General features: G+C 39.6%; 2 protein-coding genes, 1 long non-coding RNA gene and 1 pseudogene across 6 annotated transcripts in view; 3 read left to right on the forward strand and 1 right to left on the reverse strand.

Moving 5' to 3' along the window:
- Positions 1–7,585: 7,585 nt before the first annotated feature.
- RIMKLB (ribosomal modification protein rimK like family member B) lies at positions 7,586–69,497 on the forward strand. Of its 4 annotated transcripts, XM_032390740.1 has the most exons (7): positions 18,879–18,976; positions 19,579–19,664; positions 24,762–24,990; positions 55,661–55,891; positions 58,714–58,800; positions 60,482–60,685; positions 68,866–69,497. In XM_032390740.1, the coding sequence occupies exons 3-7, from the start codon at positions 24,816–24,818 to the stop codon at positions 69,327–69,329; spliced, it is 1,161 nt and encodes a 386-aa protein (XP_032246631.1). In that variant the 5' UTR covers positions 18,879–18,976; positions 19,579–19,664; positions 24,762–24,815; the 3' UTR covers positions 69,330–69,497. The 4 variants fall into 4 exon arrangements, with proteins under 4 accessions (XP_032246630.1, XP_032246633.1, XP_032246631.1 ...); XM_032390739.1 differs by lacking the exons at positions 18,879–18,976; positions 19,579–19,664 and adding an exon at positions 7,586–7,891; XM_032390742.1 differs by lacking the exon at positions 19,579–19,664 and having other exon boundaries at positions 18,875–18,976.
- A 3,952-nt stretch (positions 69,498–73,449) lies between these two features.
- LOC116623514 lies at positions 73,450–81,370 on the forward strand. Its single transcript, XR_004297724.1, has 3 exons — positions 73,450–75,682; positions 76,148–76,308; positions 79,623–81,370. It is a non-coding gene; the product is annotated as an uncharacterized LOC116623514 (long non-coding RNA).
- A 26,741-nt stretch (positions 81,371–108,111) lies between these two features.
- Positions 108,112–144,179, forward strand: part of A2ML1 (alpha-2-macroglobulin like 1) — a 46,592-nt gene continuing 10,524 nt past the window's right edge. The window contains 28 exon segments of the mRNA XM_032390755.1: positions 108,112–108,124; positions 109,322–109,436; positions 118,971–119,154; positions 119,470–119,632; positions 120,193–120,245; positions 125,076–125,096; positions 125,909–126,068; positions 126,570–126,602; positions 126,605–126,653; positions 127,363–127,460; positions 127,463–127,488; positions 128,679–128,793; positions 129,340–129,449; positions 130,611–130,778; positions 132,194–132,421; positions 134,525–134,585; positions 134,834–134,979; positions 135,452–135,601; positions 136,373–136,531; positions 137,796–137,889; positions 138,288–138,408; positions 139,103–139,331; positions 139,462–139,588; positions 140,884–141,005; positions 141,736–141,787; positions 142,153–142,236; positions 143,437–143,613; positions 143,779–143,848. Coding sequence (XP_032246646.1) covers positions 108,112–108,124; positions 109,322–109,436; positions 118,971–119,154; positions 119,470–119,632; positions 120,193–120,245; positions 125,076–125,096; positions 125,909–126,068; positions 126,570–126,602; positions 126,605–126,653; positions 127,363–127,460; positions 127,463–127,488; positions 128,679–128,793; positions 129,340–129,449; positions 130,611–130,778; positions 132,194–132,421; positions 134,525–134,585; positions 134,834–134,979; positions 135,452–135,601; positions 136,373–136,531; positions 137,796–137,889; positions 138,288–138,408; positions 139,103–139,331; positions 139,462–139,588; positions 140,884–141,005; positions 141,736–141,787; positions 142,153–142,236; positions 143,437–143,613; positions 143,779–143,848 — 3,128 coding nt within the window.
- Positions 115,885–116,620, reverse strand: LOC116623559 (annotated as a pseudogene).

Here is a 144,179-nt window from a genome sequence, read left to right on the forward strand (position 1 = left end):
CTCAGCAGGGGGCGGGGGCGTGTCTGCTTGGGATTCTCTCTGTCCCTCTCCCTCTGCCCCTCCCCCCCAAATAAAATGAATAGGGCAGACAAGGATTTGGACAGAATAGATGTAAATTGCTGTTTCTTTTTATTTAAATTCAATTAACATACTGTATTATTGGTTTCAGAGGTAGAGGTCAGGGATTCATCTGTCTTACATAATACCCAGTGCTCATTACATCACTTGTCCTCCTTAATGTCCATCACCCAGTTACCCCATCCCTCCACCCCCTAAATTGCTCTGTTTCTTTGCACTGAGGAGAACTACATGAATTTATACTCAGCAACAGGGCTTCATAGTCTAACTTTTTCAATGTACAAAAGAAGCAAAGCAGACCAGGACAGTCATGGTGGTGCTAGGTCATTAGAATGCTTCTAGAATTTTTATTCAATATGTAAATGTTTGTTAATAATTTGGGGCACTGATAGTGAGATAAATTGTGACAGGTCCATACAGCCCTTGTGTGGTTTAAATAACAGCATTTCTAGGGCACCTGCATGGCTCTGTTGGTTAGGCCTCTGACTCTTGATTTTGGCTCAGGTCCTGATCTCAGGGTTGTGAGATCGAGACCCACATCGGGCTCTGTGCTCAGCACTGAGTTGCCTTGAGACTCTCTTCCTCTGCCCCTCTCTCTGCTCATACTCCCTCTCTAAAATTAATAAATCAAATCTTTATGTTATTTATTTGAGAGAGCATGCACAAGCAGGGGAGGGGCAGAGGAAGAAGTGGATTCCCTGCCGAGCAGAGAGCCGGACCTGGGGCTTAATCCCAGGACTCTGGGATGATGACCTGAGCTGAAGGCAGATGTTTAACTGAATGAGCCACCCAGGTGCCCCAAATAAAATATTAAAAAAAAACAACTGCATTTCTGTGGTTGAAGGGTCTACTAATTCATTCATGTTTCTGTTATTCTTCCCAGATTGATACACTTAAAAAATTTTTTTTAAATTAAAAAAATTTATTTAAATTCAATGTAGTTAACATATACTTTGTTAGTTTCAGAGGTAGAATTTAGTGATTCATGCATATAACACCCAGTGCTCATTACATCAAGTGCCCTCCTTAATGCCCATCACCCAGTTACCACATCCCCCCACACGCTGAATTTTAAAAATTTTTTGAGTAATGTCTACTCCCAACATGTGGCTTAAACTCAATCCTGAGATCAAGAGTCGCATGCTCTACCGAATGACCCAGCCAGGTGCTCCCAGATTGATACACTTTTTAAGATACTCCAGGGAAGAGGGAACAGGAGACTAGGAAATTACCACCAATGATTTAATCTCCATGCCTCAGTTTTCTCTGTCAGAGGGGACTCACAATATTTGCTTAATCATACCAAGTTGCCTGAGGCTAAATGAGTTTATAAATGTTGAAGGCTTTAAATAAAGAACATTTTACAAATGGTTATTTTTCTCTTAAAGACATTATTCTCAAACTTTCATGTGTCTAAGAATTACTTGGGATGCAAATTTAAAAAATGCAGAGTCATGGCTGGTCCTGTAAGCTTTGAGTTTGGCTCAAAATGCAGATACACAGCTGCATTTTATTTATTTATTTATTTATTAAGATTTTATTTATTTATTTGACAGAGACACAGCGAGAGAGGGAATACAAGCAGGGGGAGTGGGAGGGGGAGAAGCAGGCTTCCCGCTGAGCAGGGAGCCAAATGCGGGGCTTGATCCCAGGACCCTGGGATCATGACCTGAGCTGAAGGCAGACGCTTAACGACTGAGCCACCCAGGCGCCCTGGAATCTGCATTTTAAACAAGCATTCCAGGTTATTCCTATGTAGTAGAGAAAAAGGAAATACTCTTAACAACCAGTACAATTAAAGAAGGACAGCGAAACCTACATTAATTCCTCTTTTTAAGTCTTATTTTTCTTTACACCCTTTCCTTCTGATTCAGCAAATGTACGATCTTCACTGCCTTCCTCCCCCCCATCCTCCTTTGTGTCTGGCATCGACATTTTCTTAGCATAGTTAGACGCTCAGTTTAATGTGCAGAAATGGAGTGGCGGAAAAGGAGGAGGGATGTGGGTGGGGAAAGGCTAGATCAGTATTTAGCTATTCTAACTGTGAAGACTGTTGTTGTCGGGCTGGTTCTAGCCGGCTGGTTCAGGGAGAGGAAGCAGTGGGGAGAGCTAGATCTACTGCAGCTGCTGCCACCATTCCTTATTTTTGAGTGTAGGTTCTGATGCGACACCCACTACCTTTTCTCCACCAACAAGAATTTTACAGTAATCACATTAGATATGCCATCAAGACTATTTTATGTCCTGATAACAATCCTGGATTCATTCCTGTTTACAATTCTCCTCTTTACTACCTTGAGGACTTTAATTTTGATCAAATCCCAGCTTATTTTCTTGTCTAAACCCGGGAGGAAAAAATTTGCACCAGATGGTGTCTATGGGGTACTTAAAGATTTTTGTTTGATGTGCATACTAGATAACAATATATGAATTATGTTTTTCTGCCCGATGTACAGATTCACCAATGCAACACAAGTCAGATAAGAGACATGGAGTGGGTTGGACCCAGACAACTTTGTTAGGGGAGATTTTATTTTCCATCAACTCATTGCATGTTCTGTGCCTTCCACCTAGCATCTCAAGAACTGTCTACCAAGAACTGTCTACCAAAAACTTTAGAAGTGTTTCTTGGGGCACCTGGGTGGCTTAGTCAGTTAAGCATCTACCTTCTGTTGAGGTCATGATCTCAGGGTCCTGGGATCAAGCCCTGAGGAGGGCTTCCAGCTCAGCGGGGAGTCTGCCTCTCCTTCTCCTGCTCCTCCCCCTACTTGCGCTCTCTCTCTCAAATAAATAGTCTTTATTTTATCTATTTATTTTTAAAGGTTTTATTTATTTGAGACAGAGCGTGCATGCACGCACGAGAGAGAGAGAGAGAGAGAGAGAGAGAGAGTGAGTGTCAGGGAGAGGGGCATGAGGGGCAGAGGGAGAGGGAGAACCAGATCCCCTGATGAGCAGGGAGCCTGATGCGGGACTTGATCCTAGGACCCTGAAATCATACCTGAGCCGAAGGCAGCCACTTAACCGACTGAGCCACCCAGGTGCCCCTGATAAAATCTTTAAAAATAAATAAATAAATAAAAGTGCTTTTTGCTGCAAATCTAGCCATCATATTCTGAATCAGCTAATCTGGTTGATTAAATGAAATGTATCTAGATAATGTGCACATTTCAATATAGTCATATATATAGCTAATTTGACATGTGTGTTGTCCAAACCTTGGTTCAGCTTGGCTGCATATTAAAATTCCCTGGAGAGCATTAAAAAATATTGGTGCCTGGATCAAAATCCCAGAAATTCTGATTAAATCAGTTTCAGAAACTCTCCATTGATTCTAATGTGTCTAGGAAGGAGAGCACAAATATAGAAATGTTTTGGCTCAGGTAAAAGATGCCTTTCAATTCAGTCTTACATTACTCATGCTTCTGGCGTGCAGTAAATATGTAACTATTTGTACTATTACATATATTTAAACATTGTATAACTTCTCTTTGATATTTGACTTTTGTTATTGGTCTTGTATAATAGCCTATATTTATATCTATATATTTACATATCTATCTAGATATATATTCATTTCTTTTAATTTTATTATGTTAGTCACCATAGAATACATCATTAGTTTTTGATGTGGTGATCCACGATCCATTGTTTTCGTATAACACCCTATATTCATTTTTTTTTTTTTAAGATTTTATTTATTCAAGAGAGAGAGAGCAAGAGGTAACATGAGGACTCTGGGATCAGGACATGAGCCAAAGGTAGGCGTTTAACCGACTGAGCCACCTAGGTGCCCCTAATCAGTTTTTTAAGTAGGCTCCAGGCCCAGCATGGAGCCCAACACAGGGCTTGAACTCAGAACTCAACCGACTGCTCACCCAGGTGCCCCCAATATATATATGTATATATAGCCTGTTTCTCCCTCTCCTCCCCATGCTTGCTCTCTCAGTATCTCTCTCTCTGTCTTTCAAATAAATAAAATCTTAAAAAAAAAAAGACTTTATCTATTTGAGAGAGAGCACCAATGGGGGGAGGGGCAGAGGGAGAGGAAGAAGCAGACTTCCAGCTGAGTAAGGAGCCCGTCGTGGGGCTGGACGACGACGTGGGGCTGGACTACGTGGGGCTTGATCCCAGGACCTTGAGATTATGACCTGAGCAGAATGCAGAGGCTTAACCAACTGAGCCACCCAGGTGCCCCTAAGATTTTATTTTTAAATCTCTGCACCCAGTGTGGGGCTCAAACTCACAACCCCAAGTCGAGTCATACGTTGTACCTACTGAGCCAGCGAGCTGCTCCAATAGCTAATATTTTTTGGGCACTTACTATGTAGTACATTATGTTTGAGTTACCTCATCTTTATTTTGTTGATAACTGAGGCTTATAGAACTTAAGCAACAATCACATGCCACTAATAAAGCTGGGATTTCAAGTCAAATTTATCTGACTCCAAAGGTGCTAGGCTAGTTATGTCTTCTCAAGGGATTCAACTGGCTGAAGAATATTAATTTAATGGTTAAAAATGAGTGGTGCACAATTAAACCAAGACAAGCTATTTAAAATACTTCTTTTGTTTTAAAAGGAAACTCTACCCCCAACATGGGGCTCGAACTCAGAACCCCAAGATCAAGAGTTTCATGCTCTACCCACTGAGCTAGCCAGGTGCCCCAGAATACTTTGGAGCATACGTTGCTACCCAAAGGAGTTGTGAGTCCATACCTGTCTAAACATATCAGCCACGAAAGTACGAAGATTATGACTGAGTCTAGGAAACCAAGCCTTCTGGACCTTGCTTTCCATTATGGAAATGCCAAAAATGATTGCTTCTCCCTCATTACTTCATACAAAAATATAAAGTAGGAATTTGATCATCATTGATGTAAATATTATATAATAGTTGGTTTAAAATGAGCCATATCCTTGGCTTTGTTTTTTTTTTAAGATGTTATCTTATTTTAGAAAGAGAGAGCACGTACACATAAGTGGGGGAGGGGCAGAGGGAGAGGGGGAGAGAGAATCTCAAGCCGACTCCATGGCGAGCAGGAACCTGATGAAGTCAGATCCTTGACCTCAAGATCATGACCTGAGCCAAATGAAGTCAGATGCTCAACTGACTGAGCCACCCAGGTGCTCCTACTTGGTTTTTTTTTTTTTTAAGAACATAAGGGGCACCTGGGTGGCTCAGTAGATTAGGTGTCAGACTCTTAATTTTGGCTAGGGTCATGATCTCAGCCGGGAGTCGGCTTGAGGATTCTCTCTCCCGTTCCCTCTGCCCCTCCCCCCACCCACATGCCTGTACATACACTCTCTAAAATAGATAACATCAAAAAAACCACAGCAACATAGTTCTGTTTTTTGTATCTTTTGGACTACTTTAAGTGGAAAGCAATTTTGTATACATTATGAATTTCTTTGGGTGTGTCTGGCACATAATGACAGTACGGGAATAGATAGCATTTTTTTTAAAGGCAGGTGGCCAGTGAATTAATAGTCTAATACTCCCTATCCACAGTTTCACCCTTCTTTTTCTGGGTGATGCATCGTTACCCTGAATTGGGTTTCTTAACAGTAGGACTGAAGGATAGGCTAGGTATTATCGATAATCTGCTTGCCCAGTCATGCTTTTCCCTGTGTCAATTTCTCCCTTTATCTTTTGCCAGATTCTCATTGTGTTAATATCTCTGTGATGAAATGCTTCTCTTTTGTCTTTAGGTTGAATATACTTTGTTTCAGGAGACTGAATATCCGGGTGGAAATAAATAGCAACATTTTAGCTCTGTAAACTTTCCCCCCTTTCTTCTGAAGGTAGTGTGTCATCTAGCACATTTGTTCCTCTAAATGTGTTCTTTGTGAAAACTGTTCACTATCCTAGGTTACTCTAAGTGGGCAAACGTAACAGCAGTAAACACAATAACACTCAGTTTGCGCCAGGCCTTAAGTCTTATACACTTATTAGCTCATTTACTGTTTATACCAATTCAGTGAAGTAACTACTTTTATAGTTTCTATAAAATATTTTTATAGACAGCTTGTGTGATCAAGTAGATTAAGATACAGAGAAGTCAGGGTACTTTAGAAGATCACATAAGTTAAGTCTGGTCCAGTCCAGAAGTTACCACCCTGGGTTATGCTATATCTCTTAAAGGACTAAGTACTGAGTGAAATCAGAAAAAAAAAAAAAAAAAAGGGCAGACCAGAAAGATTGGGAACTGAGTGCTGAAAAGAATTTGTTGGCTGAGGCCATTCAGAATGGAATGTGACTTGCAAGAAGGCAAACTGGTTAGGACATTATGGTAGCTCATATCTGGGATCTCTGGTGGTAATAAATGACTAAGGTTATTTAGAAATGAATTTGTCATGTAAAGTAGCACGGTCATCTGTTGCCTTTGTTTTCATTCTTCATGATCTAGAAAAATTAAGAGTAGTATCGTAGCTGAACATACTCATATTCTTAGCTTCCTTTGGACTATAATTTTATTTTTATAGACAGCTTGAGGATTTTCAAAATGCTCCTAAATATATTTCATTCTCACGGCAACCTTGGAATATACTCTTAGCTTTTCATAACAAAAGCTCGGAGGAAGTTAAGGAACTGATTTGCGGGAGGTTTATACTGGTTTCCAAGTAGCGAAGCTGGCAGCACCACACTACCCTGTCTTTATCTTTAAAAACCTGCTTAAAGCCCTGAGAATATATGATGTACTGTAGTTTAAAAATTTGCCTCACAGTGTACAGAGGCAATGTCTTTATTCCGTACACGGATAAGGACCTTATAGGTATTGATCTTTGTTCCCAATCTTTGCTTCTGGGGCGGGGAGGGGGACCACGGCTTGAGGGGACTGTAGGCGAGGTCGCCGGAAAGGCTGCGCAGGAGGTGGGGTGGGCTGGGCTGGGCTGGGCTGGGCAGGGCAGGAGACACAGAGGCGTGGACAGGCAGACAGCACACTGTCCCCAAGAGGCTTGGTGGGCTGGCGTCAGGGTTCACATTGTGTATGAATGGGGCCCGATGAGGGAATGGGAGGGCGGGGAGGGTGTACAACGGAAGGAATCAATCTCGCGGTTTCAAGTTGGGAACAAACCTCGCCCCCCCACCCGTTTCCCTTCCTTAGTGAGGACGGTTTGGGGGCGGGTGGGGAAAGCGCGTCCTCGAAGCGCTCTCGCGCTCCCATTTCCCTCCTAGCGCGCGCTCTCCATCGCCCCTTCACCACCCGAGAGGCGGGCGATGGCCGCGAGTGGGGACGCGGAGTCCGGAGGGCGGGTCCCGACGCAGGTGTTGGATCCGCTAGGCCGAGCTCCGCGGGCTGGCCCGTCCCCTCGCCCCGGTAGCCACCCCCTGCCCGCCGCGTCGCCGCCTGGAGGGCGGGGCCGGGGCGCGCGAGGGTCCTCTGCACGCGGGCGGGCGGCGCGCGGCGCCTCGGTCTGGGGGAGCGCGGGGCGGTCTCCGCCGGCGTCGCGCGCGCTGTGTGTGAGCGGAGTCGCGTGCGCGCGCACTACAGACGAGTGAGGGAGTGAGGGAGCGAGGGAGCGAGGAGCGGCCGGGTGTGAGTGTGTGTGGGGGTGGGGGCGAGTGTGTGTGGGAGTGGGGGTGAGGGAGATCCAGACAGACCGCGAGGCTGTGAGAAAGTGGGCGAGTGTGCGAGGGCGCCCGGCCTGGCTGCGGGAGCCGCGGTGGTGGAGGAGAAAGGAGGCGGCTCCCGGCATCCCTCCCCCCTCCCCCCTCCTTCCCGGACTTCCAGCCCGCCCGGCAGCCCGCGGTTCCCTCGGAGGCCCCAGTCCGGTTCCGCTGGCCGAAAGCGAGGGAGGAGCCGCCCGAGCCAGGTGAGCGGTGCGATCGCTTCTCTCCGAGCCCGGTGTAGGGGCGTGAGGCGGAGGCGCGCCCGCCCCCGCGCCCCTCCCCCCAGTGGGCGACTGTGGCCGAAGGGACTCGGCGACGAGCCGGGGCTCGGCCGGGGCAGGGAGCGGGGCCGGGCGCGCCGGAGATTGTGAAGGCCGGGGTGGGGGTGGGGGGTCCACTCCTCAGCGAGAGGCGGTGGGGAGCCCGGGCGGGTCGTTGTGCTGGGAGGGGGCTGATGAAGCCGTGTGCGTGCGACGGGAGAACTGTTGGAGAGGCAGCGACCTCGGGCGTGAAGTGTGCTTCCCCCTGTTTGTGAGGGGGTGTGGTAACCCTGGGAATGCTTGTTGGAGTAAAACACGCGTTGTGCCAACCTGTCCTCGAGAGTGTGGTAATCTCTCCTGCCCCTGCTTCCATCAGACGACATTCCTGTGGTGTGACCGAGGGAGGAGGATGTGTTCGTCCTGCACTTGAGTATGGCTTAAATTCCCTGTTTTCCTCCTGACGCGTAAGATTTTAGATAGTCTGACAGTCATTCCTCTTTCTCTTTTGACAGCCCTTTGGATAAGAATGGGGTGACAAATAATTGCTTAAATTTTTTTTTTGTCAGCATTTGACCACGATGCAAATCTTGCCTCCCCACCCCTTCCCTTTAAAAACCCCCAAATAGTTAGGAGATAGTAACTTCAGATTTGCCTTACTAATGTATCCTTATCTGTGATTGCAGATTTGTAATCCCAGTATTTTATCCCATTTGTGGGTATGAATAGAGTTGGGGTGTTAATTGTATTCAGTGAGTGAGGTTATTACGCTAACCGTGTTGAATGTAACTTCGATGTAAATTCTTTCAGCGTGCTGTTATTTTCCCATTAATTACATAAATCGTTCTCACATCTTTGGGGAGTTGGATTAAATTCTAAATCTGTATGGAAAGTACATGGGCAGCCTAATATGGAAGATACTCCTTTTCTGTGGGCTCGATGTTTATTATATTTAATGAAGTTTGTAATTATTAACTGTAACCATTAGAATTTAAATGCCATGTAGATCTCATTTCTTTCACAGCATTGGGCAGTTTAAAGGTCTTTTTTTCTGTTTCTTAAAAAATTCATTGTCAGAATACTTTAAGATACTCATTTGGAATAAAACACTCTGAAATTCCAGTGACAGAGAGTGAGTATTTTCTAACTTTTAGAATGACAACCTCTAATTTTAGAAATTAACAGTCATAGTTAAATTTCTTTTCTAATGTTTACTGTGTGATATTTGGTTAGTGTGTCAAAGGGGAGGAGGCCTATTTTGTTTAGAGGTAATCTTTTGTTTATTACTTTCTATCTTGGTTAGTGCAATTAATTTCCTTCTTTCCTGTAATAGATTCAGTTGTTTGGCAAGATGGCTGTTGATGTTTTTATCTTTCTCTGTCTCCTTTTTTTCTTTCTTGTTTTCTCTAACCCCCCCCCCCCCCCCCCCCCCCCCGGGCTGGAGTCCGCTTGTCAGGGAGGGGGTACTCTGTGATTCTGAGAACAGAGAGGTCAAGAAGGGGAACAGCAAATTCAGTCACATAGAATCCTCCACTCAGTGAAGATCCTTTTTTTGGTTCCTGCCTTCCCCCTGCAGGGGGTAAGGAATTGTATATATCTACCCTTTAGACTGGGGCTACCAGCTAACATTCCTCTACCTTAGTTTCTGGTAGATATCTTCAAAATTTTTTTTTCATTTTCTTAGATTCCCTATTGAATACATTAGCATCTTAGTGTGGAGGGAGAATGACAACAACAAATTTCCTTTTTTTTCTTTCCCTTCTCATTCAGTCCCCTTTTCCTCTCCAGAGGGAAATTACTAGCAATGTTTTATAAATCCTCTATCCCTTCTTAATCATATGAAGAAACACACTAAAGAGAACATTTTTTTTTTTTTTTTTTTTTTACCTCAGACCAATGAATGCCAACCAAGCTTCAGGCATTAGTGTTTTGGGGCACAGGATGAAACATGGCTTTAAAAAAAAATCTCTCCCAGTTCTGCTTTGGGAGAGTTTGTACTTACCTGGGATTTGCTACTGGGGTAAGTCACTAGACGGATCTCTCAACTTCTCCCTTCCCTATGAGCTGAAAGAACATCATGAACACTGGAACAGGTTGGGGCGGGGGAGAGAACAGAGCCGGTTGTTCCACAGTTTGAGAAGTAGCTTTTGTCCTCTTTCTCTGGGAAGCAGGCATAGAGTCCTAAATTGAGTGAAAGAGGGTGGAGTAAAAACTTCTATACCCGGGAACAACATTTGAAGAGTGAGAGAAAACTAAACATAAAGTAAAGGAAGGAATTTTGTATGTTGCTTACTGACAATTGGGGGTGTATTTTAGTGATGTGGATTTGTAGAGAGTGTATGACAGGTTAGTTTTATTCTCTGCAAGTGGGATTAAGTCACAAGCATATGGGAAAAGAGCCTTGAGAAATTACAATCTAATATTATTTTAAAATCTGGAAGTAGACTGTGATAGGAATGTTTAATGTTAACTGTACTGGCATGTGCAGTTGTTTCAAGAGAGCTTGAATAGGAGAGATTAGGTACAGATGTTGAGGAAATTGTCTTTCATTACTTGGGAATTTTCCTGGTTGTCATATTAAGGATTGTTAAATAATAATATACTACCTCAAAATACCTGTACATAATGTATTTTAGATTCATGTACCATATGTATCTGTGTACATCATAGGTTTGCAGAAAGAACTGACTTTCTGGCTTCATGGTAACTCATGCCATGGTATTTTTTCAATGTTTTCTTTTCCAGTGATCTTTTCCTTTCAAAATTGGCTTATAGGACAAAAGCCACAGAGCTAGCCAGCTCTACTCCCTTAGAGCCTGGTCTGCATGGAACCCATCTGCTTATATCTTTTTTACTCTTTTTACTAAAATTATAGGTTTTTTTTTTCCCCTTTGACTTTAATTGTTAACAAAGCTAATTATTTAAGGATGAGTTGTATAATGGCAATGGAAAGTAGCATTAGGCTTGGGTTGTTTGTTTTTTATGAGAAACTGAAAAGATAAATTTTGAATTTTTTAAAAAAGACTTATTTATTTGAGAGAGAGAAAGGGGAGGAGTAGAAGGAGAGAATCTTCAAGCAGACTCCCTGCTGAGCACAGAGCCCAACTCAGGGCCCTGTCCCATGGCCCATGAAATCATGACCTGAGCGGAAACCAAGAGTCACCAACCAAGCCACCCAGGCATCCTGATAAATTATGAATTTTTGACAGCTGTGTTTAGATCTTATGGGTACATATTTGCCTGGTATTAAATACTGAAAATAGCTATGGTTTGTTTGTTTTTTGATACTGCCTTAAAATTCAATATAACAAACTGCTTTAAAATGATTCCTAACCCCCTAACCCTTAACATTTGTCTGTCATACATAAGGTTCTATGTTACCTGCTGGGGATAATAGAGAATAAAACAGGGATTCTGTCTTCATGGAGATCACAATGTAATTTCATTGATCCTTGTTCTTTTCATCTAGCAGTCTGTTCTCCCAGCGGTGTCTGGAGGAGTCTACTAGATTCTTGTAAAATGTGTACCAATTTGTCAATTGATAAAGTAACAAATTTGTATAAACATTGATATGCCCAAATAATTTTTACTACGTACATCACCAAGTTGTGACCAATAAAAAAATTCTACAGTTGTTGAATCACTGTATTGTACACCTGAAACTAATATAACACAGTATGTGAACTAACTGGAATTAAAATAAAAACTTAAATTCCAAATCTGCCCCTTAATGATTTTACTCTATTCAGCTCCTTATTTTCCCTTTCTTCCCCCATCCCTTGTTTTAACCCTTTTTGATACTAGTTCTTGGCTTCATGTTCTTAGGAATATAGAAATAAGGTCTCCAAAATAGAACAGGGATTTGCTATATTAGATCACACCAGTTCTCTCTTATTGCTCCACTGTCCCATATTTGGCAGGATTTCAAACTTTGATAATTTATCAGAAAACTACGACTTGGAAATCCATGCAGATTTGTCTAAATAGCAAACGTCAAATATTTCCTGAGTTCTTGGTTGTTAGCTTATTACTTTGACATGTGATTTAGTTAGCCATATCTGTATATCTTTCAGCTTGACTCTATTAATAGTTTCCTAACTCATTTTTTTTTTTAAGGTTTTATTTATTTAAGAGAGAGAATGAGAGAGAGAGCGTGCACGAGAGTGGGGAGGGTCAGAGGGAGAAGCAGACTTCCCGAGCAGGGAGCTGATGCGGGACTCATCCAGGGACTCCAGGATCATGACCCGAGCCGAAGGCAGTCGCTTAACAAACTGAGCCACCCAGGCGCCCCTCCTAACTTATTTTTCAATGTGATGTCCAGAAAGTAAATTTGGAAGGCCCAACATTTAACATGTTAAGCATGATGGACTTTTTTTTTTTTAAAAGATTTCATTTTTTTAAGTAGTCTCTACTCCCAATTTGGGGCTCTAACTCACAACCCTGAGATCAGGAGTTGCATGCTCCACTGACTGAGCCAGTCAGGTACCCCTAAACATAATGAACTTTGAGGGAGCCACACTGTGCACTGCATCTCAGGAAGATTTTGCAAATTTTGTGCCATGTTGCAGAGAGAGATACTTTGATTCCTGTATTAAGTGAAATCATTAGAAATTTTATTTGGATTCCAGAGAAGACTTTTTTAAAAGAAGATTTTAAGTAATTTTTACACCCAACGTGGGGCTCGAACCCACAATCCAGAGATGAAGAGTGGCATGCTCCACCAACTGAGCCGGCCAGGTGCCCCATGCAGAGAAAATTTTCTTAAAAAGTTTAATTAGGGGGGCCTGGGTGGCTCAGCTGGTTGGGTGGCTCAGCTGGTTGAGTGTCTGCCTTCGGCTCAGGTCATGATCCCAGGGTCCTGGGATTGAGTCCTGCATTGGGCTCCCTGCTCCGCGGGGACCCTGCTTCTCCCTCTGCCTCTCTCTCTCTCTCTCTCAGGAATGAATAAAATCTTAAGAAAAAAAAAAAATTAAAATGTTTAGTTTTATATACCACAAACTACTTTGGGAAATTTAGTAACAAAGCTACAGGTAATTTAAAACATATTTTTCTGATCCTTTAGGTGAATATGTGTAAAAATTTGCATGTTAATTTGCTTATGACAGTTTTTTCCTTCTCCAGTTTTCTTTTTACTGTGGCAAAATAAACAGCACAAAATTTACTGTCTTAACCATGTTTTAAGATCGCAGGTTGGTTGGGCACCTGGGTGGCTCAGTCGTTGAGTGTCTGCCTTCGGCTCAGGTCATGGTCCCAGGGTCCTAGGATGGAGTCCCACATTGGGCTCCCTCCTTGGCGGGGAGTCTGCTTCTCCCTCTCCTACTGCCCCTGCTTGTGTTCCCTCTCTCGCTGTGTCTCTCTCTGTCAAATAAATAAAAAAATCTTAAAAAACAAAACGCAGGTTGGTGATATTAACTATATTCATATTTTTGTGCAACTATCCACCATATTCATCTCTAGAATTCTTCATACCAGTAAAACTAAGTCTTGATTCCAACCAACACCCCAGCCCCTGGCAACCACCATTCTACTTCTGTGAATTTGGCAGTTGCATACTGGTACATAATGTCCTCCAGGTTCATCCATGTGGTAGCATGTATTGGAATTTAATTCTTTTTTTAAGGCATTGTATGTATATTCTGTGTTTTACTCATTTATTCATCTTTCGACGAACATTTGGGTTGCTTCCACCGTTTAGTTATTGTAACGCTGCTGTGAACCTGTGTACAGATACCTCTTTGAAAACTTTGCTTTCATTTCTTTGGGTTATATACCTAAAAGTAGAATCACTGGATCATATGGGAATTCTTTTTTTAATTTTTTGAGGAACTGCCATACTGTTTTTCATAGCTGCTGCACCATTTTACATTCTGACTTAACAGTTTTCAAGGCTTCCAGTGTCTCCACATGGTCCCCAACATTTGTTTTCTGTTTTTTTTTAAAAGATTTTATTTATTTATTTGAGACAGAATGAGAGAGAGAGAGCGAGCACAGGAGAGGGGGGAGGGAGAAGCAGGCTCCCTGCCGAGCAGGGAGCCCGATGTGGGACTCGATCCAGGGACTCCAGGATCATGACCCGAGCCGAAGGCAGTCGCTTAACCAACTGAGCCACCCAGGCGCCGTTTTCTGTTTTTTGATAGTAGCCATCCAATATGTGTGATTGACTTATGTCGTTTTGATTTGCATTTTCCTAATGATTATTGATGTTGAGCATCTTTTGTTGTGACATTTTAATATCAGATATTTTTAACTCTGTGAGGGTTGGGATTATGTTTTGTTTACCAGAATATTTTTAGAGTGCATAGTAGGCAATCAGATATTAATTGAATATATTATTGAATCAAATAGTTTGTGTATTTAGTACTTATGTTCTTACTTGATCTGAGATTAAAACTAATTTTTGACTTTGAAGAGTTTGCCTTTTCTGGAGGGAGGATATAGAAATACTTTTCCAGGGGTGCTGTGAAAATAAATGTAAAAGTGAAATGGATCAAATGTAAGATGATCATGTTACTGTAAAAAGAAAATCTGTCTTACAAACAATACCACTACATGCTGACATATGCAGACTTAGCTGTTAAGGTAATAATTTCCTATAACTTTTGAGCAAGGTATGACAAACCATACTTAAGGTAAAGTTCTGTGGCTTGTAATAAAAAATTCCCAAATATCATTGACATAAGCAAAAGAGGTAGTAAGTAGTCCAAGGTCATAGCACCACACAGTTGTCAGGGATTCAATTCTAACAGGTAGCTGTGCTTTTCCTAGGGTTCACTCCTGTCCTTAGAGTCCAGGTGGTTATTAGAGCTGTAGCTATAATATTTACATTGCAGGTAGCAAGATGGAAGAAGGGCCAAGGAATAGTATACCTCTCATCAAATATGCATTCTGAAAGTTGCAGTGCAGTGCTTTCAGGTCTCATTACTTACATGACCACATCAAGTTGCAAGAAAGCCTAGGGAATTCAGTCTTTTACTTACATGGCATTATGTTTAACTAGCAACAGATATCTTATTACTAAGGAGTCAGTAGAAAATGAATATTGGGGAGCAAGTGATAATCTCTGCCATGGAGTGTGTGGAATTTCAATTCACCCTGGGCTTTATTACTTTCTAATTTGCAAATTTAGACAAGGTTAACTAACCTCTTTCCTAGAACAGCTTCACCTGCCAAATGAAGACAATAATGTATCAAAGGGATGGTTGTGAGGATTAAATGAAAGGATACAAACAAGTCTACTAACACAGGATTTGGTATATATAATCACTCTAAATGTGGACTTATATTTTTATCCAAATTCCTTTCACTGTCTTTAGGTATGATAGAAAAAAGTAGAAAGAAATCAGAAAACCTGAATCCTACCTACTCTTGGCTTTATTATTGTGATAACTTGGGCAGGCGATTTCTTAAAAATGGGAAAATAGGGGCACCTGGGTGGCTCAGTTGGTTAAGCGACTGACTTTTGGTTTCGGCTCAGGTCATGATATCAGGGTCTTGAGATTAGCCCTCTGTTGGGCTCTTTGCTGGTGAAAATGGGAAAAGTCTGTATTCCTTACATAATTACATGTAGTTGAAATGAGAAAATATATGTGGAATGTGTTTCATGAGCTGTAAATGAAGAATTTTTTTTAAAAATTTTATTTATATATTTGAGAGAGAGAGAGGAGCAGGGGGAGGGGCAGAGGGAGCTGGAGGAGCGGATCCTGGCTGAGCAGGGAGCCTGCTGTGGAGCTACATCCCAGTATTCCAGGATTATGACCTGCACTGATGCTTACGGCAGACGCTTAACCGACTGAGCCACCCAGGCGCTGCAATGGAGAATTTTTAACCTTATCTGTATGCATTGTTTTGCCTTTTCCTACATATGTTTCTTTGTATGAAGAAAGGGAATCTATAGGTAATTATCTATATATTTCATAGTGTTGCCCTTTCTTAATTTATCTGTTTTAACACTCATGTTTTACCATTATTTTTTTCAGTCTTTTGATAAAGGGATCATGTTACTGTGTTTGGTTAGGAAATCATTGTCCTCTTTGACCCATAATTGTGCATGTAGCTTTTTAAAAAAGGTGTCATAGGTAAAAGAGCTATAAAAAGGGGAGAGTAATGAGCGAGTGTGTGAAGTACCCTTTGGGACCTTACTTGTTTGCTCTGTTTTTGAGGTATGTTCTTTTGAGTATAAAGAGAGAACTGTGAGAACTGTCATACAGTTTTTTTCTGTCACAGCTCTAAAGACAACTTTGATTAATATCTAGCCTTCTGCTCCTATTTTCACAGCATTCCATTCTACCTTAAAGTTAATGTGACAAACACCTAAACAGTGATATTTTAAGTGGTATCTTAGCTAAAGGATGAGATTGTATAAGAACTACCAAGGTTTCAGAGGGACATTTTTTTGGTGGTCATTTATTGATGAACATTATTAGTGTGTAAAGGGGTAATTGGACTAAGACAGTTACTCGGTTGTTTCTGAGACTCTTTGGAGGTTTTCAATTTATCATTCATTCATTTTCTGTACCTTTGATAAGAGCTACAGGGGCACTTGCGTGGTTCAGTCAGTTAAGTGTCTGCCTTCAGCTCAGATCATGATCCTAGGGTCCTTGGAACAAGCCCTACATTGGGCTCCCTTCTCGGCGGGGAGCCTGCTTCTCCCTCTCCTTCTGCAGGTCCCCCTGCTTGTGCTTGCACTCTCTGTGTCAAATCTTAAAAAAAAAAAAATATATATATATATATACACACACACACACACACACACACACACACACACATGTTTTACTTTATTTTTACAAGATTTATTTAGTTTTTTAAATAGCAATTTTATTTTTTGGACTTAATTTTTTTTTTTTTTAAGAAATAGACTTTTTAAAAGATTTTATTTATTGAGAGAGAGAGTAAGCACAGAGGGAGAGGGAGAAGCAGACTCCTTGCTGAGCAGAGAGCCTGTTGCAGGGCTCAATCCCAGGACCCTGAGATCATGACCTGAGCTGGAGGCAGATGCTTAACTGACTGAGCCACCCAGACTCCCCCTAAATTTTTTATTTATGTAATCTCTACACTCAACATAAGAGTTTGAACCCACAACTCTGAGATCTTACCAACTGAATCAGCCAGGTGCCCCCTCACCCATCCTTCTTAATACTTTTATTCCTTTATCCCTTATTCACATTCTTTCTCATTTTAACAGTAATTCGGATCCACTTGTAATAGACTTTTGGATAGTGCAAGGGAAAGGAAAGAGGAAAAATTTATATATATCCCAAAATGTGAGGTCTTTTTTGTGGAGTGGGATTGAAAAGAATTGGAGGCATTAGAAGTCACTGAGAGAAAAAGCATTGATAAAGAGATCCTCTGTTAATATCTGGAACATCACAAAGTTAGTGTTAAAAGGTACATTTTTCTATTAAGTCAAGTAATAGGCACATAGTGTGATTTGAAGGGAAACTGTTAGGACTTAGAATCAGAAATTCTCTTGAAATTCAATCTGTGCTATTTTTTGGTGAAAAAAATTTTATGTATGTCTCTCAACCTCAGTTTTGTTTTTTTTTTTAAGATTTTATTTATTTATTTGGCAGAGACACAGCGAGAGAGGGAACACAAGCAGGGGAGTGGGAGAGGGAGAAGCAGGATCCCCACTGAGCAGGGAGCTTGGTGCGGGACTTGATCCCAGGACCCTGGGATCATGACCTGAGCCGAAGGCAGAACCGATTGAGCCACCCAGGCGCCCCACCTCAGGTGTTTTTTTTTATTTTAATTTTAATTTGGATTCCTTTATTTGTGAGGCCAAGCATAGTTTTATATGTGTTTTGATAATTTGTTTCTTTAACTGTAAAATGGTTACTGTAATACCTGAGGTTTAGTTGAATATAGCATGTATGAAAATGTTCAGTATTTGAACTTTGATAAGGCATGTAATCATTCAGCATCTTCACACATGTTTCTGTTATGGCATACAGTGTTTTAGAAATGCTAGGTTCTGAGGATAGAGAAGAAGACTTAACTCCTGGGCGCCTTGGGTGGCTTAGTCGGTTACACGTCTAACATCGGCTCAGGTCGTGATTCCAGGGTTCTGGGATCGAGTCCCACATAGGGCTCCCTGCTCAATGGGGAGTCTACGTCTCCCTCTGCCCCTCCTCCCTGCTTGTGTTCTCTCTCTCTCTCAGATAAATAAAATCTTTAAAAAAAAAAAAAGACTTCTATGTCGAGTGAGATAAGGTTAAATTTTTTTTTTAAAGATTTTATTTATTTATTTGACAGAGACACAGTGAGAGAGAGAACACAAGCAGGGGGATGGGAGAGGGAGAAGCAGGCTTCCCTCGGAGCAGGGAGCCCAATGCAGGGCTCGATCCCAGGACCCTGGGATCATGACCCGAGCGGAAGGCAGATGCCTAACGACTCAGCCACCCAGGCACCCCAAAGTTAAATTTTTGTGTGGAAATAGGCCCATGAACTTTTTCAAGTTTGTCATATAGGGAAAAAATGTGCACCGCCCCCAAATATGTTTCAGGACCCTAGTTTGAGAAACACCAACTTAAAGTAGGCTTATTCTTTGAAAATACCTTTGAATTACGATTTAGCCCTGTAAAAGAGAAATTGTCTTTTTAATCAATAGAATCATTTAAAATACGCATCTACATGAAGACATACTTTTAAGAATTTATCTTACAGCGCTGGCAGAGTTATTAAAAATAAAACTAAACATACCGTATAATTGCTAGAATATACATATAACAAGATAATGTAGATTCACAGAGTTAGGATGATTTTTAGGAGTTGGAAGAACTTAACAGGTGCATTAAGGATTTACTTGTTTTTATTTTATAGAGAGAGCGCAAGTGGCGGGAGGGGCAGAGGGAGAGAGAATCCTCAATCAAGCAGGCTCCCCGCTGAGCACAGAGCCTGACTTGGGGCTCAATCCCAGGACCCTGAGATCATGATGTGAGCTGAAATCAAGAGTCAGATGCTTAACTGACTGATGCACCCAGGCACCTCAAACTTAACAGATGGATTAACTCCTGAGCTCAAAAGTTCAGTAAGGTAGGTCTAGGATATATATTCTAAGCGGAAGGAAGCATGAGAGAATGCAGTGTGTTCAGAAAATTGGTAAATGGGAGAGAGTAGATTGCAGAAGATTAGTTTGGGGGGGGTGTTTTTAGGTGTTCAGTGATGATTGTACTGGGGATGAACAGTAAAATTCAAGTGATATTTAGGAGATGGAATTACTGTGGTGTGTGTATATTGAAGTAGTGAATGAAAGATAGAAGTAAATGATGCCCAAGTTTCTGAATTAAGTCCTTAAATTAGTATGGGTATATCAGTCAGTATTCTTCTGAGAAACAGAACCAATAGGAAATTGTATATACGTGAAGACAGACTTAAGGTAGGGAAAGAGAGAAAGAAAGAAATAGAAATTAATTTTAAGGAATTGGTTAGTGTGATTGTGGCTAGTCTGAAATTCATAGGGCAGGCCAGTAGGTTGGAAATTCAGGGAAGGACTTAATACAGTCTTGATGCGTAGTTAACTTTGTGAAACCTGTTTTTGCTCTGTAGACCTTCAACTGATTGGGTGAGGCCCACCCACATCATAGAGGGTAATCTTCACTGTGTCAACTTATTACAGATTTTAATCATATTTACAGAATACCTTCATAGTAACTGAACCATTGTCTAGCCACGTTGACACAAAATTGAACTGTCAAATTGAGAAATCCAGGTGTTGAAGCAGGTATGTGAATAAAATCAACTTTTTACTTGCTCAACTGAGGCAATAGTCAGTGGCATTTAGTTAGAGATGCCCACTAGGCAGATTGAAATAGGATCTCAAATTCAGTTGAGAACTGTTTGGAAAGAGATTTAGTAGGTCAGTATTCAAATTTTAACGATAATAGCTGAAACATGGCTGAGGATGGTAGTTCTAAGAGAAAGGAGAGAAGGGTTCAAGAAGGAAGCCCTGGGGGTTATGTATAGAGAAAGAACTGTCAGGAGAAAAGAGTCACAGAAAAGAAGACTGAAGGAGTGCCCAACTCAAGTTACAGAAATTTGTTATTTTTCTCTATAAGCATGATATAACTCCCATATTCCCCATCCAAGACAGAAATGATGTCATCAAAAGCACATCTGGAGCCAAATGGAGTCAATTCTTATTTGTACATTAGTATGTATATTTTCCTTATCTAACCTTTATTCTTTTTCAGTGTTTTGATTCTAAGTTCACATGCTGTGTCTTATCTGGAATAAGTAATGTTCCTAGAAGTAAGAGGTGCCTTAATATCTTCATGGTAGATTTTAATTGTGCTTTCTTCCTAGCAGAATAAGTACCATTGGGAAGGGGTCTCAGAAAAATGAATGAAGCACTTTATGATTAATTAGTCCTGCCTAGACTATTGACAGATGACAGGGACTTTTTTTTTTTATTGGTGTGTGTATCCAGAAGTTTGCATGGGAAAACTGTACCTAATATAAATGTAAATTTTCTTTGTCAAATGTCTCTTAATCAATAGCATTTATTTGGTATCTGATATTTGTACATTGTTTTCCTTGATACCTTGGTGGGGGGAATGAACCATTTTACTTTTACAAAGGACTCTTTACTGTCTTTTAAAATAGTGAATATAATCTGATGTTTTATTTTTAAGACTCAGGACTATCATTTTATTGGTGTACTTTTGGTCTCTTGGTATATGCGCTGCCGAAGCGAGCACAGAGAGAGAGAGAGAGCACATGAGGGGGAAGGGTCATAGGGAGAAGCAGGCTCCCTGCTCGTGGGACTCGATCCCGGGACTCCAGGATCATGACTTGAGCTGAAGGCAGTCGCTTAACCGACTGAGCCACCCAGGCACCCCCTTGGTCTCTTGGACTGTAGATTTACCGTTACGCTTTTGACTTATCAGCAGTTTTTTGTTTTTTTTTTTTTCCCCTGGATGTTCATGAATGGGATAAATAGAAAAGTAGATATGTTGGAGGAGGCGCTGGCCTGCTGTTCTCCACCTGGCCCACAGGAAGGTGGCCTCCCAGGTCCAGGAGGGCCATGGGGGTGGGGTGGGGTGGGGAGGGGGAGAGAATGCAGAGCCTCTGCCTTTGTGGTTGGAGAGTCTTTACCTCCTTTCCTGGGTATTCTTAGATGTGAATCCCAGTGGAGCAGCCTGATAGACAAGCCGCCCTGGGTACCTGAGGACGGTCATCTGCTCCTCTACCTGTTGAAATAGGAGTGGACCATTGGTTGAAGGAGAGAGTTGTGCTCTTTGTTTCTCTGGCAATAAAATGGTCTTTGGAGATCACTGTAAAATTATAATGGATAAAAAATTGGACAGGTGTCACTTGAAGATACCAGGACAAATGGAACAGTAATTAACAAGCTGGAAGTTGTTAAGCTTACTTGCCCTTTTCCTGGAGATGTCATCTACTTTGGTGTACATTGGAATACAGTGTGGTATACCTCTGTGATTCTTTACATGAAAAGCAAGACAAAGCATAAGAATCTTTTGAAGCTGATAAAGAAAATGTATTCCATAAGAACAAAGATAATCTCGGGGCTGGGCAAGGTCATGATCCCCAGATCCTGCCATATTGACTGCCACTAGGTGGGTTTGAGGAACCACAATCATTGACATTGATGTTGGACCTCTTCAAGACAGTGTCTACCTCTTTCATAGAGTCTTCTGCAGAGCATCTCTCCAGTTTCAGATCTGGGGGTGTGAGTATCCCCTATGAAAGCCTTGCAAAGATTGGGCTGCTCCATTGGGAGAAAATGAAAGGAGGGGCACCTGGGTGGCTCAGTCAGTTAAGCATCTGCCTTTTGCTTAGTTCGTGATCCCCGGGTCCTGGGATTGAACCCTACATCAGGCTCCCTGCTCAGTGGGGAGTCTTATTTCTCCATCTCCCTCTGTCCCCTCTCTCCCCCGCCCCCAGCTCATGCTCTGTCTCTCACTCTAATAAGTAAATAGTGTTTTTTTAAAAAAATGAAAGGAGATGGGGAGGCTAATCTGAACTTGCAGTTGATGGTTTCATACCAGTGTGGAAACACCCAAAGATTAAGCATGGGTATCAGAGCTGCAGCCATGATGCTCATGTGCATCATCTGTCAGGAGTTGCTGCACAACTACATGAGATTGCAGCCCAGGAGTGTTTTTATTGTCTGGTTATAGAATCATTGAAAACACCATGTGTTAATGTTGTGGCCTGGGCATTTTCCACAAGTTGACATACCAGTATTGGCGAACATTCCTACTTCCCAGTTGCCAGTGGCTTTAACATCCTATCCTGATTTGTGTATCAGCAGCCACAACTGCTATACTCACTCAGTGAAATTCAGTCATATCATTGAACAGATGTTCAAGACCTAAGTGTCAGGGAAGGCACCAAGATGGCTTCAGAGTATTGGAGGTCATTGACAGGGTGTTTCAAGAACTACTCCGTCTAAACATCTTAAGGTCATTTTTATATGCCCCTCTCAAGGGAAACTGGGGAGACATTAGGTACTCTGGTGCGACTTTTCTTACGTGGAGCTTTTCCTTTGAGTGAGACTTTTTAGTGACCACATCTTCAATTCGTATCTAGCCTAAGGCTTAAGAGGGTATGTTCTTTTTTTAAGAGGTCATGTTCTTGACCACAGCTCTGGAACAAGAACACAAGGGGTCAGGAGGCTCTGGGCACCAAGCAATCCCTTTGCTGGTTACTTTGGGTCTTGGCCTGATGCATCACATCTGAGAGCTCTTCCCTTGCTTTTCCACAGCTACAGGTCACACTCGTGTGTATCTCCTATGTTATTTTATTCCTTCCCTGCTTTCCTGTGATTGATGCCTTGAGACCCTGGGTTGTGGGGCAGGTGGGTGAGTGTGGCAGGCATGGCAGGCTAAGGTTTGGGGTGGGGGCTGTGTGTATGTGTGTGGTGGTGCATCTGGCTCATGATGTTCTAGTCACCATGTGTATCTATGGAGCAGACCTTTCTGACTGAGACCCTGGAGAGTGTGTGAATGGTGCATGAGGGACCATTTCCAGCTCTGATGCTGGAAGCCGCCCATCTGTATGGCCATTGCTTCCTCTAGTTCTTACCCTCATCCTTTTTTCTATGTTAGGTTTGCTAGGTCATCTGGGGGGGGGGGGTATTAGGAATTTTTTTAAAGTAGGCTCCATGCCCAACGTGAGGCTAGAACTCAGGATCCTGAGATAAAGAGTTACATGCTCTACTGACTGAGTCAGCCAGGGGCCTCAGGAATTTTAATTTTGTAAAGTTTTTTTTTTTTTTTTTTTTTGCTTGAAATCACCTGTTAACGTTTGTTAGTAAAACTTGTAACTTTTTGCTTCTTAGGAAAATTTTCAACTGTTGTCTTGCTCATGATGCAAACTCTGAGAAGCAGCACTCTATTTGTGGAAGGAAGTGCTTTTTTGTATTCTAGTAAACAATCTGTTTGTTTAAAAAAATTCTATTTAAAGTAAGCATAAAAACCTTGAGTAAGAGCATGCTATCCCCTGACTCAAATAAATTTTAGTGACCAGCACTTACTGTTTTTTTAAGGTTGTTTTTCCCATATTCTTGAACTATTTATTTTGATTGACGTTGGTATATAAATGATTTCAGTGTTGATACTCCTAGTAATACAGGTGTTACTGTGTCATTATTTATGTTTTTTTTTTATTTAAATTTTTTATTGTTATGTTAATCCCCATACATTACATCATTAGTTTTAGATATAGTGTTCCATGATTCATTGTTTGTGCATAACACCCAGTGCTCCATGCAGAACGTGCCCTCCTCAATACCCATCACCAGGCTAACCCATCCTCCCAACCCCCTCCCCTCTAGAACCCTCAGTTTGTTTTTCAGAGTCCATCGTCTCTCATGGTTCTTCACTGTGTCATTATTTAAAACATTTCTATAAATGTATTTGTAATAAAATACACATAAATATAACAAGGGAAGAAAATTGAATAAAAAACTAACTGCAGATATACTGATGATTACAGTCTCATCTATTTTATATCAAGGGATTTGCATTTTGGGGGAAGGAGTAAATCAGCCAAAAGTAGATGATGAAATTAAAGTACATTCCTAGATAGTATATAAGAATACAGGAAATGACATTGAATTTGATACAGAAAATGGGACTTCTACTAAGTGATCTGCTGTAATTATAAAACTGCAGTGGTAGCTTCCCCAGTGGAAGATGGAGAAATTTTGTTTCATGGGAAGTTGTGAGTTTCTATATTTCTAGTGGTATAAAAATTTTTGATTTGAATAAAATGGAAAAGGCATCATTATTACCTTATTCATTTGTTTGTATAGTTAATATATAATCACAGCATTTATTTGTGTGAAAGCCAAGAATTAGATTTCTTTTTTTAACATTTATATATATATAAATACTGTAACATTTATATATGTATATATATATAAATTTTTTTAAAAAGATTTTATTTATTTATTTGGCAGAGAGAGAGAGCGAGCACAAGCAGGGGCAGAGGAAGAGGGAGAAGCAGGCTTCCTGCTAAGCAGGGAGCCCGATGCGGGGCTCAATCCCAGGACCCTGGGATCATGACCTGAGCCGAAGGCAGACGCTTAACCGACTGAGCCACCTAGGCTCCCCATTAATATATTTTTTTAAGTAATCTCTATGCCTAACGTGGGGCTCTTAACTCAGCGACCCCCAAAATCAAGAGTTGCACACTCTACCAACTGAGCCAGCCAGTAGCCCCAAATTAGATGTATTTTTTAACAAGAGGAAATGAAATTTAATTTCATATGTATGGGGAGCCCCACAGACATAAAATTCCTTAAGTAGAGTTCTTTATTTACCCTGTTTGTGAATTTTGTCTTTCTGTGTAGAAAGAATCTGCATTCAGGAGGAAATAATCCAGAAGGAAGACCAAGCAGATCAAGATGTGTAGCTCTGTGGCAGCCAAGTTGTGGTTTTTGACAGATCGTCGAATCAGGGAAGACTATCCCCAAAAAGAGATTTTACGAGCATTAAAGGCCAAATGTTGTGAGGAGGAATTGGACTTTAGGGCCGTGGTGATGGATGAGGTGGTACTGACAATCGAGCAAGGAAACCTGGGTAAGTCTAAACTAAGTAATTTAATGGATTTTTTTCTTAGAATATCTTGAATCCACATTTTTTAGGAGTAGTTTGGAGGAAGGAATTGTTAGCCTTATCGTTACGAAGTATCATCTAATCTTAAAATCTAGCATATGTTTTGGTTTTTTGTTTTTTTTTTTTTTTTAAGATTTTGAGAGAGAGCACAAGCCACTTAACCGACAATATTTTGGCCCTCCAAAATCTATATGTTATGGAAGAAATGGAAACATCAGTATTTATTGAACTTCTTATTATGTAGAAAATAGTTGGGAGAGAAATTAAAGATGATCTATTTTTTCCCCCCATTATTGCTATCTAATTTTAAAAGACCTTGTTTATAAAGTGCTCATAAGAGAATTTGTACCTCATGGAGGTCCTTTTAGTAAATGCATCAAATTCCACATGTGATTCTTATTTTCTTTATAAAATATTTTATACATATAGTATAAAATGGCAATACAATTTTATTCTTCTTACTGGATAGAAGTGTCCTAATGATTTGACTTAATTGGTGATAAGTCTGATATTTTTAATATTTCATGTTTGTTTTAAGGTTATAAGGGGAAGATATCTTAGAAATATAGAAATTCTTGGGGCGCCTGGGTGGCTCAGTCGCAAAGTGTCTGCCTTCGGCTCGGGTCATGGTCCCAGGGTCCTGGGATTGAGCCTGGCGTCGGGCTCCCTGCTCCCTCTCCCACTCCCCCTGCTTGTGTTCTTTTTCTCTGTCAAATAAATAAAATCTTTAAAAAAATAAATTCTTTTGAACCGACTTAGGAGTCTTTACGTCTTTGGAAAGTTATGACGTGTTATAGCTAAATCGGTCATTTCTGTTAAGGAGCATCATATGGTGGCATATACATGAAATTTTTAATTAACTTTCAGAAAATACTTCATAGTTTACTGATAGTATTGTATTAAGGTATAAGACAAACACTTAAAATAGATTCTACATAACTTGTTCTGTGTCTAGAATCATAATGAGACCATGTGTTTTAATTTTCTCATCAATAAAATGGAGAGAGATGGTTATTGTGAGAATTAATATTATTCAGTATATGAATTTGCTGTTAGGGTAATTTCATTCATACACTAGTTAATGGATCTAGACTCTTACCTGATAACATGATCCTGTAGTTTAAGTAGGTAGAATCTCTTAGCAGTTACTCTTTACTCTGCCCTCTTGACATTTAATTCATTCTCATTACCTTTCAATAGTTATGTTTTGTCAGCAGATCTTTAATATGTAAATTAATGTACATCAAAGACTTAATAGAAAAACAGAATGATACCCATTTTAGTATAAATGATCCTCATTGCTAATTTAGGATCAAAAGTTATTATTGCTGTAGAAATAACTTCTTTAGAACTGAACTGTTTCTAGATTGTTTCACTTGAGTGTATAAGTAGTAACTACCTTTACAGGAAAGATGCACAGTATTTTATTTTAGTCAAGCTTTCTTTTTTTAGTATATACACCTAGATCTAGCACTTAGTTATTCAGATTCTGAAGATTTGGTATAGAGCCTGTTCCATTCTTTCATAAGTATAATTTAAGTATTTACTATGTGCTAGTTAATTGGTATGGTGTGCAAAATGAGATAGGCTAAGATTAACATTAATCAAGTGATCACACAAATAAGTGTATAATTGTTATAACTTTGGTAAATTATAAAAGGTATGGATGTCACTTTGCACCCCCCCCCCCCCCGCCCTGCACCTATGACAGATACTCTGATCAAAGCAATTAAAATCCCGAATCTAGGGCGCCTGGGTGGCTCAGTTGATTAAGCTGTCTGAATATTAATTTCAGCTCAGGTCCAGATCTCAGGGTCCTGGGATCCAGCCCCTTTGGATTCTGTGCCTAGGGGGGAGTCTGCTTGAGATTCTCTCCCTCGGCCCCTCCCCCTGCTCATGCGCATGTGCCCTCTCTCTCTCTAATATAAATACACATTTTCTCTCTAAAATAAATAAATAAAATCCAGAATCTATCACATTCTTTTACACTTCACAGCTTTTCAACATAAGTGCATGTACAAACTGTTGAGATTGGAGTCAGAAATTTGGACACTGTATTGTGTTAGGAGCCATGCTCTTGAAGTATGTGTGAGAAGAGGCTTAAAGGCCAGTGTGGTACATAGCTCACTAAGCACCACTTTCACAGGCTTATGGTGTATGCTTCTGCATTTTATTTATTTTTTGAAAAGATTTTATTTATTCATTTGACAGCACAAGCAAGGGGAGCAGCAGTCAGAGGGAGAGGTGTTAAGCTATGTTTTAAAAGTTGGAAAACCAAAGGCTGCATAAACATGTATCGGAAAGGATATAGAGAAATTGGAACCCTCCTACATTGATAAAGGGAATGTACAATGTGGCAGTCCCCTTGGGAAAAAGTTTGGCAGTTCCTCTGAAGGTTGGACGTAGAATTACCACAGGATCCATCCCACTCCTGCATACATACCTAAGAAGAGTGACAGCATATGTTTGGGAGTCTGTAAGATGGGTTGGTGTTAATTGTTCTTTAAATGTTTGGTAGAATTCACCAGTGAAAACACCTGGTGCTGTGCTTTTCCTTGGAGATTTTGGATTACTGGTTCAGTATGTCTCTTCTGATTTTTTTACTTCTTATTCAGCCTTACTAGGTTGTATGTTGCTAGGAATTTATCCATTTTTTTCTTGGTTATCCAATTTGTTGTCATATAATTTTTCATAGTCATCTCTTACAATCTCTATTTTTGTGATGTCCATTGTAATATCTCCATTCATTTTGAATTTTTGTTATTTAAGGCCTCTTTTTTTCCTTACTCTCTTTTTTTCTTAGTCTAACTAAAGGTTTGTCAATTTGTTGATATTTCCAAAAGATAGTGTTGGTTTTTTTCTGTTTTTCTCTTTTCTATTTAGGTTATTTGTGTTCTCATTTTTATTTTTATTTTTCTGTTAACTGTGGGTTTAGTTTGTTTTTTTCCGCTTGTTTATGGTGTAAGGTTAGGTTGTTGATTTGAGATTTTTCTTTTTAATGAGCTTTTTTTTTTTTTTTAATGTGCATGCTTATAGCTGTACACTTCCCTCTTAACACTGCTTTCACCACATCCCATAAGTTTTGGTATGCTGTATTTCACTTTTGTCTTAAGATATGTCTCATTTCCCTTGTGACATCTTTTGTCTTATTTGTTTTAAGTGTGTGTTATTTAGGGGTGTCTGGGTGGCTTAGTCCGTTAAGCATCCGACTCTTGGTTTCACCTCAGGTCCTGATACTGGGGTTGTGAGATCGAGTCCCGTATCGGGCTCAGCGCTGGGCATGGAGCCTGCTTAAGATTCTCTCTCCCTCGGGCACCTGGGTGGCTCAGTTGGTTAAGCGACTGCCTTCGGCTCAGGTCATGATCCTGGAGTCCCGGGATCGAGTCCCGCATCGGGCTCCCTGCTCAGCGGGGAGTCTGCTTCTCCCTCTGACCCTCCTCCCTCTCATGCTCTCTGTCTCTCATTCTCTCTCTCTCAAATAAATAAATAAAATCTTTAAAAAAAAAAAAAAAAAAAAAAAAAGATTCTCTCTCCCTCTTCCTCTCCCCACCCCCCTCCAAAAAAAATATTATTTAATTTCCAGATATTTGTGAATTCTGTTTCCTTTTGTTATTAACTTCTAGTTTCGTTTCTAGAAAAGATACTTGGTATGATATCAGTATTCTTAAATTTGTTGAGATTTGCTTTGCGGCTTAAGATGTGATGGATCCTGGAGAAAATCCCATTTGCCCTTGAAGAATGAGGATTGTGTTGTTAGTAGTGTTTTTTATATTTTAGGTCCAGTTGATCTGTAGTGTTTTCCAGTTATTTTGTTTCCTCATTAGATTTTCTGTTTGCTCCATCCATTATTAGTAGGGTATTTGAAGTTTTCATTTATTGTTAGTGTCCATTTCTCTCTTTGGTCTCTCACTGTTCCATACATGTGGGTGCTGTATTGGGTGCCTGCATATTTATAATTGTTATAATTTCCTGGTGAATTGACTCTTTTATCATAATAATGATGATTATCTCTTGTGACAGTTTTTCTTTTATAGCCTATTTTGTCTTATAAGTAGGGCCACTTCAACTCTCTTTCCGTAACCATTTGCATGAAGTATCTTTTCTCAGCCTTTCACTTTCAGCCTTTGAGTGTCCTTACATCTAGAGTGAGTCTCTTGTTGATAGCATATAGTTGGGCATTGGTTTTTGGTCCATTTTGTCCCTATGTATCTTTTCTTTTTTTTTTTTAATTTTTTTAGTAAAGATTTTATTTATTTGACAGAGAGAGAGACAGCCAGAGAGGGAACCACAAGCAGGGGGAGCAGAGAGGGAGAGGCAGGCTTCCCACTGAGCAGGTAGCCCGATGTGGGGCTCGATCCCAGGACTCTGGGATCATGACCTGAGCCGAAGGCAGACGCTTAACAACTGAGCCACCCAGGCGCCCTAAAATTTTTTTTAGAGACAGATGTGGGGAGGGGCAGAGGGAGAGAATCTCTGGCAGACTCCGCACTGAGTGCAGAGAGGGACACAGGGCTCAGTCTCAACGACCTATGAGACTACAACCTGAGCAAGACATTTTATCGTTTTCTGTATGTCTTATACCTATTTTGTCTCTTTTCCTCTCTTGTTACCTTCCTTTGTGTTGTGTTGATTTGTTGTTGTGGCATGCTTTAGTTCCTTATTATATGTATCATCTGTAGGTATTTTATTCATCATTACTGTGAAGATTACATAATACATTGTATACTTTTAATCCTTTTAGGTGATAAATTTATTCATATATCAACTCTACCCTCATAAATTTCCCCTTATTTTATGTTAATAATATCACAAATTACATCTTATGACTTTGTATCCATTGACAGTTTTATAGGCATAGTTATTTTGTATGCTTTTAGCTTTTTTATTTTTTTAAAGTAAGCTCTAGGCCCAATATGGGGCTTGAACTCAGGACCCTAAGATCAAGAGTTGCATGCTATTCCGACTGAGCCAGCCAGGTGACCCTGTATGCTTTTAACTTTTAAATGCTATACCAGCAATAACACTGATTTATGTACTACCATTAAGAGTATTTTAGGATTCTGTATGTATTTATATATTACCTTTACCCAAGAGCTTTTATTTTTTTTATGCTTTTGTGTTGCCTTCTAGCATTTTATTTTTTTTAAAGATTTTATTTATTTATTTGACAGAGAGAGACACAGCGAGAGAGGGAACACAAGCAGGGGGAGTGGGAGAGGGAGAAGCAGGCTTCCCGCAGAGCAGGGGGCCCGATATGGGGCTAGATCCCAGGACCCAGGGATCGTGACCTGAGCCGAAGGCAGACGCTTAACAACTGAACCACCCAGGCGCCCCGCATTCTTTTTAAGATTTTATTTTTAAGTAATCTCTACACCCAATGTGGCCTCGAACTTAAAACCCTGAGATAAAGAGTCACTCACTCTACTGATGGAGCCAGCCAGGAGCCCCTGCCTTGTAGCACTTTTATTTCAACTTGGACTCTCTTTAGCATTTCTTGTAAGGCCAGACTATTGGTGATTAACTCCTCAGCTTTTCTTTATGTGGGAAAAACCTTTATTTCTCCTTAATTTTTGAAGGACAGTTTTGCTGGATATATTGTCTTGTTACATTTTTTATTTCAGCACTTTGAATATGTCATCCCACTATTGTGTGATTTCTGCTGAGAAATATTTTGATAATGTTATGAGAGCTCCTTCGTTTATGATAATTTGCTTTCCTCTTTCTAGATTTTTTTTTTTCTGTTTGCCTTTTTTTTTTTTTTTAAAGATTTGTTTGTTAGAGAGCATGTGCACACGCGCACGGGAGGGAGGGAGAGAGAATCTTAAGCAGACTCTGTACTGAGTGTGGAGCCCAGTGTGAGGCTCGATTTGAGGACTCTGAAATCGGGACCTGAGGCAAAACCAAGAGTCAGACACTTAACTGACTGCACCAGGCAGGTGCCTCTGTCTTTGACTTTTTAGTTTGATTTTGTGTCTCAGTGTGAGTCTCTTTAGGTTCATCCTACTTAGAATTTTTTGAGCTGTTTGAATATGGATATCCATTTCTTTCCTCAGATTGGGAAAATTGTCAGTCATTTTGTCAGACTCCGTGCTTCTTTGTCTCTCTTCCTTCTGGGACTTCCATAATATCAATATTGGTCTGCTTGAGGGGTGCCTGGGTGGCTCAGTCAGTTAAGTGTCGTACTCTTGATTTTGGCTAAGGTCATGATCTCAGGGTTGTGAGATCAAGTCCCGTATCTGGGTCCACGTGCTGGGCATGGAGCCTGGTTAAGATTCTCTCTGCCATCTCCCGCCCCCCCACCATAAGAGATTGGTGGAAGTTGTCTATAAAGATTGAGAATGGTGGCTTTTTTTTTTCAAATGCCCAAATACCAACAAAAAATAACAAGGCATAAAGAGAAACAAGGAAGCGTGGTCCAATCAGAGAACCAAAATAAATATCCAGAAATCACCTTAAGGAAACAAAGATCTAGTACACTTGAAACTAATGGAACATTGTGTGTTAACTATACTTAACTAAAAAAATTTTTTTAAGGACGCCTAGGTGGCTCAGTCGGTTCAGCATCAGACTCTTGAATTCGGCTCAGGGTCATGAGATCGAGCCTTGTATCAAGCTCCATGCACAGCAGGGAGTCTGCTTAAGATTCACTCTTTCTACCTCTCCCTCTCCCCTCTCTCTATTGATTGCTCTCTCTCTCTAAAATAAATCTAAAAAAAAAATATTAAAAAAAACACCCTCTCCTCCTTTAGCTTTGTTCTTCTTTTGTATGTTGATGTCAGAAAATTATATCTTTATACGTTTTGTGTCAAAAAGCAATCTTTTAAAATGCATTAGTCTCCTAGGTTATATAGAAAACAAGAATTGGAGTTACAAACCAGTTACAGTAATACTTGCTCTTAAACTAATGACTTTAATTTTTTCTTTAAATGTATTAGTCTCCATTGTCATGTAGAAAACAAACTACGGTTACAGTTTGTTAAAATAATTTTGTTAAAATAATACTAGCTTTTTCTAATTGCTCATGTGTTTACCTTTGTTGAGATCTTTATTTCTCTGTATGATTTGGAGTTACTGTCCAATGTCCTTTCATTTCACCTTGGCAGCACTCCCTCATATTTGAAGGACAGTTTGTTGGATATAAGATTTTTGGTTGATAGTTTATTTTTAGCATTTTTAATATATTGGCCCCCGATCTTCTGGCCTCCAATGTTTCTGATGACAAGTCTGCCGATAATTTTATTGAAGATCCCTAGTATGTGATGATCTGCCTCGCTCTTGCTTCGTTCAATATTCTTTGTCTTGGGTTTTAAAAGTTTGATTAGCCTGAGCCTGAGTTCATCTTACTTGGAGATCATTGAGCTACTTGTTTGTTTATATTCATGTCTTTCATCGAATTCTTGAAATTTTCAGCCATTATTTCCTCTTTCCCCTTTCTTTCCCACCCACCTCCCATCCCATGCACTCTTGGTTCTCTCCCTCACTTCCAGACTCCAACAGTACAAATGTCTCTTCAACTTTAGTCATTTTTTTCTGTCTGCTCAGATCTGCCTTTGAATCCATCTAGTGAATTTTTCATTTCTGTTATTGGACTTTTTTTTTTTATGATTTTATTTATTTGACAGAGAGAGAGCACAAGCTGGGGAGCTGCAGGCAGAGGGAGAGAGAAGCAGGCTCCCTGAGGAACAGGAAGCCCGATGCGGGGCTAAATCCCAGGATCCTGGGATCATGAGCTGAGCCAAGGCAGTTGCTTACCAACTGAGCCACGCAGGCGCCCTGTTATTGGACTTTTCATTTTCAGTCTATAGTTACTCCTTGGTGTCTATGGTTTTTTTTTTTTTCAATTGATTTTTCCATTTTTTTTTCGCCCATGGTTTTCTTGATTTTCTTCTCATGTTTCTTTAGTTCTCTTACCATCTTTGAGACAGTTGTTTTAACTTCCTTGTCTTGTTGATTTATTTTATTCCTTTAAACGGCTATACTTTCCTGTTTCTTTGTGAGTTTTTGTTTTGTTTTGTTGAATATTGCACATTTGAATCTAATAATGTGGTAACTCTGGAAATCAGACTCTCCTTCTTCCCCAGCGTTTGTGTTTTTTGTTTACTGTTTTTGTTTTTTTGATTGTTGTAGGCTGTCCATGTCCTGAAGATTAGCCTGGGCTGTAAATTGAATGTCTTCTGAGGACTTCCCTAAACCTTTCCTTAGTTATGCACAGTCACTTGGTAATTTTTCCCATATATGCAATTGTTTTTTAATGTCCTGGTCTTTCATGTCTGCGTCCTGAATGGGGAAAATGACAAGACATAGGGGAGCAGAGAGGATATTTGAAGAAAGAAATCCCCTGGAGTCACTTCACCTGGAAGGGGAGGGGCTTATAATAATGGGTAGGGTAGTTGAGCAATGATGGCTACTGGCCTCTGCAACTTTGTGATTAGAAGCTGCAACCAGGAATCAGAGGAGAGGTCTATGTATTTGAAGGACAGGGTCCTTTTAGTGAACCCTGTTCCTGCAAGGTATGTCAGTTGCCCCAGGAACAGGTGCATAGTGTGCCTTAGGGGTGGGGGATGGATAGTGCTACTGTGCTTAAGAGTTGAAATTGACCAAAATTCACTGCATTTTACCCTTCTAGTCATTTCCTGAAAGTTGCAATCCCTCAACAGACTTGGGAGCTCTAAAACAGTTACATCTGACAGATTTTGCCAGTGCAGTAAAAATCTAGGGGCAGCAGACCGATTCCTGGTGCACCCTACGCCACCCTTCCCAGAATCGTCTGTGTTGTCATTTTTTTTTTTTTTTTTAAGATTTTATTTATTTGGGACGCCTGGGTGGCTCAGTCGGTTAAGCGTCTGCCTTCGGCTCAGGTCATGATCCCAGGGTCCTGGGATTGAGTCCCGCATCAGGCTCCCTGCTCTGCGGGGAGCCTGCTTCTCCCTCTGCCTCTGCCTCTCTCTCTCTCTGTCTCTCATGAATAAATAAATAAAATCTTAAAAAAAAAAAAAGATTTTATTTATTTGACAGATAGCGAGAGAGCTAACACAAGCAGGGGGAGTGGGAGAGGGAGAAGCAGGTTCCCTGCTGAGCAGAGAGCTTGACATGGGGCTCCATTCCAGGACCCTGGGATAATGACCTGAGCTGAAGGCAGCCGCTTAACCGACTGAGCCACCCAGGTGCCCCCTCTGTTGTCATTTTTAAAAAAAGAATTTGAGAGAGAGAGAGCATGCACGCGTGTGTGCGTGCATGAGTGGGGGGGAGAGGGAGAAGCTGACTCCCTGCTGAAGTGAGCCCAATGTGGGGCTCCATCTGGGGCTCAATTTCAGGAGCCTTGGATAATAACCTGAGGCAAAGGCAGGCGCTTAAGTGACTGAGCCACCCAGGCACCCCCTCTGTTGTCATTTTTTATTGCGGTTCTCTGTCTTTTTGTTTTGTATTTTATTTGGGGAGTAAATCTCTTATTGGATATATGTATTGTGAATATTTTTTTTCACTCCGTGGCTTGCCTTTTCACTCTGTTAATGGAATCTTTTGGTGGGTGGAAGTTCCTAATTTTAATTAGGTACAGTTTATATTTTTTTATTTTTAAAGATTTTATTTATTAGAGAGAGAGAGAAAGAGAGAGAGAACATGAGTGGGGAGGGGCAGAGGGAAAAAAGCAGACTCCCTGCAGAGCAGGGAGCCTGACAGGGGACTTGATTCCAGGACCCTGGATCACCATGCCCTGAGCAGAAGGCAGGTGCTTAACCGACTGAGCCACCCAGGTGCCCAGTATTTATTTTTGTTTTGGTTAGTGCTTTTTGTGTCCTAGTTACGAAATACTTATGCACCCAAGAATTCCTTTGAGATACATACTGAAATACCTACTCGATAAAATATGACATAAAGGACATATGGTGTGGTACCATTTTCTAAAGGGAGAGCTATATGTAATTATAACTTTTGCTGTGACCCTGTGATTTTATACTTTACCCATGAAGACCTTTGTTGTCTTCTTTAGGAAGAGATGGCAACAACTCGATTTATATTCTCTAGAACTCATTTCATACCTGAAACAATCTGTAATCTCCTTTTCACATGTTGTCTCTGGAAAGATGTTGAGCCTGGAAATTTGAGTCTAGTTTTTTCTTTTTTTTTTTTTTTAAGATTTTATTTATTTGACAGAGAGAGACACAGCGAGAGAGGGAACACAAGCAGGGGGAGCAGGAGAGGGAGAAGCAGGCCTCCCGCGAGCAGGGAGCCCGATGCGGGGCTGGATCCCAGGACCCTGGGACCATGACCTGAGCCGAAGGCAGACGCTTAACGACTGAACCACCCAGGCGCCCCTAGTTTTTTCTCATTTTTAAAAATGGTTTTGTAAGAAGAAATCAGTTTGCTTTTACATATATTGTGTTACTTTGTTTGGTTTTAATTTCTAGATTTATAAATTACCTCCTTTTAATACAGACATATACCCATTGCCCACGTCCCCCATCCCCCCCCATGTTATCGTGCTCTCATGAGGTTGATTCGGTTATTTGAAGCAGGTACTGTCAATGACACCTCAGCTGCTCCCAATTTATTGGGCTAATACCCACTCTTTGGCATTTTCCCCCCATTGTTGCATTAGTAAATAAACCTATCCCCAAATAACACTTAATTATTTCATATAATTGAAACATTTTAATTTATTCTCAAGATTTTCCCCTGGAAGTTTCCTCTTAGTTAATTGCTAAAGAAAGAGAAAGGAATAGTTTGAGAGTAGTACTATATATGAAGCATAGCACTAGGCGCATATATCTTGTTTTTTCTCTTTTTAAAAATACTAATAGCTTGGGCGCCTGGGTGGCTCAGTTGGTTAAGCTACTGCCTTCGGCTCAGGTCATGATCCTGGAGTCCCTGGATCGAGTCCCACATCGGGCTCCCTGCTCAGCAGGGAGTCTGCTTCTCCCTCTGACCCTAACCCCTCTCATGTGCTCTCTCTCATTCTCTCTCTCTCAAATAAATAAATAAAATCTTTAAAAAAAAAAAAAAAATACTAATAGCTTTATATTTTTACTAATTATAAAGTGACGTAAACAGTACTGAAATATAAAATTAAAGCAAATATCATCTGATATTTTTACCATCCACAGATCACTGCTAACCCCATACACATAAATGAATTATAACATACCTACTGTTCTCTAAATTTTTTTTTACTTATCAGTGAGTGTCACCTGTGTGCCAAGATATTAGGTATTGGAGATACAGAGTTTAGCAACGTAGCCCTGTTCTAAGTGCTTCATGGCCTCTTTAAGGTAAGTGGGAGACATGGACATTATACAAAAGCCAAAGAAATAATTACACACTTAAGTGGTAGAGAAGTAAAGTGTGATATGGGAATCCAACGGAATCAGTAGAATCAAATGGAACCAGTGGAATCTACTTTTATTTATTTTTAATATTTAAAAAAAAAATTTTTTTTTTAAAGATTTTATTTATTTATTTGACAGAGAGAGAGAGAGAACACAAGCAGGCGGAGTGGGAGGGGGAGAAGCAGGCTTCCCGCTGAGCAAGGAGCCTGATGAGGGGCTCAGTCCCAGGACCCTGAGATCATGACCTGCGCCGAAGGCAGTCGCTTAACCAACTCAGCCACCCAGGCGCCCCTAAAAAAATTTTTAAATAATCTCTACACCCATCATGGGGCTTGAACCCACACCCCTGAGATCAAGAGTTGCATGCTCTACCAACTAAGCCAGCCAGGTTCCCCCAGTGGAATCTAATTTAGATTGAAAGGTTAGAAAAGGCCTCTTTAAGGAAGTGACACTAAAACCTGAAGGATGAGTAGGTATTATCCAGGGGTACAGTGAGAGGAAGAATATATGCTTTGCTCTTATGTAGTTCTAGGAGAGGAATCACTGTTTGTTGCCAGACTGTCCTCCAGAAAGTTTGTACTACTGTGTCTTTTTCCAATATCCTCTCCAGTGTGATTGTTTGCATTTTAATATTAGACCACAAATGGCCCTGGTTGAGTCACTTTTCTGCTTAATCTTTTAGGAACTTGGACTGTGATTCCAAACCCAGCTGGACAGTGAGATTTACAGTTGAGTATTTCCTTAAGTCAGAAAATAAGTTGAGTATTCAAAGGAAAAACCTTTAATGTTTTTAGTCATCAGGAAGAAAATCTTTTCTTGTTTGAGCTCAGGCCCCCTGTTCCTGTTACCAAAATAGTTGGGAGCGTTGATTATGTTTAGTCTCCATGCTGAATTGGTCTGGATGTTTATTAATTCTCCAGTGAGATACTTGAATCAAATTTTATCTTCTCTGTCTTCTTAGCACCGAGTACCTATAGTAGTCAGAAATCAGAGCAGTTGCCTATCCCTTTCCAAAGTAGTTCAGGAAAGTGAAGCAATTGGATTAGTTGTACCTTTAGTGCTTTAAACTCTTTCTGATTTAGGGATCAATTTTCTTATGCAAATGTCTGTACTTTTTATATGTGATGTTGAATATTATAAATTAAGGTATGAATGTATAATGTATGTTCATATGAATAAAAGTTAACTGATAATTTACAGAGAAGTGAGATAAATTAAGAGATGTCATATTCTTGCAAGTAAAAAAGCAGGTTCTTAATTATAGATGCCATGTCAAAATAATTCCCTTGGTTATGATGTAGGATGAGATAGTGATGAAGACGTTGAATATCCCTGGTCAGTGCCCCTGAACTATATTTATTAAAGATAACCAAAACTGTCTTACCAAATATTATTAAATTGTGTGGACTACATAAAATGTAGATAAAGTTGCTAGTTCAGTTCTTGGCCTTCAGTATCTATCCTCCCCGCCCCCCTTTTGTACAAACAGCACATGGATTTCCTTTTGAGAAATTCCCTCACTGTCTTGGTGAGACTGTAAGTCAGTGGTGCATTGCCCGTTGTTAGTCAAGCTAGTCTTCTCCCCTGCTCCGTTTTTTGTTTTGTTTTGTTTTAAGGTTTTATTTATTTGTCAGAGAGCGAGCGAGAGAGAGAGTACAAGCAGGGAGAGTGGCAGGCAGAGGGAGAAGCAGGCTCCCCGCTGAGCAAGGAGCCCGATACGGGACTTGATTCCAGGACCCTGGGATCATAACTTGAGCCAAAGGCAGGCGCTTAACTTACTGAGCCACCTAGGTGTCCCTCCCCTACCCCATTTAAAGGTTTTTTTATTTTAGAGAAAGAGAGCGCAAGTGGGGGTGGGGCAGTGGGAGAGGGAGAGAATCTCAAGCAGATTCCACAACGAGCTCAGTACCCCATGTGGGGCTTGATCTCCCAACCCAGAGATCATGACCTGAGCCAAAATCAAGAGTTGGGTGCTCAACCGACTGAGCCACCCAGGCATCCTCTCTTCCCTTTGAATTTGAGCAGTTTGACTCAAGGATAGAAGGAGAATGTTTGAAATTTAATAATGTTGGTATGGCACTTACAGATTCTAGGTCCTGTCTTGGTCCTAGATTCCCAGAATGGCCCTTGTCTTTTTTCTGCACCTGTTTTGTCATCATTCTTTTTAGTTCTAAGCACAATCCTATATCCATCCATTTTTTTTTCTTGCTCAACTTAACTAGAGATAGTTTCTTAAAATCAAATAACCTTAACCAATGCAGAAATTAATTCCCGAGAAAGTTTGCAGATGATAGACCTTCAGAGAATTGATTACTTGGCATAGATAGGATAGAAATCAAATTAGTACGATTCCAGAATGGTAATCTAATAACCCATGATACACAGTGTTCAAAATGGTGATTAAGTAGTTACCTTTATTTACTTAGAACCATAGTCTTATTGAGGATAAAGCTCAGGGGAATGATAGGTGTTGCCACAGAAAACCTTTTTAAGAAAGTATGAGGAATTTGGAATGGAAGACTAGAATGGCCTTTTGAAGGAATTGGAGGAACTTAAAGGAATAAATGAGTTCAAATGTTCCAATTCTTTTTTCAAGGCAAATAATAAAATTCAGGGGCTTTCTAGTATCTGGGACTATAGGTCTAACTTAACCATATATTCCTGCTGAAAAGCCTTCCAGCTATCATGCTGCTTAGTAAATTAGCACAGCTAGAGATTTGGAGGGAATTCATGTGACATAAAAAAAGAGGTTGTGCTTTAGAACTAGCTAGATTTAATTTTCCTGGCTGATCTAGTTATTAAACCTTTTGTGGTTGGTCAGATTGGTTGTCTGGTTTCATTTACTTGCTGGGAAATTAAATCTGTTGGTAAGTTCTCTTTCTAACAAGTAGGAATAAAAAATTAAAAGGCCTACTTTATAATGTGCTCAGGATTACTTGAGATGTGTATAAAATTCCCTGGTATGGTATCTCACACATAGTAAGTATTCAGTAAATGATACTGTTATTAATTGGCAACAGGAAAACATGATAATCTTCTGTTTATGCAAAGTACTTTATGCAAAAAATTATTTTTGTATTTATTTTTTAAGTATCTACACCCCTTGTGCGACTTTAACTCACAACCCTGAGATCAAGAATCACATGCTCTACTGACTGAGCCAGCCAGGTGCCCCTTACACAGAGTACACACAGTACTTTTGGTATTTGTGAAATTGGATGTTCTGATTTTTTTTTTCCCCCAAGATTTTTTAATTTATTTAGTTGACAGAGATTGAGAAAGAGCACACAAGCAGGGTGAGCAGCAGAGGGAGAGGGAGAGGTAGAAACAGGCTCTCTGCTGAGCAGGGAGCCTGATACGGGGCTCGATCCCAGGACCCTGGGATCATGATCTGAGCAGACGCTTAACTGACTGAGCCACCCAGGCGCCCTGGGTGTTCTGATTCTTGAAGACTATTCTGTGAGAGGTACCCAAGTGACAAGTCACCATAGAACTTAAGAGTAGTAGTCAGTGTAGTTACTAAACTTCGGTGAAGAATACTAGTCTGAGGTCTTAGAGTTGAAATTATAAAATTATATATATTTTTTACAAACTTATATAGCGATATACAAAGCTTATCGTAAATATCAACTCATTTGATCCTGGCAGTAATCCCATGAGGTTGGTACTGATTGTTTCTGTTTTACAAATAAGAAAATGGAATCCTAGGTTGGTTAAATGTTTTTTTACCCTAGATCATAAAGCTGTAAGTGGTGGAGCCAAGATTTAGAATCAGGCAATCTGTCTTCTGATCTTGGAATATATTCATAGTCTCTTTTCCTACATATAAAGTGGTATACTATAAATACTCTCTCCTGGTTTTTTCCTCCATTTGATTCTCTAGATTATTTTTTTTTCAAGATTTTATGTATTTATTTGACAGAGAGAGGGAGGAAAAGCAGAGGGAGCAGCAGACTCTCCGCTTAGCGGAGAGCCCCGCATGGGGCTCGATCTGAGGTCCCTGGGATCATGACCTGAGCTGAAGGCAGATGATTGACCCACTGAGCCACCCAGGTGCCCCTGATTTTCGAGAGTATCTTATGCAAATAATGTCTGCAAATGATGACAGTTTTCTTCTGCTTGATCTTAAAGGGAGTACTGTGAATTTATTCCAGTAAATAAACCTGACATTTACTATAGATTTTTTTGGCAAATAACCTTTACCAAGTTAAGGAAATTCCCTTTTCTTCCTAGTGACCAAAGAAGTGGTTAAAGCTTTTTATTTTTTAAATTATTAAAGATTTTATTTATTTGAGAGAGAGAGAGAAAGATCGTGAGCAGGGGGGGAGGGGTAGAGGGAGAAGCAGGTACCCCGCTGAGCAGTGACCCCGATGCTGGGATCATGACTTGAGCCAGCTGCCCGAAGTGTTTCTCTTTAAATCACATACTCATCAAAAATTGTTAATGGTCAGTTTGGTTCTAGCTATTCTAGTGGGTATGAAATAGTGTCTAGTTGTGGTTTTATATCCCAGTTTACTAATAAGGTTGAGTATCTTTTTTTTTAAGATTTATTTACTTATTTGAGAGAGAGAGAGAGGGAAGGGGGTGCACAGAGGGAGAGAGAATCTTAAGGACACTGTGCTGAGTCTGAGCCCAATGCAGGGCTCGATCTCATGACCCTGAGATCATGGCCTGAGCTGAAACTAAGAGACCCTTTAACAGACTGTGCCACCCAGGCACTCCAAGGTTGAGTATCTTTTTATATATTCATTTGGGTATCCTCACTTGGAAAGTGACTGTTCAAGTGTCTTCTCCATTTTGCTGTTGGGTTGGTTGTCTGATTATTTTACTTTTAAATGCATCATTTGTAGCTTGCTTTTTAACTTCTTAATGACGTTTTGTTATAAAAGAATTTACCTTTAGTGTACTCTTAACTTGTCTTGTTTATGGTTGATTTCTTTCTGTACCCTGCATAAAAAATCTTCTGTGTTGAGGTCATGAAGATAACCTCTTATGTTAGCTTTTAAAAAGAGAGTTAACTTTAAGGAGTTTTGTCATTCACATGTAGATTTATAATCCACCTAGAATTGAGATTTGTGTGTGGTGATAGGTAATGGTAAAGTTTCATTTTCTTTCCATTTGCACCCTTTACTAAGGGAGACTGACTTTTCCCTACTGCTCTCCAGTGTTACCTTTATAATCAAGTTGTCTGTACATGGGTGGGTTTATTCTGCTCCTTTGCTTAATTTTAATTCTTTTCACCAGCATGACAGTGGCTTAATCACTACAGTGTTAAGATACCCAGTAAGGCAGTTCTCTTTTTTTCGATTGTCTAGTTATTCATGTTCTTTTGCATTTATTCATAAATTTTATTTTATTTTAGAGAGAGAACAAGCATGAGCAGGAGCGGCAGAGAGAGAGGGAGAGAGAATCTCAGGCAGGACTCCACACTGGGTGTGGACTCTTGAGATCATGACCTGAGCAGAAACCAAGAGGCGGACACTTAACCGACTGCACCACCCAGGCACCCCTATTCATAAATTTTATAGTCAGCTTGTCAAGTTCCACAGAAATACTGCTTGGAATTTTGATTAGGTTTTTATTGAATTTATAGATCAATTTGGGAAGAAATGACACATTCATACTATTGAAAATATTTGCATGTGCTCTTGGGCTTGTTCTCTCTCAGTTGTCTTTAATGATTCTAATGATAGTTTGTAATTTTATCCCCAGAGGTCTTGCACATCTTTATTAGATATACTTTATTCCTATGAATTTGTTGCTATTATAAATTATAACAATAAAAATTTTTTCATTTCTATTTCATTGCTGGTTAAGTTTAATAATATGTTGACAGATAACTCACTTATTTCAGTAATTTATGATAGATTATTTTGGATTACCTGCTTTTAAAATTGTATCATTTACAAGGAATATCAGTTTTATATTTCTTTTTTTTTTTTTTTTTTAAGATTTTTTATTTATTTGACAGACAGTGAGAGAGGGAACACAAGCAGGGGGAGTGGGAGAGGGAGAAGCAGGCTTCCCGCTGAGCAGGGAGCCTGATGTGGGGCTCGGTCCCAGGACCCTGGGATCACGACCTGAGCCGAAGGCAGAGGCCCAACGACTGAGCCACCACCCAGGCGCCCCTTATATTTCATTTCTAATCCTTATATCTCACTTCCTTTTCTTAACAGCATAGGGCAGGACCTTTGGGACAATATTGGATTAAATAGTTATAGTGAACATTCTAGTGTTCCTTATGATCTCGGGAAAGCTTACAACATTAAACCATTAAAAATGTTGTTGGCTGTAGGATTTTTAAGATACCCATTATCAGAATAAGGAAGTTTTCTTCTATAAGTATGCTAAAAGATTTTTTAAAATCCTGAATGCTTGTTGAATTTTATCAGTGTTCATATACCTATTGAATGGTTATACATATTTTTACACTTGGAAATTATATGATTGGTTTCTGTAAGTTAAACCAACCTAAAAATTTTAGTAAACCCAACTTGCTTATGATTGTTATTATTATGGTAGGTTTAATTTGTTAATATTTGTTGAAGATTTTTACATTTATGTTCATGAATGAGATTGCCTTATAACTTTGCTTCTGTGAACTTGTCATTGTCAATTTCCGCTAAGTTGTGTTTGGCCTTACTAAAAGGGCTGGGGAGTGTTTTTTGTTCCAGAAGACAAAAGTATAGTAACATTGTTTTATTTTTTCCTTAAATGATGTAATTCACCTTTGAAAGCCATTTGTTCTGGGGTGCCTGGGTGGCTCAGTCGGTTAAGTGGCTGCCTTCCGCTCGGGTCATGATTCTGGGGTCCTGGGATCGAGCCCCATGTCGGGCTCCCTGCTTAGCGGGAAGTCTGCTTCTGCCTCTGCCTCTGCCTCTCCCCGTGCTTGTGCTCTCTCTCTGTCAAATAAAGAAAGAAAACCTTAAAAAAAAAAAAAAAAAGAAAGCTATTTGTTCTGGAGATTTCTTTTTGAAAAGTTTTAGTTAATGGTTAATTTGTTTTAGTGATTTATTTCTTCTTGCAGTTTTGGTAAATTTTGGTAAATTTTCTAGGAATTTATGTACATTTTATCTTAAGTTTTCATGTGTTATTCAGAAAATCATTTCATTATCTTTTTAATATCTGTAGGATATACGGTGAAGCTCCCTTTTCATTCTCAACTTTATTTGTGCCTTTTTATTTTAAACTCTATATCAGTCTCAGCAGGGACTTAAACAAATTTATTAGTTTTGGGGGACAAACTTTTAGTTTGGTTGTCTTTTCTGTTGATGTTGGCTTTCCATTCCATTAATTTCTGCTCTTAAATTTTCTTTCCTTCTACTTACTTTGGATTTTTTAGATGTTAATATGGTTTGATTTCTCTTTGAGTTTGCTAGTTTTTCTAAAGCAATTTATAGAGACAATTTTGTTTTAGGCAGAAGAGCTTCAGGCTCAGACCTGGGTTTCAGTCCCTTTTCTGCTTCTTGAAACAACCGTGAGATAAATTCAAATTTCAATAAATAATAATTGAGCATTTACTATGTGCCAAATAGTGCTGGGGCACATAGCTGTTAAGAAGATAGATTCCTACTCTCACGGAATTTACTTCTACTTTCTCTAGCTATCATTTTCCCGGCTGTAAGAGGGAATGGTGGATGACAGTGATGATTAAGTGCCTGTTATGTCCCAGGTACTTTTTCACTAATGTTAACCACCTTAATCCTCACAGCAACTCTATAAAGGAACTATTTTTACCGTTCCCATTTTATAGATGAGGAACTTGAGACAGAAGTTAAGTAACTTGTCTGAGGTTACACAGTGGGTAAGTGGTGGAACTAGGTTTGAATCAGATGTGGGGTTATTGTTACAGGCATGCCAGAGAAGACCTTGCAATAGATCTCACTTTCTTTTTTTGCCTTTGCTATCCCCTCACCATTATCCCTTCCTATTTTGGGTCTAAATGAAACATTTGATGGGAAAAACCCTAATCTACATTCCCAGTAGTTTTCTTTGGAACACTGAGTATTCAGAGAGTTTGATATAGTTCCCTTCCTTTGTTATTAATTCCATAACCTTTAATTTATATTTATTTAAAATTATATAAATATATTTATATTTATTATAGCTGCATTCAGAAAGTTCTATTTATAATTAGTTGTGTAAGCTGGTATTGATTGCCAAAAGTTGGTAGAACAGATTGATACAAATATTTGTCTTCAACCAGGAGCCACTGTTAGAAGTTTGCCCTTTTTAAAGTGGACAGAAGGGGCTTTGCCTACACCACAAGGAAGCTTTGCTTCCCCTCTCCTTTCTTCTACAGCAGTCTGTTGCTGGAAGACTGCACTAAATTTTTATGGCTGGCTTCATTAACAGTGACTTGAATTATACATTTACCCACTTATCTTCTATATAGGGCTTTCTTTACCATTTCAGGAAAGATTGCTATTTTATGGGGGAGCAAAATATATTAATTAGGTTTACTACAGTATTTCAACTTTTAATTTTTAAATCATATTAGAATAATAGCATATAGAATAAGTTAGCATATAGAATTAAGTTAGCAAAATAGAAGTATATCTTGTTTCTAATAGTGAGTTCTTGTGTGTCAAATAATTAAAAAATTAGATCAGTTTGATTGGGATTGGGGACAAAAGGGGATAAAGAAACAAGTTCCCAGGTTTTATTGCTATTAACTCTACCATCTGTGCCATCAACCTACCCTCCCCAGCAATGTAAACTCAGTATAACAATTATTAAGCACTTACTATATGCCAGTCATTTATTAAGTACTTTACATGCATTTTTCCTCCCTGTCATCCTCTTTAAAAACTCTCAACTGGGGCTAGGATTTTATCCCAAGGCTCAGAGCATGTTAAATTGGGTCTTCAGCAAATGTTTTTGAACAGATAAAAGAAGGAATGTATAAATGGAATAGTCCCTTAAAGGTATTTTGTCTTTTTGTTTATCAATTTCAGGAAGTATTTCTCCTAAGGTAATTTTCTTTTTCTTTTTCTTTTAATTTTTTATTGTTACGTTAATCACCATACATTACATCATTCGTTTTAGATGTAGTGTTCCATGATTCATTGTTTGTGCATAACACCCAGTGCTCCATGCAGAACGTGCCCTCTTTATTTATTTATTTATTTTTTTTAAAATGGCAGTTTTCTTTTTTTTTTTTTTTTTTAAAGATTCTATTTATTTATTTGAGAGAGAGAGAGCACATGAGAGGGGGGAGGGTCGGGAGGGTCAGAGGGAGAAGCAGACTCCCCGCCGAGCAGGGAGCCCGATGTGGGACTCGATCCAGGGACTCCAGGATCATGACCCGAGCCGAAGGCAGTCGCCCAACCAACTGAGCCACCCAGGCGCCCAGAACGTGCCCTCTTTAATACCCATCACCAGGCTAACCCATCCTCCCACCCCCCTCCCCTCTAGAACCCTCAGTTTGTTTTTCAGAGTCCATCGTCTCTCATGGTTGGCTCCCCCTCCGATTTCCCCCCCTTCATTCTTCTCCTCCTGCTATCTTCTTTTTCTTTTTTTTTTTCTTAACATATATTGCATTATCCTAAGATAATTTTCTTAAAACTATCTGTGGAAATGCTGAAGAGAATGTACTCAAACCTGCAGAGCTTGAATGTCGGCATTTATAAAATTTAAGGAGATGAATACTTTTATTTTTTTAAGAGATTAATTATTTTAGCTAGTAACATCACATTTCTGTATAATTGTTGTCTTAGCTTTTTCTGCCAATTTTTGGTATAGAGTTGGTTATCTTAACCTCACATTCTCTATTTGTTAAAGATACTTGGAAAAGAAGCTAACTAGTCACTACTTCAGTAAAGATGCTTTTATAATATGGACAGTGATAGTCTGCTTGTTTACCTCCTTTTGGTTTCCCTCTTCTTTAAAACTTTTTTCAGTTTATCTAAGCCAAAAAAACAAAAAAAAACACAAAAACCCCACAAAAACCAAACCCACCAAACAAACAGTTCACCCATTTTCTCTTTCTCTTTTTTAAAACACATGACTGTCAGCTGCAATGTGCAGTGCACAGTGATAATGAGGTAGACTGTACAGTAGTCTTCCTTTTGTTTCTTTCTGTGCCACTGACGAGGGATCTGGAAAGGAATTTTATTGGTTCCTCATTTCCAAAAGGGCTTACCTTTGAAAAAAATAGTTTTGTCTCTACCTGGATTACCAGCTAAAACTTAGAAACAAATTGCAGGGCAAAAGGATTGCTGTGGAGGGTTAAAGAAGGATATTTTGATAGAAAACACAAAATACGTCTTGTTAGGAAGCAACTAAGCAAATAGGAAAAGCATCATATATATTCTTAGTAGAATGGAGTCTTAATATTATTTTTGTTTTTGGTGTTTGATAATTAGTAGCTGTTTGAATTCTTACCCAGAATTATTTTATCTTTATTAAAATAAAGACTTTTTTAGTGTTTTGTGTAACTCTTGAGAATTATCTGTCCTTTGGTACTATAAATACCCATTATCCAGTGTCGTCTTCAAAATTTAGGTACTTTTACTACTTCATTTTGATTAGTTTGGAACCTGATGGTCAGGGAAACAAACCAGTGATTTAAAAAAAAAAAGTTTAAGAGGACATTTCTGATGTGTTAGAGATACGGGAAGACAGATTTGCAATTTGTATTTAATGGTAGGCATTAATTCTTTGTGACCAATTGGAAAATAGGTTTTAATGACTTGAGTATCATAAAATGTTCATAATTATTTGGTCTTTTTTTTGTGATATGACTTGGAGATTTTAAAATGTGGGAAATACAACTTTTTGGTGGTACATTTTCAGTAGTTTTGTCAGTTAAGTAATGGATCAGTTTCCTGGACTGTTGACCCAAACAACTAAATTTTGTTAGGAGAATTTAGCTGGGAATATGGAGCGCAAAGTTGTTCATCTCTTACACTGCCAACTTGCTTTTTCTAACTAGAACTCACAGACAGAAACATTTCAGGTCCTAGGATTGGTTTTGATTACCTTTAGCAAGCTATTCTAGCTCTTAGTTACTTTTCCGTTCTCACCCCTTCCAAGATGAACTAATAAGTAATTTTACTGCACTAATAACACTTTGAACATAAATGGCAAGGGAAGTAGGACAGTGGTGGAACAGTAAATGGACTTTCAGTATTGGTGAAAGGATGAGAAACTATTAAAAAATAAGAGCGGAAAGCTGAGCAACAAACCCTGGAGATTTTGAAATAGGAATGACCAGCATCAGTTTTCCTTAGATGAATTTGATATGATGTCTTGGTTTCTGCCCCCACCCCACCCCCGCCCCCACCCCACCCCACCCCCACCCCCACTTTGTATTTAAAGTTTTAAGTGAATAGAGAAGTTGAAAGAATAGAACTATGGACAGCTATATTCTTGATGCCTAGATGGAGTGTTCAGTAGCAACATTTTGTTCTTTTATGTCTCTTTTTCCTAATATATATAAATATTATGTACATTACACACAGCTTTTTGAGAGAGTTGTTGGCCTTTTACAACAAGTAGCTGTCTTCATGTTACCCCTAAATGCTTCAATATCTGTAGCCAAAAAAAAAAGGGACACTGTCCCATATACTTTAATACCATCAGCACACCTTAAGATATGAATAACTCTTTAATGGCATCTAATACTTCAGAGTCAGATATTTATAGTTGAGTCTAAAATATCTTTCAGTTATTCTTTTCAGATCAGGCTCTGTAAGGGTTCATGCAAGGATATTTGGATGTAATGTCTTAGTCTTTCTAACTCTAGAACAGTCTTCCCATCTTTTTCTTCAGTGACATAACTTTTTGAAGTAATCAGAAAAATTATCTTTAATGTCTCATATTCTGGGTTTGTCTGATAGTTTCCTTATGGTGTCTGCCTTCTGAAGTTTCCTGTGAATTGGCACGATTACATACAGGTTATGCATTTTGAGCAAAAAATTACTGACTATGTGATGTAGATACTTCATAATGCATTCAGCCAGGAGGCACAAAATGACAGTCTGTGCCACTGGTAGTGATGCTAAGTTTGGTCCCTGGGTAAGTAATGTCTGTATGGTCTGTCTATTACAAAAACCTATTTTTACTTTTTGCCTAGCAAATTGCTGATATTTTGGCACTATACAAATATCCCATCAACCTTTTCTTAATGCTTTTAACATCTTTGATGATCTTTGCCTGATTCACTTACTGCATTGGGTTTATAAAATGGGTATTTTTCAGATTTTGTTATTCTTTGTTAATTGGCATTCATGTCCAAAGAAGAGCTTTTCCTACCTTTTCCTAGTAAACTGTAGTTCCTGCAGAAATGGTGGGATAAATGTAATTTTTCCTTATCTACTGGTTTTTAGAATAAGGAATTATGTAGTAGTCCCTTCAGTGATAGAAAATGAGGCTTTTTTTTTTTTTTTTTGGTTGTCCTTTCTCTATAATTATTATGAATCCATAAACTTTTTTTGCAGTCAAAATATTATCAGTTAATTGACCTTTTTGATGGTCAAATCACCTGAAATTTGGCTAATTTTGAGTCCCTCCAGACTGTCACGTGTGTTTTAGGGACACATCTCCCTTAGTCTTTGAGTGCTTCCTTGATCTCTGACACAGAGATTGTGGGTTTTTAATTGTGTACAAATAGTACCTTCACTTGAATGAAACTTTCATTTAAAATTCTGACAGTTCTTTTTCTTTTCTTTTTGAAGATAAAATGTTCAGAGCCACTTGGGGTGCCTGGGTGGCTCAGTCGGTGAAGCGACTGCCTTCAGCTTGGGTCATGATCTCAGGGTCCTGGGATCGAGCCCCACATCGGGCTCCCTGCTTGGCAGGAGGCCTGCTTCTCCCTCTCCCACTCCCCCTGCTTGTGTTCCCTCTCTCGCTGTCTCTCTGTCAAATAAATAAATAAAATCTTTAAAAAAAAAATGTTCAGAGCCACAATAAATAAATAAATAAATGAATAAAATTCTTACAATTCTGTAAGCTCTAAATATCTCAGAAATCCTGAAGAATCCTCTGGAACACCAGAAGATGGAAAAAAAAAAAATGTCAGTTAGCAAGGAACCTGTTTCTTGTTTCCTGAGGACAAAAACACTTAACCCCCCCTAATAAAAAAAACACTAGTACTTAATTCTTAATGGTGTAGCCAAATTCTACACTCAAAAAGCACAGGTTTAAATTAGGGCTACGTAAGAGATTCTCCACTTAGTTATTGGCAAGGAGATTGTTAATCTCCCAAAGGAATCTTTCAACTTGGAGAATAATCAGCCCATAGCACCTTCTCACTCTGCCTTAACAGCAGTAGGCTTTTAATACATTGTAGATTTCTTAATCATTTTATTTTTCATCATAAGTGTACTTTTTAATGTCCATCACCTTTTTTCCACATCCCTCACCCCTCCCACTCCTCTGGTAACCATCAGTTTGTTCTCCGTAGTTGAGAGTCTCTTTGTCTCTCTTTTTTTCCTTTGCTCATTTGTTTTGTTTCTTAAATTCCACATATGAGTGAGATCATATGGTATTTCTTTCTCTGACTGATTTATTTCACATAGCATAATGCTCTCTAGCTCCATCCATGTCGTTGTGAATGGTAAGATTTCATTCTTTTTTATGGCTGAATAATATCCCATTGTATATATATGCCACACCTTCTTTAGCCATTCATCTATTAGTGGACACTTGGGCTGCTTTCATAGTGCAGCTATTGTAAATAGTGCTGCAATAAACAGGGGTGCATGTATCCCTTTGAATTAGTGTTTTTGTATTTTTTTGGTAAATACGCTATACAATTCTGGATCGTAGGGTGCTTCCATTTTTACCTTTTGAGGAACCTCCATATTGTTTTCCACGATGGTTGCACCAGTTTGCATTCCCAGCAGCAGTGCAAGAGGGTTCTTTTTTCTCAACATCTTTGCCAACACTTGTTTCTGCCTAATACTTTTTTTTTAAAGTAGGCTCCAGGGGTGCCTGGGTGGCTCAGTCGTTAAACATCTGCCTTTGGCTCAGGTCATGATCCCAGCCAGGGTCCTGGGATTGAGCCCTGCATCGGGCTCCCTGCTCTGCGGGAAGCCTGCTTCTCCCTCTACCACTCCCCCTGCTTGTGTTCCCTCTCTTCGCTGTGTCTCTCTCTGTCAAATAAATAAATAAAATCTTTAAAAAAAAAAAAAAAGTAGGCTCCATACCCAGCATGGAGCCCAGTGCAGGGCTTGACCTCATGACCCTGAGATCAAGACCTGAGCTGAGATCAGGAGTTGGATGCTTAACTGACTGAGCCATCCAGGTACCTCTACATGATAAATTCCTTGTTTCGAAAATATAGGAATAACCCCCTCCCCGTTGCTTTTCTAAGGTTCACTTATTATTGGCTGTTAATGCTTGATCATGCACTTAATCTAAAATGTAAAATCTAAAATATTTGTATTGAAATCTTCATCCCAGTACAAAATAAAATTAGATGAACGGTTTCACAAGTTGAGGTTTAAGATAAGTAAAGAATATATTTCTGAGAAAATGGAGTCTAGCAAAGTAAGTGGTAGCACATTCAACTGCACTACCTGTTTTATGATGAGTGTAATGGAATTGTGGGGAAAATTCTATACACATCTTTGTGCACGTGTATTCTGAGTAACAGGGATCTTATATTTCAGTTTTATAAACTCTACATCAAAGGTAATTATACAGCATTTGCTAACAGTGCCCGAAAGATGAGTAACATTTAAGGCAGAGTTCTGAGAGATACTGTTTTGCCTTTTTGGGCTCACATTGATCTGTACCTGCCCTTCTTTCTGGTCTTGGTTCACCTTCTGCTTATCTAAAAAAAAAGAAGTGTTTGTTTCTGATACAAGAGGTATTGAATTTCTTTTCATCAATAATACCCATATAGTGTAGTATGCAGATATGCACTTTGGGTAAAGTACTCCCATACTCCCGATTTCTGGTGGCAACAGATGGGTGGACTAAGCGTGGAACATTTCCATTGCTTGCTTTCTTAAGATTTATGTGTATTTTGAGAGAGAGAACGCACAAGGGGAAGGGAGAGCGAGTACTAAGACTCTGCTAAGCGTGGAGCCTGACGTGGGGCTCGGTCTTATGACCCTGAGATCATGACCTGAGCCAAAACCCAAGAGTTGGCCGATTAACTAACTGTGCCACCCAGGTGCCCCAATTTTATCACATTTCCTAAAAGTGCAGTTTAGGGAAATGAGATGAAACTATAATGATGGTCGAATTTTTCTCTTGGCAATTGACAGTATCCTTTTCTGATCAAACTTCTTAACACTCATCCTTCCTGTTTCTTCTGTTTTATTTAGTGAATGTGATCATTCTCTCCTGATTATCCTGACCTTTCTCATTTTTCACAATACTACTTAAAAGTAGATTTTCCTAGTGTTTTGGCTGATTTTTTTTCCCCTCAGGTTTTTAGTTCCTTTCGCTGTCTCTGATTGATATCCATCAAATCTTGGTCTTAGGTTTCTTCATTTTTTCCGGTTTTTTTTTTCAGCCTATATATCGCTGTTTCCTAAGCTATTATGTCTTGGGCAAATTCCAGTAAACAGACAAATAAGTAAATATGCACACATGTACACACACTCCACAACACCAATATGAATTATGTACACATATATGTATAGTTTCAACCCATACTTCTACTATTACAGAATAGTTACACTTTGATGTCCTCATGTTATCACTGAAATCTTTTATATCCAAATTCAGCATCTTCTGCCCTAAAATGGCTTTGCTTTTTTAACTTCCCATTCTTCATGTCCTAGTTTAAAAACTTGTAACTCCCAATCTGGTCAATAAATTTCTTCTGTGTTAAAAAAGTGCTTTTTACATTTGCCTATTGAGGCAAGTCACTAAAAAGCCTAAGAAATGAGAAAGGGCAGGGGCGCCTGGGTGGCTCAGTCACTTAAGCCTCTGACTCTTGATTTCGGCTCAGGTCATAATCTCGGAGTCATGAGATCAAGCCCCACGTCAGGCTCCATGCTTAGCATGGTGTCTGCTTTGCTTGTCCCACTCTGTATGCTCCTCCCCCCCTTCTCTCTCAAATAAATAAAATACATTTTTTTTAAAATGACAAAGTGTGGGATTGCAGAAAACTGTATGGTGCTGATCTCAAGATACCTGTAGCCACACCATGAATGATTATGGGAATCCCTGAAGCCACTGGCAAAACCTCACATCTCCCAATGACTACATACCTATGTGCAGCTGCCCCTGGAGAATAGTGACTTCTACTTCTCTTTGACCTTTAAATTTTTGTGTAATTCTCTCTTGGTGGTAGATTTTCAAAATCGAATCCTGCTGGTAAGGGAGTGTGGGAAATGCTTCTAGATCCTGCCATATAGAGAAGGATTAAAAGATGGGGATAGTGTGAAGTATCACAGGCAGTATGCAGCACACAGTCTGAGTTCCCTTACTCAGAACAAATATAAACTCTTTAGCTTAGAATTTGTGGATCCAGCAATTCCAGGTCTAAGTATTTACCTGAATAAAACAAAACCACTATCTCAAAGATGTATCTGCATGCCCCATGTTCAGTGCTTTATTATTTATGATAGCTAAGACATAGGAATAACCTAAGTGTCCATTGACAGATGAATAAATAAAGAAAATGTGATACATATGTACATATATTTAAATATTATTCATCCATTGAAAAGAAGGAAATTCCGCCATTTGTGACAATATGGAGGGACCTTGCAGGTATTATGCTAAGAGAAGTAAGTCAGACAGGAAAGGCAGATGCTGTATGATCTTAATATGTGGAATCAAAAAAAGCCGAACTCATAGGTACAGAAAACAGTTTGGTGGTTGTCAGAGGTGGGTAGTGGGGTGGAGGAAATGGGAAATGGTGGTCAAACGGTACAGACTTCCAAGTTACAAGATAAATAAATCCTAGGGATGTAATGTTCAGCGTGGTGACTATGACTGACAATACTGTAGTGTATATTTCTCTTTTAAAGAGAGAAGGGGTGGGGAGGGGGCCTGAGGGGGAGAGAGACTATTAAGCAGGCTCTACACCCAGTGCAGACCCTGACACAGCTCAATCTCACAACCCTGGGATTATGACCTGAGCCGAAATTAAGAGTTGGTTGCTCAACCGACTAAGTCATGCAGGTACTCCTATATTGTATATATGAATGTTGCTAAGAGAGTGATAGATGTTCAGTAAATTTATTGCAGTGATCATCTCCCAATGTATTTCATATATTAAAGCATTATGTTGTACACCTAAAACTAATACAGTGTTATATGGCAGTTATATCTCAATAAAAACTTGTGGCTTTTCATGTTTGACAGCTTAAATGACCAACCTTATCTTTTACATTCTGTTAGTAAATATTGTAGTTGAACCACTTACTTACTGCTTTTTTGTTCTGTGACTTCAACTCCCTTAAATGTGAAGTTTCCTTCCTCTTTAAACACACACATAACTAAGTCTTATACCCTAACTCAGGTGATAACCCACTTCTCTCTCCTATATCAGAACTTCCACGTTTAAAAGTGTCTCTCCCACTAGAATGGATTCTTCTAAGAATAAGGACCTTATCTGCCTTATTTGCCAATCTATTTCTAATCTTTACAAAATAATCTGACACATAGTAATTGCTTAATATTAAGTAAATGAATGTCAGTGAGTTAAGGTATTGGTCATATGGTATATCTCATATAAAATATAAGTCCAGTTAAATTCCACTAAAAAGAGAAGGAAATGAAACGTTATATGTACTGACAGAGAAAGATGTCTCTGGTGTAATTTTAAGTGATGAGAGAAATTAACGTAAAATATCTATAATTTTTCTAAAAATAATCTAAATATTTTTTTTATACTTAGCAGTGGGGAAAATACACTATTAACACTGAGTACCTCGGATATTGGATGGGAGCTGAATACATCATATATTTTTGTATTTGAATGCTTTAAAACAAGCATACTATTTTTTAATGCAAACAGGTTTTTTTTAAAAGACTTTTAAAATTTTTAAGTAATCTCTACACCCAAGTTGGGGCTCAAACTTATAACCTCGAGATCAAGCGTTGCATGTGGTCCCCAATAAGCCTCCTGGGTGCCCCTGTTTTTGGAATTTTTTTTTTTTTTAAAGAATAAATTTTAGCAGGTGTTGAAAAAATGCAACACCTAGGCGTAAAATCATACGAGAAAAACCATAAAAGACGGCAACTTCCTTATTTCTTGCTTTATATAAAATGAACACATAAAAAATATAATTAATACAGAATTTAATTCCATTAAATTAAATTTAATTAATATAGTTAGCATACAGTATTATGTTAATTTCAGGTGTACAGTGTAGTGCTTCAACAATTCCATACATCTGCTTTGCTTTTGCTTGTTTTTTTTTAATATATTTATTTTATTTATTTATTTGACAGAGATAGCGAGAGCAGGAACACAAGCAGGGGGAGTGGGAGACGGAGAAGCAGGCTTCCTGCCGAGCAGGGAGCCCAATGTGGGACTCGATCCCAGGACGCTGGGATCATGACCTGAGCCGAAGGCAGACACATAACGACTGAGCCACCCAGGCGCCCTTAAGATTTTATTTTTAAGTAATTTCTAGACCCAGCATGTGGCTGGGACCTACAACCCTGAGATCAAGAGTCACAGGCTCTAATGACTGAGCCAGCCAGGTGCCCCAAGATTTGCTTTTTTTTTTTTTAAACTCAGCGTTATGTATCTGAACATTTTTTCTATCTCTGAACATAGAGATTATGACAGTCTTTTTAATTTTATTAAGTAATCTCTACACCCAGTGTGAGGCTTGAACTCATGACCCTGAGATCAAAGAGTCCCATGCTCTACCAACTGAGCCAGCCAGGTCCCCCGTGACATTTTTTTTTTTAAGGCTTTGTGGTATTTCTTTTTTTTTTTTTTTTTTTTTTAAAGGTTTTTTATTTATTTATTTGACAGAGAGAGACAAAGCGAGAGAGGGAGCACAAGCAGGGATAGTGGGAGAGGGAGAAGCAGGCTTCCCGCAGAGCAAGGAGCCTGATGTGGGGCTCGATCCCAGGACCCTGGGACCGTGACCTGAGCCGAAGGCAGACGCTTAATGACTGAGCCACCCAGGTGCCCCTGTGGTATTTCATTTTATTGACACATACCATAATTTAACCACTGCAGAAATTTTTCTCATTAAATTTTCTTTTTTCTTGTAAAGGAATGTAAGGAATGTCTCCTTCCAGTGAAATCTTAACAAAATTGTATTGTACTTTGTTTCGTGACCCAATATAAAGTGTGTGTGTGTATGTATATATATACATACACACATAGGTATATTCCCTTTTAATGGTTTTGGCTTCATTCCTATATATTTCAGGTCTACGGATCAATGGAGAACTAATTACTGCCTATCCCCAAGTGGTGGTAGTGAGAGTACCAACCCCTTGGGTGCAAAGTGATAGTGACATCACTGTTTTGCGCCATTTAGAGAAGATGGGATGCCGGTTGATGAACCGACCGCAAGCCATCCTGAACTGTGTTAATAAGTTTTGGACTTTTCAAGAGTTGGCTGGCCATGGTGTTCCTCTGCCAGATACTTTCTCTTATGGTAAGTTCACTAATAAGAATTTATAGCCTAAGTTTTACAGTACTTACAGTTTTAAAAGCCATACTGAATTAATAGGGTTATGTGAAACATGAAGGAACTTTTTATAGAAATAACTTTCAGTTTTGGGGCGCCTGGGTGGCTTAGTCATTAAGTGTCTGCCTTTGACTCAGGTCATGATCCCAGGGTCCTGGGATCGAGCCCGACGTTGGGCTCCCTGCTCGGCGGGAAGCCTGCTTCTCCCTCTCCCACTCCCCCTGCTTGTGTTCCCTCTCTCGCTGTGTCTCTCTCTGTCAAATAAATAAAATCTTAAAAAAAAAAAAACTTTCAGTTTTAACAAACTGGGCACGAGAATTATTAATCTGTGTTAAGATTTAATTCCATGATATTGGTAGAGTAGATTTAGCAAACTTTTTATAAAGGGCCAAATAGTAAATATTTTGCATTTTCTGGGTCATCAGTCCTCTCTTGTGACCCTCAGTAATGCTGTTGTAGTGTGAAAGCTGCCATAGGCCACACTTAAATGAGTATGGCAGTGTTCCAATAAAACTTTATTATAAAAAAAGACACTGGACCAAATCTGTCTTAAAAGCCTTAGTTTGCCAATGACATGGTAAAAGATAATGCAATTTGGTGACATCTCTGTTTAATGTCTGATTGTCCTTACCAGCATTTTCATGGTAATTCTTAATAAATTTTTCATATTTTTTAAGAAAATGACACTATCCTAGGTATACTTGAAAACCAGTGCTTCCAAAACTATCTATGGTAAAGGTAAAGGATCATTTTTTTTTAAAAGACCAACATGCTGTGGATCAGTACTCTTATAAAATATGATAAAAATGTCTGAGCAATGCAAGATTGCTATAAAAGCTTTCAGTGCTACTCTTTTTATATTTATCGGGTCACATATCAGTATCAGAGAAGTTGCAAACAGGCACAGGTTACCGGACAACGCTTTTGAGTAGCACTGTCGTAAGTAATATTGTGTTAGTGTATTTCCTGCCTGTCCAGTTCTTTTGTTTGGAAAGGATCAAACTTACTATAAATCATTACAATTTTCCATAAAGACAATTCCTCAAATAAATGTTCAGTAGTGTTTTTGGAGAGTTAATGAGGCTTTTTTTTTTATATATATATATAAACTATTTATTTATGAGAGAGAGAACGCACGCACACACGCACGTGTGGGGAGGATTAGAGGGAAAGGGACAAGCAAACTCTGCACTGAGTGTGGAGCCCGACACAGGGCTCAAGTCTCATGACCCTGAGATCATGACCTGTGCCAAAATGAAGAGTCGGACATTTAACTGACTGAGTCACTCAGGTGCCCCAACCTAAATTTTTTTTTTTTTAAGATTTTATTTATTTATTTGACAGAGACACAGCGAGAGAGGGAACACAAGCAGGGGGAGTGGGAGAGGGAGAAGCGAAGCAGGCTTCCTGCTGAGCAGGGAGCCCGATGCAGGGCTCGATCCCAAGACCCTGGAATCATGACCTGAGCTGAAGGCAGTTGCTTAACGACTGAGCCACCCAGGCGCCCCCCAACTTAAAAGGAGCTCCCCAAGTCTGTATGGCATGTGTGGATACAGTTGCTGTTTTTAGCAATTGCATAAGAAGAGACCGTATGTTTGAGAATTCTGTCAGATGCTTTTGGGATATTCTAGCTTATATTATGGGTCTACACTTTGGATTTCAAGAGAGTGGAAAGGAGAAAAGAGTTAAACAAATTAACAAATGTTACCTGTACTCTCATGTTGAAAGTTTAAAATTAGGGGACTGAATCATCTTAATTTCTCTAAGCTGTAAATGTATGATACTGCATTTGATTAACGAACTTTTTCCTGGTTTAATTTTTTTTTTTATCACCATGCTGATTTTTTACAACTATAGTTCATTTTTGCTCTAATCTTATTACTGTATCATTTGTTCTTAGGCAATAAAAACAGGAAAGAATAAAACTTAACTCATGGATACTAGGTGGCTCAGTGTAGAAAGAACTCTGATTAATAATGAAGATAAGAAAAATTAATTTGTATGTTTCGTGAGAAGGAGAGAACACACGTGGCATCAACCTTGGATGAATCTTCTAAACAGACTCATTCTTCCTTTTCTTATTCTAAACCGGGCAATAAGTACACTGAAGTAGATCTTGATGCTTCTGTTATTTTGTGTAGCAGAGGAATAAGGGATAAAAATATAAAATATCATATAGAATTAGGAAACTGAGCTGAAAGATACTTAATTTCTTTAAGTTAGATACTAGAATATTTGTAGTTTAAGATAGCTTTCATCCATTTTAACAGGGGTTGTTCCAAACTGGTATTTAACTGTACTTAACAGCTTTTTAAAGTAGGCTCCATGCTGTGCATGGGGCTTGAACTCATGACCGTGAGATCATGAGATCAAGACCTGACCTGAGATTAAGGGTCGGATGCTTAACCACCTGAGCCACCCAGGCACCCTCCAACCTTTTTTTTTTTTTTTTTTTTTTAAAGATTTTGTTCATTTATTAGTGTGTGAGAGAGGACATGAGCAGCGGGGAGAGGGAGAAGCAGACTCCCAACTGAGCAGGGAGCCCCATGTGGGGCTTGATCCCAGGGCCCCGGGATCATGTCCTGAGCTGAAGGCAGATGCTCAGCTGACTGAGCCACCCGGGCGCTACAGGCACCCCTCGACTTTTAATTACTTTCTTTAAGAAAAACAAAATTTAGCCATCAGGTTCTTAACCTTGTACCTCCTCTGTGTTGCTGACTTTAGTATAGATAAAACTTACCACATAACACCTGTGTTACTGTTTTTAATTTCTTTTTTGCTCAAACCAGGCGGTCATGAAAATTTTGCTAAAATGATTGATGAAGCAGAAGTACTGGAGTTTCCAATGGTAGTGAAGAATACTCGAGGTCATAGAGGTGTGTATGAATTGTTACTATGGTACATCATTTTGAGATTACTCTTGAGAATTAATAAGGGTGATTATACAAAATAAATTTTTCTTAATCTGATCATTGCTATTATTTTCTTTGTATTTCCTTATGGTTATTGACTAGACAGTAGTCTTAACAATTGAAATGAATAGCTTTTGAAAGGACTTTGGGAGAATAGAAGGAAATTGTTGGTACATGGTACTTCAAACTTATGGAAGTCTACTGTGAGTTGTTCACTTTGGCTAGAAGCTATTTCTTTTTTTTTTAAGATTTTTTATTTATTCATTTGCGACACAGAGATAGAGAGAGAGGGGCAGAGGGAAAGGGAGAAGCAGGCTCCCTGCTGAGCCAGGAGCCCGATGTGGGGCTCGATCCGAGGACCCTGGGATCATGACCCGAGCCGAAGGCAGACGCTTAGCCATCTGAGCCACCCAGGTGCCCCTAGAAGCTATTTCTGTTCATTTAGTGGTTGTCCTGGAGATTTTAAGATGCATATTTAATTTAGACCAACCTTCAAATTATATTTTTATCTTTCTCTTTAACAATGCAAGGACCTTGGATCACTAACTGCAGTGATCCCTGTCCCAATTTATATAGTTTGAAGACTTAAATATATAAAGCAAAGCTATGAAGCTATAGAATAGTAAGGATTTCATTTTCAAAATTTTCATGAATCCAGGTACTTCATAAAGGTTGATGCCTTGACAGAGATAGTTGGATCGAGGTTCAGCTGGGGCTGTCGAATGTATTGTTTATCATTAGGTCTCCAGTATGGCAGCCAAGAAGTCTTAGGGCTCCACAGAGAGGCTCCAGTGAACACAGAAGCGACATGATCTTTTATGAATTAGCCTCAGAAGTCATACAGAAAAGCTTCTGCTGTGTTCCATTGTTCGAAGCAATCACAGCCCCTCCTTGATTCAAAGGGAAGGGACAAAGATTCCCTCTCTTCTCAGTGGGAAGAATGTCAAAGGATTTGTACCCATTTTATTTTACTGTCTTTAAAGGATTTTATGTATTTATTTATTTATTTATTTGAGAGATCGATCACAGGCGGGCATTGGGGCAGAGGGAGAGGGAGAAAGTCTCCCTTTGAGCAGGGAGCCTGATGCAGGCTGGATCCTAGGACTCCAGGATCATGACCTGTGCTGAAGGTAGATGCTTAACCAACTTAGCCACCCAGGCGCCCCATACCCATGCTTTAAAAACAGCCACTTGTTTTATCATAGAAATTGACAAATACAGTAAAGGAATTGTCTAGTGAACTCAGAAATAAAACTAGGTATGTAGTAACATACTATTTTATTCTATGCAAGTGTTATATATATTGTATAATAATATGTGAGACTTGTTTTTACTCAGAGGGAAATGTTTTGCTAGTAAATGAGGCTGGCATTATTGGCTCACCTGGAGGAGTACAAATCTTAGACCCCTACTTCATGACATATACCGAAATAAATTCTAGATTAATGTAGGAATTAAGGGAGTGGTAGGAGAGTATTAACTTTATACACATTTTTGCATTGTTTACTCATTACCATAACTGTTACTTTGGTTAGAAAGTAATAGATCCTGAAAGAGCAGGTTGAGACCCAAGAAGATGCAGGTGATACATATCAACTGCTCAGAGTTTGACTTACATATATTTTGTATTCTTTTTCAACCACAGGCAAAGCGGTTTTCTTGGCTCGAGATAAGCACCATTTGGCTGATCTAAGCCATCTTATTCGCCATGAAGCTCCATACCTGTTCCAGAAGTATATTAAGGAATCTCATGGACGGGATGTGCGTGTCATTGTTGTGGGAGGCCGTGTGGTTGGCACCATGTTACGTTGTTCAACAGATGGAAGGATGCAGAGCAACTGCTCACTAGGTAAAAACAATGCAGGTGTCTTTCTAGTATATATAATATTATAGCTTGTCCAGTGAGTATTCATATATAACTACAGGTCTTTTTACTTAGTAAGTTGAAAAACATTATCTTTCACTTGTAACTATGATGAGTAGACTTACAATGAATATAATATACTTTTGAGTTATTTTTCTAGTAATAAAATTGGATTTCTCTGAAACATAAATTTGCTTTTACCCATGCTCAATTTGTAACCCAATTCACACTTGTATGAAATGTCTGACCAGAGTTAAAAATTCCATCTTTGGCGATAATACTTATTTTGTGTGTAATTGGAGTTCACTCAAGCTGGGTCCTAACCTGTTTTACCCATTGGTCCAAACAAGATTACTGCTTTTGATTTACTTTAATGTGTATTTTTTGATCTCTTATTGTTGAAGTGCCTTAGAGTTTTTTCTTTTCTGTGTATTTCATCTTAGTCATCTGATCTGGTTGTGGCTCTAAATACTATCTGTGTTGTTATTTTCAAATTTATATCTCTACCTTAGGCTTTCTTCCTGAACTCCAAGTACATATAAATGTCTACTCAGTATCTACCAGTAGTTGTCTAACAGACATTTTAATCCTGTCCAAAAGTGAACTCCCGATAAAACTCCCCCTCCCAGTGTATTTTACCCCCCATTCTCCTTATCATTTAATGGCAACTCTGTCTCTCCCAATTTAGACCAAAATACTTAGTCATTGAGTCTTATACCACATATAAAAACTGTCAGATTCTAATTTCTTTATTTCTACTCTCAAAATGTATCCAAATCTGACAATTTCTCATTATCTCTGCCATTAATATTGTCTTACCTTATTTGGATTACTTGTAGTCGCCCCTAATTGGTCCTCTTGCTTCCATCCTTATTGTCCTACAGTCTGTTTCTAACACAGCAGTGATGTGATAGATCTTTTTAAAATACAAGTCAAATCAAGTCAGGCTTTGTTTAAAATCCTCCAGTAGTTCCTTGCTTCATTCAAAGTACAGTAGTCTATAGTGGTTTTACAGTAGACTAACAGGCCCTGCGTGATTTGACCCCTACTTACTTCTGAGATTACAGCCTCAGGGGCAAATCTCAGAAACATAATGTTGAGAGAAGAAATGAAAGTCACAGAGGAGAATACATATAGTATGCTTCCATTTATATAAAATTTAAATATACGCAAAAATCAATAATAGTTTGCTGGGAATATAAATTTATGTAGTAAACTGTAAAAAAACAATATTGATAAATGTGAAATTCAGCATAGTGCATAGAATAGGAGCACAGGGAATTTAAAAGCTAATAGTGATATAAAGCCTCTTTTGTACTTTTGAAAAATAATTTCTGCCTCCTGGCATTAGTTCTTCATATCCCATTTTACATTTTCCATCCCGTCATACTATGCTTATTAGCTGCTACAGAGCTGAATAGCATCTTTTCATTTCTGGAACACCTTTACCTTCTTACTTTTCTACCATGAGATTTAATTAACAATTACTTTTTATACTTTAAGCAAAGAAACTAAAAAGGTAAGTTAATTTTATATTAAGAAGTGATACTTTTTAAATTTTGAAGTAACTGAGGCTTACAGGAAAGTATGAAGGATAATATAATCGTTTGTAACCATTAGCTGGCTTGAGAAATAAGTTAATTTAATTACATTCTCTGTTTACTCCCCTTCCTGGTCATTTCTCCCTCTTCTCCCCAAGTTCTGAACTTGATGTTTCTTTTTACCTTAAAAGTACTTTCAGTTCTTCTGTCTTCCTCAACAAGGTATTGTTTTGTGTGTCATAAAACTTTATATAAATGATTTATAACTTTCTTTTTTTTTCACTTAGCATCATTTTTGAGATTCATCGATGTCAACATTGTAGCAGTAGTTGATTAATTTTCCCTGCTGCATAAATTTACCTGTTGACTGCTTCCAATTTGGGCCTTTTACAAGCAGTGTTGCTATGAAAATTTTTTTGTGTCCTTAGATACAGGGCCAATTGTGTTTGTAGGTTAGCCCATTCACTCAGAAGTGATTTCTGTATCCTAGTGAATTACACAACTTCACCTTTACTAGATATTACCAAATGAGTGTCCAAAGTTATCATATAATGTTTCTTTCTTGTAGAACCACCTTCTTACCTACTTGTGATATTGATAGACTTTAAACATTTTGTCAGACTGGTGTGACATTATATCATGTTACTTTAATTTGTACCTCAGACCCTCTTCATCTATCTTCTGTGAATTGCCTGTTGAGGTCCTTTGCCTCCTTTTTTATTGGAATTTTTTTTTCTTTTTTTAACATGACTTGAAAAAAGAGTCCTGTATATAATCTGATTTCAAATCCTTCATCATTTACATGAATTGTAAATGCAGTTTTCATCCCAGCTTATGATACCTCATCTTTTTTTTTTCTCCAAAGATTTTATTTATTTATTTGAGAGAGAGAGAGAGGAGAGGCAGAGGGAAAGGGAGACGCATACTCTCCCTGCTGAGCAGGGAGCCCGAAGTGGGGCTCCATCCCAGGACCCTGAGATCATGACCTGAGCCGAAAGCAGCTGCTTAACCGACTGAGCCACCCAGGCTCTCCTCATCTTTTTGGTTTATATATTTTAGTGAACAGAAGTTTTCAGTTTTAGTGTCAAGCATATTCATGGTTTTCTTTACATTATTTTTTATTGAAGAAATTCTTTTTCACCCTGTGGTTGTGTTCTATTCTTGTATAGTCCTCTAAAAGTTTTTGAAGTTTCACTTACCGTGTTTAGGTTGTTAAGCTACCTGAAATTGATTTTGTTGTTCAGTGTAAGATAGGGATTCCATTTTCTTTTTTCCAAATGAGTAACAGCTGGTTTTCCCAGCACTATTTATTGAATAGCCTGTTCATTACTGATTTGTAATGCTATTTTCCTTCTGTTTCAGGGTCCTCTGGTCTGTTTTATATACTCTTCATTCCCTATATGATTATCAATCTTAAGTCCTCTAGTATTATGCCTAAATATCTGATAGAGCAAGAGCACCTCTACCTTATTCTTCAAAATGGAATGCCCTCATTATTCTATCCCCAGGGAGGCCCCTCTTTTTTTGGTAATCCAGATATTTATTTTTCTATCTTTATTGAGATATAATTGGCATATAACATTGTGTAGTTTGAAATGTACAACATAGTGATTTTATATATCTATATATTGCAAAATGATTACCCCAATAAGATTAGTCAACACATCCATTGCTTCATTTATTACTGGAGTGTGTGTGTGGTGAGAACTTTAAAAAAATCTAGTCTTGGGACGTGTGGATGGCTCAGCCAGTTAAGTGTCTGATTCTTGATTTTGGCTCAGGTCAGGATCTCAGGGTTGTGAGATCAAGCCCGGTGTTGTGGGGCTCTGTGCTCAGCAGGGAGTCTGCTTCTCTCACTCTCTTTGAAATAAAAATAAATCTTAAAAAAAAAAAAAAAACTACTCTCAGCAGCTTTCAAATATGTAATATAGTATTGTTAACAATAGTCATCAGTCTATACATTATATCCCCAGAAGTTAGTCATCTTATAACTGGCAGCTCATACCCATTGGCCACCTTCATTTCCCCTGCCTCCTCCCCCCGACCCCCCTCTGGCAACCACCAATCTGTTCTCTGTGAGCTTTTTTTTTTTTTCAATTCCACATATAGTCATACAGTTTTTGCCTTTCTGTGACTTATTTCACTTAGTATAATGCCCTCAATATATATCCATGCTACAAATGGTAGGATTTCTTTTTTTTTTTTTTATGGCTAAAAAATATTCCTTTGTGTGTGTGTGTAATCTCACATTTTAAAAATACTTATCATTGCAGTGTAGTGGACATACTAGTTTCAGGTGTACAACACAGTGATTTGATAATTCTGTAAATTACTCGATGTTCACTACAACAAGCATAGTAGTCACCGTATAACATTATTGAAATGTTACTGACTATATTCCCTTCATCTATATCTTTCATCTCTATGACCTATTTATTCATTTAGTTTTTAAAAAGATTTACACATGCTTGCAGGGGAGGGCGGGTGGGGAAGAGGAAGGGAGAGCCCCAAGGCAGGGCTCAATCTCATGAACCCGAGATCACCACCTGAGCCGAAACCAGTCAGGTGCTTAAGGACTGCACCACCCAGGCACCCCCATGACTTCTTTATTTTATAACTGGAAGTTTGTACCTCTTAATCCCTTTCACCTATTTTACCCATCTCCCCTACCCCCTCCCCTCTGGCAGCAAGTTGTTCAGAGGCCTTTTTTATATGAATATTCTCTTACATTCAGTATTTACAGTAAAGGTAACTATATCTCTTCAGTTCTGGTACTGTAGTAAGTGCTTAATGACTATTAACTTCTTTAGATATTGCTAGGTATTGTTAGTATTCCCATTTTAGAGATGAGGAAGGCCCAGAACAGTTAAGTAACTTGCTCAAGGTACAGATCTAATAATCGTGGAGCCAGAATGCAAATGTATTATTTGGCTCCAGAGTTGTCCTCTTAACCACTCTTTGAATATGTTGATTTCCAAAATTGGAAAAATTACATGGAAGCTATGCAGATACCATTTAGATTTTCAAGGAAATGACATGAAAATAGCCTTTTTAAAAAACTGTTAAGCTGTGTGCCTCTGTACTCTTCTTAATGTTTATTAACTATATTATGATCTCAGTTATGTGAAATTACCTAGACACATCTGATGGATAGTTAACTAAAGGTTAGATAATTATGGTTAGTACTGGAAATCAGCTTTCAAGCTATTTTTGCAGAGACTTTTGGTTTTTCCATAATGAATAGGTTTTGGTCGACTTTAAAATATTTTAAATAATTTTATACACAGAAATAATTTTATAAAATCATTTAAATGTCATCCTTTTCATCCCCCCCATTTTCCTTACCTCTTCTACTCTCCTTTCCCCTACTATATATACATCTGTCCCTTTATTGATTTGCCCTTATTTTCAGTTTTTCGCCACTGTGAGCATGTTACTTTAAATACATATCTTTGTGAATAATGCTTTTACATACTGGTACTTCTGTGTTGAGGAGTCTCAAGATTGGTATTGCTGGGTCAAAATATTTTTAATTTTTATAGATGTGACCAGAGTAATTTACCAGAAGGCTATCAGTGTATTTTTACGTCTGACATATTAAAATACCCTTTTTTCATCTCCGCCTTACAAGCACTGTTCCTTTTTTTATCTTAAGTTTTTGCCCATCTAATGGGAGTCAAAATGCTATCTCACTGTTAACTTTAATTTTATTTCCCTGTTAATGATGGGAGTATCTTTTCATAGCTTATTGGTAATTTACATGTACTTGTATATGAATTGCTTTTTATTATATTTGTCATCTTTTTTGTTTAACATTTCTGACCAATAACCACTAAATGTCGGCCATAGAGCCCTCCTCCTCTAATCTCAGTTGAACAGCCCAAAATGCCACCATTCAGTTTCTAAATTCTCCCCTGTTGAGAACCACCGCTTTAGAACCTCTGGTACAGTGTTAAGTAATGATTGTAAGTATCTAAGTTTCTGATTTTCTTTTCTTTTCTTTTCTTTTCTTTTAAGATTTTATTTATTTATTTGACAGACACAGCAAGAGAGGGAACACAAGCAGGGGGAGTGGGAGAGGGGGAAGCAGGCTTCCCACAGAGCAGGGAGCCCAGTGCGGGGCTCGATCCCAGAACCCTGGGATCGTGACCTGAGCCGAAGGCAGACGCTTAATGACTGAGCCACCCAGGTGCTCCTAAGTTTCTGATTTTCATTGAAATAGATTTAATTTGCTATTTAGAATACTTAAGTAACTCTATTCTGCTAGAGTTTTTAAGTAGGAATGATTGTCTAATTTTATCCAGTGTCTTTTGGAATCCTTGTATTGATAAGATCATTAGTGTGTTTTCCACCTTTAATTTCTTTATGTGTAATGGATTATGTTGATAAATTTTAGATTTAAAACAGTTTTGAACTACCCTTGCATTTCTAGAATAAACCTTCTTTAAATAGGTATTAGCATATTTGTAAATTGGGATTCCTTTAGTATTTCATGTAAAATAGTTACATCTATTTTAATAATTAAAGATTGGTCTATAATGTTACTTTTTAAAATCACTTGATCAAGGTTATATAACATTGGTTTTTATTCAATGTATTGGGAAATTTTCAGTCTTTTCCTAGGGCATTCTACAGGTAAAGTTAACATCGGAATAAAGGATAGCTAAAGAAAACTCCACTTTGAAACCATCCGGTCCTGATTCTTTTTGTGGAAGTAGCTCTTTTATCACCTTTCCAGTCTCTTCTGTAATAATAGTTGGCCTGTTTAATAAAGTTTCCTTCTTCTTGGATGAATGATGATTTCTCGTTTTTTTAGAAATCAGCCATTTGTGGGGCGCCTGGGTGGCTCATTTGTTAAGTATCTGCCTTCAGTTCAGGTCATGATCCTGGGGTCCTAGGATCGAGTCCCACATCGGTCTCCCTGCTCGGCCGGAAGCCTGCTTCTCCCTCTCCCACTCCCCCTGCTTGTGTTCCTGCTCTTGCGGTCTCTCTCTCTGTCAAATAAGTAAAATCTTTAAAAAAAAAATAAATCAGCCATTTGTTTTAGGTTTCAGGCAGGCCTCAGTCTCAGTTTCATGAGATGATTGCTTATGTTTATTTGAATCTCTTCTTTTGTCTGCAGTTCTTTCTTTGATATCATTCATAATTTTGTCAAAGTAGCATTTGGATTTTTTTTCTCCTCTCTTTTTTCTTTTCTAGGCATTCAACTTTTTTTCTTTATTAAGTCTCTCTTCTTAGTTTCTTCTAGTTTCTTCTTAGTTTCTTTTTTTTAGAGTACTTAATTTCTTTCTAATTTCAAAATAAGTTTTGGTATGAAGTGTTTTTACAGATGGTATTTGTTTTCCTTTAATTTAGGGGATCAGTTTCTAAGTCCTTAATAACCTTTTGGTTACTTAAATCATTAATTCCTAATTTCTAATCTTCTTGGGTTATTGTCAGAGAATGTTGCCTGTAAAAAGTGTTTTATAAGTGTTTATAATTTGTTGGGACACCTCCGCTCTGTCGGCTGAGCGCCTGACTCTTGATTTTGGCTCAGGTCATGATCTCAGGGTTTTGAGATCCCACGCTGAGCTGAGCTTGGAGCCTACTTGGGATTCATTCTCTCCCTCCATCTGTCCCAACCCCCCACTTACATGCTCTTTCTCTTTTTTTTTTTTTTAAAGATTTTATTTATTTATTAATGAGAAACAGAGAGAGAGAGAGAGAGAGAGAGAAGCAGGCTCCCAAGGAGCAGGGAGCCTGATGCGGGACTCGATCCCAGGACCTTGGGATCATGACCTGAGCCGAAGGCAGATGCTTAACCATCTGAGCCACCCAGGCGCCCTTTGTTTGGTTTGGGCAAACACATGATTGTTTATTGTCAGTAAAGGAAAAATGGGTATGTGGGTATATACTATATTCAAGAGGTATAAAGCTATGAAGTGAAGTTTGTTTTTGCCTTTGTCCCTTATCTCTTTGCCCATCCCTTTAGTTTTCAGAAATTTTTTTGTTTGGTACAGTATATAGATAAACTTCGTCTTTCATACCAATCTGACCAATTTCCACCTTTTCCATGGGAAATTTCAGTTTGTCTTTAGTGTAATTGCCAATACAATTCATGTTATTCCTTTATTCCAGTTTTATTTTGTGTTTGCTGTTTTGTAAGGTACCATTTCCACCCCGGTTCCCAAACTCAGTCAATCTGGATGCTCATCCACAGTTTTACATTCCATTAGTGGTTAATTTTTCTTTCCCTATGCCTAAATCAGACACTGTTTCCTCCTATTATTTGAGAAGGTAACAGTTTTCCCTGATACTCTCCGTTTTCTACTCTCCTCTGCCTTCATAGAAATATGAAGTCTTAAGAATATCACCTTGATCCATATTATTGCAAGTAAAATAAGTTTCTGTGAAAGTTTAATGCCGTCTTCAGAAAAAGCATATTGAAAAAATAGTAAGTTATTTCTTTGAATTGGACAGGGATTCTCTAATGAAGGAAACAGATTTCGGAAGTCACAATTTTACACTAGAATGGCACATTTGTTATCACTGCTAATTTAAAAGACAATCAGCATTAGAGGCAAGCTTTAGTTTTACTCTAAAAATGTATCATTTTGGTAACTTATGTTGTTTCTTTTTTGCCAGGTGGTGTGGGGATGATGTGCTCCTTGAGTGAACAAGGGAAGCAGCTAGCTATCCAGGTGTCTAATATCCTGGGGATGGATGTGTGTGGCATTGACCTGTTGATGAAAGATGATGGCTCCTTCTGTGTCTGCGAGGCCAATGCAAATGTAGGTTTCATCGCCTTTGATAAGGCTTGTAATCTAGATGTAGCTGGTATCATAGCGGACTATGCCGCCTCCCTCCTGCCCTCTGGCCGGCTCACCCGGCGTATGTCCCTGCTCTCCGTGGTGTCCACGGCCAGTGAGACTAGTGAGCCGGAGCTGGGTCCCCCAGCCAGCACTGCTGTCGACAACATGAGCGCAAGTTCCAGCTCTGTTGACAGCGACCCTGAAAGCACGGAGCGAGAGCTACTCACCAAGCTCCCAGGGGGCCTATTCAACATGAACCAGCTGATAGCCAATGAAATCAAACTCCTGGTGGAGTGACTCCACCGGTAAATAATTAACCAACAAAACCCTTGTAAAACTCACTTTCTTTTTCTTCTTTTTTTTCTTTCTTTCTTTCTTTTTTTTTTAAACCAACTTGCAATGCTGTTCATGGAAGGGTACTCAGGAAGATGAGAGAAAATTGAGTAGAATTAGGAGAGAAGAAAGGGGAGATAGACTCGACCTCTGCTATTAAGATGTTACTGACTTTCATTTACAGATACTACAGATAGAATGGCAGAAGAGGTGAGATACAGAAAAATGTCAGGCTCTTCTGTAACCCTTTAAAATTACTCAATGTGTATGCTCTCAGGTCATGAAGAACACACAACTTTTTTTTCATGGCCCCTTGCTTTTGCTTTTGTACAGTTGCTACAAATTTTGTCGTAGCGTTACTTCACATTGCATTGCAAAGATTTGTAATGAGAGGAAGACATCTACCTAAATTATAGGAATTTTTACATACAAATCTGAAAATTCTGCCTTTACCATATTAACTAGCAACTTTATGTTCATAGTTTATGAAGTCTTGAGGAACTCTTTTACTGGGATTTATTATTTCTGTTTTTTGGTTTTCCTTTAATTTGGGTGGGAGGGCAACATTAATATGACCCAATAAAGGTTTCTTAATGACAGAATTGGCATTTTCGTATGATGAAAGGGAAATGAACAGTATTGCAATGTCTGGTACACAAAATGACATTTACTCCAATGTAGATAAAATTACACTAGTTTAAAATATGTGCATTGACTTGTATATGTTAGTGTTTTAATCTTTTTTGAAAGATACATGCTCTGTTAATGTTGCAATTTTTTTTTAATACATGCTAGTCTAACATTCCCTGATCTATGCCTGCATCTTTAACAATGGCCAAAGTGAAGAAAGTGCTACCTTTTTGTTAACAAGACACTGACTTGAAACATGTGCATTTAAAGCCTTTTCCTTTTTCCTTTTTTCTTTTGGTGGTTGGGCATTTAAAGTATAAGGACAAGGGAAAATATTTTTGGGGGGCAAATCAAGGGCCTATAAGTTCTTAAGTATAAAGCTGAAGTGATTTTATAATACCAGCATTATATATTTGCATTTTTCACATTTTAGGAGGGAGTATATATATGTGTGTGTGTGCACGCATGCATGTGTATGTGTTTTGCTTTTTGTTTACACCAACCAATCAAAAAGGATAGATTCTAGAAAATGGAGCATGATGGGGAAACACAGTTTTTACTTTAAATAACAGAAATAACTACACTGGGGTAGAGGTACTCACTAAAGACTTAAAGAGAATAGATGCTTCTAAGGCCTTTTAATGTATATGTATGTTGTTTGGTTTTTTTCTTTGGTTCTAGACTGTTCAGTGTATGATTTATTTAAGGCTACATGCTTTTCTATGCTTCTGGCTGTGCATTTTCTCCTATTACACATAGGTTTTAGGGTGGGGTGGACTGGACATTTTTGTCTGGAGACTTATTTTGCAGTATTAAGTCTCTTATAGCCCAACTCTGAAGCCTTCAATACTGTCCACTCTTTATATTCCTTTATTTTCTGAATTTATAAAAGCCCCAAAATGGCATATAACACGAGCCTTTAAAACATGGGTAAATCTATTTGAATAATGGGTTTGGAAGGTGTGTTAAGAAATGGAGATGCTCCAGAACTCAACGTAATTTTTTTAAACAGCAAGTTCCATCTCACTACAATCCTCTGAAGCTTTTACCTGAGTCCTTTCTTGCCTCTCCAGTGCTTTTTTCCTTCAGATGGACCTTAAACATAATTTCTCGGACACTACTAGAGAGACTTCGAGGCAATAATAAAAGATCAGTATTAACCAGCTCTAACAGAGGTTTGATCATGCTTGTACAGTTTTTTCCCCCATTTTAAAAAGGAATGTAATAAAATTTGTTCTTTTCCATAGAATTAAATAATATTGAAATTGAGTGAAAGGTTGATTGTTGGCAAATAGAATAGTACCTCTAATCTGTGCAGTGTCTCATTTCAACTCAGAAAAAAGATGATAATAAGAGGATTTTCTAATTTATTTTAAGATATTCTAATCTCATATAAAAGAATTTGCATAGGGTTATTGTGGGCCTTACATATGTCTATAAGTACCTCTGACTCATTAACAGAAAGAAATACTTGGTGGTACTTTCACTGAATGACCATAGGAGGATGCATATTTGGGATAGAGAAATAAATGAGGGAGAAAGAAGTGCTTAATTAAGTTATTCATATGATTGTGTAGAGAGCATCTGGTTGTCACATAAATTATGATACATTAAATACTTACATATCACATGTATATAGATTTATGAATTTTAAAACATAAATAGAACACCCTCTCTACTTGATGAAAAACTCAGGGTTTGTTGTTGGGTGGGATAAGGTGTCAGGAAAAATGTAGATAGCCTTTAAAACTATTTTACCAAACTAACCAAATATAAGAATTATGTGAGATTATTTCACCTTTAGTTTTATTCACTACTGATCAATCTTTTGTGCATTCACACTATATTAAAACATAGCTTTACCAACCTATTTCTGGATTTATACACTCACATGTTAGAATAAAGAGGTTAGGAATGATCATCTTAGCGTTTAAAAACATGAATATCTTCTTGAACTCCCTCAAAAATTAAGGTAAAGAATATGATCAAATCATTCTGGAAGAACCCAGATGAAACACCCCAGATATATAAGTGAAACTTAAATATATTTTCATATTGTTTAATAACTTTTGTATAATCTTCATTGCTATTATGAGAGCTAAAAATGTATTTATCAAATATGTGTAATTCTTATCATGCCCAAATCTGAACTATTGTAAAATTGTGTATTGTTAAAATTGTAATTCTTAATTGTATTTTAAAAGTAATTCTTTCTGATATTGTTTTTATGTTACCTCTGATGAAAACTGGACTACACATACACACACACACCGCCACACACACCCCCATGAACTATTCCATTTAAAATTTTTAATAGTTTTTTCTTTTTTTTTGGTGCCTAATAATTGGTTGGTCATTTCTGCTGGCTTTTCCTTCACTGAACTTTGAAATCTTTCTGTATATGCTATCAATAAGAAAATATGCTGGAACGTTAGAAAAATCCACCAAGAGACTTGCTTTCATCAAGCACTTTATCAGACTTTTGAGAAGGTATCGAAGGCATTGAAAGAATTGACTTTAAAAATCATCTCTTTTTCTCAAGAAGAAAACAATGGAAAAACAAATTCTCTTCATTCAGTGAATCCCCAGTTTGGGGTCTGGGGAGCGTAGAGACATTGTGAAATCAAATCTTGTGTTACATTTTTCTCCTGGCTCACTCTTTTTGAGAAGGTTTATGGGCTATATGGCTGGTGAGACACGATCCCCTCCTAAGAAAATGTAGGTGCTCAGACAGGTAACCTCTGCTGCTACTGTTTTTATTTGTTTGTTTGTTTGTTTAATTTCATTTAAAATTTGTTTTTGTTGTACTAGGATATTTTTAAATGTAATATATTGCAGGATTTATAACCAGGTTCACTGCTTTCTTTCTTTCTTTTTTTTTTCTTAAAAAAAAAAAAACAAAAGTTTCATTTAAGATACATTTAGGCGCCTTTGAAGCTTGGATTTTGGAATGTTTCAGTAGTGGACAGAAATCTGCTGTTGGAATCTTCTAGTCTTCCAGGTTTAATTTGAAATGTTTTTAGTTTTGTTTTGGATTTTTGTGTGGTATTTTATTTCCTTTATATCAGTGCCCTTTTGCCATGCTGTTTTGGGGTGGCTGCCTAACTCTAGTGAAAATTCTTTCTATATTAACGGAAGTTTGGTGTTTTAAATTCCTTAATGTTTTGCATTTTTTAAAATTGTTTTTAAAGAAATATTCTAACTGCTTGCACTGTTACTGTTCTTTGCCAGCCTTTTCAGGAGCCAAAAAAACAAAAACAAACAAACAAAAAAATACCCAGAGAAAAAACTTTCCTTCTTCCCCCTTCCTGATGATGAGTGAGAAGTATTGAGAACTTTCGGGGTCAGTGCCCTTCTAAACTCCCCTTCCCCCAATAATGCAGCTGTATAATGAATGGTAAATGCAGCGGTTTGGATTCAGGCACAGCCCCAGCCTGCTTGCAGGTAATTTGACTCTCCTTTCTTTCCATCGCAAGGCTAACTTTACTTTCTTTTTAAAAATTTTTCTTTCTTTATGTACTTTAAAGGCAACCATGGGTTTGTAAAAACTCTTGATTAGAAAATAACGCTTAAGTATATCTAACAAATAATTTGATTAAAGAAGAACTTTTGGGGGTAAAGTTTGAATTGGTTGGGATGAACTCAGGACTTTCTTTGGGGATTTACTTTAGCCATTTAGATAACTCCATTCCTTGCATATATGTCTATAATTAAGTATTTCAGAGTGTGACTTTTTTGGCTTTGTTTTTGTTTTGGGTTTGTTTGTTTCTTCCATTGTGCTACTCTGGCTTAAGCTTTTTCAGGGTTTGGTGTTCCGAATACACAGTGAGCTCACAGTATAAAGACATCAATTAGGAGTTGACAGGTATGGAAAACTAGAGTTTTGAAAAGGTAAAATTAGGTTCTAGGTTATATATATGGTAAAAACTCACCATAGTGTTGAGTTGATCTTAGTGCTTCTCTTTCTGTGACGTCATTATAAAGGTGAAAAGGAATGATGAGACAAAGAAAATAGAAAGCATTTCAGTTATTTTAGGAACAGTATGATTTCAGAACTAATCATTTTAGCATTTCTAAGACACTAGTTCTAACAAAGAGATAGATGTGAACAGTTTCAGGTTATCATAATGGTTCAAATATTTAAAAAATTACAGGTTTGAGCAGTTTGGAGGGCATTTCTGAAGCACAAATCATTAAGCCCATTAACCAAGGGCTTAGTGGCAGGAATAGGAATGCAACTTGTCCATTTTAATATAGCCTGTCCGTTAATGTAGTATACCTTTCTCTGTATACCCCAGTCCCTTGCCCTTTCCTCCTTTCTCCTGTCATTCCTAGAGTTTTAGTTCTGATATGAGTTGTTATCATTGGGAAGATAATCCTCTTTCTCTTAGGTAGAATTTTAGTGACAGTGGTCAGGACCTTTTCAAGATAGATTTCTGCACAATTTTATTCTGTGACTTTAGATATCCTATCTGAAGAGGTTTTAAGTTCACTAGTTAGCTAATAGGATATCGTGGCTTATAATGCATTCTACAGCTGAAGGCATAAAATAAATCATTAACCTGTTTTGTGCTTCAATTCACTTATATAAGATAGGGCCATTTCTCCCCTAAATGTCTTAAGACAAAATTATGTATGTGTTGAAGTAAAATTTACTAACAGAGGAATCCCAGCTGCCTCCTGAAGGAATTTATGATAGATACTAAAAAAGGCTTGTACCAGAGAACCTTGTTCCCTTGCTAAGAATGGCCAGCGTTAGAATGTGTGGACTATGTGATTGCATGGGACATGGAGAATTTAACAGTCTCCATTCTGCTATCCCCCTGAAGATCATGGACTTGTTAAGAATGATCTTGCTTTCAGATTTCACCATATTCAAACTTATTAGCTGGGCCTTATATAGCATATATACCTGGCTGCTATTGTGGGGTTTGGGAACATGAGGGGTGGGGTGAATTGTTGTTGTTTTAGGTTTCAGTCAGACAGACATCACTGTGCCCCAGTTCCCAGAAGCACAGCAGGCCTCTAGGAGCATCCGTGGGAACGGCGCAGTCCTGACATCACCAACTCTCCTGCTCAGGCTCATCCCATATACAGAGGTCAAAGGGGGTGGGGTTTGAGATCGGGGGAAGGAATGAGAAAGTAGAAACAATGTCACTGCAGTGCCACTGTTGACTAGCCTTTGGTGCTTAATGTCAATGTTTGTTTTATGTTGGCAAAACTACCTGTTTTGGGGTACAGGTAGTGGGAGGGTGGAACAAAAACAAGCCATTACTATTATTACTAGTTCATTAGTGGATAGTGTTCTTTAGTAGCTAATACAGAATAAACTTGAAACCTAGACCTTCAGTGACAAAGAGAATGGGAATAGAAATGAATCTCAGGACACAAAACATTTATGTTGTGTTAGTTTCCAGTTTTACAACTGCTATTACATTTGTCCCTGTCTCCCTTTTCAACCCTAGTTTTTTTGTGTATGTATACAGTTTGAGGAAGTGTGCATTTGTGATCAGTCCTTTTAAAAAGGACTCGGTGACTTTATTACTCTTGCACAAAGATATACCCAATGCTTATATGGGCATACAAATGCTACCCTATTTTAAATATAGGTGGCGTATGTGTTCGTGTTTTAATGTATTCAGAGCCATTGGGCAATAAGCAGTCCAGAACATTGAAAACTCATGCAGGTAAAGCACCTAACATCTTTAGTTTCTAGAATTACTATTAAAAATTCCTTTATTGCTGCATCTTCCACAATTCTTTAATAGTCTCTGAACTTAAAATTTGCAGGAATTGTGGACTACCTCATTAAAATTTTAAATTGCACACTTATTCATAAATTGTAGGGATAGGTGAAAAAGGATAATATAACAAAAGAAATGGTTCCTTGAGATGGCAACTGCTGAGTGTCTAAATGTTTCCAGTTATTCCAGTTAAAAAAAAAAATTCCCAGCTTAGCATGAATATTGATCATACATTACATTATTTGATTTTCTGTGATTGGGATTTTTGTTGTTTTGACTTTGGTGGGGAGGTCTTGGGGAATCAGTGAGGAAGCTCTTACACATGTGAAAGTATGAAATGTTAAAGGAATTTTTCCATTTAATCTGAATAGTAAGCAAGAACTTTTTCTATATACCCTTCTGCTGCAGCAGAGAGATAAACTGGTAGGTGGCAGCAGAAGAAGGAATTCTTCAGATTGATGGCTACTGAAAGAATCTACATAGAAGAGATAGAGCATAACATATCAAGTGAAGCAAAGGGGGCAGAAAATGGAAACAGGACTAAAATGTTTGGATTTTGACTCTAAATGGTAAGTTATTTTCAACTAAGAATGTGTTATCAGTCTAGTGGTATTATATGCCATTGTGGTATGAATTTATAAATGGCTCTGTAGGTCCTTGCCTTGGGATGAATTTGGCCTAACTAGGGTACTATCATTTTTTACTTTGGGGGAAAAAAAAAAAAATTAGCATTATGTAAAATTCGGGATCTTTCCCCAGTATATTGTTACATACGAACCTTTTTCCAGCTTTATAGAGGTATAATTGACAATTGTAAGATATTTAAAGTGTACAACATGATTTGATAGGTGTATACATTATAAAAGAATCCTCCCCCATCAAGTTGTTATTTCACATCCAATATGTGAACCTCAATGATGGCAAAAATTATGCCTCTTACAATAAACAAGATTTTTAAAAATCTGCAAGATAAATGAAATATACATTGTTTAACCATTTTGTAAAAAATAAAGTGTCTTTTTCAGTGGCAGCACTGGGGAGATAGCAACAAAAGTAGGTAATTTGGAAAACTTACTGGGCAAAAATGATTTTTTCTTCAACTAGTTATGTCTTACCTATCTGGTCCCATTTCCTTGTCATTGTGTCTGCTCATCAGTTCCACTCTGTTCACCTTTCTTTGTTGCTTTTCTGTCTCTGCTCTTACTTTCTTCCATTTTCTTTAGTTGTGTTTTTTCCTCCCTGTCTTTGTATCTCTTCCTCCTCTTGGTCTCCCTGTATGCCTGTCTCATTCATTCCCTCAGAATTTTACTTTTCCAGTATTGCCATTTTTCATCTCTGCTCCTTTTTTTTCTATATGTGTGTATCCTCCCCCTTTCGTTTGCATTCTCTATGTCTATATCTTTCAGGGTAAACAGCTTTATTTTTTTTGCGTCATCAACTGCCTTAAGACGTTTTAATCAGAGTATCAACACTGTGATTACTTTTTTAGAATTTAGAGAGGCTATATAGAAGAAATTGGGATTTTTAAGTCCCTAGTAAGATTAAATTTCAGCATTGAAATTTATAGTAAGAGGCAGATTCTTTTATTCATTCAGCCACAAGTTTATTTTAACTATAGTGTCTTTATTGTTGTTAAAACAAGCTGTTTTAAGATCACTTGGACAGAAGGAAAAGTCCTGTGATTCTTAATTTCATCTAGACTTCAAATTGATTCGGATTTTTTCAAGTTTTGAAATCAGAAAAAGCACTTATTATTTTATAGACACTTACTAGAGAATAAATTTTTTATTGAGATATAATTGACATACACTCTAAGCTTTAGATGTACAACACCAGGATTTAATATTTATATACATTGGGAAATGATCACCATTGTAAGTCTAGGTAACATGCATCCCTATACATAATTACAGAATTTTTTTTTTTTTTAAAGATTTTATTTATTCATTCGAGACACAGAGATACAGAGAGAGAGAGCATGAGCAGGGAGAGAGGGAGAGGGAGAAGCAGGCTCCCCGCTGAGCCAGGAGCCCAATATGGGACTCGATCCCAGGACCCTGGGATCATGACCTGAGCCAAAGGTAGACGCTTAACCATCTGAGCCACCCAGGCGCCCCAGAATTTTTTTTCTTGTGATGAGGACTTTAAAGATCTACTCTCAACAACTTTTAAATATGCAGTACAGCATTATGACTTAGGTATTTTATAACTGGAGAGAAAATAAATCTTTAGTCTTTCAGATAAAAGTTAAAAGTGAGATAATATGTCTTTTTTTCTAGGATATACATGTAAACATTTTAGAAGTGTTAATTAGCTTCATTAAAGTAGCACACAAATAATTGTTTTCAAATTTTATAGATGGTGAAAACAGGATATCCAGAGGAGAAATTATTTAAAGAAAAGGAGTCCTGTTTTCTATTAATAGATGTAGTAACAGATTGAACTACCTCATACAAGTGCCTGCCATAGAAGTTTAGAATTTTTAAGCTGGAAAGCTTAAAGGCTATATTATTATAATCTTGAATATGCTAGTAAGGAAACTAAGGTTCACAGAAGTTAGTAACTTTCCCAAGATAACAGAGCCAGAACAAGGGCCCAAGTCTCCTATCTGCTAATAAAGTGCTCATTGCATTATATATCATGTATCTTTCTAAATCTGTTGTAGTAACTGAAGAAATGAAATGCTCTGTAATGAGAGCTGTGGTATACCAATAAAAAGTTACCACTATTTGTGCTTGTGGTTATCTCATATGGTGGGAAGTCTGTTCAAATAAAGGATATTAAGGCAAGCTGTGGGTGACTATTTTAGATGGCTTATATGTAAAATTAATGAGTACATCATTTACAGGGTTTGGTAATGAAAAGGTGTCCCCTGTTAAGACACAAAGAAGCCTTCTGGTTCTTTGTAATTTCTGGTTAATGGAGAAGAGGAATGGATTCTTTAAATCTAGTATAGCATGGATGAATAGTAACATGAAGCTAGAATAACTGATACCATTGACTAAATATGCAGTATTCTTTTCTTTTTTTTAAAAAAAAGTGTAAAAGGAACTTACCTTCTATTAAAAAATATTTATCCTAATGCCAAATGACATTATGTATCCCAATGTGGAACACAAGACTACACAGCCTAAGTTAATATGGTTAGAATTTCTAAATCTTTTTGAACAGTTTTGTCTTTATCACGAAAATTTTCATATAGTTCATATAGAGATGACAGTGCTTTAGAACTGAAAGAAGATGACCAACTTGAATTTTAATCTGAACAAAAATATATTGTTTATTGTATAATTTACTGAAAACGTAACCTAGGGATGGCCTGGCTGGCTCGGTTGGTAGAGCGTGTGATTCTTGATCTCGGGGTTGTGAGTTCACGCCGCACATTGGGCGTGGAGCCTACTTAAAATAAAAATTAAAAAAAAAAAAAAATGTAACCTAGGGTAATAGGGTGAACATAACATTTAAATTTAATTTTGTTTGTTCAGGTATTTTGGTATAATTTTATGTTTTATTTTGTGTGATGTTGTACAAGAATTATTTTTGCCTCAAGGTTTTCCTCTTGGTACAGTTTTTCTGACTAAAATCAACACTTGTCTATATTAATAGGATCGTAAAGGGATAATATTGCTGATACATCTTTATATGTCAGAATAACAGACCATACCTTAGTATACTTAGTATACCTTTTTCAGATGAGATCACAAAGTTAAAGTGTGGTAATCACAAAAAAACCGATTGTAAATTTCCTTGGTAATCTAGACAGTTTGTAGTATTTTATTGTCACAACTTAATTTTCAATATTCTCTTTTTCTTTTTTCTCATCTTAATTACAAAGACTGTTTAAATCTGATTTAAGTGAGCTCTATGTGTTTTTCCCCTCTAGGTTCTTTTGAAGTAACCAGTGATCCTTTTTGCTTATTACTTCATTCACAGAATGGACGAAGATAGATTTGACTATGTTTTTTGAAATGGAGAATAGAAATACCCAGAACAAGGAAGCAGTAGCTCTAACCTGTTTGATTCAATGTGTTTTCTAAAATAAAAACACCAGAATTGGGAATAAAATAGTATGGAGTGTGATTTGTTCTTTTGGCAGTTATTCCTGCCCACTCCATCTTATATGAATTCACTTCAGTCTGTATGGCTAGACTTGAAGTCTAGCTCCACATGTGTCATTCTCTTTATTCTTTCCTTTTCTTCACTTTGCAAACTCCTTTGGTTCTTGACATACTGATTTTTCTATAATATGTTCTGAAATGATTACTTCTCCTCTTAGTACATAGGCACTAAAATATGTATCATTTTACATGTAAATATGTATTACATGGATTTAGCCCTGCCCTTTTCCATCCCACTTTATCTGTCCATGCTAAATAATGGTTTCTGTGTTTTTTTAATCTCTGAAGAAATGCAGCTTTTTTCTCTTCCCTCTGACAACGCCCTGGCATACACTCATCACAGCATCACTCACTATGTTTTAATCTTCTTGTAGCTAGAGACCATGTCTGACCCAATATATTTGAACTATAGGAGGTCTGATGCCTGTATGTGTATACAGAGGCAGCCCTAGTACTTAGGACAAAAAATACTGATATTCTTTGTAGTCAGATATTGATACAAATTCTAATTCCATTATTTACTGGTTACATGGACTTTGGACAAATCACCCTCTTCAAGCCATAGGAGAGTATTTGTAAAAAATGGAAATAATTGTACCTACTTTACTAGATTAAAGTGTAAGTATAACTTTGCTTAATACATGTATAGTCCTTAACACATAGTTGAATAATAAATACTGATCTTTAATTATGTAAATCTTGGTTATTGATATCTTATTCAAGAGCTGCTGAATCTTTTCATCTCAGAATTGAAGTACATATGATTTTCTTTCTTGATTACTTTTTGGTGTTCCTACTTAAGCCCCTTTCATAAGATTTTGTGGTTGGAACATAGTGTGTATGCATGTATGTGCATGTGCACATTTGTGGCATTTCTCCTAGACTAATTATTCCTTGTCTCCACACTTCATTGACTAAGGAATTTTATATAAGAAACCTTTTATTTCATACTTTCTCCAGTTTTTCCCTGTCAGCTCATAACAAAAATACTTTCTCTTATAAATCAGGAGAATTAAACAAGTGAGGTATATGCATAACATGCACCATAAGGAATAATTTAGGATAGTGTGACTTGTTTTCTAAAAATGATTTAATGTGACTTAACAGAGATGTATTAAATCAAACGGTAGAGAAGCCAAAATAAAGGGCAAAAATAGGTTGAAACAAGGATTAAAATCATGCAAATACATACTATCAGGTCTTATACATTTGCTTAGAGGTGGAACAAAATCGGCAAAGAGTGGAATAAGAAAATTACGGGGGGAGGGGGCTGCATGGCTTAGTCAGTTGGGCGCCCGACTCTTGATTTTGGCTCAGGGTCGTGAGATTGAGCTCTACTTGCGTGCTCACTCTCTCTTGCTCTCTAAAATAAATGTTAAAGATAATTAGAAGATTCTTAGTAACCTTAAGATAGATAGAAGCAAATTTATTGCACAGGAGAGGCAATATGTTCTGATCTTGAGATATCCCACAATGTAGATCAGTACTGTGACACTAAAATATAATCCATTAAAGCCAGCACAGTAAGAAACCCTCCTGATGGTCTAATCTGATTCAGTCATAAAATTTTAAATTTTCTTGGTGACCTACAACCACCTATAAGATAACTCTTTAAAAATATTTTTTAAAAATCTTAGCTCAGGGGAGCCTGGGTGGCTCAGTCAGTTATGCATCTTCCTGCAGCTCACGGTTGTGGGATCCAGCCCCCTGTTGGGCTCTGTGCTTGAGTCTGAGATTTTCTCCCTGTCCCTTTGCCCCTCCCCCCACTCTCACTTTCTCCCCCACTGTCTCTCTGAAATAAATAAATGCAGTCTTTATTTTTTATTTTTTTAAAGATTTTATTTATCAGAGAGAGGGAGCACACAAGCAGGGAGAGCTGCAGGCAGAGGGAGAAGTAGGCTCCCCGTTGAGCAGGGAGCCCGATGCAGGACTCGATCCCAGGATCCCGGGATCATAACCTGAGCCGAAGGCAGACGCTTAACTGACCGAGCCACCCAGGTGTCCCAAATAAATACAGTCTTTAAAAAAGTTTATTGTTTAAAGCATCCATGCTAGTGTTACTTTGGATCCTCCGACAGGCAGACATTAAGATGGAGTTAGATGAGCTAGAGGTGTTTGAAGAAGATGGCAGTGAAGGGTACAAGGGAGAGGGAACAGTAGCCAGGAGAAAGCATAGGATACCTATGACAGAAGAAAATTGAATGGAAAGAGCATCAGACCTAAGCTGTCCTGAGAAAGTCTCTGCCAACCTGATAGAGGAATGTTAGAGCAGATTACCCATTATGGCAGTGCAACATTGGACAGAAGTGGCCTGGCTAGTATGCTAGGAGCAGCTTGAGGAGAAATGGGCCTCCACACAAATGCTGTGACAGATAAGGAGTTGGAGCTGGGGGCTGCTTGCCTCATGCCCCACCCCCCAGCTTTATTGAGATACAATTGAAATGTAATACTGTATCAATTTAAGGTATTAGCAATTATTTGCAATGTGTATATACTGCAGAATTACTACAATGGGTTTAGTTAACATCCATCACCACACAGTTATGTTTTTCTTGAGAGATTTTTAAAGGTCTACTTTCTTAGAAACTTTAAAATCTACAAGACAGCATTATTAACTGTAGTCAACATGCTGTACATGACATCCCCAGAACTCATTTATCACTGGAGGTTTGTACCTTTTGGCCACCTTCACCTATCCTCCCTCTCCCCCCTCTCCCCTCTGCATATCCACCTCTGACCAACCACAAATCTGATCTTTTTTCCTATGAGTTTTTGTGTTTTAGATTCCACATAGATCATTAGAGTATTTCTTTGTCAGACCTTATTTCATTTAGCATAATGCCCCCAAATTCCATCCATGTTGTCACAGATGGCAAGATTTCCTTTTCTATAGCTGAATAATATCCCATTGCATCTAATTGCATCTAGATACCACATTATTTTTATCCATTCATTCATTGATGGACACTTTTTTTTAAAAAGATTTTATTTATTTGACAGAGATACAGCGAGAGAGGGAACACAAGCAGGGGGAGTGGGAGAGGGAGAACCAGGCCTCCCACCGAGCAGGGAGTCCGATGTGGGGCTCGATCCCAGGACTCTGAGATCATGACCTGAGCTGAAGGCAGACGCTTAATGACTGAGCCACCCAGGCGCCCCGATGGACACTTTAAGTTGTTCCCATACCATGGCTTTTATAAAGCTGTAGTGAACATGTAGTTGCAGATACTGGATCATATAGTAGTTCTATTTAATTTTTGGAGGGGCTTCCGTAATGTTTTTCATGGTTGCTGTACCAATTTACATTCCCACCAGCAGTGTACAAGCTTTTCCTTTTCTCCACATCCTTGCCAGCAATTTCTCTCTTGTCTTTTTGATAATAGCCATTCTAATAGGTGTGAAGTGATAGCTCGTTTTGGTTTTGATTGGCATTTCGCCAATGATTAGCGATGTTGCACTTTTTCATGTGCCTGTTGGCCACTTGTAGCTTGTGTTTGGAGAAATTTCTATTCAAGTCCTCTGTCCATTTTTATTAACCATTTGTCAAATAATATAATTTGTACATATTTTCTACCATTCCATAGGCTGCCTCTTCATGGTTTCCTTCAGTCTGTAAGAGCTTTTTCTTTTTTTAAAAGATTTTATTTATTTATTTGACAGAGTTAGCGAGAGCAGGAACACAAGCAGGGGGAGTGGGAGAGGGAGAAGCAGGCTTCCCGCTGAGCAAGGAGCCCGATGTAGGACTCGATCCCAGGACCCTGGGATCATGACCTGAGCCGAAGGCAGACGCCCAGCGACAGCCTGGAGCCACCCAGGTGCCCCTGTGGAAGCTTTTGTTTGATATAGTCCCTTTGGTTTTGTTTGCCTTTGCTTTTGGTGTCAAATCCAAAAAAATTATTGCCAAGACCACTGTCAAGGAACTCACCCTCTGTTTTCTCCTAGGAGTTTTATGGTTTCAACTCTTATGTTCCAGTCTTTCATTTTTTTTCCTTTCATTTATTTTGAGTTAATTCTTTTATATGCTTTACAGTAAGGGTTCAGTTTCTTTTTGCATGTGGCTGTCCATTTTTCCAACACCATTTATTACAGTATCCTTTCCCCATTGTATATTGTTGGCTGCATTTTAAATTAATTTAATTTTAAATTAATTGAGCATATATGTTTGGGTTTATTTCTAGGCTCTATATTCTGTTCCATTGATCTGTTTTTATGCCAATGTCATACTGTTTTGATTACTATAGCTTTATAATGTAGTTTGAAATCAGGAAGTATGATGTCTCTAGGTTTGTTCTTTTTTTTTTTTAAAGATTTTATTTATTTGACAGAGAGGCACAGCGAGAGAGGGAACACAAGCAGGGGGAGTGGGAGAGGGAGAAGCAGGCTTCCTGCGGAGCAGGGAGCCCGATGCGGGGCTCGATCCCAGACCCTGGGATCATGACCTGAGCCGAAGGCAGACGCTTAACGACTGAGCCACCCAGGCGCCCCTCTAGGTTTGTTCTTTGCATCAGGTTTTCTTGAAGAGATCTGAGTGGCACACCACTATGGCAACCACATTTCACCCAGTAGGCTGCACAGACCTGCTCCACATACTTTTGATGGAGCAGCTCCTTTACAGTTAATGGGTCTCTTCCATAAAAGCTATATCGTATCTTTTCCCACCACCAACACATACAATACCATAGATCTGGCAGATCATATGGCCCAGTTTGCTGGGTTACTTGGATCACATCCTGAATCTTCTACAGATCCCTTTCCTGATCTAGGCCCTACTCAAACTTACTAGCCTTTTATATCATCCAGCATGTGGGTTGGAATACTGTTCTAGGTGGAATGTATTGCCTCCAGAACCCAGAGAGAACCACCAGGTATTGTGCTTGCTTCGTTGTAGCAGGTGATACAAATGTAGCAAGCTTTTACTTTGTAGGGGCTGTTCCAGCATGCCCTTTACCACTGGGTCTCCTAAAAACTTCCTAAGAATGGCAGACCCTCAAATCTTTATAGAGTTTATCTCCCACCCTCTGAAACACATATCTCCACAAGGCCTTCAGTGTGGTAAGCTAACTTTTGCTTATCTGGTCCAGTTGGCATAATGTCATTGTGATGTTCTGTGGAATGTCCATATGATGTACAATTTAAATTATATCATCAAAAGCTCAATGGTTAACATATCCCTGGAGCAAAACTAAGTGACTATTTTCCATTCCATGTAAATGCAAACTTTCTGGTCCTCTTCTGTTCAAGATAGAAAAAAACTTTTTTTATTTACCAGATCAATGGCTGTATATTAGGTACCTGAGATCCAGTACCACTGCTGTGTGCAGTCATTGGCTAGGAGTAAGCCAGGAAGACTGTGGCCTTGAATGCTGAGGTGGATCCAAAAGAGGAGCAGCTGGAGACTGGCCAGCCAGCAACATTTTTCACAGCAAGTTTTAGGAGAGGTCTGACTGGCAAACCTCAATATGTCAATGGCTGTCACAGTGCTCATGGCTAACAAATGGGTCTCAAGAAGATCCACCAGGATCCCTCCCCCTCCTCCTGACCTTACTCCCTGGAGGGAATTACTGTTAACATTTTCTTGCATATCCTTCCAGAATTTCTAAATCATTAAAAGCGTGTCTTTTTTCTTTTTCTTTTTTTAAGATTTTATTTATTGACAGAACAAAAGCAGGGGGAGCAGCAGGGAGAGGGAGATGGAGGCTTCCCACTGAGCAGGGAGCCTGATGTGGGGCTCAATCCCAGGACCCCGAGATCATGACGTGAGCTGAAGGCAGACACCCTGCATGTCTTTTTTCTCTTAAACCCAATGGGATCATGATATAAACAGTGTACCATAACTTCACAACATGTCTTTGAATACCTTGCCATACAAATAGGTATACTGCGACCTCAAGTTTTTTTGTTTTTTTTTTTAAAGATTTTTATTTATTTATTGAGAGAGAGAGAGAGAGAGCATGAGAGAGAGGAGGGTCAGAGAGAGAAGCAGACCCCCCGCTGAGCAGGGAGCCCGATGCGGGACTCAATCCAGGGACTCCAGGATCATGACCTGAGCCGAAGGCAGTCACTTAACCAACTGAGCCACCCAGGCGCCCTACCTCAAGTTTTTTAAACAGCTACATAAAATTCTATTTGCTTCTGTCGTAATTTATTTTCTTGGCTTAGTTACATGAACTATTCCAGCATTCTTTAAATGAAGTTTCCCTTTTTAAATTTTTTTTCTGTTATATGCCACAAAAGAATTCTAACACAAGAAAAGAAAATGAGAAAAAGAAAATAAACTTTGACAAATTTTCTTAGGATAACCAATTGAAAATTATTTGAACAGAAATTGAGCTTTGCTGGAGAGGTAAAAACAAAACAAAAACTGGCTTACTTCCATAATTCAGAAGGCTTATATTGACCTGAGTGGTACTAGGTCTAATGGAGGATAACTTGATCATAATAGGGATGTGATAGGATTAAAGAATTGCAAAGTCTCATTAACATCTAGGAGCTATACAGTGCCAGCAGGAATAGTAAAGTCATTTCTACCAGTTAAATAAAATCAATGGAGTATTTAAACACACACTCAGGGAATATATTCAAAATCCATATTTGGCCTAATTAGGGTACGGGATCATAATGAACGCAAAAAGAAAAAGGCTGCCAACCAATTCAATATTTCCAAAACAGTTTTTATAGTCCTCAATTTTATTTCCATATACACTCCATCTCTAAATCTACAGGAAAATCCGTTTGAGCAAAAACATGCCATTAGACAGTCAGAAACGTTTAATATATATTTGTTAGTGCAAGTCAGAAACATTTTATAAATTCATTTTTTTTTTTTTAAAGATTTTATTTATTTATTTGACAGAGAGAGACAGTGAGAGAGGGAACACAAGCAGGGGGAGTGGGAGAGGGAGAAGCAGGCTTCCCATCGAGCAGGGAGCCCGATGCGGGGCTCGATCCCAGGACCCTGGGATCATGACCTGAGCCGAAAGCAGACGCTTAACCGACTGAGCCACCCAGGTGCCCCTTTATAAATTCATTTTATAAGCAGAGTAATTAACATAATTCTCAACCACTTCATGCAAGGCATCTGTGCCACAGAGCCTGAAGTAGTATATGGTGGGCCTAGTCTGGGTTGAACAGACTTGACTTTTGATTACATAAATACATTATCCCTAAGGGCAGATTTATATGGATTTCCCAGTTAATGGAGTTTGTTTTTTGTTTTTTTTTTTAAGATTTTATTTATGAGAGAGTGCGAGAGAGAGCATGAGCGGGGTGAAGGGTAGAGGGAGAAGCTGACTCCCGACGGAGCAAGGAGCCTGACACGGGAACGGGACTCAATCCCGGGACTCCAGGATCATGACCAAAGCCAAAGGCAGACCACCCAGGCGCCCCCAGTTCTTGGAGTTTGCAGTTAAGTCAACTAATAAGAACAAGTCTGTTATTTGCCCAATAGTGTCTAATAACCCTAGCCTAATCATTTGACACGTATCATCATGCATACTGAGCAAATTAAGTTAAACTCTAAATCTCAGCTGCTCCATGTACTAGTTCTGAGATTGTGGGCAAGTTAAACTTTCTTTGCACCAATTTTTATCTGCAAAAGATGATATTTGGGAGTAATCCTAGTAGCATTTGGTACATAATTGCTATTTAATGGCTCTCCTAGAATTTCTCCCCTTTGCACCAAATAATCATAACGTAACAGAAATATGGGATAATCTGTCTTCCACTAGCCAAAATTCTGCTGGGATATGGAGAAAAGAAAAAATACTTGTGAACAATTAAAAACATTGCATAATATCAACATTGAAAAAGCAACCCACAAAATATAAGAATGTTTGCAAATCATATTTCTGCTAAGAGAATAATAACCAGAATATATAGAGACAATAGAGAAAAATCAACAATAGAGAAAACAACCAAATTTAAAAATGGACAAAGGATTTGAATAGACATCTCTCCAAAGAAGATGTACAAATGGCCAATAAACACATGAAAAAGATGCTCAACATCACTAATCAACGAAGTCCAAATCAAACCACAATGCATCATCACCTTACACTTATTAGGATAACTAATAAACAAGTGTTGGCAAGATAGGTCAGCCCCTCCTGATACACAGAGTTTCCCACAACAATAAAAGGGAGGGGGCAGTTTTCTTTCCCAGAAGACACAGAAGAGATGAAGGAAATGAAAATGGTTGAGGAATATTAATATAAAGACAATACTGTCTTGTGGCTCCTGAGTGGCTCAGTTGATTGAGCATCTGACTCCTGATTTCAGCTCAGGTCATGATCTCAGGGTTGTGACATCGAGCCCCACATAGGGCTCCACATTCAGTGGGGAGTCTGCTCAAAATTCTCTCCCTCTCCCCCTTCCCCCCCATGCACTCTGTCTCTAAATAAATAAATAAATCTTAAAAACAAAAAAAAAGACAACGTTGTCTTAATGGAGACAAATAATATTTGAAAGGTTAGGGCATAGATTTGGAGAAATTAACCTTCCACGAGATAGAAAAGAACACTAGCCTTTTGTTAACTCCTAGTCACTGCTATCAGAGTAGGGATTTCAAGCATTTTGGTCTATTTCATGATGATCTGGTAAAGGGAAATTATTTGGAATAGCTCTGGAGGCTCAGGAAGTCAGAAGAATGAAATATCTTCCACTAAGTATTACAGTAGGCAAAATTCTAAAACAACCTCCAAGATTCCGGTCTCTCAGTGTATATGCCCTATATAGTTCCCCCTCCTTGAATGGAACCTTTGACTATGATGGGATATTATTCCTGTGATTAGGCTATGTTACATGCTACGGGTAATGGGATTTTGCTGTTATAATTTAGGCCTCTAATCAGTTGACTAAGTTATTAAAAGGATGGTCCTTGGTGGGCCCTACCTAATCAGGTGAGCCAATTAAAAAAAGATCTGGAGGACAGGGACAGGAGCAATCAGATTTGAAGCAGCAGAGAGTCTTGTTGGCTTTGAAGAGACAAACTGCCATATGGAGAAGTCCATATGGCAAGGAACAGTGACCTCTAAGAGTCAAGTCTAAACCAACTAGTGAACTTGGAAAAGGAAACTGAGCCTCAGATGAGATTGCAGCTCAGGTAAGATCTGAGTAGATTTGTGTCCAGATTCCTGACCCATGAAAACTGTAAGATAATATGTGTTCTTTCAAACCACAAAAACTTGTGGTAGTTTGTTACACAGCAATGGAAACCTAACACAAGTATCTTTATAGTAAAAATATATAAAATAAATATATTTAATATTATGTGTGTATTATATATTATAAATATATCTTATACTATAAAATGTGGTATGTAGACTGGCAGATTTATGCTAACTTGTCTGATGGTGGGGTAACATAGCTTACAGGTTCACAGGCATAGGAGTCTAGTATATTGAATGATCTAGGGCAATAGCATATGTAATGGAGAGATTAATGGATTGAGAGACAGGAAATAGTATTGTGTGCTGGTTCAGCCACTCACTGAGTAACCCTAGATAAATCACTTAATTTGGGGGAGTTTCAGTTCCCTCATCTGGAAAGGAAGGAATTAGACTGGGTGGTGATGATGGTTGTACAACAATGTGAACGTACTTAATGCCACCGAACTGTACACTTAAAAATGGTTCAAAGGGGGGCACCCGGGTGGCTCAGTCCTTAACCGACTGCCTTCGGCTCAGGTCATGATCCCAGGGTCTTGGGATCGAGTCCTGCATCGGGCTCCCTGCTCAGCGGGAAGCCTGCTTCTCCCTCTCCCACTCCCCCTGCTTGTGTTCCCTCTTTCGCTGTGTCTCTGTCAAATAAATAAAATCTTAAAAAAAAAATGGTCCAAAGGGTAAATTTTATGTATATTTTACCACAATTTTTTTAAAATTTAATGTTTGGAACACAATTCTGTCATAAAGTGCTCATTTTACCACATCTCTATCAGCATTAAAAATCCTGACAAATTGTTTTTTAAAAAGGATGATGATATATAGTCAGTCTGCAATTCTAATAGGAATATTAGACATTTTTGCCCTTTGAAATTATGTTTTTGAGGCATTTCCAGCTGAGCTTAATATCAGATCCTCTTTCCACAGTTTGAGTCACTTTATTCCCATCTCAGCCGAATCTCTAGATTAAATTCTGGTCTTTGGTAAAACACATTAAATATCTCTTGTTTAACAGTAACACTTGGCATCAAATAACCTTTGTTACTGGCAAGACTCAAAATTGTATTTGTTTTGTTTCCTATGGCTGACTGCCTATTTTTGTAACCTTCCTAATATCCTAAATGCTCTATGACTTTCATTCAACAAATACTTAAAAGTGTCTACTATGTACTGTGCACTATTTTAGCTGCTTAGATTAAAATAGGGAAAAACAAAAACGTCTTGCCAGTATTTACTTTTTAGTACAGCAGGGGAAACAGTAAGTCATAAATGTGATTAAGCTGAAAGTGTTCCTGGAATGTTTGAGGAACAGCAGTGAGTATGGATGGACAGAGCAGTAGTAGGTCAGAGAGGTAATGAAGGGCCCAGTTAAACATGGATTTAGGATAACTGTGGAGGCATTGTTTTAATTTGAGGGAAATTGCAAGGCATTGCACACTCTTTTTTTTTTTTTTTAATTTTATTTACTTATTTGAGAGAGAAAAGAGCGTGAGACGGGGGAGGGTCAGAGGGAGAAGCAGACTCCCCGCTAAGCAGGGAGCCCAATGCGGGGCTCCATCCCAGGACTCTGGGTTCATGACCTGAGCCAAAGGCAGACGCTTATCCAGCTGAGCCACCCAGGCACCCCTGCACTGCACACTTTTTTTTTTTTTTACATAATGTACTATTTGTTTCAGGGGTACAGGTCTGTGATTCATCAGTCTTACACAATTCACAGAGCTCACCATAGCACATATCCTCCCCAATGTCTATCACCCAGCCACCCCATCCCTCCCACCCCCCACCACTCCAGCAACACTCAGTTTGTTTCCTGAGATGAAGAGTCTCTTACGGTTTGTCTCCCTCTCTGGTTTCATCTTGTTTCATTTTTTCCTCTCTTTCGCTATGATTCTCTGCCTTGTTTCTCAAATTCCACGTATCAGTGAGATCATATGATAATTGTCTTTCTCTGACTTATTTCGCTTAGCATAATACCCTTTAGTTCCAACCACATCATTGCAAATGGCAAGATTTCATTTTTTTGATGGCTGCATAATATTCCATTGTGTATATGTATGTGTGTGTGTATATATACATATACACACACATATGTATATATACATATATACATGTATGTATACACACACACACACACACCACATCTTCTCTAGCCACTCATCGGTCGATGGACATCTAGGATCTTTCCATAGTTTGACTATTGTAGACATTGCTGCTATAAACATTGGGGTGCAGGTGCCCCTTCAGATCACTACATTTGTATCTTTGTGGTAAATACCCTGTATGCACTACTTTTTTTTTTTTTTATTTTTTTTAATTTTTTTTTTTTAAAGATTTTATTTATTTATTTGACAGAGAGAGACACAGCGAGAGAGGGAGCACAAGCAGGGGGAGTGGGAGAGGGAGAAGCAGGCCTCCCGCGGAGCAGGGAGCCCGATGCGGGGCTCGATCCCAGGACGCTGGGATCGTGACCTGAGCCGAAGGCAGACGCTTAACGACTGAGCCACCCAGGCGCCCCTGTATGCACTACTTTTAACAGAAAAGTAATATGATCTAATTTATATTTTAAAAGACTAAAAAAACAAAGACCTATTTTAGCTACACTGTTGATAATAGACTCTGGACAGTCATAGGTAGAAACAGGGAGACTATGGAAGTAACATAGGCAAGAAGACTTCTTGCTAAGATGGAATAACAGACTAAATTACCCTGCTATCTGAAACAATTAATAAAAAGGACATAATATATAAAATAAATATTGAACATCAGCAGAAGATGATTCCTTAGAGAGGGACAACAACTAAGGTGAGCCCTGTGATTGCGAGCATACTACATGGGGAGTTTCTTCATCACAGTGAAGGGGAAGGCAGTCTAACAGGGGCCTAGTGGTTTTACTGAGTTGAAGAAATGGAGTTGAGAATTAGAGAACCAGCACAGCTAGAATTCCCAGAGCAGAGTACCAGAGAGGAAGGAGCTGCAGAGTACAGAGGTTGCAGAGGATCTCCCTGAGTTTTTGGATGAGTACTGTTTAGCACATGTGTATGAAGAAACTACCCAAGGACAGGAAAAGAACCATCTGGAATCACTAGTGGACACAGTTCCTGGGGCTCACGAGAGGTTTGGATTAGTATTCCCACCAGCCAGAGTGGAAAAACTAAGTAGATTATGGGAGAAAAAGTAGAGAACTCAGAAAGGTATTGCTTCAGGAGTGGGAAAAAAATTGCCCTAGACTAAAGGCTGCTCCATCACACTTAACCAACTTAAAAGAAAGCCTCAGTCACAGTTGGGGCAAACAATAGATTAGCCAAAAGTCATTAGAGGGAAAAGGTGAGGAATGAGATGACCAGATGGGCTTTGAAAACTCCAACATATTCCTGGGATCTAAGAGGCCACATGCATGAGTAGGGCTGTGCACAAGGTCAGGAAAGACCTGAGAAGGTCCTAAGCTCTCACTTCTGACTGGCCTTGTGAGTACATACAAGCAGGAAATAAACGCTAAGATAAAGTTTTAAACTGCATGGGTAAATGTAGAAGATGTGCTCCAACATACACAAAGACCCCTCAGCAAAGACAGAGATTTACTTTTTAGGCATGTAAGGAAATTTCTCTCCAGTTACCAGCTGACCATTGAGCTAACTGAGTAGGGGCGTCAGTGGCTCTACACACAAACACACACACACACAAATACAGACTAAACAGAATCAGTCCAGAAAGAGTCACTGAACCAACAACTACAACACGTAGCAACAACAACAAACCCTGGGAAGGTGAAAGAATCTGATTTCCAGAGTTGCTTAATTATATTGTTTGAAATGCCCCATTTTCTTTTTCTTTTTTTTTAAAGATTGATTGATTGATTGATTTATCAGAGATTGAGAGAGAGAGTGCGTGAGTGCACAAGCAGGGGAAGCAGCAGGCAGAGGGAGAAGCAGGCACCCTGCTGAGCAAGGAATCTGATGCTGGACTCTATCCCAGGACTCTGGGCTCATGACCCGAGCTGAAGGCAGATACTTAAGCGACTGAGCCACCCAGGCGTCCCAGAAATGTCCCATTTTCAACCAAAAATTATGACATATGGAAAGAAACTATGGTCCATACATAGAAGGAAAGAAAGCATTCAATGGAAACTGTACCTGAGGGAAGAGCAAATGATTACTAGACAAAGACTTTAAACCAGCTATTTAAAATATGTTCAAAGAATTAAGAGAGAACTATAAAGAACTAAAATAATGTTTGAGAACAATGTCTCATCAAATTGAGAATATCAATAAAAAGATAAAAAGTATTTTTTTAGAAGATTTCATTTATTTATTTGAGAGAGAGAGCGCGTGCGTGCTCGAGCATGAGCTGGGGGGAGGGGCAGAGGGAGAGGGAGAAGCAAACTCCTCCCTGAGCAGGAAGCCCTAGGCGGGGCTCGATCCCAGGACCCTGATATCAGGACCTGAGCTGAAGGCAGATGCTTAACCAACTGAGCCACGCAGGTTCCCCAAAAGATAAAAGGTATTAAAAGGATCCAGATAAAATTTCTGGAGTTGAAATATACTATGTCTGAAATGAGATAAGCACTAAAAGAGCTTTAAGGAGGAATAATAAAGAATCAGCAAACTCGAGGATAGGTTAATTAAAATTATATAACATAAAATGGGGGTGGTGTGGAGCTATACATATATATATACAGTTTTTGTAAACTATTGAAATTAAATTTGTATTAATCCAAGTTAGATTGCTATCAATTAAAATGTTAATCCACAGAGCAACCACTAAGAAAATAATTTAAAAATATATAGTAAAGGGTGCCTGGGTGGCTCAGTTGTTAAGTGTCTGCCTTCCGCTCAGGTCATGATCCCAGCATCCTGGGATTGAGTCCCACATCAGGATCCATGCTTGGCGGGAAGCCTGCTTCTCCCTCTCCCACTCCCCCTGCTTGTGTTCCTGCTCTCACTATCTCTCTCTGTGTCAAATAAAAAATAAAAATCTTAAAAAAAAAAAAAAAATTAAAAAAAAAAAAAAATATATATATATATAGTAAAACAATAAGAAAATTAAAACAATACCATAGAAACATCTACCCAACAGAAAAGAATGCAGTAATGGAAGAACTGGGGAATGAAAAAAAATATAGTAAATGGCAAAATGGCAGACATATATCCTCTTTTATGCTTTATTACATTAAATGTAAGCAGATTAAATTCTCAAACAGCAGAAATTGGCATATGGCTATATAAAAGGAAAAAAGAAATGTGATCCAATTTTGTTGTCATTTTAGATTCAAAGAAAAATAGGTTCACAGTAAAAGGATAGTAAGAGATATGCCATGAAATAGTAACCAAAAGAGAACTAGGGTACTGTACTAATATCAGATAATATGGATTTTAAGACAAAAATTGTTATGAGGAACAAAAAGGACATAATATAAATGTTAGTCTATCAAGAAGAAATAACAATTATATATGCACTTAATAAGAGAAACCCAAAAAGCATGAAACAAAAAAATGGACAAAATCAAAGAGAGAAAAAATACCCACTTTTGATAATGGATAGAACCAGGCAGAAGAGCAACAAGTAAATAGAAGACTTGAACAGTAGTATAAACCAGTTACACTTAATAGACATCTATAGAATACTTCAATACCCAACAGCAGCAAAATTTTCTCTAGCACATACAAAACATTTTCCAGGATAGAACATATGCTATGCCATAAAAAAGCCTCAATAAATTTAAAAGGATTGAGATTATGCAAGTTATATTCTCTAACCACAATGGAAGAAATTACAAACCAGTAAGAGAAAGAAATTAGGGGAATTCACAGCTATCTGGAAATTAAACAACATCTAAGTAATCAATGGGCCAAAGAAGAAATCACAAGGAAATTGGAAAATAATTTGGGATGAATAAAAACAAAGACAATATACAGAAACTCATGAGATACAATGAAATCAATGGGTAGAGGTAAGTGTATACTGTAAACATCTACATTAAAAATGAAGAAAGAACGCAAATCATTTACCTGAACTTCCACCTTAGGAACTAAGTAGGGAAGAGCAAAATAAATCCCCAGCAAGTGAAAGGAAGGAAATAATAAATACTAGAATTAGAAATTAATGAAATTGAGAATACAAAAACAATCAAGAAAATTAAAACAAAACAACGTTGGTTCTTTAAAATGAACAACAAAATTGATAGACCATTAGCTAAACTGGCCAAGGTGGGGGTGGGAGTGGTGGAGAGAATACTCATTAAAATTATGAATGGAATAGGGAACATTACTATTGACTTTACTGAGATAAAAAAGATTAATAGTACTATGAACAACTACATGTCAACAAATTAGATAATCTGGAAAAAATAGACAAATTCCTAGAAAAATGCAAACTACCAAAATTGACTCAAGGTAATATAGAAAATCTGAAATAGATATATAAAAAAATAAAGACATTGAGTTAGTAATAAAAACAATTTTTTAAAGATTTTTTATTCATTTGAGAGAGACAGAGGGAGAGAGCAAGAGCATGAGCAGGGGGGAGGGGCAGAGAAAAGTTTGAAGCAGACTCCTTGCTGAGCAGGGAGCCCCACTCGGGACTCAGTCCTGGGACCCAGATATCATGACATGAGCCGAAGGCAGCTGCTTAACTGACTGAGCCACTCAGACGCCCCCAGTAATAAAAATTTCTTACAAAGAAAAACCCTGCCCAGGGACCTTACTGATAAATCCTACCAAATGTTTAAAGAATTAACACCAATTCTTCATAAACTCTTCTAAAAATTAGAAGAGTAAGGAATACTACTCAACTGAGTATGTGAAGTCAGTATTACTATGAAGTCAGTATTATCAAAACTTGACAAAAACATCACAAAGAAAACTATAGATCAATATCTCTTATGAATATAGATAAAAAAAAATCCCACCAAATACTAGCAAAGTGATGTAACTTTATATAAAAAGGATTATACACCATGGCCAAGTGAGATTTACCTTAGGAATGCAAAGTTAGGGGCACCTGGGTGGCTCAGTCAATTAAGCGTCTGCCTTCGACTCAGGTCATGATCCCGGGGTCCTGGGATCGAGCCCTGCATCGGGCTCCCCGCTCTGAGGGAAGCCTGCTTCTCCCTCTCCCACTCCCCCTGCTTGTGTTCCCTCTCTCACTGTGTCTCTCTCTGTCAAATAAATAAATAAAATCTTAAAAAAAAAAAAGAGTGCAAAGTTAATTTACCATCCAGAAATCAATGTAAGAATGTAATATATCATATGAATAGAATAAAAGTCAAAGCCACAGGAATATCTCAACATGAGTTGCAGAAAAAGTATTTGACAAAATCCAATATCCTTACATGATAAATAAATTAAGAATAGAAGGAAACTCCTTTGACTGGATAAAGGACACCTGGCAAGGTTGAGTCAATTCCAAAATCAATTAGTGTAATCCATCACATCCATTATATCAAAATACGATATCAATAGTTGCAGAAAAGGCATTTGGCAAAATCCAACCCCCATTCTTGATTAAAATTTTTAAAAGCAAAAAAGAAAAAAAAAGAAAAAGAAAATACTCTAAACAAACTAGAGAGGGAAACTTCCTCAACCTAACAAAGAACATCTACCCAAAAAACTTATAGCTAGCATCACACTTAACAGTGAGACATTATATGTTTTCCTCCTAAGCCCAGGAACAGGGCAAGGATGTACTCTCTCACCTTGCATGTAACAATAGTTCATTTATTTTTATTGCTGAGTAGCATTCCATGTATACTGTCAAGTATTCCCTCTTCTATTTTCTGGAAAAGCTGGTGTAGAATTGCTATCATCCTTCTCTAAATATTTGTAGAATTCACCAGGGAATCCATATGAGCCTAGAGTTTTCTTTGTGGGAGGGTTTTTAAATACAAATTTGATTTCTTTAATGTATATTGGACTAGTTACATTATCTATTTTTTTTAAAGAGCTTTGTAGTTTGTATCTTCAAAAAATGTCTTCATTTAGCTAAGTTGTCAAATGTGTTGTCATAACATTGTTTCTAATATTTCCTCTTTATCTTGTTTTTTTTTTTTTTAAGATTTTATTTATTTAGTTGAAAGAGAGAGAGAGCGTGAGAGGAGGGAGGGTCAGAGGGAGAAGCAGACTTCCAGCTGAGCAGGGAGCCCGATGCGGGACTCGATCCTGGGACTACAGGATCATGACCCGAGCCGAACAGACGCTTAACCAACTGAGCCACCCAGGCGCCCTCCTCATTTTTTTGATGTCACTAGAATGTTCATAGTATTTTGCACTTGCCTCATTAGTTCACTTGGTCCCATCCTAAGCTCCCCAGCTGGCAGGGAAGCAAGCATACTTAATCAAAATCTCTACTTAGAAAGTTTTCTCTGAAGACATTTAAAAATTCTTAATTGTCCTTCAATTACTTCTTAGGAGTCTGGGTGCATTTGAAAGACTGGCCAACCATTGGGGATGTTAGAGATGTAGGAGGTATATAAAAAGATTGAATAAAATCAGTGAAATGAGGGGCACCTGGCTGGCTCTGTCAGTGGAGCGTGCAACTTTTCATCTCAGGATTGTGAATTCAAGCCCCATACGGGGTGTAGAGATTAGTTTTTTAAAAAAATCAGTGAAATGAAAAGAATCTGAATAAGTCACTTAGGTCATCCTTCTGCCATGAGTTAAGTTCATGTTTGAACAACCTGGGCAAATGACATTTTAGCTTAGTTTCTTAAAACTTCTTTCACGGGGCGCCTGGGTGGCTCAGTCGGTTAAGCGGCTGCCTTCGGCTCAGGTCATGATCCCAGGGTCCTGGAATCGAGTCCCGCATCGGGCTCCCTGCTCTGCGGGGTGCCTGCTTCTCCCTCTCCCTCTGCCTGCTTCTTTGCCTACTTGTGTTCTCTCTCTATCTCTCTGTCAAATAAATAAATAAAATCTTTAAAAAAAATAAAAAAAAAACTTCTTTCACAAAGATTGTTACCTCCCTTTAGCCTTCTAGCCCAAAGATAACAATCTGTCTGAAAGGATGCTTCCTAATGTCTGTGCGCATGTGACTCTCCATTTCTGTTCATGCCTTTTAAAATAATTGCTTTGTCCTATTCTAACACCCTTTTTCGCTTGGATGGGTCCCTTGTACTCTGATTCCACCTACTGGTTGGAGCCTGAAATAACAATGGATTTCACCATCAATCCACTTCCTTTTACTGCTGTGAAGATGGAATTTGTTATTGATGGAAATAAGCATCTCTTCTAGGAATATGGTGACATTCTTTGGATTTTAAAAATCTTAATCTTAATCTTTAATCTTACCCCTCAAATTCCCACCAAATCTGTCCAAAGACCTTAACAAAGCCAGACAGTATAAAAGGCATTTTTAGAAGGATGCTCTTGGAATTTTTATAGAATCCTATTATGCCTAGTTGTTAGACAAGTTTCTGAAGATAAGTCTCTACAGTTGACTTTTCAGTTATTGGAGAAGTAGAATAAATTCCATGCAAACGTCTAAGTGATATTTGACAATAGGTCAATGCTAAATTTATAATTAGAGCTTTTTTTTCTTAGTGGTTGCCCTAGGGATTACCATTAATATCTAAAGTTATAACAATCTAGTTTGGATTAATGCCAATTTAATTTCAAGAGTATATAAAATTCTGTTTTTATGTAGTTCTGCCCCCTCCCATGCTGTTATTGTCAGAAATTGCATCTTAATACATATATGCCCAACAACTTACATTTGTGATTATTGCATTATGCGGTTGTCCTTTAAATTAGGGAAAAAAAGCATTACAAACAAATAGTACATTTATACTCTATTTTTACATTTTTCTACGTAGTTACTTTTACTGGTGCTCTTTATTTTATTAATGTGGCTTTAAGGATGCCTGACTGGCTCAGTTGGTAGAGCATGTGACTCTTGATCTTGGGGTTGTGAGTTCAAGTCCCACGTTGGGTGTAGAGCTTATTTAAAAAAAAAAGACAAAAAACATGAGGAACACCTGGGTGATTCAGTCAGTTAAGTACCTGCCTTCAGCTCAGGTCATGATCCCAGGGTCCTGAGATGGAGCCCCACATCTGGCTCCTTGCTCGGCAGGGAGCCTGCTTCTCCCTCTGCCTGCCACGCCCCCTGCTTTGCTCTCTCTGACAAATAAATATAAAAAAAAAAAAAAAAACAGGAGGATTCAGGTTACTATCTAAAGTCCTTTGATTTCAGCCTGAAGGATTCCCAATAGGATTTCTTATAAGGCAGTTCTTTTACTAAGGAAACCTTGAAGTTTTTATTTATCTGGGAATGTCTTAATTTCTCCATTTTGGAAGATATTTTTGCTGGATATAGAATTCTGGAATGACATTTTTTTTTCTTTCAGTGCTTTAAATATATTATCCCCTTTGATCTCCATGGTTTCTTTTTTGTTTTTAAAGATTTTATTTTTTTAAGTAATCTCGACACCCAATGAGGGGCTCAAACCTATAACCCTGAGATCAGGAGTTGCTCACTCTAGGGACTGAGCCAGCCAGGCACCTCTGATCTCCATGGTTTCTGAGCAATCATCTGTTAATCTTACGGAAGATTTCTTGTTCGTGATGAGTTGTTCTCTCTTGCTACTTTCAGAATTCTCTCCATCTCCTTTCATAGTTTGTAATGCATCTGGGTGTGGATCTCTTTCAGTTTATTAACTTGGAGTTCATTGCACTTAATTGTGTAGATTAATGTTTTTTAATCAAATTTGGGGAATTTTTGGCAATTATTTCTTCAAATATTTTTTCTTGCCCCTTTCCCTCTCACCACGTCCATTGTGAGTATGTTGGCATGCTTGATGGTATCACAGGTCTCTAAGGCTCGGTTTATTTTCCTTCATTCTTTTTCTGTTCCTAATGCTGGATAATCTCAATTGACATACCATTAAATTCACTGATTTTTTTTTTTTTACTGCCTGCTCAAATTTGGTGTTGAGCCCCTCTAGTGAATTTTTCATTTCAGTTATTTTATTTTTCAACCCCAGAATTTCTATTTGATTCCATTTTATTTTATTTTATTTTATATTTAAATAAAGATTGTATTTATTTATTTATTTGTGGGCATGAGAGAGAGAAAGAGAGGTAACACAAGCAAGGGAGGGGGCAGAGGGAGAGGGAGATGCAGACCCCCCTGCTGAGCAGGGAGTCCCACACAGGGCTCAATCCCATGACCCTGAGATCATGACCTGAGCTGAGGGCAGACACTTAACTGACTGAGCCACCCAGGCACCCGTCTATTTGGTTCCATTTTAAAATTGCTATCTCTTGGGGCACCTTTGTGGCTCAGTCAGTTAAGTGTCTGCCTTTGGCTCAGGTCGTGGTCCTGGGGTCCTGGGGTCCTGGGATCAAGCCCTGTGTGGGGGGTCCTTGCTCAGCGGGGAGCCTCCTTCTCCCTCTGCCTCTGTCCCCCCCCTTGTGCTCTCTCTCTCTTTCCCTCTTAAATAAATAAAATAAATATAATAAATAAATAAATAAATAAATAAATAAAATAAATCTTTTTAAATAAATAATAAAGTAAAATTGCTATCTCTTTATTGATAGTCTCTATTTAATAAAACATTGTTCTCATACTTTTTAACTTCTTTAGACATTGTTTTCTTTAGTTATTTAAATCTAATTAAAATAGTTGATTTAAAGTCTTTGTCTAGTAAGTTCAGGGACTTTAGGGACCATTTCTATTGAATTTTTTTCCTGTGTATAGGTGAAACTTTCTTGCTTCTAATAATTTTTTGTTGAAAACTGACATTTCAAATAATATAATGTGGCATCTCTAGAAATCAGATTCTTCTGCCTCCTCAGGATTTATTATTGTTACTGCTTTTTTATAGTTGTTTTTTGTTTGTCCAGTCACTTCTGAACTAATTCCATAAAATTTTTCAATGGCCCCATGGCTATCTCATTCCTCAGCGTTTATTTTTAAGCATTTTGGCTAGTCTATTATTTATGCCATCATTTTACGCAGCTATAATGTTAAAACATTCAACAAAAGCTCTTCGTCCATTTCCCTGAGGTATTTAGCAGTGGGCAAGTTTGTGTGATGTTGCATAAAGAAAAGACTTTCAGGGGTGCCTGCGTGGCTCAGTCGTTAAGCGTCTGCTTTTGGCTCAGGTCATGATCCCGGGGTCCTGGGATTGGGCCCCACGTTGGGCTCAGCGGGAAACCTGCTTCTCCCTCTCCCACTACCCCTGCTTGTGTTCCTGCTCTCGCTGTGTCTCTCTCTGTCAAATAAATAAATAAAATCTTAAGAAAAAGAAAAAGAATAAAAAGACAAGACTTTCTAGTAGTCTTCCAGGGAACCATTAGCAGACAGGTCAAATAATGACATTTCTTTGGGAATGAGATTCTTTCCACATCCCTCTCCCCCATTATTAGAAATGCAGGCTGTTATTTTTCAAGGTTACTATGGAACTGGGAAGTGGGGGGTGGGACTAAGGAAAGGAAATGCCACAAAGCTCACTGCTCTTACCAAGATTTGGTTGTTTTTCTTAAATAAATGTTCTCTGGATTGCTGCAAACCTTTGGTTGATTTCCAGAGTCCTAAAACTGATCCTGACAATTTTGCTAGAATTTTTTGTTGTTGGTTTTAGAGATCCTTACTGCATGAGTTTTGCTGAAATCACCCCAATTAGACCTTTCTTGCTCTCATTTTAAAAATTCATTAAGGGCCCCTGGGTGGCTCAGTCGGTTAAGCATTTGACTCTTGATTGTGGCTCAGGTCATGATCTCAAGGTCATGAGATCTATGCCCAGCATGGAGCCTGCTTAAGATTCTGTCTCTCCCTCTCCCCTTGCCCCTTCCCCCTCTCTAAAAAATGAGTTAACAATAATTTTTAAAATAAATATTCATTCATATTTATTGAATGCCTACCACAGACAAACACTGTTGTAAGTGGACTGAGAATATAGCATCATGGTTCAGTTGCTGTCTGAGTTTGGGTGTGGTTGGGTGGCAACTTCTTTTGCCCTGATGCATTCATATTTGAACTTTGATACACCATATAGTTTACTCAAATGGATTTGAAGAAGAAATAGTGAAACCTATAATTAGTAGAGAAGGGTGGAGAAGACACAGAGGCAAGCAAGGAGTGGCCCTAACTTCAGCGGGTTCATCCCTTCCTTTTCCCCAAATTATAACTTGATTTGCTTAGCTCCTGACTCTCCAGTAGTAGAGTCTCAAATCAGCAGTCCTGGAGTGGGATGGAAACAGGCCCCTGTCTTCTGGCCTTCTCTGGAATGAGAACAGAAAGCTGGCTTGCTGAGAAAAACATCCCCTATGGGATAGTATTCCGGGTATCTTGTAAGAGATTACTGAATAAGGGGTGCCAGTAGCTTTTTGGAGAACAAAGTATTCAAAGAAAATGTTAGCAGGTGAAAGACCAAAGACTATTTGTGAAAAAGTAGAAATAAACTGGACTTGAAAAAAATAACATCATTGAGTAGAATGGTATGGGACAAAATATAAGATATATATATAAATATTTTTTAAAGATGTTATTTATTTATTTGAGAGAGAGCGAGAGAGATAACAGAGGGTGAGGGAGAAGCAGACTCGCCATTGAGCAGAGAGCCCAATTCGGGGCTCGATCCGATGACTGCAAGATCATAACCTGAGCCAAAAGCAGAGGCTTAACCGGCGGCCCTATAAAATATATTTTTAAAAGGATCAAGAAACCTGGGATAATATAAATAAAGAAGAATTCCAAGCACACCAGAATATTTTTTTTTTCCTTAGCTGTATTGATGAGCGCTTATCACCAGTACATTTTTGGTGTGGAAATTTATGAGTATCCCTGAATAACTATTAAAAACATTATATAACTATAATATAGTTAACTTAGTTATGCCTAAGGTAATATATAGCATAAGATAATAACCTATTAGGATAAGATGAAAACAATAGGATAATATATAATTTATATAATTGTTATTCCAGAAATACTTTTATTATTTACAATAAAGGTCCACATGCAAAAACCCTTCCAGGTGATATATTATGATATTTATTCAGGCTAAAACCCTCAAGTCAGGATTCTGATATCCAGAACAAAACTAAGTAGGCTAAGTCTTTACAGAATAACCATTAACATGGCTATTTCCTCTGTATGTGTCATGTGATGTGCCAGCAGTAAGATTTTATGCAGTTTTGGAAATTATTAAACCCTAGACATTTTCCCCCACCAAATTCTAGGCAGATTATCAGACTGATAACTGCATTAAATATATTTTTTAAAAAATATTTGTTTATTTATTTATTTGTTTGTTTGTTTATTTATTTGAGAGAGAGCACACAAGCGGTGGGGAGGGAGAAAGGGAGAGGAGGCCAATGCAGGGCTTGATCCCAGGACCCCAGGATCATGACCTGAGCCGAAGGCAGACAACACCAACTGAGCCACCCAGGTGCCCCTATTAAATAGATTTTATTTATTTATTTTTTAAAAGATTTTATTTATTTATTTGACAGAGACACAGGGAGAGAGGGAACACAAGCAGGGGGAGTGGGAGAGGGAGAAGCAGGCTTCCCGTGGAGCAGGGAGCCCGATGTGGGGCTCGATCCCAGGACCCTGGGATCATGACCTGAGCCGAAGGCAGACGCTTAACGACTGAGCCACCCAGGCACCCCCCCATTAAATAGATTTTAAAATGGATCAGAAGAGACAAAAATATTTGACTGAAAGGGTAGTTAAAGAGAAGTAAACAACTAATGGAAGGTCAGCTAGCCTCCCACAGAGGGGTTGGTATTACTACAGCTGGGTGATTCTCCTTATACAGAAAGCAGGAACAGGGTGATGGGACAAAGGAGACAAGACTGGCCACAATCAAGCTTTTATTATATTCTTATCACATGCCAGTGTTATGGGCAAACCACATTCTTGGGGGCCTCAGGGAGTTCATGCTCTGGAGTTTATTTCAAAAGCAGTTTGATTCAAATTTAGAGCAGACACTGAAAGGTTTCCTGATTCTAACTCAAAACAGCTATTAGTTAGATCAGTAAGTATAATTGATAGGAAAGTATTTGGACTAAATTAGTGTAAATATAATACTTAACTAGTGAAGCATGTTGGAAATTTCTTCCAGCCAGCTTTACTGAGATATAATCCACAAATAACATTGTGTTAGTTTAGGGCATACAACATGATGATTTGGTATATGTGTATGTTGTGTAATGATTCCCACATTAAGGTTAGTTATTACATCTATCTCTTCATAGAGTTATAATTGTGTGTGTGTGTGTGTGTAGAATATTTAAGATCTACTATCTTTACAAATTTCAAGTATACAATATTGTTAACTACAGTCATCATGCTGTACATTTGAATCCCTGAACTTACTATAACTGAAAGTTTGTACACGTTGACCACATCTCCCCATATCTCCCTCTCTCAGCCCCTGGCAACCACCATCCTACTATGTTTCTATGAGTTCAAGGTTTTTAGATTCCACATAAAAGTGAGATCATACAGTATTTGTCTTTCTCCATCTTACTTATTTCACTTAGCATAATGCTCTCAAGTTTCATCCATGATGTGGCCAATGGCAGGATTTCCTTTTTTTTTATGGTTGAATAGTATTCCAGTGTGTGTGTGTGTGTGTGTGTGTGTGTGTGTGTGTGTGTGTGTACATATCACATTTTCTTTATTTATCCATTGACAAACACTTAGATGGCTTCCATGTCTTGGCATTTGTGAATAATGGTGCAATGAACATGGGGATGCAGATATATCTTCAATATAGCAATTTCATTTCCTTTGGATATATGCCCAAAACTGGAATTGCTGGATCATATATGGTTGTTCTATTTTAATTCTTGAGGAACCTCTATACTATTTTTCATAGTGGCTGTCCCAGTTTACACCCCACTAACAGTGCACAACACCTGCTGTTTCTCTTCATCTGCACCAACATTTGTTATCGTTTTTTCTTTTTAATAATAGCCATTCTAACAGGTGTGAGGTGCTATCTCACTGTGGTTTGATTTTTGTTTTTTAATACAGTTGACATACAGTGTTGTTAATTTCAGATGTATACATGGTGATTCAACATCTCTATATACTATGTATGCTGTGCTCACCCCAAGTGTAGCTACCATCTGTCACCACACAAGGATATTACAATATCATTGACTATATTGCCTGTGCTGTGTCTTTTATTCCCATGACTAATTCATTCCATAACTGGAAGCCCGTACCTCCCACTACCCTTCATCCATTTTGTTCATCCCCTACCCTCCTTCCTCTGGCAACCATCAGTTTGTTCTCTGTATTTACAGGTCTGATTTTGCTTTTTGTTGTTTATCCATTTGTTTTATTTTTTAGATTTATGTATGAGTGAAATCATATGGTATTTGTCTTTCTCTGACTTATTTTACTTAGCATAGTACCCTTTAGGTCCATCCATGTTGTTGCAAATGGCAAGATCTCATCCTTTCTTTATGGCTGTGTAATATTGAAGTGCACACGTGCACGTGTGTGTTTATGTGTATGTACACACACCACATCTTTTAATCCATTCATTTGTCTATCAATGGATTCTTAGGTTGCTTCCATATTTAGCTACTATAAATAATGCTGCAATAAACATAGGGGTGCATATATTTTCTTGAATTAGTGTTTTTGTTTCTTTGGGTAAATACCCAATAATAGGATTATTGGATCATATGGTACTTCTATTTTTAACTTTTTGAGGAACCTCCATACTGCTTTCCTCCGTGGCTCTACCAATTTACATTCCTATCAACAGTGTGTGAGGGTTCCTTTTTCTCTACATCCTTACCAACACTTACTATTTCTTGTGTTTTTGATTGTAGCCATTCGGACAGGTGTGAGATATCTCATTGTGGTTTTGACTCGCATTTCCCTGATGACTAGTGATGTTGAGTAACTTTTCAGGTACCTGTTGGTCATTTATATGTCTTCTTTGGAAAAATGTCCATTCAGATCCTCTGCCCATCTTAAAACTGGATTATTTGCCTTTTTTTTTTTTTTTTAACAATTGAGTTGTACAAGTTCCTTCTGTATTTTGGATGTTAACCCTTTAACAGATAGATGGTTTGCAAATATTTTCTCTCATTCCACAGGTTGCTTTTTCATTTTGTTGATAATTTCTTTTGCTGTGCAAAAGCTTTTCATGTAATGTACTTATTTATTTTTGTTTTTGTTGCTTGTGCTTTGGATGTCATATCCAAAAAATCATTGCTGGGGTGCCTGCGTGGCTCAGTCAGTTAAGCGACCAACTCTTGATTTCAGCTCAGGTCATGATCTCAGGATCATGAGATTGAGCTCTGTGCCAGGCTCTGAGTTCAGTGGGGAATCTGCTTGAGATTTTCTTCCTCTCCCTCTGCCCTCCCCCCACCTTGTTCTCTCTCTCTCTCTCTCTCAAATAAATAAAATCTTAAAAAAAAAAGATTTATTTATTTTAGAGAAGGAGAGGGAGAAGCAGACTCCCTGCTGAGCGGGGAGCCCGATGCGGCTCAGGACCCTGAGATCATGACCTGAGCCGAAGGCAGATGCTTAATGGACTGAGCCACCCAGCTGCCCCTAAAATAAATAAATCTTAAAAAAAAAAAAATCATTGCCAAGACCAATGTCAAGGGGCTTTTTTCCTATGTTTTCTTCTAAGAATTTTATCGTTTCAGGTCTTACATTTAAGTCCTTAATCCATTTTAGGTTAATTTTTTGAGATAGGGATCTCTGGCTATGGCCTTGTACTCTTCTTTCATTTGGGACAAATTCCTCTGTCTTCTCATTTTGTCTAAGTCTCTGTGTCTGTTTCTGTATGCTCAAAGTCAGCTATGTTTCCTGTTCTTGAGGGTAATGGCTTTATGAAGAAGAGGTCCTGTAGTGCCTGCAGCGTAGAGTCCTCTGTTCCGCAGGGCCTGGCGCTTCCGGGAGCATCTCCAGGGTGTGCTGCGTGTGCTCTGCTGTTGTGTCCTGGTCACTTTAACCTTCAGGCCAGTTGTCTGCAGAGGCTCTCTTTACCTGTTTTGGTCAGTATTTGGTCCCTGGCCTGAACGTGGCTTGTTTTAACTAGGTGTGCTCTGGTGTGCTTGTGAAGTGAGACCTGTGGCTACTGCCACAAGAACGGAGGCCTTGCAAAACTCCTGGGTCTGGAGATGTGGTGCTGGCAGGGGCCAGTTTGGGCCAGTCTTCTGGGGGAGGAGGCCATCGTGCTGGGACTGAAACAGGTGTGACTGGCAAGGGCAGTTCCTCGGAGTGCAGGGGACAGGGCTTGGTGTAAGCCAGTTAGGGAGGTAGTGTCAGTGATGCACTGGTTCCCACAGGTGGCTCTGTGTTTATGCTGAAGTGCAGGGGAGGGAGATAGCACCTGAAGTTCCTTTTTTCCGGAAGGGATCTCCTTGTGAATGCTGTCTCTCTGGGATGTGCTCCGAGATGAGCAAATAACCTTTCCACTGTGTGCTCTGGGCACTCTTCAGATCGCTGTTTTCACACTGTATGTCCACAGGCTGCCTGCCTGCCTTTTCTCCAAGAGCAGCCCCAATTCCTCTGATTTCTCCCAGAGCGAAGCAGGCTGACCTTTAAAACTCTAGGCTTTAAGGCCAACTGGTTGCAAGAACTCACAAAATTTGGGCTCTCTTGCTTTCTAAGCCAATTGCTATGGGCAATCATTTCCCCCACGTGCTCCCCTGTGTGCTAGTTTGTCTCTCCCCCTTCTCCGCGTCTGCAGCAACTCCCCCTGCATTACAGCAGCTTTGATCCTCTTCTCACCCAAGCCGCGTCTCTGAACTTCCTACCTTCTTCGAAGTGGCCTCTTCGGTACCTTTAGTTGTGAATCGGTTCTGTCAGTCTTCAGATCGATTTCTGGGGTATTCAGGATGATCTGATAGTTATCTAGTTCTATTCATGGGATGAGGTGAACCTAGGGTCCTCCTACTCCACCATCATCTTCCCCTCCAATCCTAGCACTATACTGTTTTGATTACTATAGATTTCTGATATAGTTTTAAATCAGGAAGGGTAATGACTCCAGCTTTATTATTCTCAAGATTGCTTTGGCTATTTGGGGACTTTTGTGGTTTCATATGAATTTTAGTGCTTATTTTTCTATTTCTGTGAAAAAATCATTGGATTTTTGATAGGGATTGCATTGAGTCTATAGATGACTTTGGATGGTATGGACATTTTGATAATATTAATTCTTCTGACCCATAAACTTGAGATCTCTTTCTACTTATTTGTGTCTTCTTCATTTTTTTTCATTAATGTCTTATAGTTTCCACATGGACAGATCTTTCACCTCCTCAGTTAAATTTATTCCTAAGTATTTTATTGATTTTAATGCTATTATAAGTGGGATTTTTAAAAGCTTCTTTTTCAGATAGTTTGTGCTTGAAGTGTCTATAAGGCAAGACTGGCCCTATTAGCAGTTAAAAGCTACCTGACACTTACTCTTCGGGCGCCTGGGTGGCTCAGTCATTAAGCGTCTGCCTTTGGTTCAGGTCATGATTCCAGGGTCACTCCAGGGAGAGACAGATAGAAAGGAGAGGGATAATATAGGATAGAACCACGTATTTAAAGACAAATAGTAAAAAAATAAAAAAATAAATAAATAATAATAACAATAAAGACAAGTAGTTATTAATAATAGAAAGAAAATGGAATATAATTTAGGGTATTTCAAAATTCTGTGTTTCATGTTTCTCTAAATTGGTATTCATTTTTATATCCACTTTCTGTAGACTATGAACATATAGTATAATAAAATTGATTACTTACTTAAGATTCATTGGATGTAGACTAAAATTGAAATTGGATATAATGGTTTTCCCTTGTGTCCATATCAACCAGAAACCTCCAGAGGCAACCACAAAGTGTTTCATACCTAAAGAAGAGAGCTTTGCTGTGTACATGTGTGTGTGTTTGTTGTGGGAATGAGAGAAACACATAGGAATTATTTATGATCTCGCCAGTACTTATCAGTGTTGACTGACTGAAAGCTTCCTAGGTGCCAGTCACTATATTAAATGTGGAGATAAAATAATAAGCAAAACAGTTCCTGTCCTCAGAGGTTATATAGTCTGTGCATACCAGAGAGGTTTCCAAATGAATGTAGATGTGAATCTTATATCCTCGGCCTTCGGATGCTAGCTAACTGTTCCACGTTGTGGGTTGAATTTAACTTTCACTGTTTTACTTACATTTAGTGTTTATATGGGCATATATTAAAGAAAATTATAGAAAATAAAACACAGAGGCAGTCTCTCATATTTTCTGAACAACTATCCTTTCCCATCAAGGGAGAGTTCATCTGGATTCATTCCACAGAGAGCTCATTAGTGTTGGCATCTTATTTCTTCTACCCCATATAGTTACCATTTTCATTTTATTCCAGGTAGCAGAGTACCAAACTACAATTGCTAATGATAAGTTCAGAGAAGTCCTGGGAAAAACTGACTGCAAGAGAAAGAGAACAAAGAGGGAAAGGTAGACAGTTTCATGACCTCTTTCTATTGGACATTGGTGTGGGAAATGCAGAGGAGAGTTGACATTCTGCACCTTTATTATCAGAACTTTGCTCTAAACTCCAGGCAGCCTTTCTGAGTAACTACTCTTAGACCTAGCATTATAGTAGCTATTCTCAAAGTATGGTCCCTGGGCCAGGAACATCAGCAAATTGCAAATTCTCAGGCCCCACCACAGACCAAGGAGTCAGAAACTCTGGGACAGGGTATTTCAACAAACATTTTGTCATGTCTCTCTTATTAATAAATCAATTGAGACAAAAGATAGATTCTTTGGGGGTGCCTGGCTTCCTCAATTGGTAGAGTGTGTGACTCTTGATCTTAGTGCTGTGAGTTCAAGCCCCACCTTGGGTGTGGAGCCTACTTAAAAAAAAAAAAAAAAGATGGATCCTTCTTCCTAGTATGGGAAGGTAGCTACAAGAAAGAACAATTAATTAATGGTGCCACTAATCATAAAATCATACCAAATAGGAGCTGCAAACAGGGAGGGAACATTGAAAGAGTTTGGAGAGCCGGAACAGAGAAAATTAATTTAGAGAGAATTAAGAGATGGATAATGTGGGATAATCTTCGCCCTTTGCTCCTTATTTATGCATTCATCCTGAGTACCTAGGCTAGGGGAAGAATTAGGATAAGCTTTGCCTTTCACTGTAAAGCATCTCCCAGAATAGGTTGGGAAAGAGGAATGCAAATAAAGAGTGGTAAGACAAGATGACCAGTGCTGTGGTCAAGCTCAGTAGGAACCCAAGTTTTGGGGCACAGGGGAAAGAGAAATTAGTCCTATCAGTGAAGAATATGAGGTAAGGTAGGAATGCCTTCATGGAAGTGTTAACTAAATCTGAAAGGATGATGAGAGATTCGCCAGGTAGAGAAGGAGAAAAAGCAATCTAGGCAAAGGGAATGGCATGGACAAAGCTACACGTATGAAGTCTTTTTCTATCTGCTTTGCTGTGTCTCTCTGTGCCTTCTGCTGATCATGTGGAACCCTCATTGTAGCCAAACAAAAGAAAACATCTCTCTATAGATCTTTCTTTTAAAAGAAAAAAAATTTTATTTATTTATTTGACAAAAAGAGAGCAGGAGAGCACAGGCAGGGGGAGCAGCACAGGGAGAGGGAGAAGCAGGCTCACTGTGATGTGGGGGCTCGATCCGAGGACCCCGGGATCATGACCTGAGCTGAAGGCAGACGCTTAACGGACTGAGTGCCCCCAGATCTTTCTCTTTTTAATGAAAGTTGCAAGTTTTTAAGTTTAAGAAATACTGAAACACTAATTTACTTTTGCTGTTTTTTCCCCAACCTCCAGATCTTTTTATTATTATTTTAAAAATTTTAAAGATAGTTTATTTATTTATTTATAAGTAGGCTCTGTGCCCAACATGGGGCTCAAACTCATGACCCCAAGATCAAAAGTCACATGCTCCACCAACTGAGCCAGCCAAGTGCCCCTATTTTAATTTTTAATGATGGTAAAAAATACATAAAATAAAATTTACCCTCAATCAGTTTTAATTGTACAGTTCAAGAGTGTTAACTATATTCACATTGTTGTATAACAAGTCCGCAAATCTTGCTTATATCATTCTTCAAAATGTTGATTGCTTGAAAGTTGTCAACTCTGAGAAAGTCTGTTCCACCATAATCTTTAATAATATTAAAGCTAACATTTGGGTTGCCTGGGTGGCTCAGTCAGTTAAGTGTCTGCCTTTGACTCAGGTCATGATCCCAGAGTCCTGGGATTGAGTCCCGCAACAGGCTCCCTGCTCCTCGGGGAGTCTGCTTCTCCCTCTGCCCCTCCCCCCACTCGTTCTCTCTCTCAAATAAATAAATAAAATCTTTAAAAAAAAATAAAGCTAACATTTATAGGAAGCTAAGTATGTGTCAGGCACTGTTCTATACACTTCTCATGCATCACATCATTTGATTCTTACACCAACTTTGTAACATACATGGTATTATTGTTCTCATTTTACAGATGAGGAAACCAAAGGACAGAGACGTTAATACCTTGTCATGAGTCACACAGCTAACAAATGGCATTCAGTATACAGATTCTTTGCACCATTGTCTTTCTTCTGCAAGACTGGTGTGTTCTGGTTGCTAGGGCAGCAAATAGCTGTTTTAAATCTCCCTTTGCAGTGAAGTTAACTTCCTAGAAATTTAAGCTAAATGCATTTGATGTAAGTAAGCACCTCTTTCTAGCTCAGGCAATACTATTTTTTCATTCCATGACTAATACATTACCTGATGCACAGATAGCCCCCATGGCTGGAACCATACCTATATCCATTCTAGCTTCTCTTTTAGATCCACAGGATTGGAAAATGTTCAATAGGATCCCAAAGTTAACCAATCTTACCTGCTAGAATCAAAGGGCCTGGATAAAAGAAGATTAATGGCTGAAGACAATTAAGATGTCTTTATTGAGCTTTTAGAAAAGCTGAGAGAAGCAGACATGAGTAGTAGTGGGCCCTGAAAAAGTTACAAAGGGAAGAGGAGAAAAATTTCATCAGAAAATTCAAAATAGGAGAGAAGGAAAAGGTGCCAAAGAAATTATGCGAAGCAGGTTCCTCAGTATTTCTTTCTTCATTTTTCATTCCCTTTGTCTTGACATGTAAAAAATGCCTCATGCCTATGATGTAGTTCAGAATGAACTATTTTTTGCTTTAGGGCATCATTTATCTTTTAGAGTGATTAAAAATGGATTTGAATGTCTTTTATATTTATTTTGTTTGATACCATTTCCAGACATCTTCATTTATTTGTGCAGTTTCTGTCTGGTATCCTGAGAGGAGTTAGCTCACTTTCTATAAATGATCAGATAGTAAATAACGAGGCTTTGCATGCCAAATGGTCTCTTGTAAGCCCTCAAGTCTACCAGGATAGTACAAAAGCAAATGAGTGTTACTGTGCCCCAATAAAACTTTATTTACAAAACCTGTGGGAGGCTGGATTTAACCTGCAGGCTATGGTTTGCCACCCTCTGCCTAAAGAACTCCCTTTAATATTGCTTGTAGCACAGATCTGGCAATACATTCTCTCAGCTTTGGTTTCTCTGACAAAGTCTTTTTCCCGGGGACGCCTGGGTGGCGCAGTTGGTTAAGCAACTGCCTTCGGCTCAGGTCATGATCCTAGAATCCCGGGATCGAGTCCCACATCGGGCTCCCTGCTCGGCAGGGAGTCTGCTTCTCCCTCTGACCCTCCCCCCTCTCATGCTCTCTCTCTCTCAAATAAATAAATAAAAATATTTTTTTTTTAAAAAAGTCTTTTTCCCTTCATTATTGAAAGATATTTTTGTTGGCTACAGAATGCTGGATTTGGGGTTTTTTTCCTTCAGTATTTTGAAAATGTCAATCCATTATCTTCTGGTTAACATTGTTTCTCATGAGAAGTTTGGTATAATTCTTACCTTTATTTTTCTATATATAATGTGTTTTTTTCCCCCTCTGGCCATCTTCAAGACTTCCTCTTTATCTCTGATTTTCAGCAGTTTGAAAATAATGTGATTAGGGGTGTGTGTGTGTTTTAAGTAGGCTCCATACCCAGTGTGGAGCCCAATGCAGGGCTTGAAATCACAACCCTAAGATCAAGACCTGAGCTGAGATCAAAAGTCAGACGCTTAACCAACTGAACCACCCAGGCACTCCTAGGTGTGTTTTATTTTGGCACTTATCCTGCTTGGAATTCTCTATGATTCTTGGATCTGTTGTTTGATGTCTTTTATTATTTTTGGAAAATCCTCACCTGTTACCTCTTCAAACATTTCTTCTGCTTGTTCTTTCTCTCTTCTCTTTCTAGGATATATTTTAAACTATTTGATATGTTCCTGCAGCTTTTGGATATACTGTTCGATTTTTTTTCCAGTTTTACTGAGAAATACTTGACCTACATCCCTGTATAAGTTTAAGGCATAAAGCATGATGGTTTGATTTACATATATTGTGAAATGATTACCATAAAAGGTTCAGCTAACATCCATCATCCATCTTCTTATATAGATACAGTAAAAAGAAAAAAAGAAAAAAGAAAAAACATTTCTCCTTGCAATGAGAAAGAACTCTTAGGATTTACTCTTTTAACAACTTTCCTATTTGGGGATCCTGGCTGGCTCAGTTGGTGAAGAATGTGACTCTTGATTTCAGGGTCATGAGTTTAAGCCCCCTATTGGGCATGAATCCTACTTAAAATAAAAATAAAATAAATTTAAAAAATAACTTTCCTATAAATCCTACAGCAGTGTTTGCTACAGTCATGTACATTACATGTACATTACATCCCTAGTATGTATTTATCACATAACTGGAAGTTTGTACCTTTTGACTACCATCCTTCAATTCCCCTTCCCTTCCCCTCTGTCTCTGGTAACCACAAGTATAATCTCTTTTTCTATGAGCTTTGTTTTGTTTTGTTTTGCTTTTTTAGAGACAGAGAGTGTGCATGTGAGTGTGGAAGTGGGGGGGCGGTGAGAGGAGAGGGAGAGAGAGAATTTTATTTTTTTTAAGTATTTTATTTATTTATTTGACAGAGAGAGACACAGCGAGAGAGGGAACACAAGCAGGAGGAGTGGGAGAGGAAGCAGGCTTCCCACAGATCAGGGAGCTTGATGCGGGGCTCGATCCCAGGACCCTGGGATCATGACCTGAGCCGAAATCAAGAGTCAGACACTTAACTGACTGAGCCACCCAGGCACCTGTTTTGCTTTTTAGATAAAAGTGGGGTGCCTGGGAGGCTCAGTCATTAAATGTTTGCCTTCGGCTCAGGTCATGATCATCTTCTCCTTCTCCCCCTCCCCTCCTCCCCTCCTCCCCTCCTCCTCCCCCCTCCTCCTCCTCCTCCTCTTCCCCCTCCCCTCCTTTTCTTCTTCTTCTTCTTTTCTTCTTCTTCTTCTTTCTTCTTCTTCTTTCTTCCTCTTCCTCCTCTTCCTCTTCTCCTTCTCCTCCTTCTCCTCCTTCTCCTCCTTCTCCTCCTTCTCCTCCTCCTTCTCCTCCTCCTCCTTTTTCTCCTCCTTCTTCTTCTTCTTCATCCTTCCCCTGGCAACAGTGGGTCTTTACCTGTGCAACAATCAGGGCAACAGTATTTACTGCTTCTCCCCAGAGTCTTAAACCTTTTGAAAAAAGTTTGGGCAGCTGGGGCCTTTCCTATGGGATAGATAATACTATCGTCTATGTCTATACTACTATGGGAGGCTCTTTTCAGTCTCATTCTGTACCCAGTCTTTCTTATGAGCACTTGATAAAGGCCATGGAAGAGAACCTGTAAATAAGTACAAGCTTCCGTGTGGCACACAGAGATTCTTTGTTGTTATTCTAGCCCACACTAGACCTTTAGTGATTCATTAAAATCTTAGCTGTGTTCTTACTTCCTTCTATGATGGCCCAAATACCTTCCATGTTCTGGCACAGCTGAGACAATTCAACACACAGTTTCTTCTCAAAAGGAACTGTGCCTCCTTGGATTTTAGGCTACTTAGTTAACTGGCAACCTCTGCTCAGCTCTCAGATACAACTTTTTGGTTCAAGAAAAGTTACGATTTTGCAGTTTATCTGGCTTTTTTTACTATCAGGGAGGGAAAGATGCTCTTTCCAGTTTTGTTTTGTTTTTTAATGTCCTTAGTGGAAGTGGAGCTTCCTACATATTGTTTTGTATCATATTCCCTCTTCTCCACCGTGCCATTCAATTAGTATTGCAAACAGTTCCCTTGTCATGAAAATATTATTTTTAATGGCTGTGTATTGTTGCTTTATATTAATATAACCATTTTTTCAACCAAATTTAAATTATCGGGCATTGTAATAGACTTAACATTTGATTTTCCCAGCATCTTTACCCCAGTGCACTTCCTATAGCAGTGGACTCCTTTCTTTAGAGAACCCCCTCCTGTCCAATTCCATGTGTCTTTTTGGGGTTGCCAATCACAGTAGTTCATCGTACTGGCCTCTGGGTGATAAGAATGACCCAGGTCCACCCAGTTGTATCTTGGCTACAGTGATTAATTCAGAGGTGAGCATGTGAGAGAAGGAGGGAGAAAATCCTTTTTTTTTTCTTTCTTAGTTGAGTTTTTATTGGTTGTTTTGAGGATCAGTACAGACATTTCAATTTGTACACAATTCTTAATGCATGCACCGAAAATCTAAAAAATCACATAGTTGTGATTCTTTTCTAAAAGTTATTCCAGTGACCTTCCAGCTTAAAATTTGGAGGCAAATTTTCCTTAACAGTATATCAAGTACCAAGATCTTCAAATGCTGATACACTGTTACATTGTTAAGTTCCATTAATTCACAATTTAATATCATATACACTACATGCTCAAATTCTCAATCTTGCACAGCACATTAACAGAGTTACTAGGAAAACTGGACTACCAGGACCAAGATGTTACAAAGTGCCCAAGAATTCTGACTGAGAGAGCCAAGATCTACAAGTGGTTTTCTTTAGGAAACAATTCTACCAAAAGCAACATGGGAATAGAAGTAATTTAAAATATTCAAGACATAGTAAATGCACGACTGACTCCAAATTGCCCTTTAGTATGCTTGGTATTATAGGATATAAAAACTACCCCATCTATGGAATGTTGAACTGACCCCAAGACAATCAAAGCCTCCCACATTCAATATCCCACTATTTCCTGGTTGTACCAAAAAATAAACAACCAGCAAATGATTTCACCTCTTAAAAAAAGCATTTACATTGAAAAAATGGGATGAGGTGGGATTCCCTCCTTCTTAAAAATGTTTCTAGAGCTACTAAAAAACTTGCATTTACAAAATAGTTGATAAAAATATTCCTCTGGATTGTACAAGAAGGGCGACAGGGACCACTGACAAGACATGGTTTATGGTATTAATCAGACTTGGCTTCTTTCTCTCCTGCTTCATCGGAGGCTGGACTCCCCTCATTTTTAGTTTCTCCGTTTTCTGCCGGTCTTCTTTCGTTTCTTGGTGAGCCACTTCAGTCTGTTTTCCCTTTGCTCCCCTTTTCCCCTTTGTTTGCACTTTTTTGTCTGAAGATTTATCCTTTCCTGCCGCCTTTTTTGGCTTCATTTCCACTTTTGCAGGAGCAGGTTTAGCTGACAACCTCTCCGACCTCCTCTTGGGCTCCTCCTTCGCCGCCCCCTCGGCGGAGCTGACCTTCCTCTTGGGCATCGAGGCGGCTGGGCGGGCGGGTGCTGGGTGCCTGCGGGCCGGGGGCGCGCCGAGAGCCTTCGCGAAGCTGGGCTGCCTGACCGCTGCCGCTCCTCCCGCCGCCCGAGCTGCTGCGACCTGCCGCGGCGGCGGTGGGAGAACCGGATGGAGAAAATCCTTTTTCAGAAATTTCTCTTGAGGGGCGCCTGGGTTACTCAGTCCGTTAAGCGTCTGCCTTCGGCTCAGGTCATGATCCCGGGGTCCTGGGATCGAGCCCTGCATCCGGCTCCCTGCTCAGCGGGAAGCCTGCTTCTCCCTCTCCCACTCCCCCTGCTTGTGTTCCCTCTCTCGCTGTCTCTCTCTCTCTCAAATCAATAAATTAAAAAAAAAAATTTCTCTTGACTTAGTTGAGAAATTTCTGTCTCTTGGGATCATAGAGTTGTGGAAGGATTCCCAGCTCCTTCTTCACTACCTGAAGGAAATCCTGTGCACAGTGGGACTGAAAGAGTGGGAGAAAGGAGTCCTGACAGCATCAGTGCCTAATTTCAGGCCGTAACGTTTCCAGTTTCTCTAGTTCCTTTGGTTCTTCATGTCTGATCCACCCATTACCAAAAATTCTTTCTTGTTTAAGTTGGTTTGATTTGGGTTGTTCATTGCTCCAGAAAGTATCCTCACTAATTTATACCCCAGGTAGCATTCAAGTCTCGCCGTTATAAAGAATACAGTGAAGAAACTTAGGGTTGATACATCTTTTGCATACATGCATGCTCTCTCTCCTCATTAAGAAACATTTCCAATATAGGAGGTGCTGGGTCATAGAAATCTGAAAGGGTTTTGATGTGTGTGAAATTGCCTTCAGAAAGGTTGTCCACTTATACTTTTATAAGAAGTGTATATGTCCCTATTTCCACATAGTCACAAGAATATTGAGTAGTATTAATTCTTTAAATTCCCAACTAGATAAAAGATATACTGCTTTTCTTTTTTTTTTTTTAATTTTATTTATTTATTTGACACAGAGAGAGAGAGAGATCACAAGTAGGCAGACAGGCCGGCAGAGGGAGAGGGAGAAGCAGGCTCCCCGCCGAGCATGGAGCCCGATGAGGGGCTCCATCCCAGGACGCTGGGATCATGACCTGAGCCGAAGGCAGACGGTTAACCGACTGAGCCACCCAGGTGCCCTGATATACTGCTTTTTTATTGATAACTGTTCCCATACTTGTGTTCCCAAGTATGTCTTAATAATAAAAAGAGAATTCGGGCGCCTGGGTGGCTCAGTTGGTTAAGCGACTGCCTTCGGCTCAGGTCATGATCCTGGAGTCCCTGGATCGAGTCCCGCATCGGGCTCCCTGCTCGGCAGGGAGTCTGCTTCTCCCTCTGACCCTCCCCCTTCTCATGTGCTCTCTCTCTCATTCTCTCTGTCTCAAATAAATAAATAAAATCTTTAAAAAAAAAAAAAAAAAAAAAAGAGAATAAAGATCAAATATGGATGGAAATTTGGAATGAAATCAGAAAAAAAGGGAGGAGTCCAAAATTTATTCTGAGAGCATTACCGCTGTGAATACTCAACCCTGGGTTTTCCCCCAGAATAGGTATTAAGGACTGGCTGAGCCAGTATGAATGTTTCAGGGAGAAATTAATTTGAGGAAGTGAACAGAAGTCCTACCCGGGGTTACCACCTTAGCCTGAGGCTCCAATAGGTGATTGGCTAAAGCATTAATCAAAGCGGCACACCCTGTGTGGTTTATATATATGTTATAGCAGGGACGCAGACTTCTGGTTCCTGCTCTTGAGGAATCTCACCCACAAGGATGTGGACTCAGCTCCTTCTAGGAATATTGACCCTATCACCAGCCATTGCAGAAAAATATCTCCCGTAAGTGCTTGGTGTCAGAGTTGATTTAGGGCAGGTGGCTTCTTTGTCTATTTTTCTCAAATGTAAATATGGGAGAGAAGAGATAACCTCTGATTTGTTTTAATTTCCTTCTCATCTGTTCCTTCTTTGGTTCCATTTCTCCTCTACCCAGAGAGTAGAAATGGGCAGAGGCACCGAAAGGAAGCTTTAAGACAAAAAAGAAGGGGCGACTCCTCATACCCTGTTCTCTGTAATAGAATTAATTTCCTTCCTGGTACCCTAGGTGTAGGCTCTCAGCGATGGCCTCCTAATTGTGGTTAGTTTAAGGATGTACACAGCTTAAGGCTGAGTTATTTGTTACTCATCTGCTTCTCCATTATAGAAAATAAGGTTCATAAAGGCAGGGAATCAGTCTGTTTAATTCACTGCTATATGCTGAATGCTTAGGAGAGGGCTTAATTTTTCACTGAATGAATGAATCATTACTGACCTGAAATCCTTTTGCTTCCTTAATAGAAACTATCTGGTGACAGTACCAGCCCAGCTTAACTTCCCCTCTACCCAGAAAGTTTGTTTGGATCTGCGCCCGGGGTCCCATGATGTAAAATTCACTATTACTCTGGAGACCAAGAACAAGACCCAGAAGTTGCTAGAAACTTCTGAATCGAAGAAAAGACACTTGCAGTGCATCTCCTTTCTGGTAAGCACAGAGTCAACCCCAACTTTGCTCCCTTCCTTTTTTATCCTCCTTCCTAGGCACTTAGGCAATCTACTCTTGTCACAGTCTTCACACCTGTCTCCCCTAAACCTAAACTCAACTCCTGGCCATAACGCATTCATAGTTTCCTTGACCTTGGATTTCTTCTTTTAGTTTTTGACTAACCTCTGAATATGGTTTCCCTTCTTCCTGGCAACTTGTTGTATGGCCCTACCCTTGCTACCCCCATCTAACTCAGTTGATTCCATTCCCCAATATCCTACTCCTCCACAGAGCTAGTTCCCTCCTCTTGTTCAGGTACCACCTCCTGCCGGTGGCACAGAAGAAGTGGCTACACTGCGGGTGTCGGCGACCGGAAGTAGTATCAGCTTGGAGGAGAAGAAAAAGGTTCTAATTCAGAGGCAGGGGAATGGCGTCTTTATACAAACTGACAAACCTATCTACAACCCAGGGCAGGAAGGTAAGAGACACACAGATGGGATTTGACAAAAGACAGGGCAAACTACTGCAAATATTCAGAAAGAGGGGCTTTGTGGTTTGGTGGGAGGTCTATGGAACAAGGCAGGAGGGAGGAAGGGTCACAGGTTTTGAAGACACGCTGTGTTACATAAGCAGGAGTAAGTGGGTGGAGTTGCTAGTGTGTGTGTGTATCTGAAACAAAAGTACACATTTTTTCCTGGGATGGAATTTTGCAAGTTTAACTGGGCTGCTGTGGACCAGCTGCTTGTATGTGAATAAAAGCATCAAGGGCATTTGGCTTGAACCCCTGGTATTTGTACTTTGTGCCTTCTTCCTTAGAAGGGCATTCCGTTCTAATGTTTCCAAGTCAGGAGCTGTGAAGAGAAACCCTTTGGGTGCTTTGATCTCTCTCCCAGACTTAGTTTTTTGTTGTTTTTTTTTTTAAGTAAAACCTGATGGAGTTTTGCTGACTCAGAAATATGTGTGGGGAAGTAGAAAGGGTGGAAGAAAGACTCAGCGAGGGGAAGATCCCCTTTGCCAAAGCCTCCTGTTCTGTTCTAGTGCACTTCCGCATTGTCACCCTGAACAGCAGCTTTGTTCCAGTGAGTGACAAGGTGAGAATTTAGTTGGGAAGAGGGAAGGGGAGAGGAGTAGGGCAGACTGAGAGAGAGTAGGCAAAAGGAGAAGAGATTCTTTCTAAAAGTGTGATGAGTGAAGTCCTCTGAGATGCAGAATGTTTGTGCTAGCCTCAGGGTGTAAGTCTAAACCCTCCTTGTCCCATCTCCTAAAAACAGGCAGCATGCCCGGTTCTCAAGTGGATAGCTGAGGACATCCATTAGGTTAACATTCCTGAGAAATGCTCATATTAAAAGGGTTTTTAAAGGGCACCTGGGTGACTCAGTCGGTTAAGTGTCTGCCTTCGGCTCAGGTCATGATCCCAGGGTTCTGGAATTGAGCCCCGCGTCGGGCTCCCTGCTCAGGAGGGAGTCTGCTTCTCCCTCTCCCACTCCCCACTGCTTGTGTTCCCTCTCTCGCTGTGTCTCTCTCTGTCAAATAAATAGAATCTTAAAAAAAAAAAAAAAAAAAAGACTACATTACGTGCCAAAGGTAAAAAGGTGGTAACATTTGGCGATTACTTAAATGCTCCTTGAACAGCTCAGTCCCTGGAATCCTAAACCTTATGATACGTTTGATCTCAATTTAGGGCTTGTGTCATTTTTACATTTCTGAAACACTTACCTCTCGGTGATCCCTGTTGCTTTCTTTCTCCTTCAGTCACAGCCCAGGATACATGCTGTATCATGAAGCTTTTATTTTTATTTTATTTTATTTTATTATTATTTTTAAAAGATTTTATTTATTTATTTGAGAGAGAGCGAATGAGAGAGAGCGAGCACATGAGAGGAGGGAGGGTCCGAGGGAGAAGCAGACTCCCTGCCGAGCAGGGAGCCTGATTTGGGACTCGATGCGGGACTCGATCCAGGGACTCCAGGATCATGACCTGAGCCGAAGGCAGTCGCTTAACCAACTGAGCCACCCAGGCGCCCTGTCATGAAGCTTTTTAAGATAATGATAGGGCAAGTGTTATTTTTATTTCCCTCTCCATGTTCTCAGAGCTTGTTTCCTTTCCCTATACAGACAGTGAAGCGATCAGCTTATTGATTAGTAGCTTCCTCCACCACTACTTTCTTCCCCAATTTAGAATTCTTTTCAGTTGCTCCTTCCTATCACCTATACCTTTCTTCATCAATCTGGTTTAGTATTGCCGACTTTCTCAACAGACTCTTAATCCCAGAGCTGAAAGGAGGAAGTGCTAGGGGAGAGCGTGACCACCACAGCCAAGCGTTAGTTCAGATTCTATCGCTCCCTGAAGGTGGATCTCAGTAGCTACCCTTGTTACACTATCCTCTGCTCAGATTAGACCCCATTACTGAGAGTTGTTCAGATTTCCATCCTTATTCTCTATTTCTGTTGTAAAATTACTCCTCCTCTTCACACCGTCTCTTTAGCCATCCCCCCACTCCAAGTTCCAACTTGAAACACTGAAAATTTGAAACTCCAGTTTGAAACACTGAGATAAATGAAAGGAATTTTACTAAGAAACTGAGGGACAAAAATTGTGAGGTTACAGAGCACAATATTTTATCCTTAGGCAACTGAAGTGTACTTGAGATTAACTGAGCCTCTCTGGGTTGGTTGCTACAACCATTACTCAGAAATCTCAGCCTGCTTCCGGTTGGAAATGCTATCTTCCCAGCATTGTTGAACACTTGGTTTTTTCTGGAGCCTACTTCTGGATAATTGGTGTCCTCCCTGCTTCTTGACTCTCTGTGTGAGAAAAGTACTTTGTCATCTGAGACGTGTTCTTTTTCTGTACTTTTTAGCAAACCATAGTCGTCTCATTTTTGTCTCCTTATTGTCTGTATAGCTCTGGTTTGTAAAAAATCCTGTCTCCCCCTTGATCCTGAGGGAGAGCAGGATGTGCCACCCCAAAATGGGCCACTTTGCCATGTGGATTATTTTGAGCTGAAGGCAGTGAAGAGCCAAAATACTCAGGAAAAATATTTTACCTCTCCTTTAACTGACTAAAAGAACTTATACGGTAGGGGAGGCACTGGGTGGCTCAGTCAGTGGAACGTCTGACTCTTGATTTTGGCTCAGGTCAGATCTCAGGGTCGTGAAATCGAGCCCTACTTTGGGCTCCATGCTCAGCATGGAGTCTGCTTGAGATTCTTTCTTTCCCCCTCCCCCTGCTCATGCTCTCTGTCTCTCTCTAAAATAAATAAATAAAATCTTAAAAAAAAAGAACTTATATGGGGGGTGTGACCCAGTTACCAGATATAACTTTTTTATCTAAAAGATTTATCTGCATGGTAGGGCAAACGTTTGATTACCAACCGTCTGCTCTTCTGATCTTCCTGTGAATTGTCCTATTTCCCACTGAAGCCCCAGGCCCCTATTTCTCATTCCTTAGCTCAATTGCCTGGCTGCCTTTGAGTCTCATTGTCTTTGCAGGGCTCCCAAATGTATGTAATTAAATTTTTCTCCTGTTAATCCATCTTATGTCAATTTAATTATTAGACCAGCCAAAAAACCTAGAAGGGAAGAAAGGAAAATTTTCTGTTCCTATAATCCTTATCTCTCATTTCTTGGCTTTTCTGAAGAATTGCCATTATCCTGGATATCAAGGTTGATAGTTGTATTTAGTGATGCTCTGCTTGTCTTCACTGGTTGACATCACGTGGTACTTGGTTCAAGAATCAAAGGCAAGCACCATCTTGATTTCATTCCCTTTTCCTTCCAAGCGAGATCCAATTCTTGTACTCTCTCTGAGGCCCCTATATTTAAATTCCAGCTTTCAATCCCATTTAGTTTTTAAGTGTATATAATACTAACTGGAATGCCCCGAGTTCAGTAAGTGTACAGTCTCTCATCAGAGTCTTAATTATATTAACATTTTAGACATTCTCCCTCTTTTTTTTAGATTTATTTGAGAGAGAGAGGTGGCAGGGGCAGAGGGAGAAGGAGCAAGAATCTGAAGCCGACTCTGCAATGAGCGTAGAGTCTGATTCGAGGCTTGGTCTCATGACACTGAGATCCTGACCTGAGCCGAAACTAAGAGTTAGTGCCTTAACCAACTGCACCACCCAGACGCCCCTAACATTTTAGACATTCTAATTACCAATTTCCTTAGCTATGATTTTGTACAATTCTAACGATTACAATTTGAAAAAATCGAAAGATCTTATACAAACAACACAATAAAAAGATGATATTCTCCAAGATTATCTGGAGCAGTCATTTTGTTCTCGACTTTTTATTACAAGAATTTTCAAGGACGCCTGGGTGGCTCAGTTAAGCATCTGCCTTCGGCTCAGGTCATGATCCCAGCATCCTGGGATCGAGTCCCGCATCGGGCTCCCTGCTCAGCGGGGAGTCTGCTTCTCCCTCTGCCTGCCGCTCCCCCTGCTTGTGCTCTCTCTCTCTCAGACAAATAAATAAATTAATTAAAAAAAAAGGAATTTTCAAACATAACATTCATTATTTTTCATTTTGCCATACTCATTTTAATCGATATATATATTTTTCTGAATCATTTAAAAGTAAGTTGCAGACATCTTAACATGTTACTCCTGAACACTTTAGCACGTATCTTTTTAAAAGTAGATCTTAGGGGCGCCTGGGTGGCTCAGTCATTAAGCGTCTGCCTCCGGCTCAGGTCATGATCCCAGGGTGCTGGGATGGAGCCCCGCATCGGGCTCCCTGCTCAGCGGGAAGCCTGCTTCTCCCTCTCCCACTCCCGCCGACTGAGCCACCCAGGCGCCCCTAAGTTTTTTTATTTATTTAATGTAAGTTCTATGCCCAACATGGGGCTTGGACTCACAACCTCAAGATCAAGAGTCCCATGCTCTACTGACTGAGCCAGCCAGGTGCCCCTGTCTTCTTTTTTTTCTAATTAGCAAGTAATTTTGGTGACACTTTGGCGCCTAGCCCAGTAACCTGTTCACCACTAACCTTTTGGTTTTAACATGCATTTTCTTGAAGTCCTTTGATAGAACTCTTTTTTTAAATTTTTTTTTAATTTTTAAAAAATTGTATTTATTTATTTGACAGACAGACAGAGAGAGAGCACAAGCAGGGGGAGCAGCAGAGGGAGAGGGAGAAGCAGGCTCTCTGCTGAGCAGGGAGCCGGATGCGGGGCTCGATCCCCAGGACCCTGGAATCATGACCTGAGCCAAATGCAGATGCTTAACTGACTGAGGCACCCAGGCGCCCTGATGTAACTCTTTTAAACAAAATATTTTTTAGAAATTAAATGTTACCATGTTGCCAGTGACATTCAGACAGCAGAGGAGGAGGCAAGGAGATAGTTGGCTCCCAAGAAGAGGTTTAAACATCGGGGAGCTTCCAGATGTTAAGACTTTCTTTTAAGGCATGTTGTGGTAGCGCTCAGCCCCGGAGCACTAAGGGATGCTGAAGGGTCTGAAGCTTCATTTCTTTTCTTTCTTTCTTTTTTTTGTTTTTTAAGATTTTATTTATTTATTTGACAGAGAGACAGTGAGAGAGGGAACACAAGCGGGGGAGTGGGAGAGGGAGAAGCAAGTCTCCCACTGAGCAGGGAGTCCGATGCGGGGCCCAGGACCCTGGGATCATGACCTGAGCTGAAGGCAGATGCTTAATGACTGAGCCACCCAGGTGCCCCTGAAGCTTCATTTCTTCAAATGTTCTGGAGACTGGCAATCCCTTTGAAGAAATCTCTTCTCTCTCCTCCCCTAGCCAATAAGTTTTTACTCCATTGTTACCCTGATGAGGGCACAAAAGAGCCATTTAGGAAGAAGAAATGGGCAACAGAGAAAGAAAGAAGCGCTTGTGAACTTTCTGCTTTCAGCCCATCCTTATTGCTTATCCTGCTCTAACCCACATTATCTGATTTTCCTTTTCAGTACTCCATGGCGGAGCTGCAGGTAAGTCGAAGTTTCCTTTTCTTTTCCGTCAGTTGTGGAAAAGGGGAAATGAATTTGGTGCTAAACCTCGAAGCCCCAGAAACAACTCGGAGATCTTGGCCCAGAACCCGAGACTCTGCCCAAGTACTGAGCACCCAGAGCTCACCCAAGCTGCGCCTGTTCTCCTGCCTGCGCCCCCCACCCTCTCAGTCCTGAGGCTCTGTAGAGAAGGACATCACTCCGCTGCCACTAGCCCTCCCCCTCTGATTCCTCTGACTTCTCTGTGCCATGCCGGTTCACCCAGGCTTGGTTCTGTACTCCTCTGATTCTAATGACTATTGTCATAGACACTCAGCCGTTGAATATGACACGAATACCTGTGGGAAGTGCTAAGAATGAAAGGGACTAGAAGGATGAATGCCCCACAGCAACCCCTCCATTGTTCTGTTAGATTATCTGTTGGGTATCTTGTGATAAATTCCTTCAGCGTTGCCCCTAAATAGGTACCAAGAATAAACACTCTTTGTAAAGGACATCCGAAAGCCCACTTTCTGAAACTGGTGATAACCCCTTTGAGGACTCAGTCTGATTATTTGAATCCACAAAGATGCTTTTCGTCCCAAGTGGGGTCGGACCTATAGGAAAATTTATTTCATTTAGTAATAAAGAAAATCATAAATGAAACAAGGAGCTGTTCTTCCTGGATACAGACCATGGGGGTCATGAGCAATGAGTGGGATTCTTTACCTGCGCTTTGTGTCTTTACCTGCTTTTTTGCAGTGCATAGTGAGAAACAGGCAGGTACCTCATGAGTTTCTCTCTAATGAACACAGGATCCAAATAGGAACAGGATTGCACAGTGGCTGGAGGTGGTGCCTGAGCAAGGCATTGTAGACCTGTCCTTCCATCTGGCACCAGAGGCAACGCTGGGAACCTATACAGTAGAAGTGGCTGGGGGCGCGGCCTTTGGCACCTTCAGTGTGGAAGAATATGGTAGGTGGGAGAATTAGTAGGTCAACGTGTTGGACGTAATCTTGTCCCCAGATCAGCAAAGGTAAAGTAAAATCTACTATGGGAAGGGATTTTTTTTAATTCATTTTCGAATCCATGCTAAACCAGCCAATAACTTTAGGAGCATTTTGCCTTCATAATCCCCCTTAATTTAATTAATTTAAATATGACTGTTTTTTGTTTTTTGTTTTTTGTTTTTTTTTAAGATTTATTTTATTTATTTGACAGAGAGAGAGATAGCGAGAGAGGGAACACAAGCCGGGGGAGTGGGGGAGGGAGAAGCAGGCTTCCTGCCGAGCAGGGAGCCCGATGCAGGGCTTGATCCCAGGTCCTGGGATCATGACCTGAGCCGAAGGCAGATGCTTAACGACTGAGCCACCCAGGCGCCCCTAAATATGACTGTTTTTATTCCCCTCTGTCCACTACCTGTATGGTCAAATCCTCTTCCTCTTCCTTTCCCATTTCTGTTTCCACTCTCTCCAGTGTTGCCTAAATTTAAGGTGGACGTGATAGAGCCCAGCAGTTATCAACAGTAGAAGAATCCTTCTTAGTGAAAATCTGTTGTAGGTTAGAATAAAGCTCTGGATCTGGTGGAGAGTAAAGCTATATTAGAAGCGTGACACGGGAGTGTCATGGGGAGAGAGATTATGGAGGCAGTGGTGAAAACTTAAGCCTTTTATGTGGTCCAGAGTCACGACTTCTCCAAGAACACATTTTCTTTCTTTCTTTTTTTTTTTTTAAAGATTTTATTTATTTGACAGAGAGAGACACAGTGAGAGAGGGAACACAAGCAGGGAGAGTGGGAGAGGGAGAAGCAGGCTTCCCGCAGAGCAGGGAGCCCGATGCAGGGCTCGATCCCAGGACCCCGGGATCATGACCTGAGCTGAAGGCAGACGCTTAACGACTGAGCCACCCAGGCGCCCCAAGAACACATTTTCTAATTGTGTCTCTGCTCTTACTTTCCACCGCTCGCTCGCTCAATCAGCATTACTGATGCAGTGTCTACCTTATGCAGAACACAGTATTGAGTCCCATGGAGAGATAGGAGTAAGGAGAATGAAAAACATGGTCTCTGTCCTTCTGATGGTACTTATTGTGTAGTGGCAATATTGTAAGGCTTTGAGTAAAACAGGGAAGTGAACAGGACTAGTGAAGGATTGTTAGTACTTTGAGAAGTTGGAGTAGGGGAAAGAAGGGACAGTGGTGTTTTGGAAGAGGAGGGTTGGATCTCAAGTGCAATCTCCCAACTCTGACTTCTCATGCTTTTCTGGGTTAGGTACAGCTATGGAAAGCCCATGCTAGGGGCAGTGCAGGTATCGGTGTGTCAAAAGGCATATACTTACCGTTTTCCAGAGGCAGAATGGGAACAGCTACCTACAAATGCAGGAACCTTTCTGGACAGGTGAGTAAGTGGGATGTAGAAAAGGAACCTTATTCATATGTCCTAATGAGTAACTAAGCACCTATATAAAAAAGTGGTAAAGGAATTTAAGAAACAAAACAGATGAACATGGGGGGAAAAAAGAGAGAGGCTCTTAACTATAGAGAACAAACTGAGGGTTGCAGAAGAGGAGAGGGGTGGGGGGATGGGTTAAATGGGTGATGGGCATTAAGGAGGGCACGTGATGTAATGAGCACTGGGTGTTATATGTAAATGATGAATCACAAAATTCTACTACTGAAACTAATCTTACACTCTGTGTTAACTAACTGAAATTTAAATAAAAACGTAAGAAGGAAAAAAAATATGTTGAAAGGTGGTAAAAATAAAAAGTGGCAAAAAGCCCAAAGTAGAAATCATTTCATACAATTATTGCCCCAGTTCCAAAGAACAAAGCAGTCTTCTTTATTCTAAACAGATGAAGTCTTTTTTATTTATTTATTTTTATTTTATTTTATTTTTAAAGATTTTATTTATTTATTTGACAGAGAGAGAGACAGTGAGAGAGGGAACACAAGCAGGGGGAGTGGCAGAGGGAGAAGCAGGCTTCCCGCTGAGCAGAGAGCCCGATGTGGGGCTCAATCCCAGGACCCTAGGATCATGACCTGAGCCGAAGGCAGCTCCTTAACGACTGAGCCACCCAGGTGCCCCTTTATTTATTTTTTAAGATTTTGTTTATCTATTTGACACAGAGAGAGAAAGAGACAGCACAAGCAGTGAGAGGGAGAGGGAGCAGCAGACCCCCCACGGCCGAACAGGGAGCCCAATGCAGGGACTCGATCCCAGGAGCCTGGGATCATGACCTGAGCCAAAGGCAGACGCCCAACCGACTGAGCCACCCAGGCGCCCCAGATGAAGTCTTTTTTGGAATCTGCCTTGGAGTCAAGAAATTAACCTAAATCCTTGGGAGATACAATTTTCCTGCCCTGCAGTTGGTTCTCTTCCCCCCTCTCATATCTTGGATCTTCAAAGTTGTTTCATGATTGTGTATGTGCAGGTGTATACTCTATTGTTATAGGAGAGTTTTTCTATCTTCAAGGTGGAGAAACTAAAGCATGGAGATAAGAATTTCTTTCGATAGTACATTATGAAATGGGAGTAAAAGTTAGGTTATTCATCCTCTCTTTCTCTCTCCCTGATTGCTTCACTAGACTGACAAAGCAGGATGCTTCTCCGTTTCTGTGGACATGTCCACCTTCAACCTCACTGGTTACATGTACAGCCACACCATCAATATTGTGGCTACTGTGGTGGAGGAAGGAACAGGTAGGTGGGATAGTCCTTGGTTCATTAAGAAAAGAGAAAGGGGCAGCTGGGTGGCTCAGTTGTTGGGCGTCTGCCTTCGGCTCGGGTCATGATCCCAGGGTCTTGGGATCGAGCCCTACATCAGGCTCCCTGCTCGGTGGGAAGCCTACTTCTCCCTCTCCCACTCCCCCTGCTTGTGTTCTCTCTCTCGCTGTGCCTCTCTCTGTCAAATAAATAAATAAAATCTTTAAAAAAGAAAGAAAAGAAAAGAGAAAGGAGAAGGGCTGTTCTAGGGATAAACTTAGAGGACTCAAGACTTACCCTCACTAGTGTTTGGGAATGACTCTGTTCCTAGTTCATAGTCAAAGGGAAATGTCAGATTCCAACCTGTCATCTGTTCCTAGTTCCCTAAAAGGTTGGGGAGGAGGAGTTTGTTTGGATCTTTGGCCAGAAATATGTTCAACTTCATGCTTCCAGTAGCACCGTCCTTTCAGGGATTTTTTTGTTAAACATGAAGATGAGGATATCAGGTATTTCAGTTGTCATACATTTGGTTTCCCTCTGCAGGAGTAGAAGCCAATACCACTCAGGATATCAACATTTCTTCACAAGTGGGATTAATAACCTTTGAAGACACCAAAAATTTTTATTACCCCAGTTTCTCCTTCAGTGGGAAGGTATGTTGAAACATATCTCTACACAAAAAATGCTTAACCATCCACTGTTGCCTTCTTCCTGTAGACATATAATAATGGCTAATTTAGCGTTGTTCTAAGTACTCTACAGGTATTTACTTATTTAATCTTTACAACTATCTAATGAGGTAGAAACTATTATTGGCCCCATTTCACAGATGAGGAGACTGAGGCACAGAGAGGTTAAGTGATTTTCCAAAAGTTATACAGCTAGTAAGTAGTAACTAGGATCAAACCCAGGCAGCCTGCATCCAGAGTATATACTCTTAATTCCTTATGCTGTCTGCCCTTAATCTCACATGAGATGTGCTTTGAATATGAATGTGACTTTATTGCCTTTCCCAATGCCAAGGGCTCATAATCTAATGTTCAAATCTTTGAATTTTAGACCTGCAAGGTATCTAGAGAAATCATCTAGTGTGGCTCCTCAGCTAAGCAAGATTAATGTTAAACTTTCCTCGACAGAGAGCCATTCATAGCTCCTTAAGCCGTTTCTTCAGAGATTTTAAAATTTCCTTTGTGTCTTCTTTCTTTCTTTTAAAAAAAAAAAAAAAAAAAAATTATTTATTTAAGTAATCCCTATATCCAATGTGGGGCTTGAACTCAGACCCCCAGATCAAGAGGTGCATGCTCTCCCAACTGAGCCAGTCAGGCTCCCCTCGTGTCTTCTTTCTGATACTTAACAATCTATCTATCTTTTTTAACTTCCAAATAACTGCTCCACACAATAACCTTGTATATTTTTAGATCCATTTAGAACCATCCTTAGTCATCTTTTCTCTAGACCAAGAGTGATCCAGATTTTCTTAGAGCCTAAGGATTATACAATTGGGGAGTGGAAGGGGACTCTGTTTAAAAAAATTAAAGCAAAATAATGTACAGAGAGCCTTGGAAGGGGCCTATGTAAATGAAGGGTCCTAAAGCTTCATTAGCTACATGGCAAATCTACTTCTGCTCCAGGCTGAGCTACTTCTGTTGGTTTCTCATTCCCTCATAGATGTTAGTTTCCAATGCTTGAATCAAATTTACCTGTTTCTGGACTCTTTCCTGAAATGTATTCTTAGAGTTTATCACCTCACTTTACCTCATACTTGAACCTACTCCAAACCTAATTCTAATGCCCCAATAACCTTCATGCCGCAGATAAGAGTTAGGGGCCATGATGGCTCCCTTCTCAAGAATCATTCAGTATTTCTGGTGATTTATGGCATAAATGGAACCATCAACCAGACCCTAACTACTGACAATGATGGCCTTGCTCCCTTCAAGCTGGATACAGTTAATTGGAATGGGGGAGATATTTCTCTGGAGGTAAGGCTTCCCTGAGGGAAAACTTCAAACTTTTCCTGTTTTTTTCCCCTCCTCCCTCATTTGTAATTCTATCTCCATCACTCACCAGTCCTGCTTCCCAGTTGACAAAAGTTTGTTTTGTTTTGTTTTTAAAGATTTATTTATTTATGGGGGGGAGGGGCAGAGGGAGAGGGAGAGAGAATCTCATGCAAATTCCCTTCAGAGCACGGAGCCTGACATGGAACTTAATCCCAGGACCCTGATGAGATCATGACCTGAGCCGAAACCAAGAGTAGGATGCTCAACCAACTGAGACACCCAGGTGCCTCAGGGTTTTTTTGGTTTTAAATATCAATCTAATAAATGACCCTTCAGATAAAAATTGTTATTTCTACTAATTCATCTTACAACTTATCCCCATCTCTATTTGATCCTATATTTAAAATCAGAGTAGGGAGGAAAAAATTGTTGAGAGTCATTTTCTTCCTCCCTATCCCCCTCTTTTCACCTGCCCTGAGCCATTACTCATAAAAATGGCAAAGAAGAAAACTCTAGATTTTGCATAACTTGTATGGAAGGCTACTCATATCAGTTATCAACTGTGACACAATGCTGCTCAATAAACAACTACAAAACTTCAATATTATACAACAACAAGGCTTTATTGCTCGTGCATCTGAGGTAGTCAGATAGGCAGATGTGCTGATCTTGGTGGACTTTCTCACATGTTTGTGGCTGAAGGCCAGTGTCTCATGTGCCAGCAAGCTATCCCAGGTATATTCTGATGGCAGCGATGAGATGCAAGAGCAAAAGTGGACACCCAAGGGTTTTTCCAAGCCTCTACTTATCTTGCATATGCTCACATCCCATTCCCAACAAGTCACGTGGTGGGCCTGCAGTTAGACTAGAAGGGCAATGTAAGATTACATGGTAAAGGACATTAATAGCGGAGGGATGGATTGTGCCATTAATGCAATCATTCAACTATACTACTTAAGCAAACACATACAATTTATGTTGTGGCTAATTTAGTTCTTTACACAAGGCATCACTCAATCACTCTACTTAGAAATAATTATTTTTAATCTTATTATCCTTTATGCCTTGTTTTCTCATCCTTAGGATGTATTCTTTAATTTCTATGTAATCTTAGTCGTGCTTATCCATATATCCCCTGCGTCAGTCCCTGAAGGTTTATCATCCACAATTGCCCGTTACTTGGCAGCTATAATTCAGCCCTTCACTCCTCTGGATACTAAAGTGCTGCTGTTGTGGATTTCTCGAATATCCTTGGCTGGACCTCTAGTAAAATATCTACATGCCATTCTTAGGCAGTGAAGATTTGAGAGAGATCTGTTTGAAAACCGTAACAAGCCCATGGGCTTACTATGGTCAAGGTATGTGTTAAGAGTCTTTTTCTTTCTCCCTTTTCTTAGGGCAGATTCCAAATGGAAGATTCGGTACACTATCCAGGACGGAGGCCTCATTACTACCAAAATGGCTATCTGCACCTGCAGTCCTTCTACAGCACAACTTGGAGCTTCCTTGACATCCACCCGCTACATGGGATCTTGGCGTGTGGCCAGCCCCAGGAAGTGCTGGTGGATTATTACATTGATCCAGAGGATGCAAACCCTGACCAGGAAGTCATCTTCTCCTACTATGTGAGACAGGAAAATGAGGGCTGGTGAAAGTGCATTGGGGAAGGACAGGAAATGAGGAGAGTGAGCCGGAGAGGGTGGGTAGACTGTCTAGAGACATAATGCAAGTCCCAGAGGTAATTTCAAAATGTTTGGAAGCCATATTTAAAAAATTAAAAGAATAGGTAAAACTAATTTTATTTATTTATTTATTTAAAAAGTTGTATTTATTTATGAGAGAGAGAGAGAGAGAGAGAACATGTGTATCAATGGGAGGAGAGGCAGAGGAAGAGGGAGAGAGAGGATCCCAAGCGGATTCCCTGCTGAGCGCAGAGCCTGACCTGGGACTCCATTCCAGGACCCCGAGATCATGACCTGAGCTGAAATCAAGAATGCCCTGCTTTGGGACCCCTGGGTGGCTCAGTCGGGTAAGCGTCTGCCTTCAGCTCAGGTTATGATCCCGGGGTCCTGGGATCAAGTCCCACATCAGGTTCCTTGCTCAGTGGGGAGCCTGCTTCTCCCTCTGCCTGCCACTCCCCTGCTTGTGCTCTCTCTCTCTCTCTCTCTCTGTCAAATAAATAAATAAAATCTTTAAAAAAAAAAAAAAAAGAATCCCCTGTTTAACCACCTGAGCTAGCCAGGTGCCCCTAGGTAAGACTAATTTTAAAAATATATTTTTGGGGGCATCTGGCTGACCCAGTCGGGGGGAGGTGCAGCTCTTGATCGTGGGTCCTGAGTTCGAGCCCCACATTGTGTGTAGAGATTACTTAAATAAGTAAATAAACTAAAAACAGTATTTTATGTAACCCAGTGTATCCAACATATGATCATGTCAACATGAAATCCACATCAAAATTATGAATAGGTATTTCATATTTTTTGTTTCAGCTGGTACGTATTTTATAGTAGCCACATTTCAGAGGCTCCAGCAGTCACTTGTGCCCAGTGGCTACTGTATTGCACAGTGTAGGTGTAAAGGATGGGGAGGAATGAGAAAAAAGGGATTTTAAACAGGGAAATTGTCTGGGAAGATAACATGAGGAATTAAGGATAAAATGTTGTTGGTCGGGGCTGAATGGGAGCTGGGTGTGTGAGTGGGGGAGAGCGTGAGGAGGGGATGGGACTCGGAATAAATTTCATTCTGTGTTTCATTGGTCAGTATTTTAAAATAGATGATAAAGGTTAAAATTAGCATGGATAGCAGCTTTGTTGTGTAAAACTATAACTTGTAGCTTGAAAGAAATGTATAAAGATAAGCAGCTTTACTGGTCACCTTGGTGATAGTGAGAAATTAGATTTGTGTAAATCCTGGGTTTGATGGCCTAGAGTCTCCATTCTCTTATCATCCTCTCAAAGTTTCTGAGGGATTTTTCTCCCCATTGATTCATTTCAGTGTCTTCGTCAAGCTGAAACAATCATCCTGATGCAACAGAGTGAATGGTCAGAGTGATAGCACACGCAGTCCCTTTAGGACAGGGGTGTAGCGAGGCCCAGGAGAAGTAGCCGGCTGATCAGTGTAGAAGGGCTGAGTGTCAGCCGGGAGTCCGAGCAGCTGGCCATAGAGCCCACGACAGCCCTGCTTCAAAAGTTTCACTGAATTTGGTTTCAAGGGAGTGAACAGGAAGGGAGACTTGGGCAAAGGGGAGTTCTCCTCCAAAGACTCAAATGTCAGAAGGGCTCAAGTCAATTTAAAGCACACTCATTTCCATTGAATTTTGAATTGAGGGATAATAAAAAAAAAAGGTCATGAAGATGGATTTTAGGTAATGTTATGTTACAAGGATTATAAGAGAATAAAACCTGGAGAGTTTCAAGAATTGGTGGACAGCTATCTATTGTGAAGAATGGTTTCTCCTCCGTTTGGCCGCGAGATACTGATGACCTTTGTCTCCTCCCATCCACCCCCGTGGTTCTCAGGCAGACCTCACCCTCCAGGAAGAAGAGTCAACAGGGCTCTTGGCACCATCTGACATTTGACCAACTGATGGACACTGTGTGAAGTATTGACCCAGGCCCTGGAGCTATGAAAGGAGCCTCTCTTTATGGAGAGGTGCAGGGATGCTCCGGAGTAGGGTCAAGGCTAAACTCTCATAGCTTCCATGCTGTTGATTTTTTTTTCTTTTTTAGTTAATAGGGAAAGGGCATTTGGAGATGGCAGGGCAGAAACCCCTGAACTTTGAGAAGGAAGGTGAGTGTTCATGCTTCTGTTGAAAGACCAAAGGATATTTTAAGCTTCCAGGAAATGTTACACTAGAAGCAAAAGAAGAAGCAATGAGAGCAGCACACTAACGATAACCATAGGAGAGCAGGAAAATGGGAAGTAACTTGCAGCATGAGGCCGGCAGCAGGTTCAATGAGAAGAGCAGACATGTGGTTGGAGGTCATTGGTAGAAGGGTGTGCGTTCTCATCCCTGTGTATCCCCTCTTCTTTCTCAGGAACGAAAGGCTCCTTTTCCTTCTCACTGACCTTCACTTCCAGACTAGCCCCTGACCCTTCCCTGGTGATCTATGCCATTTTTCCCAGTGGAGGCATTATAGCTGGCAAAATTCAGTTCTCAGTAGACATGTGTTTTGACAATCAGGTAAAATGGCAGTTGAGGAAGGTGAAGAAAAGGTCTGGGCATAGAGAGAGATCACATATATGCTGGGGTTGGAGATCAGGCAGGGGCAGGGAAATAAGAAGATCATATTGAAGTGGATGTCATTATTGTATTTATGTCTTCAGTATGTTTTGTTGAAATCTATCTCCCACTTCTTTTTAAGAAGTCGTGCTGGGAACTTGTATATTCTATAAAGCTATTCTTTCTTTCTAGTTTTCGTCTCCAACTTTCTATGTTATTCTGTGCTATGCTGCTCGCTTTTTCCAATTGTACCACAAGAGAGGAGTTCTAAAAGGGCTAGACTTAAAAAAAAAAAAAAAAAAGATCAGTATAAAAGTGAAGGAATGGGCTTGAATGCCAGAGTTGGGGCATATTGGCTGATGTTCCAAATGACATTGTTTAACCTTCTCTCCAGGCTGACCCGACCCCTCAGTTGTACTTCTGCCTTCCACAGGTTTCCCTTGGCTTCCCACCTCCCCAGCAGCTGCCAGGAGCAGATGTGGAAGTACAGCTACAGGCAGCTCCTGGGTCCCCGTGTGCAGTCTGGGCTGTGGGTGAGAGTGTCTTACTACTTGGGCCGGAGACGGAGCTGAGCAACGATTCTGTGAGGAGTCTGCTAATGGGGTGGGAAAAGGGAGTTGACAGGGAAGACAGTTTGACTGAATTAGAATAAAAGATGGGTTTCAGGGAGTGGGAAAGAAAGTCTGAGGGAAATAGTGCACCACCATAAGGTGGTAGAAAAGCTGGTGTGGAAGTGAAGGTCAAATGATGGTGTGAGAAAGGCATGGATCATGTGGACATAGAGGTAGGAAATTTGTAATAGGAGATAATTATTGAAAAAGGTGAGAAAGAGAGCAAAATTTAGAAAGTAGGGAAGGGATGGGGTGCCTGGATGGCTCAGGTGGTTGAGCGTCTGACTCTTGATCTCAGCTCAGGTCTTGGTCTCGGGGTCGTGAGTTCAAGCCCCACATTGGAGCCCAGCGTGGAGCCTACTTTAAAAAAAAAAAAAAGGAAAAAAAAATGGGGCGCCTGGGTGGCTCAGTCGTTAAGCGTCTGCCTTCGGCTCAGGTCAGGATCCCAGAGTCCTAGGATCGAGCCCCACATCGGGCTCCCTGCTCGGCGGGAAGCCTGCTTCTCCCTCTCCCACTCCCCCTGCTTGTGTTCCCTCTCTCGCTGTGTCTCTCTCTGTCAAATAAATAAAATATTAAAAAAAAAAAGTAGGAAGAGATTATGATGGAATAAATATAGGAAGAATTCTGGCGTAATGAAGAGAAATAATACAAGAGCAGTGAACTGTGGCACCAGAATCTGAGCGAAGTTTCTCAGATGATTTCACTGTGTTAATAGTTTATTTCCTTTTCCCCTCCTATTTCAGGTCTATAGGATGTTCTCATTCTGGTATGGTCACTACCCCTATCAGGTGGCTGAATATGATGAGTGTCCAATGTCTGGCTCCTGGGACGCTCCTCAGCCTCTATCAATTATGTGGAGGCCTTGGTTCTCTGAAGGCATGGACCTTTTCCATTTTTTCCAGGTAGATGTTCTTACCCATTTTGTTCTTATAGAAACAATGGTGGTGGGGTGGAGGGTAAAGGAAAGTCCATATCTAAAAAAGCAGAGAGACTCATGTGGGCACTTAAGGGATAAAATCTTGGAAGAAACTCCTGGTATGTGAGGTAGCCTCTCTTGGTCCTTATGCTTGAAGAAGGGGCCCACTTGCCTGATTGCATTGGAAGAGAGCCACTATGAGAGGCTGTATGCAGCCTCTTTCTGTCCCTGAACAAACTGATTTCCATGGGATCAGCCGAGAAGGAAAAATGAGGAAAGGTAGACCAGAGGTCTCTTACTATTATTATAAAAAGTACTACATGAGTAGAAATTGAGTACTTTATGAGTAGAAGTTGGGGATGCTGTGGCCCAAGGCTGACCAGGAAGTCTCTGAAGTCAGGAACCATGTCTTGTTCATCTTTGTATTCTAATGACTGATCCTTCATAATACTCAATGTATTTTTGTTGAATTAACTGAGCCGATATGGTTCCTGCCCTCAGAAAGTTCAGTCTAAATCGAATAATAATGACACAGTGACTAATATTTGGGAGAAGCGTTAAACATATTTGACAATGAAATAAGTGGAATACTATTCAGCCATAAAAAAAAGAATGAAATCTTGCCATTTGCGACAACATGGATGGATCCTGAGAGCATTATGCTTAGTGAAATAAGACAGAGAAAGACAAATGCTATATGACCTCACTTATACATGGAATCTACAAAACAATGACAACAGTAAAACCAAGCTCATAGGTACACAGAACAATGTGGTGGTTACCAGAGGCAGGGGCTGGGGGTGGGCAAAATGAGTGAAGGTTGTCAAAAGGTACAGACATCCAGTTGTAAGATAAATAAGTCCTGGGGATGTAATATACAGCGTGGTGACAGCATGGTTGACATTGTATTGCATATTTGCAAGTTGCTAAAGAGTAGATCTTAAAACTTCTCATCCCAAGAAAAAAAATTTTTCTAACTATGTATGGTGATGGATGTTAACTAGACTTATTGTGGTGATCATTTTGCAAAGTGTATTTTTAAAAAAATTGAAGGCCTTTCACATTAGCTGACAGAAGCAAACAAAACCTTGGTGGCTGAGTATTGGGTAGTAACCACCAGTCTCACAATTAATAGGAAAAGAATGTCTTGGTTCAGTCCTTTGAGGGTGGAATTCCTAGGCAGTTGCCCTGGTAGTAAGGGAGGGGACCACCCTAACACTTCACTGTCTGGTTTCTTTGGTGCCTGTCAGGGCATGGGCCTGAAAATACTGTCCAATGCCAAAATTAAGAAGCCAGTAGATTGCAGTCAACAGTCTCTAAAATACAGCATTGCAATGTCTGGAGGTAAGCTACCTGTGTGGCTTGTGGATTCTCTGAGATGTTTAAATCATGGAACTCTGAAAACTTACGCTTTGCCTCCTATTTCTGCACTGAGCCTCTAGCCTCAGAATGGCAGTGGGTTGTGGGTCATAGATGCAGGCAGCCGGATCTCTCCCCCCTGGGGAGAACTTTTGAAGCCTGAAGCCCTTACCTATTCATCCCCTGGCCCAGCCTCTTCATCTGTCACTTCCCCCTGATGGCCTTATGACTAGTCAGTTCCTCAGTGGTCCTTCCTCCTTGTCTCTGACTGGATGTTCTCTGTTTCCCTCTAAATTTCTTGGTAATAGTCCCTCTGCCTCAATTTGTCTCACAACGGAAGTCTTCTGTTTTCCCCTCAATTCCCTTATTCTTGCTCTCCTTAGTAAATTACGGTATTGGTGAGGAGAGTTTTGAGTCATCATCATCTTCATCACTTCAGTTAGAGAACTCTCAGGTCCGCCAATACTTCCCGGAGACTTGGCTCTGGGATCTGTTTCCTATTGGGTAAGTGATGCCTCAAAGGTACAGCAAGATTGTACAGTGGGAGAGTCAGCAGAAAACTCAGACTCAGATAATTTCTAATGAATCTAAGTCTCTAATCTAAGCCAAGAGAGTTTAATGGGGACGTGGGAACTTGCTTCTTTCCCTGAATTCTTAGGCAATCATAGGCAATCCCTCAAAATGAACTCACATGTCTCCACATTTACAGAGTGCAGACAGTGCATTTGGAGTCCAGGTCCAAGAGACGTAAAGACATGTGTTGACCTCAGTTCCTGCCCACTGCTTACCTGCTCATTTTGACAAGCCAGAGGAATGACAAGCCCCCTCTCACCTCAAGGCTCATGTGTCCAGCAGGCACATGAAAAGATGCTCAACATCACTAATCATCAGAGAAATGCAAATCAAAACCCCTCCCAGATTCAGAGGGCACTGGCCTCTTTCAGATATGTTTGCACACGGGCCCCCCCTACTCTCATTCACCCCCTCATGTCCTCAGACACCCCCCCTTCTCCCGTATTCATACATCCTCGCTCACCTGAACGTTCACACTCTGAGATTTGCATGTTCCTCAGTTCATTTGCCTTTTTACCCCGCCCCCCACAACAACAGCAACAAATGACTTCTGTAGGTAAATTTATAGCTTATATCACAATGTTCTCCTGCTCTCTGCCTCACCTGGGTTCTTGTGTTCTCACAGTGACTCTGGGAGGGAGGCTGTCCATGTCACCATTCCTGACACCATCACCGAGTGGAAGGCCATGACTTTCTGTACCTCCCAGTCCAGAGGCTTTGGTCTTTCACCTACTGTTGGACTGACTGCTTTCAAGCCATTTGTTGTTGAACTGACTCTCCCTTACTCGGTAGTTCGTGGGGAATCCTTTCGCCTTACTGCCACCATCTTCAGTTATCTGAAGGACTTCATCAGGGTAAGAGTTGGGGATGCAGGAAGCAGATGCCCCTGGGAAAGAGATGGGATGTGTCTCCACCCCCACATTTTCCCAAGCCTCTGTGTGTTGTTTCCTGTACTCAGACCCTTTATTTCTTAAACATCTGCAGGTTCAGACTAACCTGGGTACATCAGATAAGTACCAGGTGGAATCGTGGACAGATTCTTGGGGCTCCAGCTGTCTCTGTGCTGATGAAGCAAAAAACTATCACTGGAATATCACAGCTACCAAATTGGGTAAGAGAAGGAAGCGATAGAGGAGCAAGGAAAGCATAGGGCAAAAGCTCAGTGATTGAGAACTTTACCCTTTCCTCTCCTGCATTTGCTTTGTTCTCTCGTTCTTTCTCATTTTATTTGCCTCCGCTCTTTGATGACCAAAAAATTATCCAAACTAGACAATTTTGAGTGTGAAAAGGGGAGCTTTTAATATTTATGCCAGGACAAGGGATATATAGTCACGTTACTTATCAAATAGTTACTGTGGGACAGCTGCTATTCTAACTGCTCGACATGTGGTAACTCATTTAATCATCACAATAACCCTGAGATGTCATTTGCTCTTAGGATAAAACCCTGGTAACTTAAAGTATGGTCTTCAGATGTATAGTTATCTACTGCTGCTTAACTAGTCACCCTAAAACTTAAGAGGCTTGGGACATCTGGGTGGCTCAGTCAGGTAAGTGTCTGCCTTTGGCTCAGGTCAGATCTTGGGCTTCTGGGATGGAGCCTTGCTCATGCTCTCTCTCTAAGAGATAAATAAAATCTTAAAAAACAAAACAAGACAAAAAACCCCTGAAAACCAACAACTTAGAGGCTTAAAAGAACAAACATTTATGATCACCCAGTTTCCATGGGTCAGTAATCTAAGTGCAGAGTGCAGCAGGGTGCCTCTGGCTTAAGGTCTGTCACGAAATACCAGTCACGCTGTCAGCAGGGCTGTGTTCTCATCTGGAGACTTGACTGGGAGAGGATCCACTTCCACTGTCCTCCCAAAACCTCTGTCCCTCACAGGCTGCAGTTCTGGGCCTCAGCTGTGGGCTAGTGGCCTCCCTCAGTATCTCATCACATGAATCTTTCCACTGGGCTGCCTCAGGACAGGACAGCTGCATTCCTGCTGAGCAAGTGGCCCAAGAGAAAGAGTACACCCGAGACAGAAGTTATAGTCTTTTTTATAACCTAGTCCCAGAAGTGGCATCTCATTGCTTCTGCCCTATCCTCTTAGAAGCAAGTCGCTCAGTCCACACTCCGAGAGGAGCTTACACAATAGTGTAAATATTGGGATGCAGGGATCATTGGGGGCCCTTAGAGGCTGCCTACCACACTGGACCAGTATTATTGACATCACCTGGAAATTTGTTAGAAATGTGAATATAGGCCCCACCCCAGAAGTACTGACTCAGTTTGTATTCTAACAAGATCTGCAGGTCTTTGCACGTTGTTAAGTTTAAAAAGCACTGGTCTACAGGGGAAGAGACCTCATTGGTACCTCTGGCAGTAGGGCTAATGCCTTCCTTTCCCCTTCTTTCTTCCAGGTCATGTGAACTTTACCGTAACTACTAAGATTCTGGACAGCAATGAACTCTGTAAGGGGCAAAAGGGGTTCGTTCCAGCAAAGGGCCAGAGTGACACACTCATCAAACCAGTTCAGGTCAAGGTGAGTTTTCTTTTCCTTCCCTTCCCTTCCCATCTCTTTCTTTCTTTCTTTCTTTCTTTCTTTCTTTCTTCCTTCCTTCCTTCCTTCCTTCCTTCCTTTCTTTCTTTCTTTCTTTCTTTCTTTCTTTCTTTTTTTCTTTCCTTTTCTTTCCTTTTCTTTCTTGTTTTCTGCAGGCCTATCTTCAGAGGTAGAGATAGCAGTCACCCCAGAGATGTTCTGTGTATGTCTAGCCACACGGTTAGTCTTTCACAGCTGTCTGACTCCAACTTCAGTCAGGTAGCTCACCTTCTTACCTTCCTTCTTCTGTGGCCCCTTTCTGCCCTTAATTATTGGCTTAACCCATTCCAATGCTCTATGAAAGTGCCTAATAGAGTACCTGGTGCACTCAGTGAATGTTAGTTTCTCTTATTAAAATCTCTAATATCATCATTAACTGCTTTTTTATCCCATTATGAACCCCATTGTCAATCTTGCCTCTTAGAAGTTTCCTAAACTTGTCCTTAGCTCTAGCCCTTGCTCAGAAAGAATTTTATTGATAGGCCCATTCCTGCATTGAAGTGGAGTTCTCCTGAGCTTCAAAGAGAAGCTCTATTCTCTCCAGTTCTGAGAAGCCCTGGGGGCACAGGGAGGGCCTCTTCTCCCCATTTCCCTTCCCCTTCCTAATCCTTCAGTGCCATCTGCCCTGACATTCATCTGCATTGTTTTCACCCTTTGTCTCTCTTCATGTCAGCCTGAGGGAGTCCTTGTGGAGAAGACATACAGTTCATTGCTTTGCCCAAAAGGTGGGTGAATGCAGAGAGGGGTTGGTGCTGAGAATTCCTGTTGGCAACAGGAGATTTTTGTAGGCCAAGGGAGGAATACATAGGACAAGAAGGGATAGGAGAGAGTCTGGGGTGCTATCTCCTAATAGGGCCAATTAGCTGAGAGACAGGATGAAGAATAAAAAATGTACAACACAATTATGGGTTTTTTTGGAATTTATTTTCAGCAGAGAACACTATGAACAGGTTAAAAAAAATTTGCCTCCAACCCACAGAAAGCACTGGGTACAGAAAACCCTGGATTATAGAAAGTTTTTCTATGGTTTGGACTTGAACTCGCACTATGTCCACCTTCTCTACTTTCTCCTTTTCTCTGCCTCTCACAGGACAAGTGGCTTCAGAATCCATCTCCTTAGAGCTCCCTGTGGATGTTGTTCCTGATTCAAGCAAGGCTTATGTTACGGTTCTGGGTAAATAGCCAGAGATTCTTGCTCAAAAGAAAAAAAAAATGGGGCTGAAATCTGCCAAAACATGGAGTGGGTTGGGGCCTATGGACCTATCTGAAGGAAGGCATGTTAGATTAGAAGTGACAGAAGAGCTTATTTTATACAGTCGGCAAATACACCCTATAGGTAACAGTACATGTGGGATTAGATGTATATGATAGTTAAAAACAGGAGTCTGGACAGGAGGAAGTTAAAGGTCAGCGAAGCTTCATACGTATTTAGGTTCAGGTGGTCTATAAATTGAGTGGAGGAGAGACACAGTGTTTGTAGCAGCCATTTAAAAAATGAGGAATTTATGTATTTGAGTATAGTTAGGGAAGATAAAACCATATTTACACAGATGGGACACTTCACTTCTCTGGGCAGGGAGAGGGATTGAGTAGAAAAGCCTGAGCTTGAAAATCATACCAAATTGGGTTGGGATCCAAGTTGTGCCATTTAATAGCCATGTGACCTTTAATAAATAAGTGAACAATTCTGATCCTTTTTCCCCTCTTCTGCAAGACAGAAATGATAACCTACCTCTCAGGATTGGTGTTAAAATTAAATATAAAGTTTCCACCATAATATCTAGCAGATAGTAGGAGCCCTGGACGAGTTAGATTATTTCTTTATTCTTATCCCCTACCAAAATCCCTTCCAGGTTAAAATTTCTCTATTTGGACTGTATTTGATTCATACTTGTCGTATATCACTCATCTTATTGTAGTATAGCTCACTGTCTATGTCTGTCTTTCACACTGCCTTGTGGGCTCCTTGAGGATAAGGGCCATGTCTTTTACTTTGTCTTTTACTATTGACAGTTCCTGCCAAATAGTTGACCTTCAGTGCCTATTTATAGATTTGAGTTGAACTTGAACTTGAACCTGAACTGCCTTAGGTAGCCTATGTACCTCTCTATGTACTCTAGCACCTTGTACGAACCCAGTATTATAGTGCTATATTGTAATTGTTTATAATGAGTTTTACTTGCAATGTTCTGTCATTCTTTGCCCCTCTGATTATGATCCTTTGAGGTAAAGACTGTATTTGACTTATTGTCTCCCAGGCACAGTGTGGGTACTCAACTAAATGGTCGCTGATACATGTTTGTTAAATGAATGCCAGTAACTCATAAGGGCTCCTTCTCTCTACCATCACTTTCTCTCTCCTTTTGGATCTCAGGAGACATTATGGGCACAGCCCTACAGAACCTAGACAATCTGGTACAGATGCCAAACGGCTGTGGGGAGCAGAACATGGTCTTGTTTGCTCCCATAATCTACGTCTTGCAGTACCTGGAGAAGGCAAGGCTGCTGACTGAGGAAATCAGGTCTCGGGCAGTGGGTTTCCTGAAGCTAGGTGAGTCGGTTCAATCTTTTCTTCTTGGACACGTTCTCTAGAGCCTAATGATAGTTTAATAAGATACAGGACGATTCCCCCTGAAGTGTCCCGCACCCTTGAAAGCCTTGAAAGCATGTGTTTTGAAGTTGTCCCTGTGATCTAACATCTTATCTGGCTTCCCAGGGTACCAGAAGGAGCTAATGTACAAACACAGCGATGCCTTTGGGGAGCAGGATGGAGATGGAAACACATGGTAATATTGCCCAGGTGTCAGTGTACCCCAGAGCATAATTCCTGGGCTTATGGAACTATTCCTCTACCTCTCCTCTTAACCCCATTCCTCCTTATATCCACTCTCTCTACCTCTTTAATATTGTTTATTTCAGCCTCACGTATGGTCAAGCCTCTCACCCTTCTCCCTGACTTTGTGCTTCCCTAGTTCTTTTCCCCATTAATGCCCATTAATACCTCCCTTTTCTAGGCTTCTACGGCATTATATTTCCTTAATCCCCTTCTGGAACCCTATACCAAAATAAACTATAGAACTATTGTACCCTTGCTGGGAAATCCTCCTTCATGCCACA

The sequence above is a fragment of the Phoca vitulina genome, unplaced genomic scaffold, assembly GCF_004348235.1.
Source record: "Phoca vitulina isolate PV1807 unplaced genomic scaffold, GSC_HSeal_1.0 scaffold59, whole genome shotgun sequence".
In the NCBI taxonomy this organism is placed as follows: domain Eukaryota; kingdom Metazoa; phylum Chordata; class Mammalia; order Carnivora; family Phocidae; genus Phoca; species Phoca vitulina.

What these genes read in the sequence shown, in the direction of transcription:
- RIMKLB (XM_032390739.1), top strand. Translation starts at nt 24,816, where the DNA reads ATGTGTAGCTCTGTGGCAGCCAAGTTGTGGTTTTTGACAGATCGTCGA. An exon ending in AATCGAGCAAGGAAACCTGG is followed by an intron (nt 24,991 to 55,660) that starts GTAAGTCTAAAC and finishes TATATATTTCAG; the next exon opens with GTCTACGGATCAATGGAGAA. An exon ending in GCAGAGCAACTGCTCACTAG is followed by an intron (nt 60,686 to 68,865) that starts GTAAAAACAATG and finishes CTTTTTTGCCAG; the next exon opens with GTGGTGTGGGGATGATGTGC.